Source organism: Hydractinia symbiolongicarpus, chromosome 7 (assembly GCF_029227915.1).
Source record: "Hydractinia symbiolongicarpus strain clone_291-10 chromosome 7, HSymV2.1, whole genome shotgun sequence".
NCBI classification, from domain to species: Eukaryota; Metazoa; Cnidaria; class Hydrozoa; order Anthoathecata; family Hydractiniidae; genus Hydractinia; species Hydractinia symbiolongicarpus.
Window position 1 is genome coordinate 16,009,907 of NC_079881.1, and position 144,179 is coordinate 16,154,085.

Here is a 144,179-nt window from a genome sequence, read left to right on the forward strand (position 1 = left end):
GTGAAAGCCTCGCAGGATAACCTAGAGCCAAGACTGGCTAACACAGGTCAGGTCAACATTGGTTGATCCAATTCGCATTATGAGAAAACAAGGAGGAATATTTCGATCTTCAGTTTCTGGGTAAATTCGACAGAATTCGTTTTCAATCCTCGGCATTTTTTTACTAGGTCGCGTGACAGGGTTGACTTAGTCTAAATCCGTGCCTGTAGTTACCGCATTCCTGCTTGATCTATCGTCATTTAAAACTTTTAAGCGATGACATTTAAATAGAACGTTGTTTACAGTTGCCTGGTTGTCATTTCTGAACAAGAAAGAATGTTAAACTATCGTGTTGAGCATGGAAAAAGCATTCACATATCGCAATTGCACATAGATACAATGTTGTCCTGCGTTGCTGTTGCGACTTTCCCTAGAAGACAATTTTCTAAAATAAAACTTTGTGAACGAAACCTCATTGATGACTGATCAATCATCATTGATGCATTTGGGACATAGTTAGTTAGCTACTTACAAGTTGGAAACCAACACTTTCCTCGCAGGTAAGATAGTAAAAAGTTTTTACAACAAAAAAAGGATGAAAAAAAATAACAGACAAGAAACATTTCTTTGGTTCAATAAAAATTAATTTGTTAACAAAGTTTAAATCTCAATATCTGAAAATCAATTTTTGCTTGATACGCCTCTAGGTTTTTATGAACACTAGTCGTTAGCCCGTGGAAAAATTTTCCACGGGCTAACTTTATTTCGTGTGGGCAAAAGTTTGCATTTTAGCAACTTTTAATACATGGTTTCAAAATATGCAATGTTTCTGCAAGCAACGAAAAAACAGATTTACATTGCAGGTCACCCATGTCTTATAATTTTAGAAGATGATGTTAGAACCAGGTGTTTCTTCAGGCACAGAATATCACTGTCTTAGGTGTCCGTGATTATTAAAGAACTTGCCTGCATTATTACCGAATTTAAAAAAAAAGCGGGTGTGGAGGTATTGTTTTTTGAGATTACTTGCTATGAATCTAATGAATTATATTTATATTCTCTGCAAAGACTCCATGACTCATCTTAAAGCATAACTTGCTTTCTTTTTAAACCAAAGTTTGTAACAAAATCAGCAAACAAAGGACTTCAATAGGAGGGCACATGTTTAATTTAGTTTTTGTTGCAAAGAAATAAATTAGTTATTTTTGCTTTTATAATGTAAAGGACTGCACCTAAGGTGAGGGGCAGAAAAAATAGAGACAAAAGCGGATGTGGGGGCAAACATCTATTAAAGAGAATTCTTTTTTCTCTCATTTTTTATTGATTTTGTTGTCTTTTTAGAGAAGAGAGAGCATTATACAAGTAGTTTTGTTATCCATTTACATAGGAAGCGTTGTAAGTAGAGAATTCTAAGTGGTTGTTTATATTCAGGACATTTTTTTGCTAAAGTAAGAGTTGAAGAAAATATCACAAGTTATGTCTAGATGGGCTTTTTTCATAAGAGAGAAAGTGTTAAGAAAGAAGCTTTCTGGAAATTGATAGAAACTATTATTGCTATAAATATTTCTGTCCTATTACTTGCGGTTTTTTATCTTTGTTGGGGTTCATCTAGACTCATGGTCTACAATAGGATCATTTTGCGTACTATGCAAACTTTTGTCTATATCAGCGTTGCGTAAAGTCCTTATCTGCTCCTGAATCTTTTGTTTGAAGATTTCTTTTGTTTTACCATTATATACAGAATCACAATCCTTACATGCACTTTTGGCAAACTTGAAAGAAGGGACGGCTTACTAGGAGTGCTTATTTAGCTACAAAGATTTACCTCAACAAAGACATTTTTAATAACTATGGTCTTAAGCCATCTTTTAATCCAGTAAACAATTGTAGTGAGTCTGGAAAGACAAAAGAGCATCCAAGCTGGTAACTTCTGCATGTACGTATGCTGTAAAGAAGAGGCGAATGTTATAAATAAGAGAGGAGTTGTTTCACGTAAACTGGCTGTTATAAATGTTTATTTATCATTGTTCCATGAATGGTTGTGATCGTGTGAACCAAATATTCTCGTACTATAACATATTCATCAGAAAAACTATTAAATGGTGGAAGGGTATGTTATCAGGTGTTTGGGAATTAGTCAATGTAACTCTTTCGAATTAAATTGTCTCACTAGATTTGAAGGGAATAAGTGCTACCATTTTTGAACTTTAAAAAGACACTTAACTATTGCTGGACTTTGAAATGAGGCAGAAACTTGCAAACCAGACAATTATAAGATGCATGTAATTATGAAACCCAATGTTGTAGCAGCTGCGACTCACATAGTTGTATGGCATGCTGAAGACTACAATTGTGTTATGTGCAGCACTTCAGCTACAAGAAACAAACTAAATTCAAATGCAACATGTGATATTTATCTTTATCCTAAAAATATTTTTGAACTTTTTCACACCAAAGCTGAGCTTTAACATTTTGAATTTCTTTTCACAGTGCATACAAATTTTCTCAAATTTATTTCCAAGTTTGTTGCTCCTATATTCTCACCACATGTCATTTAGTCTTTTTTTTTATAAACAATAAGTGCAATATATATGCTTTCTATTGATATATAAAATGTGTATCAAAAGATTGTATACAGTAAGTTTAAATCTTCACTTTCTTATTTTTTTTGATCAAAATTTTCTTGTCATTGCGCATTTTTATTGACACATTGAATTAGTTAAATAAAAATACCTTAAATTTGCAGAATTTGATAGAAATACGTTGTTTATTACATATGTTGCTTTCAAAAAATTAGGTTACAAGCTTGCTACAAGAACTTTTTTCTTGTACTTTTGCTACACTAAAACGTTGTCTTTTTTTTAAAAAAAAAAAAAATAATGAAACGGGACCATAGAAGGCTAAAATGACGCTTTTTGTTGGTTAATATGTTTAGAAGGATAATATATTTTTAAAAATGTGACGAGTTAGTACGAGTTAAAACTTTTCTAACAACATTAGTTTCGTGTGCGATTTTCATATTCTTTTTTAATGTAATGTTTTGTTGAAATAAATGGTATAGAATAAAATAAAATGTTTAAAAGGATTTTTTAAGAAGGAGTTTTTATCATATATAACTGAAAATGACAAAAAATTTATATTGAATATCCATGATTTATTTTATATAAGTACTTACCCTTGCTTTTAACTCAAACTTTCTAATAAAATAAACTTCAAACCTTTTGAACTAGCTAATTTTGCTTCGAAATTTGGTTTTAAAATCTCTTTAGAGGTATTAATTACCTTCTAAAGCTTGTAACCATTTTTAGCAAAATATAGCTCCTCGTGTTGTCTCTGTTCCGTGTTTCCGTAATACGGCTGTTATTAAAGAGATGGAAACAAAACTAAAATATTAATGTTCTGAGCACAATGGGCTGTGAAGATAAAAAAATTTGTATACTCGATCATTTGGAACTAGACCTAAAAACAAAACTGAGCGAACATACTCAAGTGGAGTAGATTCGAATAGTGAATAGTTTATGGATAAGTTTTAAACGCTTGTACCTTTAAGTTTGTGAGTCGACAACTGGAAAAAGGAGTTCAATATTTTTTACGTCTTCCTAGTTATTATTTTATGACTAATATTTTTATCTTTTTGTTTGCAGTTTCTGAAACATAGATAGTATTCTCTACATCGGTAATAGGTAATTCGGTAATTCATGTATTCATGTTTGTTCACGAAACTCATCTGCTGTTGATTTTTAGGCATCTTGTTTATAACTTTTGCATAAATTTACAAATACATATTTTATAAACAATCTAAAATAAACGGTAACTTTGAATTAAGATTTTTAAGTTTAAGAAATAAAATCAAGAAATCATTAACGTGCGCGAAAAGTATAAAGTTATAATTGAGACAAACAGGGTGTACTAGTGAAGTAGTTAGCTACACTACTCACATTGAAAATTGAAAAAAATTGGGTGTGCCAGTGTGGTAGCTAGACTACTTAAATCAACAAAAACTTGGTGTACCAGTGTGGTAGCTAGACTTTTTACATTAAGAATGTCTCCTTGTCAAAGCTTACATGTTATTTATTTAATCTTGATGACTGCACAGGTTCATGTAAGTATCTTTGTGAAACTGTTCTTTTCTTTCATTTTTATTTTTACGTAGAGACTTTGCCAAATACAGAATAGAGTTCGATTAGTATATTGAATTGGAATATGAGAAATTAGATTTTTGTTTCCTTGTCTTGTTTACACGTTTTATGTTGTAAGCAACACGCGTTCTATAGCTCAAATGTCTCTTTTATAAGATTTAACTGTTGCTTGTTGATTATTTGCATGGATAGATCTAATTAACATGTTTTTTCTTCTCAGTTAGGCTATTGACCAAATCAAATTGAGCATTAGTACCAATAACGGTTATATTATGAAACTTTGATAATTTAAAAACTTCCATATTTAAAACAAAATTTTATTTCGGAAGAGTCTATTGGTAAAAACATAGGTAAAAATGATCTCTGTAATTCCAATTACGGGGCATTATATCAATAGTTTTAGTCTGTTTTATCAATATGTCCCTAACAAAAAAAACCATGTTTAAAAGAATTTGACAGAGAAACAAATTTGTAAATTGTAAATATATACTTTTAAATATATGACTTTTCACCATGAAGGACCTTGAAGCTATCATGATTTTAAACGAGTTATTTGGTTCCGATGATGAAAAACCGACGAAACTGGCTGAATAGAAGAAAAAGAAAGAGGATATTTTACAAATATTATCCAAGAACTGCTGAAAGAAGACGGAAAAGGGTTTCAGGAAATGTTCCGGATGGATGTGGGTGATTTCAAATTTGTACTGAGAAAATTTTTTGACCTTATCTCGCAAAATGAAAGAGTTGGTGGGACTAGACCGATTGAAGCAGACGAACGACTGGCCTTTTGTCAGTAAAAAATTAGAATGGGTCAAATCCGTAAAAATAGGTTTCGCAAAAATTTGAAAACAATTTTTTTTGTAAAAATGTCTTATCTGTTATACAAAGTAAAAATAAATTGGGCCTTAAAATATCATTGAAGAAACAGCTAGGACTTAATTAAAACTTAATTACCCTACTGACTAATATCAATTCTGCCAAGAATGATTGAATAAAACATGAGGCACATGTTAAAGAATATGACTCAACAAAATGTACAGTTTAAAAAAATCTCATATATATACATCTTAAAAATGAACAAAAGGTTTTAAACAAAAAAGTGTCCTCTCAAACTGTGGAAAATGCATTGGCAGTGCGAATGTCCTTTAAAACGGTATCCATATACAAATAAAGTTGCTTTTTATCACTAAAATTTTCTGGTATTACCAATTCCAAAAGACATGTAGAAGCAAGTATTTGATTACATTTACCAAACTTCACCTTAATTGTAGACATAGGTAGAATCATACTACCAATAAAGCAGAAAGTTCTCTAATTTTTCAGCATCAGCATCCTTAAGATAACATAATAACCATGACTGAAGTTTCCGAGTATTCTTTAGTGCAAAAGTCCAATTTTGCTTTTATTTTATCACAATGTAGGTGACTGGGATCATAGACAAATAGTGGTTCAAACAATTTAGGATTTTCGATAATAACGTCCAATACACCAGGTATAGTCAATCCTTTTCTGATTTGTTGAAGAACTGGCAATCTTTTCCCAACTACTTCATTAAAAATTACGTCCTGCATGACTGCAGCGCGGTTTTCCATCCATAAAGATAATGTATAGACACTAGGTATAAATGAGAAAACACAATTTCTTAAGCAAATAAAACTAAAAGTATTGGCAGGGTGTAGATAGGAAAAAATTTGTGCGGATATGTAAAGCATACACCTTTTCCGTATTTTGTAATTATGCAAATCTATATTTAATGATTATTTAGAAAATTAACTTTTGTTTTCGGAGTGTAAGCACAAGTTACATTACATCTATATATTTTGAAATTGATTTGGAAACAGTCAATTCGCTAAATGGCAGTTTCACAGTCACAGTTATATCCTTAAACTACGCACTTTTTAATAGCCTCGTTTTCAAACTAAATCAATTTCTTAAAGGTCAATGAAATCAATGTAGAACATTCTTTAAGACTTAAAACTCTCAGATTTTACTCATTTTACTTGGATCTATTCAAAAGTCCAAATAAGATGTGTTTTGTACAACTTTTAAATTTTGTGTGAAAGGTGTATTTAAAGTGACGGAAGTGAAAAATGTTCTGGATGAAATTTCGAAATGGTGACACGTGGAGTACTCGGATTTCATTGAATTTTGGTACACGTTCGAAAACAAGAATTTATTATGACTGTCAACGTATGTGTTATGCGAGCTACACTTCGTATATCATACGTCTTGTTTATTTTGTTTTACTTCTTGTGATACTGGCTTTGGTGGATCCATTTTAGACAGTCAAACTTTTTTGCCGCACTTTTTATGGGCAAATACAGAATAAGGACGAAGCCATCTACGACATTAATTTAGTGCGCATGTGCAGATCAGGATAAAACCGCAAAAACAAAGTTAGCGTTCTCTCTTTGATTCAAAAAGAAATATTTTGAGCTTTTTAATAGAACGTCAGATATTTTCATGAAGTAAAAGTATCATATAAAAATATTACTGAAAAAACACGCAGAAAAAGTTAAATCTTCTTCTTCTTAATTTTGTATGTTTAACGGCTAGTAGAAAAATTTTCTTCGTCACGTTTCTGTCAGGTTGACATTTTACCAGTTTTGAAAAAGCAATATTTGTTTTGATTTACTTTGACTCTTGTGTTTTGTTTTATAATCATTTACGATCCTTGCCAGTTGTGCAGTTGTGCAACTTGGAACTTCACTAAATTTTAATTTCCACAGGGATTCGCACTATCTACCGATAAAGCATCCAGCGTACATATTTTTTTTAATTAATTACCTTCCTGTATAATTCAAACATCTATTATAGGCGAAAACTGTGAAGCTAATATTTGGTGGTGATGTAACATTTTCTGGAGTCATCAAATATCACGGTCGCCGAATGAACTGCACATATAACGAAACTTTATCCCAACTTAAACCATACCTTTCGGAAGCAGATCACGTGATTGTGAATCTCGAAACTTCTTTTCATCCTTATAAAGGTTCAAAGTTGAAAGAAGTCGACCCAGAAAAAGCAATAACGTTAATTTCTGATTTGGACGCAATGCCAGCTTTAAGGTAAGTTAAAATAATACATTTAACCTGTGTCCTTTACCTTGTGGCTAGCTTCTCCCCTAATTTTTCTTTTCTTTCTTAGTTGCACAGGAAACATCTGAAAAGCTTTATATCTAACTAAACGTATGATTAATGATTTTTACTTTGCTTTAATTCCACTTAGCTGTCATGCAAATGGCTTCTTAATTAGGACAGTTTACATAAAAGCGGAGTAGCTCAGCAGTTTATATGAAAGCAGAGTAGCTCAGCAGTTTATATGAAAGCAGAGTAGCTCAGAAAACCGAGAGGGTTTACACGATGGAATAATTTTATGATGTTATAAGCACAGAAAATCATCTCGATTAAGCAGTCTGGATGTAAACATTAAAGCGATGAACACAGCAATGCAGAACCAAAAAAATATTTTTTAATAACAGAACAAATTAATTCCGTGAGCTTAAAGACCATTTGTTTTGGACACGGTGTTTTGTAGTTATGTTTGCAAAATTTATTGGCCTTACCACACATCTTATTGTATAAAAAAAGGTTTAGTAAAGTACCTGTGATCTCACATAAACACCACTTTAATTAATTTAACAAGCAAACCTCGTCCCCAATTTTTCCCTTTTTAATGTCTCGGCCGAGCAAGGAAGAAACCCCCGGTACAACTTGGTCAGTTCTGTAATGCGATTGGTCCGACACATAAAATTTATTAACACTTCATAATGTATGCAACAATTGCAAAATAATTTAAACGCAGAAAGACTCCTTACTATGACATGTTAAAAAAATTAATCAAAAAATAGTGAGTAGTTATCGCACAGTGCCAAGAAAAATATCGGAAATATTTTTTGAGGTTTTTATGTTCTTGTTTACATATTTCACGAGCCTTTAGGCGAGTGAAATATACGAGAACTAAAAAACGAAAAGTATAGGACGATATTTTGCGAATACAAGTGCGATAACTAGTTTATCATAAAATTATAATTATAAAGCTTTGTAATATGATATACTCGGTAAATTATTGTAGTAATCGTTCCATTGCGTTTATCTCGCGAAAATATTTACGTTTGCTTAATAAGTACCGTTGATGTATAAACATGTTAAACGGTTCAATAAAACACAAAACTCTTTAACTAGCTATATATATATATATATATATATATATATATATATATATATATATATATATATATATATATATATATATATATATATATATATATATATATATATATATATATATATATATATATATATATATATATATATATATATATATATATATATATATATATATATATATATATATATATATATATATATATATATAACTTCACTAACCCAAAGTCACAGTTAAACTTAAAATCTCTACGGTGGGGAGGGAGTACTGGCACTTCTTTGTAATGACTATGTCGGAACAAAAGGATAATGGAACTGTGAATATTTATGATTAATTGTTAGTTTGCTTCGTAGAAATAATTTACGTTTTTTATGAGATGAAAATTATGGAACAAATTTGCCGACAAGTTCTTGTTTTCAAGAAAACAATAACTTTAGTCAGCGACTTAATAACCAATCAGGAAAAAATATCAACTTTTGCATTGTAGAATAGAGAAAAATAAGTAAACATTTCACTCGGTAGAAAATAAAAATATTGCATATATTTCGTGTAGATTAGCCAATCAGAGTGCGAGAAAAACTCTAACCATATAATAAAAAATGTTATTTTAACAGATTCTTTATTTTTATTTTATTTTTAAGGCTTTGTAAAAAACATGACATTTGACAAATTAGCTGGGTGAGAAAAAATATGTATAGCTATAGCTATCTTGGTAACATGTACATAGGGCAGGTGTAATAGGCCATTACTAAAAATAAATTTATTTTTTCACTTATTTTCTAAGTAAAGAGACCATGCCCTTTTAAACGTGTAGTTTAACGCAATTTCTAATTTTTAACAACAGATGTGACTACTTAAAAAGTTTTAATTTTGTGTCCTGTTAGGTATAGCTAGCTAGCAGGCACATCACGCTTGTGCAAACTTTATTCTGTTTTATTTTGTACTGCCAGGCACAGGAATAAAACTGTTTACAAAAACGAATATAAAATCTGCCACACAATTAATTCACATGTAAGTTTAGAGAAATGTCAGGTTTCAAAATAAAATTTGGGTCTGAAAACACCTCAAAAAGGTTTAACAATTGAAATAAAATTATGCAAAAGACACATTTTGTTGAAGATTTTGAACGAACAGAATAAAAACAGATGTAGCTAGCTGCAATCCACACCAAAATAGTTCCAACAAATGCGAAATCTGATCATAAGTGGCCCAAAAAACGATAAGTACAAATTTACGGTTCTTTTTATCCTCTCCCCTTTTACACAATGTTGGAGAGTCATAGCAGCCATCTTTTGTCTTCACAAAATCTTGAGAGCAACATTTTCTGGGGAGTGCACGAGTGAAAGTATGTAAAAAAGTCAGAATTTTAAAGTGTTTCAACAGTTTGGGCAAGGATTGTAGGTTTACAATATATGACACATTAGAGTGATAAACAAGTAAATTAATCTATAACCTATTTGGGTCAGGCATAAGATTGTTAGAGCCTTTAAGGTGTCTTAGCTGGATGCTTTTAGAACCTATAGCTAATTCTTTTACAACACATTTCTGATAATGTGAACCAGCCTTTCACCCTTCGGATTGTTTTCATTATCAGTGAGTTTATCACACTAAAACACACTATATTGTTGTTTAAACGCTCCATATGTTGCTTTTGAGAAGACTTTTGCCATAGTTTATCTGGGAAAGTTGCTTGTTAAGTGAACAGAAGGGATCGTAGCAAAGGTTTAAGACCTAAAGTTTGCTAGCTAGTTGTTATGTATTAGTATATCCCAACAAAATCAGCTTTATCTAGCCAATCACTATTATCACATTCTTTTGATAAATAATGCTTCTTAAAAGATTTTACTACTATAACATATAGTTTCAGGGTAAACAAGTAATAACTTGTTTGAAATAAAACTTTCTAAATTCAAGCCTTAGGAAACATAAGCAACCAACATCCATCGTCTTCACCATGTGCAAATGCAGAACGAGGACTCGATCAATTTGCTTTTACCAGCCGCAGAAATTGCAACAGCATAACAACGTCAATAACCAATATACTTGTTATAAATTTCAGCCTGTACCAGGGTTTTGTTTAGCCGTCAAGTAAGCGCTAGGCGTTTACATCAGAAAACAAATCCTGGGGACAAAGATGGGCTACTAGCCATTTCATGATTACCATCTAGGATAAATTAAGGTGGCAATATCCCTGTACAAACAGCTGCGTTATTCATTTAGTGTCTTATGTATATATTTCTTTAATATTCCTTGAAAATATCATGTACATTCAAGAATATAATAATTTTATTTTTTGTACAATATTTTTAAAAAAAACATACATGCATACATATTATATATACATGCAATGTTTAAACTACATTTTTATATGACAGTGTGTCTAGCAGACCCTGGCAACCTTTAATAACCCTGATTTTCAACAAGTGGCTTAAGAATCCTCAAATTTCTATGGTTAACAAATAAGGGTCAAAATTTTCAACCTTAAAAAATAATTTTAGTAAATGACCCAATTTTAATCCACTAAATTCGCTACACTGTATGAAACAAATCAATTTTTTGAATGGTTTTTCATAAGAACACGTGTATACGTTTTTATAAGAAATAAATTTTTGCGTTTTGTAAATCCACCAGACCTTTTTAATTCTATAAGAACACAATTCCTGTTTCTCATAAAAACGTATATATACTTGTAATTTTTGAATCATGTTAGAAGAATTTTTGTAACGAAAAATAGTAAAATTACCCTGGATCCACCAGTCTTGAACTCGATACTTTGATTTGGGAGGTTTGACTGTGCCATTTTGTGTTTTATGACAGTAAGGGCAGTATCTTCTAATTCTCTTGAAATCTCTTCCCTTTTGTTGAATGGAAACGTTTTGTTGGGGTTTAGTTTGACTAATTTACCGTAACATTGTGTTTCGTGGTCACTTTTCTAGGTTATGTTTTCGATGGGGAATAGTCTGCCACATTTCTTTTCACAGCTTAGCTGTAAACAGCTGACCATATCTGTATGTGAACGAGAAGGCAAGGCCATTCCAACTTTAACTGGGCGGAGGCAGCTGGGACATGCAGAAACTGTGCGGGCATGCTAATAACACTGGCCTGTGTAGGATGTTATTGCACAGTTTGCATACACAAAGATTTAAGTAGGCATTCAATGTTTCATCCAGGTCTGAGGGAGGAATATGTGGTAGCTGGTCTTTTGCGGGAGTATCTGCAAGTAGATTTGAAATAACCTCCTAGGTCCAAATAGCGTTGTTACTGGATGGCCTCCCAGATTGTTTCTTCTTCGCTGGTCGACCACCAAGGGAAACGTTACGTTTATGGTTGCATGTCTTGCAGTATGTGTCGCTATGCGGTTCCCAAGCAATATTACTTTAGCAACATTATGGAGTGGAGCCTCTATCTCGTATGTTTTTCAGTCTCAAGTGACATTTTTGGCATATTTTATTTAAGTGTAACGCTGGGTTGTCCTGTGTCACATCAATAAAATGGGACCTCTTTATGCTTCAACTAAGATCTGCTACTTTGTATGTATATTTAGTCTGTAATAGACTACAAACTCGGCATAGTTTGACAAACTTGCAGCATGTGTGTCAGCCATTTTTGAAAAACGATCTGAAAGTCGGGTGGGTTTGAAAAACTTTTCTTAAGTAAAAAAGTGGCTAGAAATACAAATTTTAACCACTGAAAGCTAAAAGCGTCCTCTTTACGACCTTAGTTCTGGTTTTGCTAGGAAAACTCTTGAATTTTCACACCAGCCGTAGAAAAACAGTGTTTCAGATTTTTAAAAAATATTGCTACACACCATTTGTAGATACATGATTTACCAGAAATGCGGAAAATTTTAAAGGAAAAGGAAAATGGTATCGGAAGTTAAGGCTGGCTGAGTGAAGTAGTAGTACTGCACTGTGCAAGCCTGCACTTCTTATGAGAAAATCGTCATAAATTTCTACGGTATGCGCTATTTTTGTTGCTATTACCGTTCTCTTTAATCTTTCTGTAAAATTTTATAACCGCGTACATTCGGCATAAATAATTAATTATTTATAAGGTCTTGAGTATAAGGAGGAATTGTTTAAACTGAATATTTTTGGTAAAACATAACACCGTAATGCTCCAAATAAACGCCCGGGTTGTTAATTAAATTTTTTGACATTTTCTTTGGGAGGTATTCGAGGTGGGCGTTTAAAAGAGGGGGTATTAAATTTTTTAGAATTCGTCTCTTTCGCAGTTTTAAAGGATGCCTATAATATATATCTTCACAACAGAAAATAAAAGATATTCACATGTTTTAGAGAATGAACTTCAAAAGCGAAAAACTAAATTTCCAACCTTAAACCTAAGATTTAGGAAAAAAGTAAGTACCGTAAATGATCAATGAAGCCCCCACTCCCGAATAACCCCCCTCCCGAATAAGCCCCTCCCCCAAAACCCATTTTGACAAATAAGCCCCCACTCCCGAATAAGTCCCCATGGGGGCTTATTCGGGAGTGTTATTGTTATTATTCAGTAATTTCAATATAGTTGATATGGAAGTCTATTCGAGGGGGGCGTTTATTTAAAAAATAACTGAAAAGAAGGGGTGTCTATTCCAGGGGGGGCGTTTAATAGAGGGGGCGTTTATTCGAAGCATTACGGTAGTGTTAAGGTTATACCTATAAAATCGTGACAAGGGCGCTATAAACCGCAAATCACCTTTAGTACCTGTGAAAACAAAATTCTTATTTTTAAAGGGTTACTGTCACCTAAAGAAAATAGAAACGATGTTTTTTTGAAATTAAAAACAATTTTGATCATTTGCATTTTAATTGTCATGCTTCGCGCAAAATAGTCAATGATGAGTAAAAGCTGTTCTGAAGAAGTGTAAATAATCGAGTTTATCGTGTAAATAATCGAGTGTGCATAGTAGAATGTAGAACTTTCGAGTATTCAATATGGTAGACACTTAGGGCGTCATATATGCTATATTTAGAAACATTACTTTATTCCAGATTTCGTAATCTTTTGGACTATTCTAGAACACTTGCAAAAACAGTATAAATAAGGACATTGGACATTTGAGAGACAGTGTGTTTGGTGTGTTTGGTATTCGACGTTAGTATTTGATGAGTTAATATCTATAAAATCGTAAATTTATAAGAAGATAGAAAATCGTATTTTTCTTATGATCCTTGGTTGGGTGATCAAAAGCAGAGATATTTTATTTTTAACCTCTTTTATTTGGTAATAAAATAACCTTTTTTCTTATGCAAATTAAATTCACAACTTTCGCAACTCTACCCACAAAATCCTGTTTAACTCAACCGCCATTATAAATACACCATCCTCGTCCCCAGGCTTTTTTCCTGTCATAGCCGATAGCGCTTACTCGACGGCTAAACAAGACCCTGGTATAGGCTGCTTCTCCTAACCAGTATATTGGTCGATATAAATAATTAATGAGTTTGTCTCGCTGTTACAATTTCTGCAGCTAGTACAGCAACTTGATCGAGTCCTCGTTCTTCACATCCACATGGCGAGGACGATGTCGTTTGGTTGCTTACGTTTTTCAACACCTAACTTTCCAAAGTTTTAATTCAAACCAAGTTATTATTTGTTCATCCTGAAACTATATTTTCTAGTGATGAAATCTTTAAGATGCATATTTAATGGACCGCGGGTATATAGTGTTTGTGTTGTGTATGGGAGAATTTTTTTTCCACTTTCTACATCGCTGGGGGGGGTCTTTGCTCAATCATCCAACCCGGCTCTGATATAACACAACCTTCGTATTTGGTACCACCAAGACAAAAAACACACTCAACGAGCAAAATGTTTTTTTGTCTCGTTCTCCTTGTTGTTGTTGTTTTTCATTTTTCATCGCAACAAGGCTGTTGCCTTGTTGCGATGAAAAAAGTTAATCTAGATCCTTTGTTATGGTAATATGGAGCTTTGTTTGCCTCGTTTAATGCGCTTTAATATCTCTGCAGCCCACGTGAATTTATTTTCAATATTTGTTTTTGTCTGAACCACGTTGTTGCCTACGCTGTTAACAGTAAGTAAGGAAAAGGATAACTCTAATGTCTTTTGTCTTATATGACTATGATGAAATTAAACTTAGAACAGATCCTGGGAATTTTTCAAGAATGTTGGAATAAGCAAGACAACAGGACATTACAGTTTTGAAGCTAGCTAAAAGTTGGAAGAGCACGTGGTATGGGACAAAACAGTAAAGTACTTCATTTTTTAGGGGGTTTGATATTATTTTTCTGCCATTAGAGCGCCCTTGATTTTGAAAAATTGTTTTATGTACGGTCAAACTCCTAGCATGGGAAATTGTTATCTTTTGTGTTCTTGTTTCTCCTGTACTATGTTTTCCTGTAAAGAGTAGTTATGTTCTGGTTCTCTAGTTTAGCAGTTTGCATCGTGTTCTATAGCTAAGCAACTTAATACTTCTTTATCAATCAAAGATGTTTTTAGATGAGTTGCGGCATGACATAATGTTTTGCGTCAAGAACAATAGATATGCGCACGCATGTGCACAGGCATAAAAATATAAACAACATACCACTATGGTCGAAAATATTAACTGTAAGAAGAACGTCTGCTCTTGAACAGCGAAGGTAATAGTTGAGAAAAACAATTCCAATTCTTTTTTAACCTTATATTCCTAAAAATCTATAAATTAGCATAAAGATTCAATTTGGTTATGTGGTCCTTCTTTTACAGAACTTTGTAAACATTCGCAACTCATCTATAGCTAGCTAGCTGTTTTAGCTTAATCACAAGATTGGATGCTAATTCATAAAGTTTGAAATACGGCAATGTAAACTCGTTCCCGATTAAACTGTAATAATAATAAATATGATAAGCTAGGAATGTTGACATCATTGATTCTAAATGACGTTTTATTTAAAAAATGTCACACATTTGGTCCGAAAAATCCTTTGAACAATTTCGGACAGATTAATATTTCATTTAAATGATTTTTACTGGCCTAAGAATCCAAATTAATGTTTTTTAACAAGTTAATAAACTAACTATAAGTATACATTAGGCGGTTTTTAACATATTTCTTAATTTCGCCCAAATATAATCCTTTGGGCAATTTCGAACAGATTAATATTTCATCTCCATCATCTTTAATAGACTCAGAATCCAAAGTAATGTTTGTTATTCAATTAATAAACTAATTTTAAAGAAACATTAAGGCTCTCAAAGCCGTTTTAACATATTTCTCACACTTGGCCCAAAATTAAGCCTTTAAACAATTTCGGACAACAATTACGGAGTTTCATACCGCGCAGGGTGGGCGCTAGAGAAGGGCTTTGTAGGGACAAATTTTTGGCTTGTTTTCATTTGTCTCGATATCCCAAATAACTTTCATGGTCAGTTTTTCACAACTATTCTGGTTAGTGCTGCGGAAAGAGGCAGAGATGCAAAATCCTGCCTGATGTTTCTTCAACTAATTTTTTACTTTAACTGACGTTTTGCTTTTTAATAACGCATTTAAATGGTGTTGCTAACCCTCTTGGTATATTGACATGGGTAAGATGTTGGAATCGAAGAAAAATTACTGACTTTTATAGAGAGGCAAGAGAAGACATATTGTTGATGTTGGTTTTAGGGGTTAGCTTCCTGTTGCAAGCTAGCTACATATACCTTTTGTGTTGTGAGGAATAAAGTAATGGTTAAAAAGGAACACTATTCTATCATTATCAGTGCACTTTGGCAAGAAGAAATAAAAATTACAGCTAGCTATAGAAAGACTTAAAGGAAATTTTTTACAGTAAGTTAGCTAGCTAGCTAGCTATAAATGGATCTGCAAGTTTGACATGGATTAACTTGGAAGAGCATTTAATAAAGGATTTATTTGCAAATTATAGCTAACTAGTTATGTAAAAAAGAGCACAGATGAAATCGATTGAAAATAAAATACACACTTTAATGACATAATCACTGGCTTTGACTTTTCGTTAGAAATTATTGTATATAAATATTACATAACTAGCTAGGAAGGGATATATAATAAGGGATAATATATATAATAGCATGTTACACTGTATTACTGTGTTCTTAATTTTGGTAAAATGCAAGAATAAATTTAGGCAAGGTCCACTTTTACAATTTTGTGATATCTATAGTAATTTTGGTACATTGACATAAGAAAAAATTGGCAACCGAAAATATTTGACGAAAACAGTTAAAGTCACTAAATTTGTTTAAAAAGTTATTTTCCATTAAATTTGTTTATTTTAACCACAGTATAACTTTGTACTTTACAGATTAAAATTATTCCAATGCAAAATTGAGGCGTAGCAATTTTTAAGGCTAAGTTGGTGTTCGAACTGCACTGTTTAATGTTTTTTGAAGTTGAGTGATATTAGAAATGAGTTTTTATGATCCTATTTATAGCATCTGGGCACTTGCCCACCTATATATCTGATTACTGTATGAATAAGGCTACGATATATATGAGTAACCCAGTGTGACCCCCAGCTAACAAAAACTACAATCGACAGATACAGCCAGCTTTTTGACATTTTTTAATTTGGTTTATAAAAAATGCAGGTAGCTCCGCCTTGGTTAGTTAAATAAAGTTTCTAGCAAACACAAAATAAGAAAATTTGGAATTGTTTTTTAATATTATAGCTAGCTAGGTATCTGTTTAATGAGCATGAAACTATTAGTTTAGGAAAAAACCCATTGTTTTCTTTACTTGTGTTTAAGGAGCTACATTATTTTGGCTGATCTAGTAGCTATATAAATCTTGAATGACATACTAGCAATTCCTCTTTGATCAGCACTGTCATATTTTTAAGACAATATTAAAACTTGTGATGTAATTAGCTAATAAAATAAGATTTCTTTCTCTTTTGACTGCCAACTTTTCATGATGAGCGTACCCCACAACTTGAAGCAATTAAATTAATAACCAAGTTTAGGTCTTGAACTTTCATAATATACAATCTTATGTCAATACTGAGTATCCTTCCTTTAAATAATTGTAAAATCAATATATCGCACCAGTTTAAAAAGTGAAAATACAAAGGAAAAAGTGAATAATTCAATAATGCCTTACGCTCTGCGGGGGATATAAAAATTTGTCCCTACAAGCGCTTCGCTAGTGGGCAGACCTGCGCGGTATGAAACTCCGTAATAAAACTAAGTTTTCATTTCAGAAAATTTTACCTTACCTGACTTTTAAAAAAGTGATTTCTTAACTTCATTCCAGAAATATTGTGGAAGATTTTCATATAAATGATAATTTTCAAGACGTTTGTAGACATTTTGGCCTAAATTTACCAATTTCGGACAGATGTTCAAATTTTTTTTCTGCTAATAATATGGACAATTTATCTGAGATAAATATTCTTTTTACAAAATATGAAAGTCTTCTTTCCTTCTTAAGATATCCTGTTTTAACTGAGAGGGTATATGGAATTAAATTTTGTCCGATACGAAACAACCGTGCCAGGGCAATAAGCTTATCCACAAGTTTCCATTCGATTCCGTTTTACATTTCCGCTCCCGTATCATGCATCAATATCCACCATTTTCCATTTTAAATTTCGATGCCATTCTAATTCATATTTTTTAAATCGTTATTGGCAATTCGGGCGCATTAGTGGTAACTATGGCTAGTTTATCAATAAAATGTGGTAACGTTTGAATAAATAAACTTGATTTTGTTGGGACATACTAATACAAGACAACCTAGGCTCTCTGGTTTATCACTTTCATGTGTTACATAGATAGTTACATAACTTTTTCTTTGATTAGTACTTTTTTAGGATATTTAGCAAAATATGTCTTGTGGGTAATTTCATTTTAGCTATAAATTCTTTTTATGGTGTTTTCGGACCCAAATTTGGTTTCGAAACGTGGTATTTTTCTAGCTGGTTGGGACATTTGTGCATAAATTTTGCGTAGGTGTGATGTTTCTGCTAGCTAGCTATACATAACAGACCAACAAAATTGTTTACACTTGTTTTGTTAAGTAGTCAGATCAGTTGTTTAAAATTGGAACATGCATTTAGTTGGTCTGACTAAAACTACACTTTGGAAAGAACACATGGTTTTTTGAGTAGAAGGACAAGATTTATTTTTATTCAGTAATGGCTTATTACGCTTGCTTATGTACATACATGTTAGCAGGATAGCTGCTAATCTTTTCTCACCCACTTAAATTGCGAAAAGTCATGTATTTTACAAAGCTTTATAAAGAAAATTTATTTTTATTTAAAATGTCAACAATGAAAAATGGAAGCCCAAACAGTATCTTTCATAAAAATACTGTTTGGCTCACCGTTTTTTGCTCAATACTAATATTTTGGCTATGATAATTAGGTTTTTTAGCGAGTGTTTGATCTACTGTCTTGGCTACCTATCTTCGAACCACATCGTATATACATGACTAATTAAGACCCTTCTTTCAGATAAGCCCTATAATAAGATATATAACGTGTGAATTGAATAATTAAGCCCCCACACTGAAATAAGCCTCCATTTGTTCTTTCAAGGTGGAGAACTTTATAGATTTTTTAAAATAATTTCAAACCGTTTAACACTGGTGGCAATTGGGTACGGTAGATTTTTAAAGTGGTTTAATGAAATAGACTCAAAAAAATTGACCAGTGATCGTAGTTCCTGATTTTAGGTGATTTCAAAGACGCTGATAACCAATTGACAGCATGTCAAATTATTTTGTCAGTAAGACTAGGGTTAAATATACTCCCAGGAACTTATTTAGTCATACAGGCGCTAACCAAAAGAACTCGTAGCTTTAGATTTTGCAGCTTAATTTTTGAAACAAATTTTCATAAATCAGCAATTAAAGTTTGTACTGAATAAACTTTTATGAATAATCATTCGTAAACGCTTTTCAAGACAAACTTTCAAAGAAGACCAGGTTCAAGCTTTTTGAGAGAGGATCATTTTCAATACTAATTAGTATTTGATAAAAATGAAATCTAGTATGCTATTTTATTGGAAAGGAATCTAGTAAAAACAGAAACGATGTGTTCCAATTTCGTCCCCAGAGCTCTTTGAGATTAAAACCACTCAAAGAGTTCTGGAGTTGAGAATGAATGTGTTCCTATATATCAAAAACAATTTTTTTCAATGGTCGTAAATTGTAGTTTAAAATAACTGTTGAATTTGAATGTGCAGTGATAACTGGAGGTGGATTAATGATAGCTAACAGTATGCTGGCTAGCTTACATAATATAATTAAAAATTTGATTACAATCTTGAAATGTTATGTACTTATGTACCTGACTGATTGACAAACATGTTACCTCACTCAGCACAAAGTTTTGGGATAAAAAGCACAAAAATCACATTTTCTGAAAGTTTGCTAGCCTCAGCCAATTACGTTCCTTCATTATTACAACTAATATTTTTTGATAGAATCCTTCTTCCAGCATTTTTGCGGTTTTATTATCGTGCACTATTTTCACTCTCCACGCTCCATCACCTTGTTTTAAAATCTTTTAAATTCTGTCCAACTCGCCGTTTCTATTTAAAACGCACATCCAATCAAAGTCCGTGTGTTTTCAGCCTGGACAAGGGTTTTTACGGAGACACCCTGTCAAAATATTATAAGCGTAGAAGAGCCTTGGAGACGAGGTTTTGATTATCCATGAATTATATTATTTATACGGCAACCTAAAAAATATTTGATGGTTACAAATAGCCATAAGAGCAAATGCCAAGATGTTCAGATATAACACGTTTGCTTTAAAATTGTTGTATTTTATTCAGTTACGCAGGAATCGATGTTGTTACGTTGGCAAATAATCATTTTATGGACTTCGGAGAAGAGATTGCCAACCTTACCGTGGAAAATCTGAAGAAACTTCACATTTCTTACTTCGGCGTGACGTATGGTAGGAAGAAGTTCCTGAGACAGGTATAGTCCACTCTTTAATTTACGGATAAAATGTATTGCACCGGCGAAGCCACAACTAAATTCTTGTAGAAGGTTCTTTAAATGGCGCACCACAACTAGCGGACACTATAATTAGCGTACAGTTTTCGTTGCCCGATACGAACTTTGTTACCGGAAATTCTTTCTAACTAGGTGTCTGTTTTCGTTGCCCGATACGAACTTTGTTACCGGAAATTCTCTTTAACTGGCGAACTGCTTTCGCTGCCTGATATAAACTATCCTACTGGGAATACAAGGAAAATTCAACTGTAACTGGAATAGTTTTTATTTTTTGTGTGACTTTTGCACTTAGTATCGTGCATCCCCTTTCTTTAAAAAATGGCAGCCATATTGATTTGATATTTTTTCTTCCACTACACTAAGGTGAATTGACAATTGGTTACGTAGAGTTCGTTGACTAAAGCTTCCTGTCGAATTGAATCAGAAAAATGTGATTTTCCAAGTAGCGCAACTTAATTTTCTGACAAAAAATTATTTCACCAATGATGTCTGTTAACTAGAGTACTTAAAAGTACTTATTGCTATTCTGTAAAGTCAACTTTGCTTATACGTCGAAGTAAGCTATTTTTACCCTATTTTAATTGTATTATCTAAACGCCCTTGTCATTAGCTTTTTACCAGATATACTCATTACTTAAAATATTTTCTTTAAAAAATACTTTGGAAACAGATCCATATTATCATTAGATCAAAAAAACTTTGTTACTCCAAACACAAAGTCGTAAAAGGATCTTGCGTGACCACTCTGCCACTGTTCGATCATAGACACCTTTGATCATAAAGAAAAACGGGGTAAAAATTGGCTTCCTTGGTTATTGTGCTATACTTAGTGGATGCCTTAGAAAGAATTACCGAAGTCAAGCAAATGTGGGACCTGCGGTTTATAGTAAGACATTGTTGGTACAAGAGTTAAAGAATCTAAGAAAGGTACTTTGTTTTTGTTGTTGCATTTGTTATTGCCGTTGTTGTTATGGTTGTTGTGGTTGTTGTTGTTGTTGTTGTTGTGGTTGTTGTTGTTGTTGCTGTTGCTATGGTTGTTGTTTGTTTTTTTTCTTGTTTTTCATTAATATTTCTTTGTAGAAGGTGGATGTTGTAATTGTATTTATGCATTGGGGAGACGAGTATGCCATTGATATGAAACAGAAACTTGGTCAAAAGCTGATCGTTCAAATGGCGCCATACGCTGATATCATCATTGGGTGTCACCCACATATAACTCAAGATCATTTCTATCATAAAGATGTTCTGGTTGTCCCCAGTCTTGGAAATCTGCTGTTTCCGACGCATGGAACTCAAGGGAGTCTTTTAGATGTATGTTTCCTTCACTAGATATACTTATAAAATGTCCTTTTCGATAAGTTGCATCGTGCTGCCTTTTTTTTAGTAGATAGTATGTATAGTATAAGCGGTTGAAGTTCCCTTTTTACAAGCCAGTTCAGTTTAAGCAACGAGAAATCACCGAACGCACTAATCGTGCATTTACATCTAAAAAATTGCTATCTATGTTATAGCGGCTGTTTCCGATGAATAAATTCCTGTGGACGGAGGCCTATGTTTCGCATAATAATTTAAATATCAAAAACTTCGACGCTTACTTCCATAGTAAAAACATTTTGTAGTCTTCTGCATTGATTAATTTTACCCACATAGTGAACTTGACAGCCATAATTGAATTTTTGTATTGTGTGTGCGCTGTGTGCTAGCAGCTTTTATTTACTAAATGGCTGATCTTGATTAAAGGGAATGTGCTTTTAAGAGTTACAAAATACAAAGCAGTCTTTTCATGGTGATCCTATATAAACTCACACGAGCATGAATCTTGTGTCTGTGCAAAATGAAAAGTATGTGCACAAAGACTTTAGTTGTTTATTTATCAACACTTGTAGTTTCTCCTCTGTCCGCAAATTTTAATGTTTACAAATGAAAAAAGTATTTATCCAGAAAGTTGATAAATACTACCAAGTATTTTTTTATTCTCCAGGATTTAAGGAAGACAGAGGGCAACATATCAAAAGCACAAGTAGACGATGTCTGGTACAAAGAAGTGAAACTCATGAAACCCCACGAAACGGCATTTGGAAGAATTGTTAAGATAGAAGTCGATAAGTAAGTTGTTGTACTGAAACTCATTCAAAATAAAAAATATTAACTAACGCAAAACGTAAAACAAGAAAAACGTAAAACAAGTTATTCTCGATCTCAGTGCATTCTCATTTTATGGCATTCAAGTTTTGTTCAAAGAACCTAATTCATAAGAACATTAAGGCTGAGATTTTGCCAAAAATTAAGAACATAATAAGAGCGTATTTAGCCTGGATGTTTTCATAGATTACAAAACAAAATAATGTTAGTGTATACTGAAAAACTCACGTACAATTTTTTTTTCTTTCTACTGGCATGCGTAGTGTGTACAATAAAATAATTTCCACCTCATGTATTTCTTCTAATTATAAAAATAATCATCTTCATTCGTATATTTAACCAAATAATTACCTATAAGACACAAAATACGAACAACTCAGGCTGGAAAAGTATAGAATAAGCACATTTCGTCTGAAATTTAGACGTTCTTATAAAAAGAAAGTATATATTTAAAAACTGGTCGTTAGCCCCTGGAGATACAATTTTGGCAGGCAGACAGACGTACGGCGACGTGTTTATGGCTTCTGCTTCAAGCGTGTAAGCGTCCGAGCTCAATATGCCAAATCTTCACTACACTGAAGATGGTAAAATTTTCGGAATCTTTTTTGTTGTTGAAAAAGATGCAAATCTGCAAATGGTCAAAAATTGACTCGTTGCAATTCCCAAACCTGCCAAAATACAGATAGTGTGGTCAGAAACAAAATTTACATAATAATTACACGTTAGGAGGTGTGGCCATGAGGTTTAATGGACAACCGCTTTAAAGTAAATTTTTTAACGAACGGATTGAAAAAGAAGATTGCTCCGATTAATTAATTTTGATTTGATAAGCTTGAGCGTTCATGATGAATTAAAATGACAATGATTTTGCCAGAATAAAATAACTTCAACTGATATAAACTGATATAACTGATATAAACTGATATAAACTGATATAAACTGATTTAAATCGATATAAACTGATATAAACTGATATAAACTGATCAAATCACAGTCCTTCCTTTATTTCCCTAATTTAAACATGCCTTATTGCAACAAAATAAAGAAGACGAAAATTAACGCGAATTTTGAAAATTCTTAAATTAAGTGCCTCTTAATAAAGTTCACATGTATACTTTGTCATCCTTGTAAGGTTCACCTTATATGATTTAGCAGGATGGGGGTGTGTTATCAATGGTTATCAATCGGAGAGGGGGGAGGGGAAGTATCAATAGTTATAAATAGGGGTGGGTTATCAATGGTTATCAATGAAACAATTTTTAATTTTTTTAAAAAAATTTCCTTATTTTAACGCTATTTGTAAGTCAATTGAGCTTAATCGCGTTAAATTAAATTACTATTTAAAAATGGTTATTGTTATTCGCGTCAATTCCCTTCGATTTAATTTCGTGATCTTTAATTTTGTTCCACTTTCAATTTCTGGTATAAGGTATGCTATGTTGGGCGAACCTTTGCCAACAAAACCACAAGCAGTCCACAAACTACTTATTCCATAAGGTATTCTTAAAAACGTGATCTTGAATGATTGCGTATAGTTTGTGTTAATTATGTGCTTCTTATATTGTGTAACGAGCAAGAAACCTTACTTCGTTGTAGGAAACGATTTAGGAAACGACACATATTTTTTTAAAATTTTTTTAGGAACGGTCTAATAAAGAACAAAGCAAAGTATTTCGCCACTCAAATTGCTGTAAACGAAAAACATTGTATGTACGTGAAAAAGAAAGATAATTCATTGTGGCAGACTATTTGCGGGGAAGATGATGAAAACTGCGGGGGACCAAGTGACTGCAATATCCTACAATGTGGTGATCAACGAAAAGTCAAACCGAAGATTGGAAAAAAACCGAAAAGTGTGGACAACTAATTGAAAGTTTGATTGAAAAAAAATCTTTGAATTACGAATTAAAAAAAGTGTAATATGTGCATTAAACATTTGTGGGAAACTTTCGCGAATGATCTCTTTAAAATTCTTTAGCGTGAATTAACTTTGTGATAATACCGCAAGAATATTTCTTTTCTCTAAATATGTAATAATATTTTTATTTTTTTTCATTTCTGCGGGTTTTTTTTTCGTGCCACTATTTTTCACTCTGCACGCTCCATCATCTTGTTTTTAAACAAACAAAATCTGTCCAACTCGTTGTTTCTATTTAAAACCACACTTAAGATTAAAATCCGTATATCATTAGCCTAGACCAGGACTATTATTACGCAGCCGTCGTGTCAGAATATCATAAGCGTAAAACAGCACTGGAGACGAGGTTGAAAAGCCAAGTACCGAGGTTGTATTTTACTATTGACTTTCAGTGAAATTAGGGTCGATGTTTTAGTACGTACCGGTCGTTAGTCTGTGAAAAAATCCACGGGGTCGCCCTTTATATATTTCGTGTTTCCGCACTGCCCGCAAGAAAAATGCAGAAAAAATATTTAAATATTTTTATTATATGAATATTAAATGTGTGCTAAATATTTCTTTTCAAAAGATACGAGAAAATTAGATTACGCGAAACTAATAAAAACGAATAACAATTTTAGCAATTTTAAATTTTTTAACACCATTTTCCACAGAATGATAAAACAATATTGTCAGAGTTGGTCGCTGGTAATCCAAGCTTTTGAGAGCCCTGCGAAATTATTAGCTTATAAAATTAAATCCACCCTTTCAGTTGTACAACCCGAAAAAGTGTGCAGAAATTTCGTCGTAGGATTTACTCTTTCAACCGGAAAATAATACAGGAAACTCGGAAAATAACAGAGACTTTTGTGTTACCTCGTGACATTTCGTTCCGGGAAACAGAAGACCAATAAAGTGGCTTGTGGTTTGTGGTAATGTAAAAAATCGTAATTTGTTATGAAAACATTTTCTTGAAGTCACGAAAACACCGCAAGAATCCGCTGTAACGAGTTTCGACTTTATCAAGATTTTTAAATCAGCTTCAAAGTTTTGAGAAAGTAACAATAACAATGACTTGAAGGAAGATTTCGCTTTCTTCTTTTTATCACACGTATTAAAAAATTACATCACCCACTCCCTTTGTGCGCCATCTAAAAAGAGAAAGAAAACAAGTTTCTAAATACACTAAAAACCGAAGTTTTTGAGGGATGGTATTTATAGCTATATAGCTATATAGCTATATTATAGCTATTATTATAGCTATTAACCATTCATGTTGGCAAAAAAGGTTTTCAAAAGAAAGAGACTGCACATTAAACATTTGATCATGTTCTTTTTACAAAAAATTTTTCAATCAGGTCGTTATTTTGAGTTTTACGATGTTCACTTGATTTTGAAAATGGTAACCACATATTTCCAATTTTAGGGAATTCCATTTATATTAGCGAACATCCATGTGGCAAAGGGGTTTCTTTAAAAGTAAGGGAACGCATAATAAACATTTGATCATGCTTTTCTTACTAAAACTCGATCGACAATACTCTTTATCAATATGTGTGTTTTTACTGAGGAACCAAGACAATTAACAGAAGTAGAAATTTAAACACAAGATTAAAGGTTCCTAGAAAGTATTATTTTTCAAAACAAAGCAGTTCTCCCTTTCTACTATATACGAAAATTCAGTGCTACAAAAGTGCTAAACCTACGGCAACTCTCGTGTTGATGATTGCACAAGAACTGGTCGGCAGAATTTAAAAAGCCTTGGTAATTTTTTTATTAATTTTTTACTGATTTCAGTGGTGGAAGTTGAAAATTTTTAAAAAATGTGTTTAAGCTGCGAAAAAACCGAAAAAACAAAACTGGTTTCCCGATCAAGAAATAATTTCCACATTAAGAAAAAAGTTGCTCGGCAGTGTATAGAAATAATTTCCGTTTCCGTTTTACCCAAATGGTTTTCAATCAATTTTATGAGCGGCAAAAGTTTGTAAATAAATATGGCGGCTATAAACGTACGAGTATTGTTACTCCTTTTGCTTGCTTAAAGAAGAATTCGGCAAAAAAGAAGAACAATAAATACAAAAAAAGATTTTGGGTGCCGAAAATCAAAATACAAACAAAAAAGCGAGTAGAACGTGTAACCTTTTTAGTAGATTATACTGTTTTGGCTACTGTAAGATTTGAAACATATGTGGAACATAAAATATCTGTATATATACCACCACATAATACTGTATTAGTTTTTAAAATAAGTGTCATGTCTCAAATTTGACTTCAAATAAAGCTTAAATTTTTACCCGTGCCATTGCATTTTTCTTTGCATCCATGCTCTTTTTATACTAAACTTAAACAAAAAAATCGGTTGTCATCGTCTTCATTTTTTTCTTGTAAAACTTGTGGTTTAATAGTTGGAGGGTTTAATTGTCTATCAATAGCTTTTATTAGCATGATATCAGCTCTTTCTTCACTTGGCGGCCTTCTTTTTCGACTGTTAAATGAGGGGGTTGAAGCATATTGATTGCAACCTGTACCACCAGCACTACTGCTACACGAGCTATGTAAAGGTGAAGTCATAGGTGATATACCTGGGAGATTGTCATTGATATTGTGGTTCCCTGTGTCAAATTTTTCATTTATAGGGGCTAGACAGGGGATTTAGTATTGTTGAGGGGATGTTCGATTCACAGGTTCTTTTTGATAAGCTATCCTGGAGAAACGACAGTTCCGTAAAATAATTACAAGTTGGTAGCATTTTTTTATTTCCAGCTGCAGATCGCATAGCTTTTTCCCTTTTGCTCAAAGTCTTTCTGAAGTTATCCAAGTAGCCTCCTTTTTATTTAAGTCCTTGTAAGATCGAAGACTGGTATTTCACAAAGCAGGGAAAGAAGGCATTATGTCAACCAAATTATTCCTTATGGACATAAGATCGTATTCGGGCTCTTCTTAAGTTTGTTCCTCAAAAAAAACATTATCTCTTATTATATGCAGCTGTTCTTCTGCGCTTGCCATGATTCTTTTTCTTGTGTACTTCGAACTTCACAGCTGTGGCTGCAATTTTGAAAAATTGCTGATCAATATATGGTCGTCCCTCAAAAATTTAAACCTAGCCTTTTTTCACAAAACTTTCAAGAAAGACTATTCATAAAAGTTTATTCAGTACAAAACTTTAATTGCTGATTCATGAAAGTTAATTTCAAAAATTAAGCTGCAAAATCTCTACAATCTCGGAGAGCAATCTGATATATTTTTGTACGGTGTGACTTGGCACCCCCACACCCCTGTTTCAGTATTGTTTCCATGCTTATTTTAGTCGGGAAAAACATTGTGGGGGCAATTTTTTCCACTATATTTTGTCCGTAATTGTAGGAGTATAATTAACTCTACTTTTACTGGAATAATTTAAGTCCAATTTCTCTGAACACTGGATAAAGCATTCTGCCGCAAACCTATAACACGTTCTAACTAGACCGACCTGGCTTACTGCATTTTTGTTGAAATGGCGTATTGGTGTCTATAAAAAAGCCTAAATTCAGGAACTTAGAACTACGATTACAGTTCAATTGGTTGTTGGAACTATTTGGATCTATCAAAATAAGTATAAGAACCTATCAAGTCAAGACTTTTAACCTGAACAAAAAACATTTCCACCAGGGTTAAACATTTGAAATTATTTTAAAAAACTATAAGTTTCAGAAGAACAAGGGAAGGCTTTAAAAGTGCTACGGAATGGCTCTTGGTTTTCGACTTTAGTGACTTACACGAAAGTCGAACTGATGGGGCCAGAAACAAAAATGGCTATTTTTCTGTCATATATGTAATTTACAGACTCTAACATATAGATATATCTAGAATTTTTATCTTCTCCAGCCTTGGTCATCCAGAATGAGTCTTGCGAAAATATTTCTTTGTAATCTACTTTTCGAAAAAAATAGTGAACCAGCGAGCAGAGTGCGCTGATCTGTTTATTGCGCAAAAAGCGTTTGCAGGATTTTTAATAGGTGCGCGGGATGCACGGAATGTGAGCATTTAACCGGTTCGTAGCGCCCTTAAGAGCGGGGGAATATTTATTCAAGTTATATATTTTTATATAGAACTTATGCGAACGAAAGGCCTTAATTGATCATTTATATATTGTATGGCTTGGGGATTGGTAGCTAAGTCGGTAGAGCTTTAGACTCCTGCCCAATAGGTTGTGGGTTTGATTCTCACATTAGGCCATCTTCTAGATAGGTAAAAAACAACAACACAAAACTTCACCGAACGCCCTGTACTCGGTTCTACCACTACCTCACCACAAACATTTTACGATTGAAAATCATCCCAAATAAGAGGAATTTCGCCAGCCAATGGTTACCACGGGGCCGTCCCGTTAGAATATCATAGACTTTTGTTGCTTTGCTTGATAACAGATGCACAGCGTTTGTGTGAGGAAGAAAAGCCTGAGAAGGAAGTTGTGATAAAATAGTTTTCAAAACACGTATTTCCTGTTAGAACATACTAGCCAACATTACCTTAATTTGAACCTTACTCTATTTGTCTGCACAAAGAATTATTACAGGAGCGATCCTCCCGCTGCTATGGTGGTAGCCACAATGGATCCTTTTTGGTATATAACAAAGTCTTACTTGTTTTAGCAAAAAATAGTGTAATATCATATTCTCGTCCCATAGCTCTTTGAAGTAAACGGTGGCGACGGTGTAGTGGCAGCGCATTTGGATTGTAATCATAAAGTTTCAGGTTCGAGTCCCCACTCCGGCGCACTATAATTATAGTGTTATCAGCTCATTTGGTGCCATCTACTGACTGCTACCTCGCTTGTGTGGCAGGCAAGCAAACATTGACACTTCCCGTAAGTTGGGCTAAATACATGTTATAGTCTAGTAAAGTTTGTCTCAAAAATAGGCTTACCCGGACTAATTTCGCTAGACTATTAACAGAAAAACAAACAGACAAACAAACAAAAAATTATTTATTTGATAATAAAAAGAAGTATGCCTGGGTCAGAAGTTTCACTTTGAATGTAGTAAACATAGCTAAAAGAGATTTAAGTAAGAGATTTAAGATAAAAACCACGAGAGAATAAATTTTAGTTTTCTTGTGCTGTCTTTGTTGGTTTCGTTTTCTTCAGCACAAGATGGACGGCAGCACAGCTCTGCTTCAATCCCGATGGTTCAATCAACTGTACAAGAAGAAAACAATAGTATTGCCACTCATACATTATGCAGTGCACTATGCAGTCCATTATAAAGAAGAATGAATTTAAAAAAATTAAGAAGCTGAAATCACTTTAACTTAAGGGGAAAAAAATCTTTATGAAAAACTAAAGAAATCCGCAAAATGTACAAGAAAACTTTCGCAAATTAGCTATATTTTTTTTTGTTCAGCACGGAATCAATGCCCTCTTCAAAAAAACGCTCCTCGTTTTGCAGTTAATGACTAATAGAACTAATTTTGTGGAGGATTAACAATAATATGAAGACTAACTACATGTACCTGTTTATTAAAAAAAACAGGTTTCTGTTTCAAATATATAATTATCCATATAATGAACGTATCACAACATATCACAACACAAACAGTTTATCTTGAAATACAAATTTGTTACAAAAAACTTTTGAAAAAAACCTATGGTGAAAATGTTGGCAAGTTTCACTTTATTATCTAAAGTAGCTTGCTACCAATGTACGCTTGAATTGACCTACGTCAGTTTAGGAAATGTGGGGTTTTAGAATGTCAAAAGTAATGTTGTAAGAAACAATTTCTATACGTTTTATCTTGTTACAATTTTTTTTTGATTTTCGTTAAATTTTTGGTCTAATGTGCAAGACTAAAAGTTTCTTTCCTTAAAAGTTTATACGGTAGTCTGTGATTTGAGTAATGAAAAATAAGAAAATTCATACCCTCCCAACTATTTGTAAACTGTTAATAAGGTCAACTGATGACGTCAGGACTTGGATCTAAATTAAGAAAATGTTATTTAAAAGTTAATGTGTGTCACAAATACCTTATTTAAAGAAATAAATAAAGTGGCAACTGCTTTGCATTACATTTCTTGCCACATTTTTTTACTTAAATGAGATAAATAAAAATGACTGGTCATAAATATATATAAAGGTTTTAATTATTGTAATCAACAAAATTTGAAGTTCAAAACAGACACCTACCTCAATACTTGAAACTTCTTTTTTTATCATCAAAGCAACTTTCATAGCCATAGGTATGGAGGACTCCAGTCCATGTATAGTAATGCTGTGCACACTTTATTTAAAATGTAAAAAAAGAGTATATAAATATTATTAAAGTGGTGACCTTCCAAAACTGATAAACGGTTGGTTGGATAAGGATAAGGCATGAGTAAATCAATTTACTAACCTGAGATACCTACGGATTCCCAAATATATCCACATATAAAAAGGAACTATATTACTAGATTAGAATACTATACTAAATATTGATCTAATGATTAGCTAGTTCAAATAACTTAACATCTTATATGGTTTTAATTGTGTGTTTTTTAGTCGAATGACCAAAACACCCAATGTGAGATACATTAGAAATATATTGTGTTAGATTCACCAATATATTCTTATATAGCTGGCCTGAGCTATAGCTAGGTAATAAAATTATAAAAATATATCCCTGTTGCTTATTTCAGCTTGGCATTGTTTTATCTTTGCTTTAACTGGTGCTTTATTTGATAGAATGAAAGAAAATGTTTATTTACCAATACTTACTTTTCATTTTTTAATGAAGCTTTGCAATTCTGGTAAACATCATTGTGATTTGAGGTTGCAAGAAAAAGAAACTCGATTTCTGTTTTACCATCACTTTTCTTGTATGAACCTGTTGCACCTTAAAATATAAAACTAAGTAAATAGCAATAATTTTTAAGGTAAAAATAGTGTTTAAAGCTTACCTCCCTCTTAAAACAATTTAATTTCGTAAGAAAGAGTTGTCTAGATATCTTTTTATTTTTTTGAAAAATCTTTATAGGTTCTCAAAATTTTTGTTCCACTGATTTTGCATGACACCATCTCCTGGATTTAAGTGAGGTGTTGTATTAAATAGTTGCCCATTTAAGACTGGTCAGGCCAATCTTCCGACAGTGAACAATTGGTGGATGGTCTTAAGACTGCCCAACATATGTGGACGTGTGTGTCCAATCTTAAAATAATTGTGTAGGACAAAGAGAACAAGTAAAATTTTAGACTGTATAAAGTCTTAAAAAGAAAAAAATATTCAACCATATTAGCTGGCTAAAGCTATGGCTAGCTAAACTGCTTATCTGATGAAGGTACAAGTTGATTAGCTAACTAATAATATGTTTGAATACGATTTATCTTATTCTTTATACAGCTAAACATTTTATTTAAAAAATTTGGCTACTACAAGCTGTATAAAAGCTAAATGTATAATGCGTGCTAGCACAGCTACCCAGCTACGATTTTTACTGTGTCCAAAGACTGGCCTGGTTAATTCAACAGTACTAGTAAACTTGTTTTCTGTTTAATATATACCCCAAATTATGATCTTTTAAAAGAAAAAATTTTCAGGCACATTAAAAGACTTTTAATGTGCCTGAGAATTTTTGTTGGGTCTTGCAAACAACAGAGCTTGTGTGACACATACCATATTTAAAATCTAAAAGGCGTCTGAATATGGGCCTCAAAAGTCCAAAATCTTGAGAAGGTATTTTTTAAAAAAAGAAGATTCCTAGACAAATTAGGTAAAATCAAACAAAACTGAAAACCTTTTTTCGTTGAAGTTCGCGCAGCCACATCTGCCATTATTTGTTTACAACCGGGTGACTTGAGCAAAAGAGACATTTATGTTGGCATATCTCCTTGCCGATAAAAAACTTCGTTCTTTCAAAATCTTGTTGCTGAAGCTTTGAGGTAAGAAATGTAGTTTCTGATTATCCGCAAAGATCTTTGTTTTATATGGCTTTTTATGAGTTTGCGTTACTGTATAATTTTATCGTGGGCCTGTTTGTTAAACTCTTGTCTTCTTTTTCTGCTTTGTTGTTTCTGATAGGATACTGGCTATTGTAAATTAAAGTGGTTAGTAGTTGCATTGTATGTGCAGATCATGTCAATAGTTTCAAGATAGTTCATGAAGGCGGTTCTAAAATCACTAAAATTCCTATCTTTTTTAATGGTTTATACAACTGTAATTTTTAAGCTTTTTCATACTGCCTGACCCTGATAATTCTACATGCAACCCTTTAATGCATAGTGTAGTTATGTGGAAACATCTGGTGGGAAGATGGTGTGCAGTTTATTGACTGTTCACTGAAATATCCTTGGTTTGCATGCTCCAACTAAATCCATAAAATACTCTAAAGTATTTTATTTGGCGAGTTGGGCAATCAAGAAATTTCACCAGTTTATACAGTCAGGGTAAACACTTAATTATGCGACGGTAGGTTAATTAGGGCATACCACCTAATTAGGCGACTCATTGTAGCCTAGTTAGGCCATATGTAACCTTGTTAAGACATTACAATATTTAATGGCTTTTTACACATTCCTAAGAAAAAATTGCAAAAAATCTTTGTTCAGGAATGGATAGTCTACGCGACCATGATTCCAAAATTGTCACTCGTGCCTCGATATGTTCGCGCAACTAAGAATTATGTTAAAATGAAATATATAACCTTATAAGGTTAAGTGTCGCCTTTTTAGTTGACGTTTTTGTCCGCCATATTTATTTTTTCCCTGCGTCGTGAATGGCTGAAATCCATTATTTAAGACAACAAATAGTGCCACACGAGGCTTGGGCCATAAGTTACCAATGCAAATAGGATGATAATTGGTCAAAATTATCTGCAAAGTCGACAGATTTGATAAGAGGGTGCCGATAAGCTGCAAAAGCCCGCATATATACGGGCGAGTTCGGGCGACTTTTCAAATAAAATTGGCGGTTGACCCCTCCGCACTTTCCTGAACTAGCCCGGAACATTCCCGAAATGCAATTCCTTGTAACAAACCATGCGGACAATAGTTGGAATAAGGCGCTTGAAGAGAAAGGAGTTAATAAAGTTTATATATAAGTTATTTATAAAGTAAACTTTGTCAAAAACCATCAAAACAGTTCTCTTAAGAACTTGCTACCACATAGTAAGTTTATTTTAATTTTTATAGTTTTTTTGAATCATATTAGTGTCTGTCTTTTTTTTTTCGGGCATTGTTCGGGCCTATGCGGGTTTTTTCAGGCGAACTGAACTCACCCGAAAACGTCCGCACGTTTTACGGTGTGTGCGGCTTATCGGCACCCTCGTGATTTGATTCACATAAAAATTGTAGTGCGAAACGCAATGATTTCAACGTATTTACAACAGAAAGTTTTCGTTCGCCTAGTTAGACTACGGGTAGCCTAATTAAACTAGATCACATCGCCTAACTAAACGACTCGCCTAATTAGGTCATGCCGCCTAATTAGGAGTTTACCCTGACTGTTATAGTTTCTCTACACCTTTCAAAAGAATGAACAAAAAAGACCACAACTTCCGTTACCAATTCAACCTATAACCTACATAATAATAGTTCTTTTATTTAAATGTATATACATTCAGCATTAGTTACAATAAATAACCACAATATAGGGGAATTCCTTTATTTACATTTTCAGCAGTAACCTTTATGGCTCTGGCATCCATGAAACAAAAAATGATGTCAAGCTAGGTGAAGCAAGGTTTTTTCTGTCCATTTATTCACGCAAAGGTATTATTGGGACTTTTTTATTTAAATGAATCAGAAGGCATCAGTCTACAGTCAATAATAATTTAAACCTCAAAAAATGTATCCGCTCAAAGAAATCAAAGGAAAAGACCTCTTCAGCAATCGCTAGCATCTTAATTGCTATCACGCAAATGCCAGAGCTGAAGGAGCTTATCACTGAAAAGTAAACAAATAACATAACGCATGAATTAATCTATCCTGTGTGTCAATGTTTGTCAAACTTAATGTTTTGGTTGATTATTTTAACAATATGCCAACAAAGGTGGCGCCTTGATTCAGAGGCATATGCTGACAAGAGCAAAAATCTTAATATCCCAGGGAGCTGATGCCTGGATCATGGGATCCCTGGCTTGTAGGTTAAGCCTAACTTGTTACTAACTCCGAATGTAGCTTTTGCTGACATTTTAGTTGCTAAGTTAGTTTTTCAATGCATTTGATAATTTCTTCCTTAAAACTTCAGAACAGAACGTTTCCCCAATGCTGACTGATGGTATATCAGTTGCTTAGTGTGAGGAAACCATTAAAAAGAACACCAAATAAGAGGATAATTACTGTAAAACTGCCGTGTTTACACAAGTTTGTTAAAACTTTGTGAGAATGAAGTAAGCATATATGAAATGATTCCCAGCATGTCCACAAATCTTTCTTCCACAAAAAATGTAAAAATTTCATATAAGAAATTAATGTTTTCAATACCATATGGTAAAAACCAGGATGCTGCCTGAAGCCCGATTTCCACTAGACGAAACGTTAGCGCTAACGCTTTTTTGTTGTCACTGAGCATGAGTGACGAAATTGTTTTGCGGCTTCAGTGTTGTCGCTTTACCGTTTTGTTAGTTCCAGCGCTAACGTTTCGTCTAGTGAAATCGGGCTTAATACTAAAAGTTCATTTATTTGCAGAAATGAAGTTTGCAAGTTTGCCAGAAATCACTGTCAAATTGCTATTAAAGTTTCTATTCGAATTTTACGCCGAAAAGTCTAAGAAAAATCACAATTTGTAATATAAATATTTGTAATAGATATTAAATAAAAAAAATTATTTGTTTAGACACAGCATTCTTCAACAAGTTGCTGCCATCATGGTAAGAATTTGTTGTATGTGATCCATATAGAAATGTTTTAATGTTAGCTCTTCTTTTAATTGTAAATTTTTGGGAATCTGCGACAGTTACCTTACAGATACACCGTGTCGCAGAATAAACGGTGTGTCAACCTTTTTGTGTATTCTAGCCTCGTGAAATCAAGGAAATTAAAGACTTTCTCCTCACTGCAAGACGCAAAGATGCTAAATGTAAGATTTTTCAAAATCTTTTTCTTTGTTTTTTAAAAAGGTTGAGGTAGTTTTGTATATGCTAGTTTTTATAAATTTGTAGCTGTTAAAATCATGAAAAAGAAGGATGAATCTGTCAAGTTTAAAGTACGATGCAGCCGATACTTGTATACATTAACTGTTCAAGATAAAGAAAAAGCTGAGAAGCTAAAACAGTCCTTGCCACCAGGTATGAATTTTGTAAGCCATTAAGTATCTTAACAGTACAAATTTTTACAGGGAAAATATTCGCCGGTTTAAAAAATTACATTTTGCTAGCACAATAATCCTTCGTTATATCTTTGAAAATGACATACTTAATGTGAATTAAATTGCCATACTTGTCACTCTACCAGCAATTCAAAAATTAGCTTTTGCATGATTTCTTTTTAATTTTTAGTGAACAGTGTTTTTAAAAATGGTGGATTGCATTAAATTCTTGTTTTTTAATCTATGATTTACTTTGTAGGTCTGCAAGTAAAAGACATCAAGTCATAGAATACGGAATACATTAAAATAAAAATTGATTAATTTATCATTTGTTTAACCCTTTTTCCCGGAATTTTTACCTTTGAAATTCCCAGGTAAAATAGAGAAGGCTGAAGCACACCAGTCCAACATTTCATCCAACATTATTTCTTGTGATGTTGGTTTGCGCATTTATGTTGGATGATTTTTGATCGCTGTCAACATTTCATCCAACAATATCGCGTATTTTTAAGACAGTAAATCAATGTGAGCTTGCGCAGACGTTTTTCAAACCGGCGGTTGCATCATTCTTCAGCGTGCGATCGTTCGCAAAAAAAAGTAGAAACGGATCCCACTTTTGCGATTGTAAAAAAATTGAAGGAATAAATTTTTAAAAAAACGCGTATAGCCTGAAGTGGTTTTTAAACAATTTTTTTTTTAATAATTTGAATGGAAATCCGCCTTTGAGTGCGTAGCGCTGCAAGGCAATCCCGAATGTCCGATACCCCCCGATCTGGAGGCCAGGATGAAACATTACCCTGAGAACGTTTCGTAATTATTTTGAAAAATAAAACTTATTAAAATATCTCTTGATATACTTTTAAATATCTCTTGAAAATGAAAACAAATACTATGCAGTACGTCGATATGGGATAAAAATAAACAAGCGTCAACACAAAACTGCTATTTCCGAAGAGAAAATTACAATACGAAGTTATACGTTAAGCGATTTCGGTTGCCGTATCCTAACGGAGAATAAAAATACAAAGTAGCGGGAAGAGAGGGTGGTCAGTAGTAGTTCGTGCTTCGATTTTATTTATGGGTGTTCATATGGAAAAGTTCATGTTCATAAGCAACTTCCTCCAACCTCGTTCCCAGGGCATTTTGCCTTCTTCGTAATAACGGCTCAGGGGCCACAAGACCCTGGGGACGAGGCTGCAACCTCGTCCCCAGCGGCTTTTGGCTTTTTGACATCGAGGCTGGAGGCGAAATTACCCCAGGAACAGGCAGGTGAGTTCTGTCATGCGATTGGCTTATATCCGACATAGATAATGTATACGTGCGTCATAATATATGCAAAATTTACTATAAACATGGCAAGTTTTGTTACAAAAACATTGAAAGATTATGAGTATAATAGTCGTTGCACGTGGAAAAATCTACGGGGTCGCCCCTTCTTTATATTTACCCGTCGCATCAAAGTGGATAAAAATATATCGCATTTGAGATTCGTGCGCATTTTAAAAATTTCGTGTTTCCGTTACAGGACGCCGCTTTCGCGGACACACAGGCAGACGACGGCTATTATAAAAGAGACTAGTCGTTGCCCGTGGAAAAATCCACGGGTTCGCCCGTCCTTTATATTTACCCGTCACAACAGCTCTTAAGCGATGGCGTGTTGGGATCAACAGTTTAGAATTCGCATTTAACTCTTTCAGTAGGTTTAGTCCAGCTGTGCATGTGTGGACACCGGTATTGACAACACCGTTGATGTGACCCGATGGATGTTCCGAGTGTTCAGTTGGCGTCCTAGTTTGTTGTACGCCCCGTATTGATTGACATCTGCACATCGATGATTGGTGGTGGTTCCGGTTTCTCCATTATCATTTTTTGTCCGTTCCAGGTACAGTGTGCCATCTCTCCGGCTAGTCATAAAGGTGACGTCGGTGAGCTGATCGTCGACAGGAAAGACACGTCGTCTTCTTTGTGTTGATCAATAGGATTACTCGTAATGGCATTTGAGCTGGAGCTCTCGCAAACGGCATGGAAATGATTGGGTTTGCCACAGCTGTTGCAGGTCTTCCCATATGCGGGGCAGTTCTTGCGCCCAGTCCGCAACCTCTGCATTTGGATTGTTGCTGTTTGTCAGATCCGCTATCGTCGCCCCCTACTTTGTGCGGTGGTGGAGGTGCTCGATACGTCTCTTTTGATTTCTGATATGCAGACTTTATCGGGACGATAGTTGCAGCGTGTAGGTGCAGCGGTTGAAAATGGGAAGAAGCCTCCGCGGTAGACTCAAGAACGAGAAGACGTTCGATAAGGGCTAATAGAGTCGGAAATGAAGATACTTTAGAGAGAACCTTACTCTGGTATGAGGCGTTTCTGAGGCCAACAATCACCTGCAACTTGATCATATTCTCGATATAGGAGGTAAGACAATGTGCGGTAGCACATTACATTGACGTTTATAATCACACAGCTTGGCTTGCGATTTGGACGGCAGACGAAGCAGGTGATTGATTCTCCATCACTTTGCTGGAGCATGAAGAACTGCTGTCTGTATACTTCCAAGATTTGACGGAGACTGATTTTATGAAGGCGAGCAATTGTACTTCCGAAGCGTTGTGGAGGGCTTCCGGTCCTACGAAATTGAACAACATCTTATTACCAAGCTCCTACATGCTGAACGCAGTTTGTTACGGATGTCTGTTTCGTCATTCAATTTGGCCATGCTTTTATATCTGGTCCAGGCATCGTTAAAAATGATCCATGAGTTGTCAATCAAATCCGCTTCGATAGTTGGCGTTCTAACTTCACTCGTGGACGTATATATATATATATATATCTATATATATATATCTCTCTCTATATATATCTCTCTCTCTCTCTCTATATATATATATATATATATATAATACCAAATGCGGTGTATTTTTGTCCACTTTTTGCAGCAGGTTAAATTAAAGGACGGGCGACCCCGTGGATTTTTCCACGGGCTAACGACTATCTCTTTAATAATAGCCATCGTCTGTCTGTGTGTCCGCGAAAGCGGCGTCCCGTAACGGAAACACGAAATTTTTAAAATGTGCACGAATATCAAATGCGATATATTTTTATCCACCAATGATGGGCTTCAAATAAAAGGAGCGATCATTGCCGATATATCCTTTGCCGACAAAGTAACAACTCAGATTATTTACATTTGTGATGGCATCACAGGTCTATACCTTTCACAAACTGCATTGAAACAACTACGACTGATTGATAAGGACTTTCCAAATCAATGCGACAGCAAAGTATATACAACGGTTAACTCTGCAACATCCTGTGACGATGGAGAGCAAACAGCTTCGCGCGGTTGCCCAATGCAGACCCCTTGTTCGCCCCTACTGGATCGAATACCATTACCTGCTAATTCGGACAAATGCTCAGAACTGGAAAATGGATCAAGAAATACTTCGCTACAAGTGCTTTCAACACCTGCACGCGCCAAACACTGCAGACAATGACTGGTGGTCTGCTAAATATCAGTTTCCTACCAGATTGCAAACCAGTAGCTGTCCACAAACCCATTCCTGTGCCACATCACTGGAATGACGCTGTAAAAGCCCAATTGGATGCTGACGTGGCTGTCGGTATTATCGAACCAGTACCAGCTGGTACAGCAACAACATGGTGTTCCAGAATGATCACTGTGCCGAAAGAGGACAGAACCCTGAGACGTGCCATAGATCTACAAAGCCTTAATGCAGCCACCAGACGTGAGACACATCACACGTCTTCGGCATTCAGCATCGTTAGCGTCATACCAACAGACAAAAAGAAAACCATCCTTGACGCGTGGAACGGCTATCATAGCGTCCCCTTATCAAAGGAAGCTCGTGACGCTACCACACATATCACGCAATGGGGAAGATATCGATATCGCCGTGCACCACAAGGTTTCCACGCCTTAAATGATGGCTATACTAAACGCTTCGAGGATATTACTTTAGGATTTCCCCGAGTGGCACGTAGTGTGGATGATTCGCTACGATGACATTGCCACATATTTTTGGCATACAATACAACATATCAAGTTGTGTGGAGACAACGGAATCGTCTTTAACTCTGAAAAATTTCAATTCGCTGGGGACACCGTTGAATTCGCTGGCTTTGATATCACCATACATGGCTACAAGTTACTTAAAGCAATAGTTGATTTCTCCTCCCCTACCAACATCACTGGATACGATCATGGTTTGGTCTGGTGAATCAAGCACCAATCATGGCACCGGTTCGAGAGTTGCTTTAACATTACGGCAACTTTGACGCTATCGAATGACACTATCGAACAGTTATTCCAAGGGAAATACTACAAAGCATCCAGGATGGTGTTCGAACGTTCGAAACAAACATACCGACCTGCCTCTCTACTGACTGGAGTAAAACTGGGTTTGGTTTCACGCTGTCATAGAAACATTGCTTCTGTCCATATTCGGATAACCCCATCTTCGGCGACGGACATTGGAAAGTAGTTAACGCCGGTTCCAGTTTTATGCGCCCGGCGGAGAGCCAATACGCACCTATTGAAAGAGAAGCATCTGCTTTGCTGTTCGCACTTGACAGTTGTAAGATGTTTACTATGTGCTGCCCCGATCTTATCGTTGTCGTCGATCACAAACCGTTGGTGCGAGTTTTCAACGACCGCCGGTTGGATGAGAGAACCCACGCTTGTTGAAGATCCGGGAAAAAACATCAATGCACAAATTCCGAGTGATATATATTTCAAGCAAACACAATGAAAGTGCAGATGCAGTATCACACATACCTGTCACATCAGTTCTGGAAGAATCGCCCTATTTTACAGAGGACATGGACTCCACGATTGTAGCCTCGGTGCGACACAACTTCGAGCACTCTGCGACCTCTATCAAGTTGGATCGGATAACGAGAGTAGCTCGTCAGGACACTCATTATCAAGAACTAATCCAGACTATTGAAACAGGTTTCCCGCCCAAGGGTGATGATCTCCCAGATCAAGTCAGGGAATATTGGGAAATGCGGGATTCCTTGTATACGTTACGTGATTTAGTTTTCACTGACGGACGTGTACTCATTCCATCTGAGCTTCGACGAGCCATCATTGACGAATTGCATGTCGGCCATCCCAGTGTGGGTAGCATGCGAAGCAACGCTAACCAGCGTTTCCTTTGGCCTGGTATGAGTGCGCAGATACAAAATCGTCTTGCGCAATGCTACGTTGTAATGAGATCTCTCCGTCAAACCACACATGGAACCATCTACACCTGCTACCCAACCAGAATACCCATCCCAACTAACAGTGACTGACAAATTTCATATGGCTGGGCGCAAGTACCTGGTGTATGCAGACCGTTTCTCTGGATGGACAGAGGTCGCTTCTATTCATATCTACTCCAAGAAAAAGACCCTTTGCAACTCTTTACGTCGTTATTTTGTCAATTTCGTTGCACCAGAAGAATTAACGAGTGACGGTGGTCCACCTTTTGAATCATATACGTCTATGGGGTGTTAAGCACTGTACCTCTTCAGCGTATTATCCCCAAAGCAATGGCCGTGCTGAAGCATCCGTCAAGAGCATGAAACGCATCGTGACTGACAACATTAGCCTGAGTGCATCGCTCGATACGGACGAGTAGTTGCGAAGGCCCTGCTATTGCATCGCAATACCCCGCCACCTGATATTGGAACTTCCCGTGCAGAACTGCTATTCGGTCGACCCATTGCTGATCACTTATCGAATCCCGTAAACTTCCGTAAGGAATGGTTGGATTTTGCAGAATCGCGTGAGAAAGCGATGCTGAAGCAATTCGCACATAAAACAAGAGACAAAACATCTTCGCCAGTAGTTGAGCTGAAAGAGGGTGAATTTGTGTCAGTGCAGAATCAGCATGGCAACCATCCGCTGAAATGGGACAATACTGGGGTGGTGCTTAAAACCCTTCCCAACAGACAATATAGAATCCTGGTGGACGAGAGCAGGCGGACTACTCTGCGAAACAGACAATTCCTACGAAAAATACCCGGCACGTGCGCATTTACGTACCTGATCTGTCACTCCCTCTACCATCCAGTAGCCCAACGCTAAATACATCAACACCGGCGATTCCGGCAGTAGCTATTCCACCAGTTCCACCAGTTCCACCACCCTCACCATCACTTCCAGAACGTCCACTTGACATGGGAATCAACACCTCGACCCGTCAACCAACTGATGATCCAATTGCCATCAGGAAAGCCACTCGTACCCGGAAAATGCCAAAAAGATTTTCGGATTACGAAATGAACATTTGAAGAGACATTTTTGTAAAAAAAATCAAAAAAAAATCTAGATCTTGCTAACATGTACATAGGCAGACATAGTAAGCCATAACTAAAAAAAAATCTTATTTTTTATTTATTTTTCTACTTAAGAAAAAAAGTGCTCTTCCACAAGTATAGTTTTAGTCAGACCAGCTAAATGCGTCTTCCAATTATCATAAACAACTGATGTGACTTCTTAACAAGTTTAAAATTTTGTTGATCTCTCATGTATTGACATGTATTAGCAAGCAGAAAGGTCACACTTGCAAAATTTAGCCACACCAGTCATCGATAGAAAAATATCACGTTTCGAAACAAAACTTGTGTCTGAAAACACCACAAAAAGGATTTAGCTACATTTGAAAACATGCGAACCAAAGAAAAATATTATATAGCTGGAGGGGCCTTTTAATAATTACATAACGCCTGAGGGGTGGGGGTATGATCATAGTTGTTACGCACTGTTATGAAAATTTAGTTTTTATGTATGTCAGATATTTTTAGTTATTTTAGTATACGATCTATACATATACATCTTGAATTTGTTTCTTGCCTCTTTCTTGCCTCTTTTACTTATACAAAAGTACCAGAAAGGTCATCTTGTGTGCTTAATATATGACCCTGGTATATCTTTTTCTTATATTAGAGCACTAGTTTGCCTTTGGTATGGAATAATTATGAAAATGAATAGACAAGGTCTGAAAATTTTAAATATTAAGTAAAAAGGGGTGTGTGTGGTATTAGATTTGTTACGATGAGCTACAAGAGGTGAGGAGTCGTAAAAAAATGACAAATTTGGGTGCCACATAATTATTGAAAGGCAATATATAAAACGGTACATATTGATTCTAGCAAACTAGTTAGTTCAACTGGGTAAGTTATTGCTGACGGAAGTGAAAGGGATTATATTAATATAATAGATATAAGGACTAAAGGTTGCTAAGCACTATGAACATACTTTTGCTTTGCTCGCTATCTATCTAAGCTAGCCTTTTGTTTTCTTATTGAACATATAACTAGCTACATGCCACAATCTATGACTTACACATTTTGACTTGTAAAATAGCAGCTAAATTGAGGGTAGCTAGGTTGTCATGTATCAGTATGTCCCAAAAAAATCAGCCTTGTCTAATCACACGGTACCACATTTTGTTGGTAATTGATAAATAATGCTTCTTAAAAGATTTAATCACCATAAAATATAGTTCCAAGGTGAACAAATAAAATAATAACTTGGTCTGGAATAAAACTTTCTAAAGTCAAGCGTTAAAAAACATAAACTTAACCGAAAGATATCGTCCTCGCCATGTGTGAAAGACTCGATGAGAGTGCTTTTACTAGCTCCATAAATTGTAACAGTGAGACAAACTCATTAATAATTTATAGAACCACTATACTGTAAAGGGGAATTTTCACGAAGCGAAATGAACGGCAAATTCGACGGCGATTCGATGGCGAATTCGCTTTTTAATTTTCGCGACAAAATAAATTAGACGCCAAATTCATTGTTTACAATGGTTAACCGCGTTCTGATTGGTCTAAAACTAGCAGTGAAACTTTTAGCCGCGAAAAAGTAGGAACTGTTTCTACTTTTCAGCGAAGCGAATATTTCGATGCAAAATCATAACAAACAAAACTGCGCATGCTCAGATACAATTCGCCGTCGAATTCGCCGCCTAATTCGCTTCGTGAAAATCCCCCTTTTCTACTTTTCAACGAAGCATCGTAGTATCGGGGTCTTGTTTAGTCGTCAAGTAAGCGCTAGCGGCCCTTAGGCAACAAACCCTGGAGACGAGGATGGTTTCATAAAGCAATTTGTATTTAAATAAGAACCAACTTGTAACATTCAAGTAAAGTTACAACTTTCAAAGTCAAATTCTTATCTGTGAGATTGACATTTCCTGGTAAATTGTTAAGATATTTAGGGACCTGTTGAACAACTCAACTGAATATTCCCCTAGGTTTGGAAGGCCGATTGTTAAAAAACCCTGCCATGAGTGCTGACACCCTCGGGTGTTCCCCAATTGGCTTCCTATTAATTCTGTCATGGAAGGCAGACATGGCCGACCTATGTCATCCTATGGTGCTATACTTCAATCCTTGTACAAATAAACCTGCCAAAAAGTCCAAAACATATTCTACAGAGCATCTAAGGGGACATCCCGTCACACCAGTTATGTCATTTTCTTCAAAATGAGTCGTAATGGCTGACAGTTCCTGGATCTTCTGGCAGCAGTGACAAGATTAACAGCCCTTCTTGATATTTTTTTGTTTCCAAACCCTTTCCTGAAATGCTCCGTGCCGATTAGACTATTGGATTTCAAAAATGATGGCATTCTTTATGGGATTTTTCAGTAGGTCTGTTCTTGAAAAAGTTTACGGATTGCGTACCCAAATCTTTAGAACTGTCGGATATCGGGCCTGAGTTTACATACCAGGCAGGTGTGATGAGTATCATGTCCACCTGTTTCATCTGCACTATCTTAAGAACCCTGCCTATCACAGAGAATAGAGGGAATTCATATACAAAATAGTGTCTTCACTTTATCTAAAAATGTTCCCTGCAACCTCGATCCCAGGGCATTTTGCCTTGTTGACCCTGGGGACGAGGTTGTGTTACCTGTCCTTGCTGATTGGGTCCAGTCCCCAAGCCATATAAGATGGCAGTTGATGTGAAACTCTTGAAGCAAATAGATCTATATGTGAAGTACCCTAAATCCAGCATATGGCTTAAAACACTGTCGGTAATAGCTTTTATTCACTGGAGACATATTGTGTTGACAACCGTCTTTGCATTGAAAGAGTTGGGGTGTAACTTGCAGTAAGCATGATCTTCCTGCCCATGATATACTGCTATATACCCTTGGCGACATTCACTAAAATCTCATTTTTGGTTTCAACCATTTTGACTAAATATGACAGAGCTGTAATTTTGTCCATTTTTATAAGGACGGCTATGCCTTTCTATCTCTGTAAAGTGAATGTTCCTAGCGCAATGTCGGAAAAAGAAGTGGTCGAGGCTATAGCCTCTAGATTTATTGCGAGATAAGAGGTATCCAGTGTTAGCTCAGTGGACATTTCATGAAAAAAAATTACTCAACATTCCTGAATTGAAAACCGAAAGAGAAGCAATGGACAAGAAAATATATTTAATCAATTTAAACAATTTTCTCAAATAAGTAACTGAGTGCAGTTTTTTAATTGGGAAAAACGTTATGAGTACTGCATGATTATGGTATCTTTCGCGAGAATTTTTATACTTTCCCCAATCGCAAATGTTCTTGCATCAAAATTTTTTTATATACACAAAAGCGCGAAAGTTTTTACTGCAAAATAACAGTAAAATCGTGCCCTGCCCAAAATTTTGCAATTTTTTTTTCGCGAAACTTTTTGCCCAGGAACGTTGGTGCCCTGAAAGTAAACGAGCACTTGTGATGAGATTATTTTTCATCTTAGATGAAAGCTTTTGAAGATAGAGATGTGAGAGGTGGATTCCAGACCTCTTTTAAAGCGGTAACGGAATCAAAAGCCACGCCTATACCCTATGAACTTTTTCACTGCACCTCCATTGGGTGGGTGGGCAAGGCACATTATCTCTACCTACAAAAGCCTCCTTCCAAGAGAACCCGTAGCATAATGTAATACTGGATTCCTCCACCTCAACTCGAGAAACAGAGTGGAGTCCAGTCCTCTTAGCCTCTGTTTAAAGCATCATAAGATTTTTCAAATAGCACTATAGACAAAATCCTAAAATCCTTTGATATCGCATTTTTATTGTAAAATTGCTGTCAGGTGGATTTACGGACCAAAAAGCTCGTTTAAGTAATAGTTTTAAAGACATTACACAGAGACTAGCCTTAGTACAAGAGACAGGTTTTTTTATCCATTATGAGATGGTGGAAAAAATTACTGACTTATGACTTTTAGTAATTCATGATATGATATCATGATATGCAGAAATAGCAGATCTATAACAATTCATAGTTAACAGCATCAGTTACATATGGCTGATTTGGAGCACCAGCTATACCACTTACGCCAGAACGATTTCTAATTAGATAGGAATCCGGCCCGTCTGGACTGGAAAATAATTTGCTTAGCTTTTGTCGAAAAAAAGCCGTCATCTTGCCTTGGCTGTTCGTTTTTTGGCTTTGCAGTTGTTTGGTGATTACTTTAATATGGTTAGGAAAACTTTATGATATATAGCTGTAGCACTTCTAAGACAAATTATTATTACTTATAAAAGTTTCTTTGCCAAATAATGATGCAAACCAGAAACGGGGTCAGGAGTTGATCAACATTGCAACGAAACATTATGTGCTATTGATTAGCATTTGAAATTAATTTAAGCCTTCATACCTTTTCATTTGCGAACGTCATTTCTCTCCTGATCAAATTTATGCTTATTCATTTCATAAGACGTTAAATGAAGGGGTTATACCACATCTGAATTTTAGAAATATATCCAAACCATCACTAGTCCTAATTCTTCAGCCACTTCCATGCAAAAAGGTGCATGGAAGTGGCTGAAGTGGCTATGCTTGATCCTGGTAAATTACCGTAAGCATGTAGTTTCTACAAGGGATACTTTTCTCGTTTCTACCAACAGCTGTCATTTCAATGCCATATTCACCAAGATGAATACTACGGGTACAATGATTGTAGGATGCTACTATTCGCTAATGATAAAAATCTTCACCGTGCACTTTTCATCGTTTGAAGATTGTGGGTAATGACAACCAGAAAAAAGTAAATTGTTTGAACGTCAGCTAATCTTAGTACACAAGTTGACGAATGACCACATAAATTCAACACTTTGTTCTAAAATGCAAGTTCGCTTGGGTGCTCCAGTATTGAGTAAGACAGTTGGAAACGTATAAAATGAGTTTGATCCACCTTAAGCTGGTGGCACCGCACAATTTTGCATCATGATGGATAAGTTTTTTGACTGTCTGAAAACATTTGAATCTGTTGATGATGTATGTTTTGCCTGGCTGAATGATTTTCTCTCCTATTTTAAGTTGTAGAAAGAAATGATCGATGAATGTAATGACCGTCCTCATACCGCACACGCCAAGTACACCATGTTTATCTCATGGCAAACGTACAAAGGATTCTGTGACATGGTGTTGGTCATGCTTTGTCGGAACGATTTTATCAGGGTGATTTAGACAATTACTTTAGCAGGCAACATGCTATTGGATCATGTTGCGACGATGCATCAGTGAGAGATGTTGGTTATAGTGATAACACCATCAAAAGTCAGTTTTCTGTACGGCCGATTGCTGGAAATGTCACTGCATCAAAAAGAAGTAAATTTAATGTTATAAATGATATTCCGTTTCCAAAGAGAAAGAAGAATTCTCGATAGATGCTACATCCCGGACATGAATTGAAACTGTCAAACTGACCATTTTTTATAGCCACAATTTTTCAAAAAACACTACATTCTCTATTAAAATGTTTTATTCTTTTATATTATTCTTTTACATTGGGGGCTGGGGAAATTAGTCAGACAAAGAAGAATTTGGTACTATTTCTTTTAGTCAAGAGCAGGACAACCACATGGTATGGCTAAAAGAATTTTGGTGGGCATGCAGTGAATAGTGTTTGTGTGTGTAGTTAAATAAAAAGTTAGATAAAAAATATGTCAACCAAATGTTTTTCAAAAATTTGGGGCTAAAAAAATAGCCTTTTGACAGTATATATACAGTTTACAGGTCATGCCTAGGACTTAGTGAACATTTAATGCTCATTTCTTTGGTGCTACAAGCTTTCTTCAGTTTAGTTCACAAAACACGTTTTGTTAGGTTCTTCTTAGCGGTCTTAAGTTTTTTATGTGTATCAATGTCATATGAAAAAATTCGGACTTTGGTAGAAAAATTAGCATACGCTGCAATAAGTTTAAACTAACTTCCTCGTCTACTTTACGACTGAGTTGATGGATACGGCAAAAAGCGACTGACATCCGAAGAATTTTCATGCAATGTGATTGGCTTGTCGGCCGAAATAACGTATTCTGATTGGTTTACAAAAAACTGACGACTTTGACCCATATTTACGGCAATCGAAATGTGACACAGCATGTATTTTTCAATAATCATTGAATTTTTTTGTAACCGATGCCGTGTAATTTGAGTCTCGGACCAAACGAAAGCAATTAGGAGGGTTTTTTAGGACCAAACGAAAGCAACCGATGACTTTTCGGACCAAATGAAAGCAATTCTTGGACCAAACGAAAGCATGCAAGACTAATAAGTAACCAGGCATGGTGACTCACGATATGTGTTCTGCAATCAGATGTAATAATTTTTTTAATGTGCAAGAAAGGTACGTAAAGTTATTACATTAAATCAAGTCTTTATGTCAAAAATAAAATTAGAGTTGCTTAGCTTGAGATATTGGAACATATTTAGCTAGCTAGCTAGCTAGAAATTTCAATGCAGAGTGGGTTATTCTTTAAAGTTGTTGATGTTGACCAAAAACTTAGAGAGTTCTGCAATTGCTTTATGTTAAGAAGATAATGCTTTATTATTCTTGTTATCTTAAACATTTGTAATATATAGCTAATAAGAGCATGCACCATCTAACTTTCATATTAAAAATCCTTTTTATACTTAATTTTTAGTTTTCACGAAATAGGCCCAGAGCACACGTAGACTGATAATAATTTCCTGCAGATGTTAATAGCTTACTACTAGGATATATCATCTTAGGAATTTTGATATTAGTACAAGTCTGTGAATTTTTTAAAAGAATTAATAATTCCTAACCAATTAGTCAAAGTAGCAATTTTATGTGGGTATATATATATAGTATCTCTTTAATAATAGCCGTCGTCTGTCTGTCTCTGCGCGGATCCCCCGCTGAGTTACAAAATGATGTTACGGAAACACGAATATCAAATGCGATATACTTTTATCCACTTTGTTGCGACGGGTAAATTTAAAGGACGAGTGAACGCAACGGGGGTTAACGACTATATTATAATGCCCGTGTACATCTGTATGTCTGTCTGTCACGCAAAATGGTAGCTTGGCTTCGCAATACCGGGAAGCACGTAACGCGGTATAAAAAGGACGGGCGAACCCGTGGATTTTCCACGGGCTAACGACTAGTCTCTATAATAATAGCAGTTGTCTGTCTGTCTCTGTGCGGACCCCCAGCTGAGTTAGAAAATGATGTTACGGAAACACGAATATCAAATGCGATATATTTTTATCCACTTTGTTGCGATGGGTAAATATAAAGGACGAGCGATTCCGTGGATTTTCCACGGGCAACGACTAGTCTATATTATAATACCCGTATACGTCTGTCTGTCTGTCTGTCTGTCTGTCTGTCTGTCTGTCTGTCTGTCTGTCTGTCTGTCTGTCTGTCTGTCTGTCTGTCTGTCTGTCTGTCTGTCTGTCTGTCTGTCTGTCTGTCTGTCTGTCTGTCTGTCTGTCTGTCTGTCTGTCTGTCTGTCTGTCTGTCTGTCTGTCTGTCTGTCTGTCTGTCTGTCTGTCTGTCTGTCTGTCTGTCTGTCTGTCTGTCTGTCTGTCTGTCTGTCTGTCTGTCTGTCTGTCTGTCTGTCTGTCTGTCTGTCTGTCTGTCTGTCTGTCTGTCTGTCTGTCTGTCTGTCTGTCTGTCTGTCTGTCTGTCTGTCTGTCTGTCTGTCTGTCTGTCTGTCTGTCTGTCTGTCTGTCTGTCTGTCTGTCTGTCTGTCTGTCTGTCTGTCTGTCTGTCTGTCTGTCTGTCTGTCTGTCTGTCTGTCTGTCTGTCTGTCTGTCTGTCTGTCACGCAAAATGGTAGCTTAGCTGCGCAATAGCGAGAAGCACGCAATGCGGTATAAAAAGGACGGGCGAACTCGTGGATTTTCCATGGGCTAACGACTAGTATATATATATACACTAAGAATTCTGTTTTACTTTCTCGCTAAGAAGAACATCAAGGTAAGTCATTTATGTATTCCATCTTACATATGATGATGAAGCTTTGTACAATTAAACTGTATAATGCAATAGAATTTGCGGGGAATGAAGCTGTTTTTACTTGTACTATCCGGATTGGCTTAGTTTGTTTTGGTAGACTAATTGCGGTAGCATGGTTAGTACTCTGAACACAGAAAATTTTTGCCAAATACTTTACTTCTCCAGACTCTACAGATGCATCAAAAACCAAACACCAAATTTTATATTTTCCTAACTGTGGTGCAAAGTGCAAAGTTGAACCTGTATTTACATCATTAAATGCTAAACATACTTATGCTCAGGCTCATATTCTGTTTTGTCTGCAAGGTGTTGATGAAGGATGTGATGATAATTTTTAAGCCAACCATTTTTGTAATTCTGGTAAAACAATTCAGCTTCCTCTAGTTAAGCCTACTTTAGCATATAGCAGACTGTCCATGTCTGGAATAGCTAACATTACGTTATTAGCCATTTCCTAGACATGCTGACGAGCCCTGATATTGGGCGAAACAGTCTTAAAATATTTGAATTTAAACTGTTGTTTTTAATTTTCATACACTTTTTTGAAAGCCTTTAAAAGATAGTATGTTATTTTCTTGTACATTAAAAACTTTAGAGAAAAAAACGTCTCTAACAAAGCTAATAACTTGGACATTATTTAGGCCGTTTATAATGCGTAGAGGCTTAAAATAGCGAAAGTTTCCAGGGCTGTGCCCCGGACTCGCCAAGGGTGACTGACATGTTAAAAATGTTGGATCCGCCCCTGGACAGAGACTTTGAATTTGAGGAAAGACGAAATGTCTTCCAATTATTTAATAAATAGTCCTAACCCTCGTCTCCAGGGACTCTTGGCATTTCGATATGAGAGATGACAGTGAAAATACCCTGGTATTGTTGACCGGATTTTCAAATATAAATGGCTTTCGCATATTCTCGCATAATTATAATAATTTTTCCTAAGTCAGCACTTTTCCAAATCAAGATTAAAAATGGCGCATAGGGCCTTGAATAAATAACAAAACTAGCCAAATTTACGGGAAAATATTTTGGTGTTACTTAGTGTTGATAATAGCTAGCTCTATGTATTTTATCTTGATTTTTTGTTTACATTTAGCTACAGCTTGCTAGCTAAACATTAAAGGCTTCGAAAACAAAATAAGGAAATTTAGATGACACTGTTAGCTAAATAGCTAGAAGAAATATTAAAATCCTGGATCATATCTTGCCAGAATAATGTTTGCAGGACAAAATTGTCAAATATACACAAAAAAAATCTACAAAATATGTGTGCGAAATTGGATTTACAAGAATAAACCACAAATATATATTTCTGCGGCCCTGTTTACAAAAATTAATGTAATATTCACCTAAAATTGTTAAATCTTTTTAAAAAAGAGAATATAGTTAAAAAATATTTTTAGATCTAACGTTCCTGGGAAATCTATAAATCTTATTAAAACAATTGTTTTAACATGCAAAATACTTATCAGAAATCTCTTGTAAGGAATCTGTATAACCAGTATAAATTGATGGAAATAGCGTATATACTCATTATTTTTAAGTTTAATTTTCAAGAAATATTAGAACTTGCTAAAAAATTAGTTTACTTTGCCAAAAATTAGTTCTCGTAAAAATTTAAGTGTTTTAAAAATCATTTTTTTCTCAATTTTTAGCTCATCTGTCATCACAAATTACGAATTCTGATTATCCATGAAGCGACTTCATCAATGCTACCAATCATGCTTTTGGTCTATATTATAAACTACATTACAATTATAATCGAACTAGAAAAAAAAGGTGCTTTAAACTCGTGAGTATTTGTACGCACGCACGAAAGTTTCTCCAATCAGGGTGGTTTCAATTTATGGAGAAAAGACACTATGCCATCCAAGATAGTTTCGCGTAAAATAAGATTAAATGAATTCTCTACTTTGCTCAATCATGCAAATAGTCATTAGCCTGATAAACCACTTAAAATATTACTCAGTTCCTCTACCATGTCGGACTTCCTCAATGCACCAAAAAATTGTTTGATGCTAAACTGTATGAGAGAAAACGTTGAATGCCCTGAAAATACATTTACTGAAAACTAAGTAAGAGGTCTTAGCACCATATGCTCGGGAATTAAGAGAGTGCTGAATAGTATTTGAAGCGGAAACTTTCGTCAGTCAACGAGAATCTTTGATTATTCTACTTCCCACGGATCTTTACGTCTGTGCCGAAAATGACTCAGCAACAAAGCACATTGTTTTTTCCACAAGGAGCCCAGTACAGCACATATGAGACACATATGCGTAAACTCAAACTGTTTAAGTCGCTTCGGTCCACAGTGTTTCCTCAGGCGAAGAAAAATTCTAGTTTAAAACGAGATACGAGATTTTATTGTAAACGCTTCACCCTGATGGTTTTTAATCATATGGTTGAAAGGCACGAAAAAAGTTTGGGAATCACTTAAAAATGAATTTGACCCAAAGTGAAAGCATGTACACAATTGCACTTCACACCCCTGTGTCAAGTTCAACTTCTGTATAAATCGTGGAGATCGACCCTTTTCGCCTTGATTATACGTAGCCTAATACAGGGGCGGCGCCACAATATTTTAGATTTTTTTTCAGCAAATCAATATAAAGCGTTGTTTTGCTTTAAATAGTTTTATAAATGCTAATGATTTTGTGTTACCAAGAATACATACCACAACGTGTATATAATGCAGACCAGAAATTTTGTATATCAGGACCAAAATTTTTTATATTTATATGATGTCACTTCTGATCCCTATGACGTCATTAATTTTTTTTTTTACCTGGAATGAGTTTTTACTAAGACATTCTACAACTGTGCGAAGTTTCATCACTTAAGCATGAGTGGTTCAGGATTTATAATCCGCGGGCACTTTTAGCCATAAGATTTATTTCCTTTAAAATTTCATTCGATTGTTCGGGGTTCCCGTGTAAACCTTCATAGGAAAACAACGACAAAAAAAACTGGTTATTTATTGAAAATCGACCAAATCAGATTGTGAATTTCTACTCTTGGCTAGAAATTAGAGGAAAAGATAGCGAATTTTGGCCAAATAATTTTTTTACTAAGGCAAACTGCAAACACGAGAAACAGAATAAATACCTCCAGAAACCCATTGTTCTTATTTTACAGCTTTTAACTGAACCGAACTATTTATGGTACAGTCAATGTAAATTTATTATTTTGCACCGTCAGTCGAGTCATTTTTTGAGAACAGACGACATTGCGTGATCCTGTGCCGCTTATAAGTTTTCACAAGATGGGTCCGAGAGACATTTTTTATTATGCGAAGTCAGTGTGCTATTACTTTATTCGGAGAAACTTTCGCAAATTTCGCGTTTTTTGGCCTTTTTCGCGAAACTTTCAAAATAGCCATTCGCAAAAGTTTATTCAGTACAAACTTTCTAAATTGTCCACTGCTGTTACGTCTTAACTAACCTTGTCATAGCTGTAATTACATTTTGTTTTTGTTTTTTTGACGTTCGAATTTTCACTTAAAAAGGTTATCTAGATAGATTTTTTATGTGACTAAACTAACATATTCCTATTTTACTCTCAAATCACGTGCTTTGCTGACTCTAAATGTTTTGCAATGGTCGGGTGCATATATGAAGTTATGGCCTGAGAGAAAATATTTTTGAAAAAATGCAACAGAACTGCATTTTCCTTTAACACCATTGAACAAGTTCATCAGTATTTTGTGTATACCGCGGTGATGCCAAGAAGACCATGTCACAAAATAAAACAATGAACTGATAAAGAACTTACAGGCTGTAACACAAATATGAAAACAAGCGAGTAAAAATGGACTTTATTTCAATGACAGTATGAGCTAATAAAATAAAAGGACGAGCTAAAAAATAAGGCAAACGGTTTACCAACGTATACCTTTTGAAAGCCGCGAATTCTTAATGCTAAACAGACAGGTTGGATCACAGCTACTTCTTAGCAAAGATAACAGTTCATCTGCAACTCAGCTCAGCAAAAACAAGAAACAAAAATTTACAGCTAGCAGCAAACTGAATACACAGCTAACAGCAACCGGGTGCAATTTAACAGAAACAGCTCTGCATCACTTAACAGCCGGTGTGAAAATTGTCAATAATTATGTACATTGAGCAGCAAACAGTCAGCAGAACTTAATGAAGACAACAGCAGTTGAACAAGCAGTATTGGATATAAAAACTGGTATTAAAACCTAATAAAAAGAAATCGTATTAAAATCTTGAAAATATGAAGTATTAGCATTACGTTAACACTGTCAAGAATTTACACAGAAGAATACATATATAAAATATGTCATCACATGTATAACGGAAAAAAGCTGATAATCTATAGCTTTATACTCAACTTCAGTAACACAGCTGAAGGAGAACAGTTTTTTGCATGACATGACATTATTTCTGTTTTTCAGTCATGGCGGGACCTGGAACGAGATCTAGAGCGTGACCTAGATCTTTTTGGCGAATCAGAATGTCTTGACGAAGATCGTCTTGGTGATCTTCTTGGGGACGGCGATCTCTTGGGGGACTGAGATCTACGTGGTGACGGAGATCTCTTGTGATAACGAGGTGAACGCGATCTACTCCTTGAACGTCTGTGTGATCTTGAACGAGATCTGGATCGGGAATAGGAACGTCTCCTAAAAGAATAATAACATGTTGTCAGTTCGGTCAGGATACTATAGTAATGGCATGCACGCCTTGTTTCATTAACCAACTGATTGGCTAAAATGGGTGAGGTAAAGATCAGGCGAAATTAGGCAATTGACTAGGCTATAATTTTGGAAAGTTAACTGTCTTTAAAGTTTGAATAATTTAACAAGTAACCTGCAAAACAGTTCTTGCCCAGGCTATTCAAATTAAGATTCTCATTAATACTGGCCTAAAAAGTTGCGAGAAAAAAAGTTTTGAGAAAGAAATTTTTTGCCAGTTGAGTCTCGAATGATTTTTTGTGAAAGAACGTTCAGCCAATGAACACTATCAAAAATATTTCTAAAAAAAGTGAATTAAAAATCAGACGCGAATTTTTTATATTTTCAGTATAATTGGAGAATGCCTAAATTTTTCACAAATGAGCATTTTTATAGATTACGGTAAAAACCAGCTGTTGCAAAAATAAATTCCTGCAAACAGATATGGGAGACTCTAAAATTGGCAGGCCACATCTTTGTTGGGGTCATAAATGCACAAAGGTTCATATTTCAGGTTTGAAATTTATGGCACTGATTTGTTGCCACATGTTATGCTTATACAAGGAATTTTTAGACAGATCTGGGGACAATATGAGGTTATTCTATCTAACAGGTTGAAATAGTTTGGGTGGAAAGTAGTACTTTGCAACGCAGGAGTCCACCAGATTATGGATAATCAGAATGTCTGCAAAAAATTGTATTCTATCACCCACAAAATGCAAAACATTTCTTTTTTTCTAACCGTAAAAAAATTGACATTAAGAAATTCCTCTGTAGTTACATTAAACATGACAAGGCGGAAAAATTATTGCAGTCTAGTTATTTTTGTAATGAAATAAATGACTTTTTAATTAACATGTGAAATTACAAATCTATACAGTGAGCTCAAGATGTCAAACATAGTGACAAAAATGCACAATTGAATAAACCATTCAGATGTTTAAAAAAAGATTGATTTACCTTGGTGGAGAACGTCTACGGTCTCTGTTTCTTCCACCATCTCTCCTATCTCTGTCTCGATAACCATAGCTGCCACGGTCTCTGTAGCGATTACCACTTCCCTGTCGTCGAGGATCATACTGGTTTGATGGACGTCCGTATCGGGCCATTGCTACTCGGATTTCACGACCATCAATTACCTAAAAGAGTTAAAACAGATCTGTAACCTTTTTGAAAGGCTAAAATTTCAGAATTAAAAGTTAAAATGAATTTGTTTAAAATTTTTTTTCATACAGCGAAACAGCTTTGGGCACCACAGAACACATGTAAATATTGATGCTGATTTTCTTACGATTTTTAAAAAAAGTTTGTTTTTTTGCTAAAATTGTCTGAAATTTCTTATTATCTCCTTGACTCAGCCTTAAATGCTTTGGTTTTTATTAATTGATTAGCGAAAACCATATAATATCACAGCACAAAAACTGCTATCTGCTAAATTTTAGTCTAGGTATTTAAAATGAGCATTATTACCTCCCCATCCATTTTATCCATAGCGTCTTCAGCACTTCGTTCATCGTAAAAGCGAACAAATGCAAAGCCTCTAGATTCATGAGTGTTTCTGTCCCTTGGAATATAAATGTCACCAACTCTTCCAAATTTTCGGAAATAACTAATAGATAAGAAGAAAACATAATTAGAATTCATATTATGAACACCAGGGACACAATTTTTATACATAATATTCTCAACTTAGTGCAAAGGGCAGAATCACCTTTCCAAATCACCCATCGTAGTTCCATATGATAAGTTATCAATTTTGATACTGTAAAGATGGTTAATATTTGGAGGTGTCCTGGAACCTGGATGTATCCCCGGCATTTTTAAGCTGGAACTTATTTCAACTAGTGGAAACTGGAGCACAGCAAAAACAGGATCACTGCATCACTGCTTTAAAAGATTCACGCGCAAAGTGAAAGGTATTTATGACACAGCAACAACAGCATATGCATAGGCAGGAACTGTAATTTTTTAGTACAGCAACTTTTCTTATGGCTTATTTCCAAAAACTGCAGCACAGAAACTCCAAATCACTTCGTTTTGATTCTCCAACTCCGCACAATTTCTATTTAACAATACCAAAAAAGGTTAAATTTAAGTTGAAACGAGTACCTTTTCGATGCCTAATAGACAACACCACCAACCGCTAAATAATTTTTGAATTTTTTTCACCCTTTGTAACTCTTTCTTAATTATTTATGCAAACTTAAACTTTTCATTTATTAGGCCTCTCACATACTGTTGTCATTCTGTTGTCTTGTACTTTTGTGTTTGATTTTAACATATAAACAACCCACATACTAGTGACAATCGAAAAGTTTTCCAAAGCCTGACTATCTTAAAATGTATGTAATTTGTATAATTTGTATAGAAAACTAATAAAGTTTGTTTAAAGGTTGCATATTTTAAAATAATATAATATGTCATTCATAACCAGAAAATTAATAAAGTTTGTTTCGTTATACAAGTTGTTTATATTAATTTAGCTATTAGCACATCTTTTTTAAAAATAATAACAAAGTTTATTTTGTTACATCAAAAACGCGAACGGCCATATTGTATTATAAAATCATCAAAATGCAATCATACAAAGCTTAAATAATGCAATATCTCGTTTTTAACCATCAAAATAAGGTTGTTTAAAACGTTGGTTAATTCTCGTTTTATGGTTTTACTTAAAAAATTATCAGGGTTTCCACTCATTTTACAACTAATTTCTTAAGGATATGCGGGAGAATTTATTCTATTTGCATGGAAAACACAGTTTGATTTAGGATTTTTTTGCATGTTCAGGAGGCAATGGGAACCCGGAAATTGCATTACAAGACAATTTTTTTTATAATATTTATTTCCTGAGCACTCTTGGGCCTCAAAAAAAAAAAAAAAAACATTTATGCACATGTATTTTTTTCAAAAAAAATTAATTCCAATACTTTTCTTTGCATACTATGCACATACCTCATGTCAATGCTATTTGATTAGAATTATTCCCTATCCTGTGTTCATTTGAGGCCCAAGAGTATGTGTACTATTGAAGCAGCATTTGTATAATGATAGGAAAAAACATACAAGCATTTAAGACTGTTTCTCCAACCACCTGTTGTTTAACTTCTTCTATTAGGGACCAAAGACCAATAAAATAAATCGTACACAACTATAGACCACCCATAAACCAAATAATAAATCTGATGAAAAATCGTTTAAAAATTTATTAGCAATCACTTTTTTGAAACAAAATATGACTGGACCTAAGGTAACAACTGAGTTTATGGTATGTGTCAATACAACAAATGTGCAAATCTGTAATCAAAGAGGAGTCGCAACATGCCATGGATTTTACCAAAAATGAGGTTGGCATTTAAATGGTAACCTTAACATGATATTAGCTGCCAAAATTTTGTTGATTCATGCTGCAATGTAGCTTAGCATTGATGGCTGCATATAACATTGATATTGTACCTTAAAATTGTCAGCAGTTTACTTGATTGTTACCAGATTTCAAGTTGCAACAAAGAAGCTTTCTTATGGACGTACATATGTAAGTGGAATTTTTTTTATAGACTTTTTCATACACGTTAAGATTATAAACTCTAAAACACAATCAGGGCTTACACTTATTTTTAAATATTAGATTTGGGGAGATTTAAGGACTTTTGATGAGAATTTTAATAGTAAAAGTGCCAATGCAAGTATATCCAAGTTTGCACTGCTGCAAATGTAAAAAATGTTTTTGTTCTTCCAACTGCTGAGTGTGTAAATGTTGCAGGCGATTTAAAAGGTAAAATTGTTTGTGCAACCCAACACAAATAATTTTTTACATTATGTTTAAACAGGTTGTGTTAGAAGCCCTGAGTGTATGTTCTTTAACGTTGTAGCTGAAATAACTTAAAAGAAATTAATAATATTGAATAATAGGTAAAGAAATAATGATACTTTTAAATCAAAAAAATTTAGATACCTAACAAAAATCCATTTTTTAATGAATTGACACGAAAAGTTTTATTGCATATAATCATTTGACCTTTAAAATTTTTTTGGTACAAATACCCACTGTCTTGATGTTTATATACACAAAAATAAAGAGTTTCAAATAGTATTTGTTTCGCATTTTCTAGCTTTGTTCATTCAAAATATGTTTGTTTACCTGCTAAAAGAATTGTTACACCAGTTAGCAATTTACGTAAAAGAAAGTCCTCATTAACACTGTCATGACAGCAACCATAGAACCACTTTGACCTTAAATATATCGAGAACCAAGGTTTGCAAATATATGAAGATTTAATGACACTTTTAAGTCCAACTTGTTAACAAGCGTTAAATCTCATTTGAAAGGAAAATTGGGCTTTGAAAAATGCATAAAAAGACCAGTTTTGAATTACTTTTTTATTAGAACTTTCAGCTATTCAAAAATTTGGAAAATATTTGTAAAAATCTACTTTTGAAGGAGACTTCCTTAAGGAGGAGATTTTAGTACATTGAAAAAAATTAAGAACATTTTTCCAAAGAATTTGAAAAAATTTGAGAAGCATGTGACAAAACATGTACTTTTGTGAAAGGAAAATTGAGATTTGAAAAATCTACTTTTGGTTATTTAAGAAACCAACGAGCAAAAGAACAGATGTTCAGTCTAATTTACCACACCTATCCAATTTCGAGATGCAGGGTTGGAGATTCAAGCTTCTTTGGTTCTGATATTTTAATGTTTGGCAAAAAGAATCTGGGGGGGGGGGGGGGGAAGGCAGGTATTGTCTTTATAGCAGTTTCCCATTGTTAGGATTTGGATTTTAAATAGATTTGCAGTAGTTTACTAATTTAATTTCAAATAACACATCACTACTTTTTAGCCTTGACAATGGCAAGTGCCAAGTTGAACAAAAATACTACGGAAGTAAAATACAAATCACCCAAAAAAACGTTCAACTTTGCATTGGCTCTGATGCTATACTATTGCTGAGACAGTCAGGAACAACCATAAATTAGGCTATCACACCAAATTAGGATAATAGCTTAGTTAGGATATTTTTCATAGACTAGTTAGATCATCTCCTATTTAGGAGATGTTTTCTTACGATTATCTCAACACCAAGTCTAGTCGCACTATCTTTTTTCGGAGTTTTATTGCTCATTGCATCATTTTCGTTTGAGCAAAATTTTTTATAGTTTGCTTTACGGGACTAAAAATTATACGTCAAAAGTCTTTTGATCGGCTAGTTAGACCAGGAATAGTCTATTTATGCTATGCGCCACAATGCTGAAAACATGTGCAAGCCTTTTTCCAGAAGCAACCATGGCCGTAAAACAAAGAAGCTATAACAGCACACACTTTCTTAATCAAAACAACGCAAATAATAAGAAAAATATATTTGGGGCATTAAGAAGAGGTTCTATAGAAGTTTTTAGCTAACAAAATCATTGCAACCATGCAACAGAACAGTGATATGCAGCAAAAACCATGTTAATAGCCTAATTAGGAGAGATAAATCGCCTCAATAGGCTATCGTAGACTAATAAGACTATCCTAGCCTAATTTGTGGTTATCCCTGACTGTAAGATGCTACAATTCCTGTGGTTCTTAGCTATGTATGACTTACTCAGTTAGTGTATACAGTCCATATTACATAACATTATAATGGATGGCTATGAAAATATCATTTCATGAACCTTACGTCCATGATGAAACTTGTGCACTTTACCAAACAGACAGCCTTAAAATTTTTGCTGAGTTAAAAAATGATGTTACGGAATCACGAATATCAAATGCGATATATTTTTATCCACTTTGTTGCGACGGGTAAATTGAAAGGACGGGCGAACCTGTGGATTTTTCCACGGGCTAACAACTAGTACAGTCCATATTACATTACATTACAATGGATGGCTATAATATGATATACTGAGCCTCACATCCATGATGAAAGTTGTGCATTTTACAGAGCAGACAGCCTAAACATTGGGGTAGATCACAGATGCAAAAATTTTTGTGCAGTGGGGTGCAAAAAGAAAACTTTATTCAATGGATAAAATTAAATTAAATAAAGGCCTTTTAATATTAATAAACTGGAACTATTAAATGATTATATCGCTAAAATATGCATGACTTGCATTTCTCTCTAACCTTTCTAATTGATCCATCGTAGTTCTGTAAGTCAAATTATCAACTTTTAAACTGACCATTCCTTCAATGTTAGGAGGGCCCTTGGTTCCATCATATTTGCTCATTTTATGTTTTTAAATGCAACACGTTGACCAAACTATAAAGTAGCTAACAAAACGAAGAATGATTTGACTTGACCCTCTCTCTTTCTTTGTCTGGCGCCCTGGTCCAACATTCGATTTGAAAAGGTGGCCTGGTGGTCTGGGTTTGAATAAAAAGGCGCATGTGCAAACCTGAAATAAATAAATAAAGAAATCGTAAATAAAATGGCAGAGAGTGAGGTGTAAACACAACATATAGCACATGGCCAGAATGCATTCAATACAATGTTCCTTCAACGATTTAAGTGATGAACCCCACACACTTTTTATGAAGCGTCACTCTGCAAAGAATACAGAAGGGTCAAATAGAACTTTATTTGTTGTGAATGTTCCAAGTTATTGCGATGAGGTATATAGCTATATTAAACGAAAAAAAATAAATAGGCTACCCTAAAAAAATATAATTGCCAGGCGTGTGACACACACGACCAAGTCACTCTGAAAGGTAAAAATAAAGGCAGAATACAAACTGCAATGCAGATATGCACATTCCGTGATTCGGTTCAGATTTGTACAAAGCTACAATTGTGTTGACGTAGTGATGATTGACATTTGGCTTAAGGCCATCATCAAAAATATGTTGTGTTCGCGTCCTCCGACCGACTCACTTTTGGTAATAAAAACCCCAGTCGGTAAGTTGGAAAAAGACCGGGAAAAAATTTCGCAAGATAGTTTTTACAAAGAATATTTTTTCGCCAGAACTAATTTATGCAAAATTGACAAAAACTTGAAAAAATTAATCTCCTGTGGCTACTGACAGTTTACAGGGCGGCGAAAAATGGTCTACAAACGATTTTGAGTGGCGCTATACTGTCTTGGCCCTGGGAACTAATTTGCTTTCTCTGATCTGAAAATCCCGTGAAAAAATACGTCCGACCGCCCGACTGACTCATTTTTGCGGGGTCTTCAGGACGCGAACATGATGGTGGCCTAATTGACAAAACGCATTTGTACTACATCCTCTATTTTTAAAATTTCGCTGGGTGAAAGCAAACCTAGCTAGCTAGTTTGGGCGGACTCACAAGTATTTGGTGTTAGAGTCATTTGAGCACCAAAAATAGAGTCAGTCGGTCGTTCAGCGAATGATAACTCAAAAATTCGAAAAATTGCATCCAACCATCCAGCTATTAATCGCCAATAATTAATGATAACTTTGGCACCTCATTGAAATAAAGTTTCCGCGCATCATTTGCAACTAGTTCTCAGAACCCCCTTTCGCATTTTAAAACGAAGCACAACAATAATGGTGGGTAATGGCTGTGGGAAGACATCAAGCGTATAATATTTTTTTGTCATTTTAGTTTTTCCGACTCAGTAGAGTGGGTTCGTCCATATACGGCCATCGCCCAATTACGGCCAGAGAAAATATTTTTTCGAAAATTCTTGGAACTCTGGTAAAATGTTGTGAATAGGTAAAATTCAATCAACTCTGTGTAAATTACATACTTGTTGCTGTCCTGGAACCACCTCGTTAACATTTCCTTATCCAGACTAGAGGGTTGGAAATAATAGACCAAGGAAATTTCCATGTTAAAAAAAATATGGCGCCCTAATACGACTACGTACATTTTAAGTGGATTTTAATGCTTTAAACAATGTAAACAATGTAATTTACACAGAGTTGATTGAATTTTACCTATTCACAACGTTTTACGAGAGTTCCAAGAATTTTCGAAAAAATATTTTCAGTTTAATAATAAATATTGTAATAAACAACTTGTTGTTATTGTTTGCTTTGACATCGTTCCTTTTCCTAACTTTAATCGTGACAAAACAACCACATGGTTGTTCTTGCGATAAAAATGGGCCCTGGGTGGGTCACAAACTGAGCTAGCATGTTTAGGGGACTGGGAATGAATGTGAAGCATTTTGGGTGTGTTATCAGTTGGCATATAAGAATGTTTAACTCCCTCTATTGCATATTACACTATAATGACCAGATTTGAGTGTCTATTAAGAAAATTAATTGGCTTGTTTATGGCGAAGTGGCCGCAAATGGGCAATTTTTCCCTAAGTTGTTGTATTCTTTGTTTACCCAGGGTCTGTTTGTGTCGTACACGTGACAAATGGCCATAATGGTGCACGAACATACCTGTACTTATCAGGACCAGACGATAGTTGTTTATCATAGCTGTTAACAAGTTGCGAAGGTAGATGTAAAAACTGGCCGTATGTGAGCGAACCCACTCTATATCAAAAATTTTGATCAAAAATTAGGGTTGGTCTGGTGACTCTAACACCAAATATTTGTGACGTCCGCCTTGTAGGGGGATAAATGCTAAAAATTGTGGAAATGGAAGAATAATTAGCTAATGTTAGCTAATTATTACCTTTTATGATACCATAGAAATCTGTCCGCAAATGATTTTTAATATGTGCACGGGATATACAGAATGTGAGCATTTTAACCGGTTCGTAGCCCCTTTAACTTTCTAACATTGTTTTAAAAACTTCAAAATGTGTCTAGGTCTGCACTATTTTTACCTAAAGTATGGAAACTTTTCACCTCCACAAAAATTGTTATGACGTCAAACTGGATGAATATGCACCCACTCGCCGTAGCTATCTTGGTTGAAGCTTTTATATACTGCACAATATTTCTCGTTCTTTAAAAGTGTGTATTAAACTTTTATATGCTGCCTTAAAATTGTCGTTCTTCAAAAGTGAGTACCTGCTTTCTCTAACTGCATGCTATTGCTACATTGGCAGTTTGGATCGTACAGCTAACACATGACCTAGAGATGTTGATATTGAGAAAAATTTCTGTTGTTCACAACCGCTAGAAACATCATCAACAGAAAAGTCAAGTGTGTCATTTCAGGTTATACTAATGGCTTTAACTTTTTTGATGTTTCTGTTGCCTAACCAGTTCTGTCATTAAGTCCTCCGGTTATTCCAAAGCTACCCATCAATCATAGTTTCTGACAAGTCTTAGGTCCAGTCTTGGGGCAATTGTGCCAAATCTTTGCCAACATGTTAAAAATGTTTGGCTTTATCATTGGGTTTTTTGGGCCTCGCTCGATGGGTCATCAAGCATTGAGCGTCCTTTCCTATTCCCTCTTTAACAACCCAAAACAGGACACATCCAATGGTTGCAGCATGTTTGTAACATGCCGAGGGAGTTTTACAGTCATATGTCTTCCATCAATGCCTTTTATAATCAACTTCACTGATATTTGGGTGAGACTCCCATCTAAAATTAACAGCAGCAGTCTTTTTGTAATAAAAACTATAAAAAAATGCACAATAATTTTTTTTAGCATTCTTTGCAACAAGAAGTGCTTACAAACTGTTTTTATTGATTTAGTTAAAGCACAAAAAATGTTAAATGATTTTTCGCTAAGAGCTTCTTGCATTTCTGTAGGTGGCAACTGAACTATCTAGTAAAAACCATTTTTTTGCATTGTTTTATCTTTGATCACACAAGTCCTTTGGAATTCTTTTGTGCTATTTTACTGCAGCAACTGTATTTGTCGATGGGAGGATATAAAATGGTATCTTTCCGAATACCCTCGAAATTAGTGTCACGTCGACGTCTTTACATTTTTAAAACTCCTGGTTAGCTTTGTTGTGCGACTTTTAACAGCTTTTGTCTTTGTTAGTTAAAAGTGTTACCTTTTATAGACTGCGATAAATCAATTTGTTACAGTGACGGAGATCCTCAAAGATTTGTTGGATTTTGTTTAGATAACGTTAAAAGTTTTTTTCTTGTAACAATTTACTTTACTTAAATATATTTCCAATTTTTGCTGGTAATACTTAAAACTGCTTCTTTAAAAGTAGAATAGCTACAAAGCCTTCTGGTTATTTCTAAGGCAGTCACTCATTAAATGGCTAAATGATTTAAAGCACAAAAAGATTACTTTTACCACCAAGTTTTTAACACAACTGTTTGTGTGAAGACATTCAAACTCCATATTTATTTATTTTAAATGACTTTAAAAATTTGCAGCCCCACTAAAGTTTCATTTCCCTTTATATAAAGATAATTAATATTATTAAAATTAATTGCCCACGATAGCAGTACTGCTATCGATGAGGGTCCTGTTAAGTGGTTCCAGTGTATTTAAAGCAACCACTTGTAATTAACAGAACAGAAATAAACAGCAATTGTTTTAACATTCTTTTATAATGCATCCTTACTAATTTTCGTGTATTTTTTTGCAATAACAAGAAAAATGAGGTGTAACTTATTTATTGTATTTTTAACGCAAAACATTTCCCACATAATCTCTAAATTTCAAACACTTACAAAGTCTTTGAGGTCAAACTCACTAAGAAAACATTGTTTTCGTATATATACCATTGGTATTATGTGCAAACAAGCCAATAATATTTTTTCTTTAAATAATTTTTCTGTACACTCATTGTGCCTCACAAATTTTGTATTCTTAAACTTTCAAAACGTGATATAATGAAAGAATGTAAAAATTTTTTCATTTTATTTTATTTTATTTCATTATAGGATGGTCTAAGAAATATATTTTCAGATTGTGGATTCATAACAGCAGTACATATTCTTGATCAACCTGGTGAGATTAATGTTTTTCTTAATCGAACAAATGTGCTTCGCTATATTGTGAAAAAAGTAAATGTAAGTATATGTATTTTTATGTACCAAGTACATAATGTTTTAACTAGACCTTTTTTATTCACTTTTTTTTAGTGTAGATGGTCCATACAAATTATAAACAGGATGTAACCATTTCTATTTCGTAATTGGAATTTAACCGAAATCTCATGATTCCTACTGATTCCTACAGCTAGCTACATTTTCTTTCCAGAATATGCCACTTACATGACCCTTTTTTTAAATTAGTAAAGTAACAAGTTCCCAATATACCTCAAACCACAGTATTTAAGTCATAACAACATACCAACCAATCTCTCTCTGGCACATCAGCCACACATGCAGTTGAACCTCAAATTGTTAAGTCGTATGATTTGGCCCTAACAATGTGAGTGCCTGCTGCATTCCTCATGTTATAAATTCGAAAGATGAAATAATATTTTACAAGACAATTTTAGTTTGTTGCTGCTTTTTCTTACATTGTATTTTTATACTGAAACCTATATATAGCGAAATCAGGTGGCAAATAGAGAGGGGGGTTTTCAGCCATAGAAATAAAACATACAAAATGTAAAAAAACATACAAAACACAACAGGGTTTAGTCAAAGTGGCCTATGATAGGTTACATTACAGTCAAACCTGTCTATAACGGCCATCTTTAGTTTTGGTTGTCTAGAACACTTTTTTATGTTTAAGTTATTGGGACATTGGCAAAAAAGAAATTACAGGTCTAAGATCCAATAAATTGCACTTGTTTCCTCTCACTGGCACCCTTAGAAAACATGCATATATGCTTTACCCATATTATGTTCCGTATCATCATCAGACAATTACATCAGTGTAAAAGCTTGTAGTTGGAACACTCCAGTTTTCAAGAATGAATATTACGTTCAATGTTGCTTTGTTTTGTCTATGTAATAAGATCACTAGCACCCTTAGATAGTGTTATCTTATCTTTGCATTCCATAGCACCAGCAGAAAATTGAATATTGGCATGGCCACTTCAGTGATAAGAAACACATCAATGCTTCATGTTTTATTAACATTATCAATTTGCAACAAATTGATCTTATGGTTGAACATGTTAAATTTATTATTATATCTACCAAAAAATGGCCTGAAAATTCTAGAAACAATTTCTAACATTGCAATAACATTACTGCTTAGTCAGTAACTATTAAAAAATTAAGTTATTGTTGACTGCGACATAATTCTCAAACTTAAACATTTTGTCAACAAAACAATCTATGCAATGATAAGTATATACTTTTTCTCAAGTGATAAAGGGCGAGTGTGCTTATTAGTACATCCTGCATAAGATAAACTGCATCAAGTAAAAAGTTCAGGTGCTTATTTTAGTTATAGTTTATATCTCGTCTTATTTGTTTAAAGTAGAAAGCAAGTTTTAAAAAAAACAAAACATATATATACAACATATGTATACATTTTTGTAACTCAGTGTTTCCGTATAGTCCGAATACTTGTAGTTGTAGTCTTTCTAAGGGAAGGTCCAAAATTCTTATCCAACAAATCTTCTCATGAGTAGCCCCCTCCTATCCTAGGCTCTATGAAAGCAAAGCAAAAAAAAAAAGTTTAAAAATTGTTCTACCATGTTATAATATCAGTAACTTCTACCATAGACATTTAAAGTTGCTTATGTTGTTTTCAAACATGAAAACTCGATTGACACTGCTTTGGAAATGAGCTCTTCTGTAGTGAGATATATATCAACAAAAGAAAATCCAGTCGTGACTGGCATTGATAGTAGGTTATTTTTGTTTACTGTATAAGTGCTTAATGTTAATTTAGTATTTTATTTTTTTTATTTAAATATTTTAGACCTATAAATCGTTTTTTTAAAAAAAAAGAATGTGCTTTGAAGGGCAATTTTCAATATCCAACTCCCCCCCCCCCCATCTTACCCTCCTAAATAATACAAGAATAATTTATTTTTGTTCGAGTGAGTAAAACTATTCGCACTTAAAACAAAGGATTTCCCAATATTGACCATATGAGCAAAGAAAAATAGAATAGACCGATCAAAAAAGGGCGGTCAGTATTGTGACAGCAGTAAAATCGTTTAAAACCCAGCGTAATTTTTCCCACCTTAACTATTCCGATTTTCAGGTGGTAAGAAAAAAACATGCTGTGTCTCTTGGCTAGGGTTTGTTTAAAAATTTGTCAATTCATTTATAAAATTCACTCAAGAAACTCAAATTACCATAGGTCCAGGGAAGATTTTTGGGCTGTATAGAAAATGATATACAAGTAATACAACCGATTTTGGTAAAAAGACAATACATGTGACATTACCCTCGTCACTACCCTCGGTAATTTTTTTGTTTTTTAGAATGGATTAACGAATACGAGAAGAAATATCCTGCTGAAGATGTCATACAGGATGATATTGATGAGTACATGAAGAAGTTTGATGAACAGCAGTTTAAGGTTGGTTTTAAAATGTATATTATGTGTTTGAGGTGGGATTTGCTGTATTTTAGAGGAGATTTATTTTTAAACTTTGTAACACATGAGATTTGTAGAAAAGGTCGTTTTATTGCAATCTAAATTAGCCAATACAGTTATTGTGGAATTATAATACGCGTTTGACAAGTAAGTTAGATGGTTTCTTTACAAACTAAAACAGAATCACATTTGAATCCTATACAAGGGTGTGAAACAAACATGGTGATGTGTCTATGTTGCTGTTGATTTACATTTAGCTGTAAAATAAATAGCTAGTTGATTTCAAGAAAATCGGTTTGGCTTATTTAGGATTGGGACTGTACAATGAAAGTGCAACATTACTCACGGAATTAGTTGGTTAAGTCAGGAAATTCTCTCTGTCGTTGGGGACATTTTAGATGACGATTCTGGACCGTACACAGTGTCGGTTCAGTTATGAAAATTAAAGGTGGAGCTACACCTATCGCTGTCTAACAGTTAGTGTGATAATTACAGTATTTACTACAACGGACGCCCCTGCACAGAAAGACTCTATTTTGATTGGAAATATTGATTGAGTGTCCCTCTATCTTCGAAAAAGTTGCTTTTTCAATAAAGTATTGTCCAGTTGCTTAGCAGTTGTTTAGGTTGACCCAAATCTGAGCTTTTGTTCGTCGATCTTTTTAACAGTATGTGAATCTCTGCTTTGGTTAATTTTTGTTAACAATAATCAGTGAAAGAACAAATAAAAACCAAAATTAGTCGTGTAGAACAGTTAAGCAGGAATGTGCAAATGAAAACTTCATGTCGAAGTAGACTGCTTGTACGTTGCTTTCATGCATACTGTTTACTAGATTGGTGTTAAAAGCAACGTAACACAAACATTTGTTTAGGAGAAAGAGGCACTAAAGGACGCGGGAGAGCCTGATGATGATGGTTGGGAGACCATACCAGTGACGAAGAAAAGCTCAGTCAACAGGGTGAATAATATAAAGGAGAACAAAATCAACAAAAAATTAGAAAAGAAAAAGCGAAGCGAAAAGGTTTTATATTTTTTTGTGTTGTATTCGATTTACCTCTCAACACGTCCACTAATCGTTGAGTGGATGCATGTTCTACTTGTTTATCTAAATATATAATGGTAGCTATTATGAGAATTATTTTTGAGTACTATCGCACAATCTATTTCGATCCCTGTAATCCTAATGTCGCGAAAATGCGAGGTGTTTAATTTTCTACCTAGGGTTCTCTTCGATAGCCAGTTTGATTTGATATGGAAAGGCCTAATTGTTGTAGAAAAATCCACCAAAAGCAGATAAACATTTAAAAATAGCTGCCCTACGAAACATTTTTTTTGCTTCCCTTTAACTCAAAAATAACCATTTTAAGGTTGTGAGTAGAACGTCAAATATTTTAACGAAGTAAAAAAGATTACTGATAAAAGCACGCAGAAAATGTGAGTTTTCAACGGCTTGTTTCTCATATAACGAGCTTTTATGAAAGTTTATTAACAACTTCGTTGCAGATAGTTCTTGTTCCTTAAAGTTTTTAACATGTAAGTTCGCGGACGTGAACAACCCGTCCTTGAATACGGATGTTTCCTGAACCAGGCCTATGTCGACGATTTTAATAACAGACGGTTTCATATTTTTTGTCATTGACAAAATTTTCCCCTCTAAATGTGAATATGAAGTTAACATAACGTTATGATACCATTTATTTCCTGGTCTGGGTTAATTTTGTTAAATGTATAAAAACAAAAAATATTTTATATATAATAAATATAATTTATATAATAATAATATAATTTATATAATAAATGTAAACACATTAGTCTGGTGCAAATGTTTGTCCTCTGCTAATGCTTTAATTTTTATGCTGTCGAAATAATTTCTGAGCAATACAATATTTTTGCGGTTTATGCATTCTACAAAAATTGGACTACTTGTTTCAGACTTTTCTTAGCATTCTCTGTTTTAGACTTGTTTTAGTAATGCTTTTTTTTAATCTTCGTTTGGTATAGGAATTGATGAATTTTTACTTATTTCAACAAAGAGAATCTAAACGTGACAGTAAGTACACTTTTATTATTATTATTATTATTAATAATCCGAATATTTATACAGAATATATCCACTTCAGGTGGGTCCTGTGTTCGGAATGTATACACCATCATTACCTACCCAATTTCCCTCACATTGCATGGGTTGACCCGTAGCTGTGGTAAAGACACTTCCTAAATATGCCCGCGCTGTGGACCCAACCACGGACCTTGTAGTTACGAAGCGAACTCCATTACCACAAGACCACGCGCCTTTTGGACCAGGAGACTCTCAAACTCAATATCGAGTTGATAAGCAATATGAAAAAATTATGAGAAACCAGCTTTTAATCGTTTTTTTTTTAAAGGCTCACGAGCTTTTTTGTTAGCGCATGCACACTTAAACAAAATCTCTAATTTTGTTAAAGTGTGCACACACTAACCAAACACTCGTGAGCTTTTTGCGCTATAGCAGAAAATGCAGTCAAATGAATTTGAGCGTTCACGCTTCCAACAAATAGATATGCCTTAACATTTTTTTAGAAATTGCGGATTTACGTCAAAAGTTTGAAGAGGACAAGAAACGAATCACGCAGATGCGACAACAACGCAATTTCAAACCGTTCTGACTCACGTTACACGCGTGGATATGAGATGTTTGCGTAGCATGGCGAGTGTTGCAAAATGTTTCTCGTGACGTTTGTTGAAAATCGGTGACGTATCTGATGATCGAAAACAGTTAAAATTTTGAAATACGAAAACAATTTCATAGCTGTAAAAAATTAAGAGTGTTTAAAAAAGTATACAATCAAGATTATTACCTTATTTGGAGTAATTTTCGTGGTTTGTGCCAATCGCTAATATTTTTTATTTCGTGTGGATTTAATTTCGAGGATCGCTCTTTTTGGATTTTTTCCGCGGAGACTAAATTTCTCTCATTCGCCAACTATGACGTCATGGCTATTTAAACAGGATTGTAAAAAAGGGCCGAATAATTCTGCTCTAACTTTTTTTTTAAAAAAAAGTTAGAGCAGAAACTATCGCGTATCGAAAAAAACCAACAGTTGCAGTTTTTTGAACAAATTTCGCTGGAGAAACTTTCGCGAATCGAAGAAAAAGGTTATTTTGCGTGAAAAACTTTCGCGTATGAGCAAAAAAGATTATTTTCCTAATTTTTCTTATTTTTCTTGCTTTGCTTAATGTAGTCTTCAACTTTCCACTCGCAATCAGTTTCGTCATCAGTTTCTCCATCTTACCGCTAAATTTTGCTACGATATAACAATTGAAATGCTTCTGCCGTGTTATATTGAGCCTGTAGAAGACAGAACGTTAGCAACCTTTTCAATTTTGTAATGACTTCACCCACAGTCGTGCAAATTAGAAAAAAGGACAATCCTGCGACAAGTACTTGTGGAAATAAAGATATTAGAGAAGATTGTAAGATTGTGTACGTATTAGTTAATAATATTCATCCATGTGTTATTTTTTTTTTTTTTTTTTTTTTTTTGATAACAACAAATTTCAGGAAGGGGTCTTAAATTTGTTTGTAAAAAAATATTTTTCTCGTGAAAAAACTTTCGCGTCTTTTAAATTGGCTATGATTTCGCGTGAAAGAACTTTTTTGCTGTTTTGAAATTTGGAAAGGCAAAAACCTTTGTCGAAAAAGGGTAAAAATTTTGACCGACGAAATTTTTCACCGAAATTGAATTTTCTATTTTACGTGTTTTTATTCGTGTTTGAAGTCGAGAGACCCTTTTAAAGTCATATTGAAGCCATAAAAATGAGGTATTAGGAGAAAAGATAAGAAAACTAAAATTTCAAAACATAAGTAAGTTTTCTCTTTTCATTGCAAATAAATCTATTGAGATAAATGACTAAGTTGTTGTCTCTGCTCATCAAATGGGTTCTCTATACGTGCAAAGGGGCTGTTAGCAGACTTATTCACTTCTGTGATCCCTGTAGCATCAAAACCGTTGATAATAGAATCATTTTGTAACTTGAGATGGTTGTATGTTTCAACAATCCACTGCGCATGTAGAGGCTTCAAATCACTTAACTTGAGAGAGACTGACATCACCAGGTGTAACTCTGTTTGACAACTGTTTGCTTACTCTATCAACGTACCACGTGTTAGACTTATTTGATGTCTAAGGGTTGGAACTTATTCGTGAGATTATGTGGAGCGATAACCAATTTACAGTTGTTTCTCGCACATAATCGTTTCATTCTGTCGTTGTCTTGACCTTTAAAAATTTCCACGATAATCAAGGACCACTGCTCTTTAGGTAACCAAGCTATTTCTTTTTGGCAGATATAGGAAAATGATTATTTTAAATATATCTTCACACTTTTCTAAATTAGACCAATAATTTGGAGTATACGTGACATAAAAATTGGTCGAAAATGCAAATTTAGGTAAACATCTTTTTGACTTCCCTTGATAAATAAGCTGGACAGGGAGAAAAGCACCAGTAGCAGAAACAACAAAAGTCGCTGTAGTTTGTCTTTTGTCATCAAGCCCTTTGATTGGGACAATTTTTGCCCCCTTTGATGAAAATGTATACTTTCCAGTAGATACAAAGGAGAGAGGGGTCTGGTCAAGATTCAGAACAAGAGCTTGGGGAATATCATGATCCAATTTACCATTTGAAATCTTTCTTTGGAATGTAAATTCTTCTTCGTCAAGAAACTTTTTGATGGTCCACTTTTCCAGTCGATTGCGAGCCCAATTTTTTATTTAATTCTAGTGCTCCACCAATTTTTTCAACAAACCTAAAATATGAAAAACTGGAATTGTTTTTCAATCTCTTGGACTTTTTTATGCAGTTTACTAACCTCTTTTTTCAACCTGAAAAATATTTCAAGTAATAAACTTAAAGCTGTAAAATAATTAATGCGGAAAATTTCCTACTGATTTGTCATTCGGGAAAATAAAAAACCTATACCTGGATCATTTGCCGTTATAAATTCTGTCCCGATGGCGATAACCATCCTTCTCGAAATGACGGTACCTGCAAGACGCGAGCCTATTATACCGTGTTTTGTTTTTGTCAGCAATTCATCGGACACAAGATTTGGTCGACCGATTTTTTTAAAAGTTTTTTATCATTTTCATTGTTTTTGATTGATGCTTTCCAAGAGTTTACAGAAGTTGGTTTAAATTTGTAAAAGTAGGATATTTCTATGAAAAAATGATCAAGAGCATCTTAAGTGCTATGCGTTAAAGCATATTTTCCAACTTCTATGCGAACTTGCTTTGGTACGCTTTTGTAGTTTTGATGAGCAGTTGACTTTTCTAATTCATCCTTGACCATTTGAATTTCTCCTCTATTTACACTCTCTGTTGCAGAGACAATTATTTCTTTGTTAGATGGTTTGTTCTAGAAATTGACTTATAACGGTTCAGGGGCCACAAGACCCTGGGGAAGAAAAATGTCTGCTTCTAGTTTTCAGGCGACAATTGCTTCACGTGGGTACCATATTCGAATGCGAAATTAAACGAGAAAGTTAAGATTGAAATTGAAACCAACAAAGTTCAATTACAATTGATCCATATGCCTGTGTAGTAAAAGCAAAAAAAAGATACATCGATGGATTTTCATTTTATTACACAAGAGAATGGAAAAATCACAGATAATGTAAAGTCATTAAACTACAAGCCATCACCTACTCCCTCAGGAGGGCTTGAGATACCTCTGCAACTAACATTTTCATGTCCCAAGCGATGGGTTCGAGATACAATGAAAGATTTTATTGACGATTTCTACTCATATGATTTCACTGGGAGTTCATAACAACGAAAGTTCGGACGAGAGTGATTTTGAAATTGACCTTGAAATAGAAAGTACTGAGGTACTAGAAGAGGAAGAAGAAACCGAAGAATGTCTTGATAATAAAGAAAAAAGAACTTGTATTATTATCGATTAGCATTTGTTTTGTCAAATATAAGTAAAAAGACTAAAGAACTTTTTCTTTTAAGAGGGTTAAAACTTTTCTCCAGTAAAATTTTATAACCGACAAAAAAATTTGGCCGAAAAAATTTTAACCGATAAGGAAGTTTATGGGAGAGAAATCTAGCACAGATAAAGAAACCGCACTTTAGGAAAAGCAGTAATTAAAACACAACCTCGACCACAGCCTCTTTTTTCTCTTTTTATTCTCTCGCCGTCCCGAGACCAAAAAGAGATAATAAGTCACATCTTTCTTGTCTTTTGTAATAAGCCTATTAGGACTTCAGTTTGGCTATAGAGACTGAGAGAGCTTGGGGGAAAAAAGTTCAAAAATTGTTACAACGAAGAAAAAATCCATAACGTCGGTAGAAGGGAGAGAGTGATATTCTATGTGTACAAACACTTTAGTCATAAGTCGCATCGGATCTGTTGAATACATCCCCTATCTGCACCGAATATAATGCACATTCTCCTTAAATATGTGTTGTGTATTCTTAACAAGACGGAAGAAGTAAGGGGTATTTATTATGCTAATGAATTAATACTCACAAGATTAAAATAGACAGGAAATATCTTTTTATTTTAATCCATACACAATTTATGTACTATACAAAAATACCTCTCTGCTAAAAGCCTTTTTTTACGTGTAATGGCTTCATGTCAATTACGAAAGAGGACTGGAATACATCTCACAATACTTTTGGAATTATCTTGCTTTCAAACGACGGCCCGAGAAGTGCTTTCGAGCGATAGAAAGTATCTTTAGTTGTTCGTTTATCTGATATTCGTATTGCACGAATAGGTTTGACTATTTCGTTATTTTCGTTTTCATCCACTATGTGAATCGTCCCTTCAGACTCTACATTATCGATATCACTTGTATCATCCGTTACACGTACCGTATCGAGTGGTTTATCGGTTACATTGTCTAATACTCGGGTAGTATGCACATTTTTAATATTGTCTGTTTCTTCGTCTTCATCTCCATTCTGTATTATTTCCACATGGTTATCTTTTCTTACGCGAACAATACGATCAGGGTAGGCGAGTTTTCCATTTATGGGTTCGTTTAATTCTTCATCGTAATCTTCCTCTTCGTTATCATAACTTAAGTAAGGTGAAACTTCTCCAGCATCATAGTCGGCGTCTACTTCAGAACTTTCGGGTGAGGGATTCTTTTCGTTTCTATTTCTACCTGTGTCCTGTTTATTCCTAACTAAAGTGTCATCAAACGATTTTGATCGATTGTAATTCGGTTTTAATCTTCGCACATCGTTCTCAAATTCTTCTTCGACTTCGATAGGTATACTTTGACAACTTCTTGAATTTTTCATGGCTGATTTCAGCAAAGGAGGATTTCCGTCGCGTATCAATCTTTTATCATCCAACTTTCTTATCATTGGCTCATTGTTAGGTACATATTGCCGGTCAAGTATATCGCCGTAATAATCTACGAATTGCTGAGGTGGACCTGAAACAGGTCTTGTGTTATCAAAATTTCGCTTGCTATTTCCTTCAATGTAGCCGCCACTCCCAAAAGCTTCAGATGCAACAGGATAATCAGCCTGAGGTTCATAATATCCACCCGAATCTTCTTGATTGTACATATTTTGATCCAAAGAAAACGCCCGTCCAGTCTGTTCCAAACCCGGGTATCTGCCTTCGTATATATCAGGTGCAGAAAATATGCGATTGCGTCTTACCGGGGGTCCGAACCTTGTTCTTCTTTGCGGATTATCATAATTTAGTTCATCTTGGTCCCACCCCTGGTCCAGATAAAAATTCCTTAATTTTTGTTGGTATATTTCGTCGTGGTAAAAAGGATCAGGGTCGTAAGGAAGTTCAGATCCCACCATGGAAGCACTGTCGTCCATAAATCCGACATTGCTGCTCCCCATCATACCAAACTGATTAAGCTGATCATCCATTTGTCGTAACGATATTGGTTGTCGTACGGGCTTGTTTTCAGCATTTCTTAATGTTCGATTCCAGTCTTCCTGGTGTTTAGTTTGGCCTAAACAAAGAAAGGCAAGCCTTTTTGGAAATAAATAGTAAAACTAAAGAGCAGGTAACTAGCAAGATATTAAGAAATTCATTCTGTTTATTTTATATCTAATATTTTTGTTTAAAACCCCAGAAATTACTATATTTTTCTTGTGATTTTTAGAGCAGCATTGGAAATTGCGCGAAAATTAATACGCGCAAAATACGTTCATACTGTTTTTGTGAGAAAACTTGTATGAATAAGATAAAAAGAACAGGCAAAGCTTAAATCCCATGTAACAAAAACAAGCTCTTCCCTGTCCTAACAAAGAAAAAATATGCGTACCTTTATCTTGGCAGGCTGCATAATATATTGATCCCGCCAAACACAACAAAAGCACTGCCAACACACAACCAACAACAATCATGACACAAGTTTTACCACACCCGCTTTCATCATTAGTTGAATCGGCTACCGTCGCATTCACTGCACGCTTGATTCTGTTATGATGGGAAGAGATTACTAAACAAAAGAAGAAATTATATATGACTAGTCATGAGCTCATGGCAAAATACAATGGGAAATAGCTGCTTGCAAGTACTATTTGTCGTCTATGGGTGTTATGAAATAGCCATAGCAATGCTGACTTGAATGAATTTTGTTCCTTTCAGTTAGTTATATTCATAAATAACCCGTAGATAAACATATACACGAGGGATTTATTAGTTGCCATATTTGTTGGCCCTTCCGGTACTATAGAAACAGGGCTTGCCAGTCGGGTTACCATTTTGAAATAGCTATCTCTTTAATAATAGCCGTCGTCTGTCTGTGTGTCCGCGAAAGCGGCGTCCCGTAATAGAAACACGAATTTTTTAAAATGCGCACGAATATCAAATGTGATATAATTTTATCCACTTTGTTGCGACGGGTAAATTTAAAGGACGAGCGAACGCGACGGGCGACCCCGTGGATTTTTCCACGGGTTAACGACTAGTCCCTATAATAATAGCCGTATTTTGTCTGTGTATCTCTGCGCGGACCCCCTGCTGAGTTAGAAAATGATGTTACGGAAACACGAATATCAAATGCGATATATTTTTATCCACTTTGTTGCGACGGGTAAACATAAAGGACGAGTGAATTCGTGGACTTTTCCACGGGCAACGACTAGTATCTCATAATCTCGTGACTTTTGTACACTCCAAATTAGTTTTTTCGAAAGTAGTCTGAATTTCCTACAATATCAAGTGGTTTTGCATCGCCCTGTCCGAGGCACGACTCCCCTGTTGTGAAAAGGCTTAATAAACTCCACTGACCATATAACTCAACAATTGCACTGTTCTTGAGGTGGACCCTGGCAGGACTATTTTACGTAAAACACAAAAAATCGTTGTATATAAGATTAAACATTAGGCTTTATGATGAATTAAAGTATCTTTTACTAGTTTTTACAAACAAACTTCCCACATATATTTCGACATGGCATTAACCTTTGCTTCAAACGGAAAAACCATAAAAATGAAGCCATATGAACTTATTTTTATGTTTTATCCAAACGAAACTGCCTACTTTCCATGTTTTAAACGTTTTTCTTTATAAGAATGTAGTGTTCATCCCTTTGAAACTAGTTAAAGAATCATAGCAAAAAAACATCGCTGTAACATGGTGCAGTCAGTGGTAACATCGCTTGATAGGAACATTAATATTCATATTTGGTGCTTCATAGCTTTAGAAATACTTCATGCGAAAATAAGTCCTTTGTTTTCAAAGCTAAGTAAGTCAGAGATATATTTTTTTAACAGTCCCCTACAACTTATTTGTTTTCCATTCTTTCTATTGCCTTTAACTATTTGTTAGAATAATCATATTTTTTAAAATTAATTCTAGCATATCTCCGTCCGTTTATTTACATTGTCAAGTTACGAAATACAAATTGTGCTAATTATGCATAATTTCTGCAATTTGTATACTACAAAAATTATTTAAATTTCTTTCATAGTGACGTCATAAAATGAATGAGTTTTCTTGTGGATTTGTTTCGCTTCATGCTATAATATACACTTCAATGAGCAAAACTTTTGCTGGAAAATTTTTTTACAGGTTTCTATTTATTTTTTTGTTAAATCGCATAATTTTATCTTCGCGTAATATAGGATAGACTTTTTGACCTTCTTAAAATTCAATTTAGCGAATCTCCGTTTTTATCTGTTTCATCACCACAAAATAAAACAACATAGACGCGAAAATATAATTCTTGTAAATTTTACTTTTTTTCGTTAACCGCGAAATTTTTGTCAGAAAAAATATTTAACATTAAAGTTTCATTATTCAACTCTCTTCTTTCACCGACGGTGTTAAGTTGTCGCTATTTTTATTAGTATTGTGTTTACAAAAAGCCAACTTACCTTCATTTTGCAAAACTTTTGAAGCGATCCCATGAAGGGTAGTTAGAACCAGAAGTAAGATAAATAATAATAATTTTGCCTTCATGTTTATAAATATCTGAAAAAAAGGAAAAGTAGTTTCAGGTAAACCAAAAAACCGAAATATTAGCTATTCCATTCAGTGATACGCCCCACCAGACAGCGTTTGCGTCTTTATTGATAGTTAATCAATGACCTCTCCCCCCACTCACATACTCACTCACCGATATTTTTAGTCAATTTTGCAGATTTTGCAGTTGTCAAAATCACCAACTTGCAAATTCTCCAGATTTGGTGTCGGCTTGCACAAGTGCTACATTTTCAGATGCGTAGGTTAGGTAAGTAGCGTTTAAAACACACCACTGCGTTGCAGAATAATCCATGTTTACACAAAGGTCCAAAAATGTGAGAAAATAGCCATACTAAGGTCAGCAACAATTATCAGATTTTGAGAGATGGAATTTAACCAATAACCTAAGATCATAAAGTCCACAGGTGCACATAATTACAGAGGAAGTGACAGTGGAGTGAAATGTCTTATACAAGACTTTCGCTACCTTTTCTTATTAAATTTTGTGGAGCATGGTAATAAATGTACCTTTTTGACCTAAAAATATTTACGTCGCAATAAAAGTCTATTGATGAAAATATTCTTTGTCTGTTTGTAAGAATACCGCAAAAGATATTACAGTTGAAAATCCAACGATGCTTGATACATTTAATACCACAAATTACCACATGCTTAGTCAATATTTGCCTTACACATTTGTCCATAGAGATATAGTATAATATTATTATGTATATATATTTATATTAATGATTTCTCCAGCAATTCACCTTAGTGCCTCTCTTTAGTGAGTAAACCTTAGCATTGCCCCTTTTCCTGTCTTTATTATTTTCTTAATTGACCCTATTTCATTTAACGATGTTTTTCTCTGCTCGTTACCACCTATATAATTCGGTTGCTTCCTAGATTCTCATGTTAATTTAAGCGCGATTCTAATATTGGACCAAATCAGAGTTGTTGTGTGGGTGACATGGCAGAACCAATAACAACGCCGAAGTACAATTGATATAATAATTTTGTGATATTATTTTTTTATAAATAATCCACAAAATAGCTTTTCCACGTGTGCTTAGAGAAGCATGTCGTTGTAAAAACTATTGTTCTTTATTAAGCAGTTTATTCATAAATGCGAAATATGTTTTAAAAACAGAATGATAAAAATTAAAAAGCATAAAATATTTTCCACATTTGAGTTTTAAAGCAAACATACAAATTAAACAGTAGTAATAATAATAATTAAAATAAATAAAAAAACATCAATGAAGAAACAACAATACAAGTAGAACGAGACAGGAAACTTCCACTTTCATTTTTTATCCCATGTAGAAAAGTTTATTTTTTTATTCCATTTACCATTTGCACAGAGTTTCTAGCTAAAATAAATTTGGTTGCATCTGGACACATTTGTGCTGCTCTTAGCTAGTATTATAAGTATTTTTTAAATTCTATTAAAGAAATTTTAAGCTTCTGTTTTTAAATCTAGTAACACAGCCATGCACAGTATGAAAATGTTTTTGGTCAATTGGTAAACCTGTCGTTTAATAATCAATGCCAGCAACACATGGTCAACAAAAACATTTCATGACTATCAACCAGAATATAAAACTTGCGTAAAAATGCGTATCTCTGCGTGTATTCTGCTAAATTATAATCCGCAAAAATTAATTTATACTAGTATTAGAAATTATAAAATATTATGAAGTAACAAATTATTTCAGATTACGGAAGATTAAATCTAACATCCTTCTACTTCTTTGATGAGTTTGTCAACAGATGTCAATATCTTACGAGCTGTCCTAATTATCGCTAATTGCTTCATTTTCAATGCATTTTGTAACTCTAACGATCTTCTAATTATGCGCGTTGCACAATAACGCTTCATCGCAGGGTGTATTTTTAAAACAGCAAGAAAAACAGCTCATCGTTAAGTTTAACTTTGGAAACTTCCAGCAACGGAGTTCGCTTTTTAAAATAGGCTGTGTGAATTTTCTATTCTGTTCTAACATCCGAATCTAATTCCCTTTCGGATGAAATATTTACTATGTTGATCTGTTTCTTTTTCTATTTTTAGATTGGCTGTTCCTACTCTCCGGCGGAAGATTCAGATTATGGTACGCAGAGAAAGAATGTTGTGTGGGTAAAAGGATGACCTAAGAAACAAGGATTCATCAGACACACAGGCCTTGTTTCTTTACCGCTTTCTACTCTGGTAATGAAATTGAGCCATGATAGAACTAAAGCTACCCAACCTTATTTATAACAAAAATCTAAAATAAAATTTAGGTCACCTTAAGAAGAAACAAAGACAAGATAAATCATTATTTTTGGTACAATACTTCTCATATCCTAATCCTTGCTGCATGGCGTATTTTCAAAAAGACTCTTCTTTTTCATTCAACCCATCAGCTTCACGAAATTTGAGTCGTGGTCGGAACAATACCTAGATGGTTCATGCTTGATACCCAAATGACCCTCTTCCTAAAACTGGGGAACACGTTTTCATGACAAAGTGGTCCTGAGGATTTATGACGCTCTAACGGTGGGGCTGTTTTTGCACGACTATAGTCCGGATATTTCCAGGAACTTTAAGGGCTAATAAAATTAAAGAATTCTGACAAACCTTTAAACAGAAGTGAGAAGTAATGTATGTTATTTTCTACATGTACTTTATATGGGTCACCACTTTATTAGCAACTGTACTAAAATCTGCAATTTTTTTACGCTACTTTAGCATAAACAATGTTGGATACAAGCAATAATTTTTTTTTGACAATTTTTGGCATCATTTCGTGTTCACTAATTTACTGGTAATTGTCTTTCTCAATGTTCTGCAAACGTATTTAATCGCAATTAATTTCTTAAAAATTAAAATTGTTAGTATTGTTTACTGGCCAAGGTTAATTACTACTTACGTAAGAGGAATGAAAATTTTGCAATTTGACCACGTGGTTAAGCACGCTTTCGCAGTGAGTCAGTTTGCATTGTGTAGGTTAAGTGTGAAGTGTGAAATAGATGAACTTGTAGAGTGGAAAAAGGGAGGGATTAATACACACTGACCTATGAGAATGCACTCTCATGCAAGATATATTTATTTTCCACACAATTTCACATTCTGATTGTAATTATCATAACGCAAGATTAACTACAGAAGGAAGAATATCTGCCGGTCATTGTTTATAAATTTATCTTGTCATAGTCGTCCTGTAAACAACAGGTTACCGTTTTTATTGGGCGCCTTTAACACATTCTTACAAAGCTAAGTACTACGGTTTTGTATATCCCTTTTACTTGATCGCATCATGTGAATAACAGCTAATAATTACTAATAAGCAAAGTAAACTACAATACAGCAATATATTACTATATACGCGGTTAAAATCCGGCGCATAAGGGCGGGGTTTAATAAATAACAAAACAAACAGGGATCTTTTTATAATTCAAAATAAGACAATTTTTAGGTTGTCTTTCATAAAAATCTTATTTTAATCTTAAAAATTTATTATTGTATGAGGTCCCAGCATGGTATGAACTGACGTGCCTAGTGTAAGTTGTGGGGTTTTATTCGCACTCCATGAATTTTTGTGTTAAAGTAATCAGCAAGAATAATATGCAACCATTTATTTCCACCTCCCCTTCCCCGGCCTAAAAGTCAGACACGGTCCTGATGTTTAATCGGCATATGAATAGTTGTAGGCATTCTAAAAAATATATAAAACAAAGTCAATGTTAGGAATTTCAATGTTTAGGACATTTGCACGGAAAGCATTCGCTAATTACATTGAATTCTTAAATGAAAACTACCTTACCTAATGCAGAAATAACAAATGCGACGTATTTTTGCCTACTTTGTTTTGAACGCCCATTTTTTAAGGATGACCATTCATCACGTCTTCGTAGCTTAGACATGCTGATGAAGGCTAGCGTGACGACGGCCATTTTTAAAGCTGTGGCTTTAAGCTTGAAAGCTTTCTTTTTGTTGGCATTTTTAAAGCCTTTTTTTTTAAATATTTGTTTTATATATTCTTAAATGTTAAGAAATTATATCATTATGTTTTCTAGCCCTGTTTAAATCTTAAACAGGCCAATTCTAAGATTTCGGTTACAAACGTACACCAAGTCAGCCTTAAGAGTGTTTTAAACTTTGGTGAAAGTTGATAAATGACAGGTATTCTGGATACAATGCAACAACAGTCTGGAGTGTAACATGTAATACTTATACGGTAGGTTAAGTCTTGTTTTCAATCAATTTTGAGAACTTTTTAACGACAGAATGATAAGTGATTGTCTTGGCTAGATGGAATAACAGGTTAAAGCCTGTGTTTTAAGGTAAACAAAAGTAACAATGCAATTCTGGAAGGTTTTTGACAACTTAGAAAGTGTCAAGTGACCTTGTTAAGAGGAATTGTCAATGGCTAATTAGCTGAGAAATGTGGATGTTCGTGAGAAACAAAATACATGTGGTGAATTTAAAATATGTAAGCACTATTTTGGGTGTTAAAAACAAAAAAAGTAAATTTAAATTCTTTTCAGTAATGCGTTTTGTTAAAAGTTTACAGCGAAATATTTCGCCGTTAATTAGCAGAAGCTGTTCCTACTTTTTCAAGTGAAGATTTCGACGTAAAATTAACACTGTTCTTGCTAGGTTACCACGGAATGTATTCTGTGTTGTTATACAACTGGTGCGGGAAAAATGTTTTGAATAATAATACAGATGCTTAGCATAAAGTATGCCTGTGCTAAAACACTCCATTTGGATGTGTACGGTTAGCGTTTACCTGGCACTCAACTTCGGCTCATCCATAAATAATAGGCCTCCAGTAATCAGTAACCTTGGTCCATAGACTGCATAGTAAATATGACGTTAGTCAGTCAGAATATAATTTTAGCGACTTGAGGTTTTGCTAGGCAATTATTATTTTACTTTCACCTTGTCGCTTTTGTTTCGTTTTTCGTAATCAATTTGTGGCTCTTTTTTCCTATGATGGGGTTTTATGAATGGTTATTAAAAAGGCCGTTGCAGATAATACCCGTTCTTGTTTCGTAAATTCCCTGTGTTTCATGACTACTTCTGCATTTTTTATATGGAATTATCACCGTCTAAATACATTGAACTTAAATAATTTACAGCTAACATTAAAATTTGTTTGTATTTGGCTACTATTTTGTTAAAAATGATATATAAACTAATTTTTCAGCCTAAGTTCGACGGTATCTCAGTGAAAAAACCCGGACTATTTTTGTAACAAGTTCATGTTAGCTTTCATGCGAGCATGAACACACAATCAATATTTTAACAAAATCAGCGTTATAAAATAAAAAGTAATAATAGACTTAACCAATCTATTAAAGAATGAATACAAATACGCTCAACAATAGATAATACAAAAAATATAAAAAGTTTGTCTGTATTTCACGTAAGCATATTTACAGCCTATATTGATTTTAGGTTCTTTCTTTTTTCGAAATCATTCATTTGACATACTTTACGATCGATTTCCACACCTTTCGACACCCAAAAGCAAGTTTTAAAACAATATAAACCAATCTTTTAACAGACCATTTTTTGAAGTCCCGATTGTGTCCGTTACAGAGATTTTTTCGTTAAACATGTATGATCTCGTAAAGTATATTTTTTATTCATTACGTTGTCTGCAATTAAATGATACTACCCTCGAATAGGGGATGTAATGCTTTTTAAATTTCATTACCGTTACAACAGTCGTATTTATACTAAGTAATTATGAATCGATCTTTTCACAAGAAACTAAACCCTATTCGGTCCGGGGCTTTTCGAACATATTATGACCAAGGGCGGGGGGAGGTGGGGTAGGGAGGGGGACGGAACCCCCCCCCTTATTAACTTTTCATATGCTTGTCCAAATTGAATCAAACTTAGCACACTTATAGTACGTTACAAAAGGAACAAAATGGCAGCAATATAATTTTTCTTGCATCAGCATATTTTCTATGACGTCATCAAAAGCTTGAAATTTGTCTAAAATGCCACTATCTGCTTAAAAATCAATTACTTTAGTTCTAGAGCGATTTTTTATATTCTGTTTGAAGTTTCTGGAAGCTAAATAAAAGGTATTTATCATATTTTCCGATTTTTACACAGATCGCATTGAAAACTGCCAAAAATTGTCCGGAAATTCACTTTTTTTCGATTTTCGGATAAAATCCGAAAAAATCGGGAAATCGGATTATTCACGTGTCCAAAACATGCAAAATGATTCTTCTTAATTAAACTAAGTTGTGTTGTAAGTTTCAAGTTCTAACGATAATCTTAACAAGATTTATTTTCCTCATTAAAAAGATTTCATAAAGATTTTTAGGGGCAGTTTCGAGTAATAGAGAATATCAAAGCCTATGAACGGTTGTGATAAAACATTGAGAGGTTAATTGGTATGGTAGAGTTGTTCTGACTTATCCCATGATCAAGCTGTAATCGTTATTTATCCTTACAAAACTATGCTATAACAATGTATTTATATATTATATATTTTCCTGTTAAAATTTCTTTTCTGTAATTAAAATTCACAAAAAAATTTTCGAATTATTTTTTTTTAATTTGTGCATTTATTCGCACCACGAATAGAGCTTTCCCGAATCTCCTAATTATGTCAAACCTAATTAAAGAGGTCGATACTAAAAATGATTCTTATCCATAAGTTCCTTATCAAAAGGTAGAAAAAATTACCTAGTTTTGTAAATATTCTTATTCGTTAAGTGCCTCAATTCCGAGCAGTTACGGTCAAACCCTTTCATATAGCCGATCTTCTTTAGAGAGCCTCGTTTTCAAAATAATTATTTCCTTCAAATTCAAATAAAATACAACCAGAACATTATATTGTTCTAAAAACTTCATTTTTGTCATAATAATTTAATATTCTATCTGAATATCCTTATTTGAAGGGCACAGAAAGATTATAAAATTTTTGATGACGTCATAATTAATTTAATTTATGAAATTCGGGAAAAGTGTATGGCGATGCAAAAAGAAAGACAACTTCCATCCATTTATCATTTCCTATTTTATTTATTTATTTGTATTTATTTTTATAAATTAATTTACATCTAACAAAAGCAAATTTGCACAGTGCTTGGGGAAAGTACTGGGCAGACTAGGACATATAAAACCATTAAAAGGGGGAAAATTACAGAAACTTCTAATAATTGCTATCTAATGTTCACGTGGTGCATGTTAGACCTAGAATTACTAAAAATGTGACCACAAGTATTAATTTAAATTGGCTGCTTAGGTTAATTTATTCTCGTTAAGAAAACAACCAAAACAAAACTTGGAAGTGTAGATTGAACATTCAATAGTTGCTTCGGGGACGAAAGGAGTCATTTTTCCATCGGTGATATTCTCTTCAATAAGAATGCATGAAAGAATTTTGTTATTGTTTATTATTGTGATGTTACTAAGCAACGCAACAAGGCAGCTTCAAATGAAAGTCAAACGGCAAAAGTCTGGTTTTGATATGCTCTTTTTGATGTCAACCAGCCCAAAGATATGCAGAACATACAACGCTGAGTTTGTGCAACAAAAAAATGGCTACGTAACATGTTTGTGTAACGAACCAATCTTTTACAGTCTTCACGCATATGACGTGCCGAAATGTCATAAATTTAACGGCGCTAACATAGGTAGGCAAGTTGTACAATTATATTCCTAATTGTTCTAAACCTATGGTATTCCAATACTGGCATCGTTATGCAAATCTTTGTACAACTACAACGAACAACAAGTTAATTTATTTATTTTCCAGTTTTATATTAATCTATTTACATTTTGCAATACGTCATTGCTATTTTTTTCATATTTTCACTATTAAAGTTGTAAACGTAATGAAACCGTAAGTATAAGAAAATTACATAAAAAAATAAGCATATAAGCATCTTTTCTTTCAGGTTGTTCATGTAAGACCACATGTGTCTCTTTCATTACGGAGAAAGATACTATTATGGAATGGTTTGTTCTTTCTGATGCGTTTTCTTGCAGCAATATAATGGGCAGTTATCAACTTTATGAATGGGACGGCCAAACTTGGACGAAAGTAAACCGGAAAGACTTTGAATTGGTGTTTGAAAAAGTAGTGGATCCGGTTACAAAACAAGTGAATAAAACTTCGTATTATTTCAAGGTAAAAAAGTCAAATTATTGAATCTACAACTCGTAATATTCTTGGTTTGGTTTGCTTGACTATTAGCTAAGTATAATATTTTAATAAACCATGCTTAAGTTAAACAACTGCCTCCGCCCCGCCCCCCCCCCCCCCCCCCCAACACACACACAAAAAAATACCAAAATTTTTTTCACAGGGGATCGTCCGTCAAACATAATTTCCGCAATACTATTTTGTGCATTCTGTTTCGCCTGTTGACATGAAGTAGTGATATTTACTAAGGGGTTATTACTATAATCTTGGAGGACTATAATGATAGGTTCAATTATAATGGCGTTTTCGATTATAAAGCTCCCTGTTTTTAAATTAGCTCATAGAGATGCAAATGAATGACAGATCATTTAATATATAGTATAAATGCAATAAATATTTTGAAACGAACAATTTTTTCCATAAGTACTTATCTAGGTAAATACTGACTAAATATATTTGGGAGACGCTTTTGGAAAGAGCTAAACAAAGGTTGGGGCAAAGTGCAACAAACAGTTTGTAAAAAAAAACGCTAATTCCACGAATAATATTTCGTTAAAAAATCTCTCTCTAAGAAAAATTAGAAAATAGAAATAATTAAAGTTGAGAACATTTTCTTCTCGAACTTTTATCGTTCAGAATGTGGCGCGAAATTTTTTTTCTTTCAGAGTTTGCAGTCAGTAAAAATCGGCTATGAACAGGGTAGCATACGAGATTTAAGAGTAGAAAACAAATGTTATTTCCACTACACCTCCGCTCATTTGCACTGATGACACTTATTATTTCCTACTACTAGTGACGTCCTTACCTTCGAATAGTACCCGTCACTCACATACTTGCATTTTGTTTAGTGGCGGCATACAGACAGAACAACTGCAATGCTTTATTATCAAGGCAGAATATTTAAAGTCAATGTATTTTGTGGTAAAAAGAGTTTTGGATGCCATGTCGGGAAAGCAGTGGGAACAAAAACATGTATGTTAACTAGCCACTACTTTATTTATTTATTAGATTTGCAAATTAGAACTTTTCCATGTCAAATATCACTAATAGACACTTCCTGAATTTATTTCCTCTGAATATGCAGCAGTTCTTTGCAAATATTTGACCATTTGACATCCTGACCATCAATTTAGACCATGTTTCCATCAGACGATAAGGATAGGTGTTTTGTTTTCATAACGAAGGTGATATTTGTGCATAATTTTTATATCGGATATGTATGATATGTCTTTATAAAGTGTGGAAGTTTCAGAATCATACTGCGAATAAATAAACTGCTACAACAGTTAAAGTTAATTATACTATCTTTGTTTGAAAGTGAGGCTCGTAAAATATTTAAAATATAGGAAGCGCTTGACCGCAAAAATAACAGGCTGTTTTCTGCTTGAAAAAAGTTTTCAGCGGAACGGAACGGATAGAAGAAGAAAAGCTTCTGAGCATGCGTACTTACCATTTTTACATCACGTGAATGATAAATTTTCCTTTCCGTTCCGGAGTAAGTAGAATCGAATTCAACTTTTTCTTTGCGTTCTGTGCGTAAACGACATGTAGAAAGGTAGTTCAAATGAGTTAAAAATTTACATGCATGCTAATTTAACTGTACTGGATTTAAAGATAATAAAAAAATCATAAACGAAAAAAGTCCACAAAAATGAAATCGGTAAGCACCTATTTCTGTTTAAAGGGATGTTAGATACATAACATATTTTTTTTATATGGTAAGTTAAGAAAATAAAATTAATCAACAACACGAGGAAATTACAAAGATGTTTTCTTAGATAAAATCCTGAGCGAACGAGAATTAATAACAACCACGTCAACAAGCAAATCGAAATCAACAACGACGCAAACAAGTAGAAGTTTGAAGTCCTCCAAAGACAACAATAATGATGGCATCAACACTGCGGTGTACATCACGTTGAGCTTGATATTCGTGCTTATTATTGTGATAATATGCGTTACCGCTTTGTAAGTATATTCCATCCTTTAATCATCTAAAAGTAGCAGTTACTTTACATATGATAAAATCTAACTCAATGTGAAGATAGGTAGTAAATATTGCTTGCAAGGCAGTTTCTACTTCATGTTGTAGCAGAAAAGAAAGATTAAGGGTTTACTGACGTACACGATTTTTTTAACCAGCTGGTCTTTATTCTTATTTCGCTATTGTTCTAAACTTTAGACTTTTGTATTTAACCTGAAATCCCAGCCTGATATCCTCATAAAGCACATTTTTATAAAGGAAAGTGTGTATTACTTGTCGTAAACCAATCCTTCTAAAACATGCTGAAAAAACACTTTTTGTTGTTGTTTGGAATATGAATCCGACCTCCTTTTTTCGTGTTTTTTTTTTTTGTTTGTTTGTTTTTGTTTTAAGTAAAATATGAGAATTGTCAGTTTCTTTTTAATGCTTTTTAGTGTACTCCTCAAACGAAAAAGAAAATGCTCACAAGGCGTCGTACAAAATAACGTAACAACATCTCCTGCACCCCCCTCCTACACAAATAACGAGTTTGGAATTGAGGATTTCATAGAAAACGAACGAAAGCATCCTATGCCGCCTCTGCCAAGAAGAGCACCGCAACCGCCTCCAAGAGATGTTATCTACTCAAACACAAAGGAATCTTGAGAATCTGGTCAAATATCTCGTTTGATTTTATTTTTTGTAAAATTATTTAAAGAAACAGTTCATGTTTTTAATAATATCACTTAGCTATACTATGGTATGTTACACCGTATCACATCACTGATTAAATATAAAAGTTAGGTATTGGTAAACATGAAAGTAATTTACCTGTTTCTCACATAGCTAGTAACCCTTATTGTTAATACTTTCAAATATAAAACAGATCATCTAAAGGAGGTCAACGCCAAAACAGCGCACTGCTATTAGTGACGTATATACGGGAGAATAGACCGACATCATGATGTATCAATCAAACACATTAAGATAAGAAAAGATAAGAAGCGTTTATTAACGTCGATTATGTACGATTTCTAAAGTGAAAAGTATAATACGTAAATACCAGCTCTTTGGCAACAGCGTTTGCTGCAGCCATGGTTCAATCGCATTTGTGTAGCTCACAGTTCGATTAGTTATTTGATGTTTCTCAGTCGTCTGAATCCACGCCTTGCCGTTCTCCAAAAAATTGATTTATTTTTAAAAAATAAGTAGAAACTTATTGCTTGTAATTTCCCAATCTCGTTCCCAGCACCGTCCTGAAGTAAGAATAGATACAAGATTCTCTGGGGACGAGGTTGGTAATTTTCCTGTTTCTTCTGTACTGCTAATCCAAAATGCATTATGGTAGTTGTAGTCTACAGTTTTCTCTCGCAGAAGCGAAAGTTTGCAAATAAATAATAGAATCCTTTTTATTTTGGAGGGATAATAAAGAAAAGCCGATATTGTTTGTGTTAATTTTCAAATCTTATTATTAAAATTATTATCTTCCTTATCCAACACCCGTCTTATTGTCGCAAACATTTAAAAATGTTTGTTGGAGAGGTTTAGGAGTGAAAGCAGTCGAAATGGAAGTAATAAATAAGAATACAGATCTAGATATGATTTTCAAGCTCCACAGAACTTTTTTACAAAGCTCTTGCGTGGTGCCAAGACCTGCTCTCCAATGTCGAAAGGAACAAACAGGTGGAGGAGAGGGTGCATGAAGATGTGACCTTATGGTCAACAAATCTGGCAGCCATGCCTGCGATTATCCCATGAATTAAAAATAATTGCAAAAGCAACTCAAAAGGTGCCAAAAGTTAACAGTCCAATCGATAAAATTAACCGATTGTTAAAGGAAAGATGCGAGGCTTTAGATGTTACTTTTATTCATAATGACAACATAAAAAAACTCTTCTTTATGGAAAGATGGAATCCACCTTACAGACGATGGTAAGACTATGTTAGCGAAAAATTATTTATATTATCTTAATCATTTTTTATACCACAACATGCACTTCCAGTCTTGGGTATAGGTCCTTGCACTCAGACTCTACAAGTTTTTTCAGATTCAAGTAAGACACAAAATATCCCTTTGTTATTACAAAATGAAATTGATGATCTTAGCCAAACACATAGTTCAAATTCCGAACCTGATAGCCCGCTCGATAGTATCTGTAAACTTAGAGTTGCTAATTCCGATAATCCTCTTTTAGGTTACTTAATTTCTCTTGACTATTTCGTCCTTGCAGAAACTAAACTGGATGAATCTTTTCTAACTGATTAATTTAATATTGACGGATATGAAATTAGAACCCGAAAGGACAGAAACATACATGGAGGAGGTTTAATTTGAGTATGTTGGGAAAGGTGTCATTTGTAAACAGTTACACAATATTGGAATTGCAGAGAATGAAATTATCTGTTCTGAAATTACTATTAGAAATAAAAAATGGATTATAATTAGTATTTATCGGCCACCTTCATATTTGAACTTAACACAATTTTCTATGAATTTGAAAAAATTCTAAACAATGCTCTTTCTAAATGTGACAATGTTATTGTTCTGGGTGATATTAATATAGATTTTTATAATCCAAGTGATAGTTGCTACGGGCAGATGCAGTCACTTTGTGATATTTTCAATCTCAAAAACCTGATTAAAGATAAAACATGCTTTGCCGGAACAGAAGGCTCTTCAATTCATGTCAAACTGACAAACAAATATAGGTCTTTTCGAAATAGTTCAGCGTTTGACACAGGGTTAAGTCCATCATCTAATGATAACTGCATTTTTTAAAATGCCACTAGCCCGTTTACAGCCAAAGAAAATATTCTAAAGAAATTATAAAAATTTCGATGAAAAGACGTTTTTGGCTGATGTAAAAAGGGATCTCATGATCATGAAGTGCCCTTATTTAAAATATCATGCTGAAAGCAAAAGCATACATAATACCATGTCAAATATAAGTAATCTGTCACATGCTATTTGTTGATTGAAAATATGCTCAAAGCAAAATAATACATAATGTCAAATGTATGTAATAACATAGATCGAAAGAGGGAGAGTAATTCGTGATTAATTATTACGATGAAGTTTTTGTGGTATTATATTATTTTTTTTATTTTGGTAAAATATATATAGCTAAGGAGAGAAGCATAAGTGCTCTTTTCGAGGAGGAATATCATGTATTTTTACCCCTCCTCTAAATCCGCCCCTGTAAATACAGGTCTTTACATACAACAACGAAACAATATAATTAAAATGTTTTGCGCAAAGACACCTTACACAACTCTGTGACTAAAGTTATCATGCGCCCTATGATCGCAAAGATTACACTGGATAACGGAATCATTCGAAATGTGAGACATAACCATCACTCAATAATTATTTAATTGCTTCTATTGACCATAAATTTCCGTTCAAAAGTTGTTTTAGGTGTTAATAGACTTTGCGGTATTTATGGTTTATCATCACTTTTTGTGCGACATTTATGGTTGCGATATTTATGGTTAAGTTTGCGACATTTATGGTTGATGTGCGACATTTATGGACAATTTGCGATATTTATGGTTGATTGCGACATTTATGGTTATAACAGCCCTCACTGAAGTTTTTCTTGGTTACAAAAGTAACCATGCTATATGTCCCTATTTTCGAGACATTGAAAAGTAGGCTATCCCGTGAAGATGTATTGGGTGAAGTTTTACAGCAAGTACCAGTGGAATGTCAGAACGGAAGATTGACTCGCTTTTTGATGGATCATTGTATCAAGCTAATTCCCTATTTTCAAATTAGCCAAATGCACTACAAATAGTCTTATATCATGATGATTTCTAGGTTGCCAACCCCCTCGGGAATAAAACACATAAATGTAACGTTTCATGATTTTACTTTATATTGGGAAATTTAAAATCACAGCACCGATCAAGATTAAAAGATATTCAGCTAGATGTGTAATGCATCGTTAGTGTAAAAATATAGATAAACCAGTACTAAATCCCTGCATTGAAGACATCAAGAAGTTAGAAGAATTTAGAATTGAGATTGGATTAGATCAATCTTTAATAAAGTTTTTTGGATCCCTTCAATGCTCGTAGCAGATAACCTTGCTGCCGATGCTATTGGCGGATATTAGTAGAACTTTTTTACCGTGGAAAGATTCCGTCGTGTCTGTAATTTTGTGAATGATATTTTGAGAACCAATGACAAACTTGTTCCCAGCGTCTTTTGTCTCTTTTTTTTTACTGAACGGCGAGACGAAAAGACACTGGAATCGTAGGCCGGAATTCTGCACTTGATTGGTTGAGTATAATTACCGTAATTATACGCATTTCTAAGAAGTATGCCGTAACCATGCAAGCACATTTCGACGATGAAAGAAAATGGTGTATAAGAAGTGATAGTAATTTTTTTGTTGTTGTTTTTATTTTCAGTTGTTTTTGGTCACTAAATTTGTTAAAAACATTGTTGGCTTCAGTAATTCATTTGCAATTTACCCTAAAGAATACATTTGGAAAATGAAAGTCTCACGTAATCTATGGTAAGTCAATTCATTTTTCTTATAATTCTAGTGGTAGAATTATCAGTAATGCCTTCGAGTGTAACAATACTATGTCATGTACAAAGGTATGTAAAAATACATCAACGTTTTTCTGTCTTTTGGTTCCTTCTTTGTGTTGATCTATTTCGTGTTTACCTTATGTATTGTAATGAGCATATGTGCACTCCATGTAATATCTTTTTTGTATTATTTTGGTAATAGATAGGCTACATGGATATGGTTTTAAAATGTGCACTTTTTTGTCACTTCCAGTAAAAGAAAATATTACTTCACAGAAAGTATACTTTCATGGTAACACTGAGGATGAGCAGCAAAAATTCTTTCGACTCTGTGGAGAAAGTAACTGTGAGTGATACATATGTATTTTTGGTGGAATCATCATCAACTAAAAAATATGTTTTTAAACGAATGACAATTTGTCCTAAAAGTGTGAGCAACTCATCTGAATAAACTAATAAAGGTAGGTAATTGTATATCCTCATAGAACTGTATTATAAAAATAATAAAACAAAATGTTTCAAATGTTTTATATAATACTTGAAAAAATAATGCATGCATTATATACAATCAAAATAAAAAATCAATTTTTGTAGGAGAAAATAATATTGCAAAGTTTATTTTGTAGCCAATTCCAAAAAAAGACTGAAGTTCTCTACTACAGATAATGTCAGTCAACAATTGCCAACACAAGGTACATTCATTACAAATTCTACTTCTGTGTTCAACAAACAGAGTTCTATTTATAAGGGAAGTTTATTGACAACAAACCAATGCGAATATGTGATAAGATCTGCACAAACAAGAATATCTGGAACATTGGCAAATTCCTCAGCATTGATACCTAGTGTCAATTAAGCAACAAAGTCAATTATAACAGCCGACATGTCAAGAAAAAGTGATGATTTTTGTAAGATGGAGAATGGAAGTGTTTATTGGAAAAAGGTTTTGAAGATTTGAGAAATTTTTCCATGAAAAGTATCAGGAATGAAATGAAGAAATTTTTTTCATTCGAATACCGTCTTGAAGAGATTACGTAGACAATAAGTCTCTTATTTTCGGTTGAACAAAGTGAATAAGAAAATAAGTATATAGCTATTGTGAAGATAATTGGTATTCTTTAAATTGTAGGGGGTAGTGTTAAATACATTCAGTGGTCGTAAAATGTAGCTCTGATTGTCTGCGTAATGTGAAAGTAAATACAGAGATAACTGGAGGCGGTGTTTTAATAGCGACGTCGCGACATGTTTTGATACCATTTTAGAAAAAATTTAAAAAACAGGGGATTTTCTTACAGTAGAACGGCATGTGAAAATATGCACGACACAAAAAAACTGATTTTTGTTTTCTTTAAGGTGCATTTTCTTGAAAATACTTTACATTTTTTCACTGACAGTCAATGATTCCATAAATATAGCACGTAATCTCTGTAGAAACCTAAACCTATTGAAAACTAAAAGAAAAGTTGCCCTGGCAAATGCGCTATCAAAACATGGTTAAAACGGGCTATAATATTTTTACAAATTGTCCTCACAAAAAAATATTTAACAAGCAAAAAAGGCGTTTGACAGTCGTTGAATATTAAAATACACTTTTTTAAATAATCAAAGTAAATAAAGAATTTCCAAGATAAATACGCTGTATTTTCGCGTCGTTATCGCAAAAACTTTCTTCTTTCTACTAAGTTGAAATTCTAATGTTTATATTTTTAATTTCGTGCGAGAGGTTAACCAGATTGCATTCTCGTGGGAGATATAGGCATCGAAAAATCTCGTTTTGTACTTCTATTTTGTTTCATACTACGATTATCTACAAATTGTACATGAACAAAGTTATGTTTTCACAGAAAATAATAAGAAGGGAGAGGGTACATTGCTGCTTTCTCAAAAAAATCAGAGTTTGTCAATTTGACCCACCCCTCTGGTAACTTAATTAGGATTGTCACAATGATGCCCAACTAGATAAACTTAAAGCATAGCCTTCCACCCTTGTAGAATTAAAACAAACAAACGGACTGGAGACTAACTTGCGCATGAAAAAATTCTTTTGCGGCGCGAACTATTTTGTAAAGATATTTGTGAAGAAGAGGCCATTCGGGTTTAATTATTATATAAAGAGAACATTTATATTTCGTTGTTTTTTTAACAAATCAAAATAGCGCATTTATGCAGTCAGGGGGTTGGGGAATAAATAAACTCGGAAAAAACGAAAAACAAAATGTCGCTCCCCGTAAAAACATTCTACGCGACGAACAGTAAGCCCTCTGGATTATGTGTATTGAAAAGCGGACTGCATTCTTCAAATTTGATGTAACAAATTTTTTTGTCTCACTCAATTCATCTGCGACAAAACCACAAGAGTAAAAATTTCTCAATTTTTTAAAGTTAGCCAGATCCAGACGGCATGATCCACATATAAAACAAATATTTTTGTGTGAATCCTTTTTCGAGCATTTATGCGTCCTTCATACTCTATCAACTTATTTATAATCAAGTAACTCTTTTCAACTATTTGAATTCAAAATGCGCATCCAATCAAATTCTGTATGTCATCAGCTTGGGCCAGGGCTATTACAGAAGTGTCTCGTCAGAATGCCATATATGCGTAGAAGGGGTCTGTGGACACCCGTAACACTATAAAGCTGATATATTAACATAACAGGCAAACAATAAGAATACACATACAAAATCATGGCAGCGTTTCCGAAAATGTTTGTGCTGACCCATGTTCACTAAAATGCTGTCAATGAAATAATAAGAAGCAACATAGCAACCATTTTCTCCTTTTTTTTCCACTTATTCTGTAACATCCATTACTGAAGCCTGTGTAAAATATTGAAATATAAAAACTCGTATTTTTTAATATGTTTTACTACGCTTTTTACGGTTGCCCCCGCAAAAGAAAAAACAACAATAAAATAAAAAGCCACGGCAAATGTTACAGTAAAAGCTACGGAAAAAGTCACGGTAAACGCCACGGCAAAAGAAAAAGTCACGGTAAATGCCACGGCAAAAGAAAAAGTCACGGCAAAAAGAAAAAGCCACGGCAAATGTTACAGTAAAAGCTACGGTAAAAGTCACGGTAAAAGTCACGGCAAAAGAAAAAGTCACGGCAAAAGAAAAAGTCACGGCAAAAAGAAAAAGCCAGGGGAAAACATTACTGTTCGCTGCTTTTTAAACACGTGTTCGAGCAACATGGTTGAAAACACAAACAACGAGGACTTGTTTAATGTGAAGGAGCATTTTGATGAATAGACGCTCATTAAATACTACTACAACAAAGGTTTTAGCTAGAATAAAAGAAATAATTATTGGTCCAAAATTGCGGGGTACAACAACAACCTTTTGATCTCACTTAAGCGTTGGTATCCAAGTTGATGTAAATAACAAGCCTATTGTCAAGCATACAAAGAGAGTCATCAAACCACCCCCTAAGCATATTACACCCTCTATACATACTACACCTCCTAAGCATACTATACCTCCTATACAGGCTATACCATTTACACCACCTAAGCATAATACAACTCCTAAGCATACTATACCTCCTAAGCATACTATCAAAATACCTATACATACTATACCACCTGTATCTCATAATCATGCTACAGCTCCTATACATACTCCTGAACAACCCTTACAGGAGGAACAACATGAGGATGCAAAGGTCGCATTGATCACAACGGGGGTATGGATCATCATTGCCTACATCTGACTTAAGTAAGGTGTACTGTGTTTCATCAAACATATTAGGTCTTTTTCGTCTTTCCAACGTATACCACGACAAACCCAACGGCAGCAGCGACGGCCATGTACAGATGCTTGGCTGCATATTCGACAATGGTTGCCGCTACTCTGAGAAAGAATGAGACTACGGTACCAATAATACCAGGTACGGCAGCACCTGATTTTCCTGCCAAATATTTGAGGAATTTTCCAAGCCTTTCAAGCTGCTCCGCTACAAAGCCTTTTCCCGCACCCGTCGCGGCACCTCCTCCTGTAACTGCGAGTACAATGGTGGAAACCAGTAGACCAACAGCCTAGATGATATTCACTATGGTCAGACCCTGCTCTTTGAAGAGTATCTTGAGCAGGGACGTATCACCTGCGGCAATTTTCATTAGGGTTTCCTTTATGACCATCAACTGAGGATATATGTCAGAGGATACTAGACCGTGTGCATTTCGATCAATATCTTTTTTTTGTTCAGATCTTTAATCTTAACCTTCACCTTTTCTTCTTCCCTATTAACATGATCAGGATTCCAATGTCCCCCATCCTTTCCGCCCTTCTGCTCCTCAAGTTTTTTTAACTTGTCCTCCGCCTTGATAATCTCACTGTTGTATAAGATCATATTGGCCTTATGTAGCTTAATAGCGCCCCTTATCTTTTGAATTTTGTCGTCAAACCCTCTTCTTTCACGATCAATTATACCGCCTTCACCATCCTCACCAAACGAATTGTCTTGTATAAGCCTTTCTGTATCATCTACAACTTTGTCGATATCATCTAACGAATCCATCTCAATATTTTCACCATTCTCCTCAAACTCTTTCTCTATTTTACTATACTTTTTCAAGAGTTTGTGGGCCCTGAATTTACTACCTTTATTGGGTGTAGTGGTATAGTCGGGAAAACCCTGGGCTCGAACGAGATCTACCTTCTCAAGTTTGTTATGATAGCTCCATCGGACCTTAATTCAATACCATTCTCCTTGTATATTTATCGTGTAATGTCTATGTCCTTGAAAAAAAGACGATTCCCCTCAAGGACAAAATCATCATAATCTATCATAAGGGGTTTCCCCAGCCTCTGTTTAAGTTTCTTGTAGAGGCCATTAACCTTGGTTTCTAAAAAGTCTTGTAGGCCTCGTTCGCGATGTCCCCTGGAATACGGTGTTGTCTTCTTGTCTTTTTGGACCTCGGTGTTGATGGAAGTTTTGACGTTGATTGTGTAGTATCCTCCTCCTCCTCCTCCTCCTCCTCCTCCTCCTCCTCATCATTATCATCATCATCATCATCATCATCATCATCATCATCCTCATCATCATCATCATCATCATCATCATCATCATCATCATCATCATCATCATCATCATCAATATTGTGTTCATATCCCTTGTTCGTTGCCTTTTTTAAAAAAAAATCACTATAATAAAATGAGTCAATACGGAGCTACATTAGAATCCTACGCAGAAACGAAGCAGCTTTTTGGTATCAAAGAACGCCGTCAACGTGTTCAGATTAGTAACATACCATCTACAATTAACCATAATGAAGACCTCTACGTGGATATCCCCAACATGCGAGAGGATGAGGTTATATTTCCAGGGACTATCAAGGTACTGTTTGACCTGGAAGTGACGGCTACTAACACGAAACGTACCATCGTCTCGAATATCGGCGAAACGTTGGTGCGAGATCTACGTATTACCTTGAACGGTAACAAGGTGCAAAATATATCTGATATTAACACCTTCGCAGTCTACAAACACCTCTGGTACCCAAATTTGACAGTGACAACAACTTCATTTTGGAGGCGATCAACCACAAAGACGGGACCATCAGGGCCTTACAGGTCAAAGCTACTGACTATGTCGGGACGGATGAGGAGAAACCCATCGCTGTGGCCTATGCTAACACTTTCTGTATTCTTTTGGGGCAGCTCTTTGAGTTGACTAGAGACTTGCCGTTTTACCAGGCAGGGCTCCATGACAGGCTACAGTTTGTCCTACATTGCATCATACGGTGACGTTATAAAGAATGCAGGGACAGTAGCCTCGGGGAGCACGGCAGCCAAGACGGCCGATGCCACATATAAAATTACCAACATCAAGCTGGAGTTCGACAAAATCACTCATGAAGGCCTAGCAAGTGAGATACTCCGTTCCAAGGTCGTCACAATGAAGAAGCAGGACACAAGCTACAATTTACAGATTGACACTCCGGTGAAAAGTCTAAAGGGTGTCTTACGGATATTTGTGGACCCTTCAAAAGTTATGGCCTATTCAGGCATCAACAAGGTCTTCTATAATCCCAAGATTGTTAAAGTTAGCGTCATGGTGGAAGGTGAACCCAATGAGCTCTACTCACATGCCATACTTCCCAGGGATCACCTAGAGCAGAGTGTGAACCTCTTCGGCAGTCATGATTCTAACGTTACGATTGGCCAATTTTTTAATGAACGGTACGCGTTGTTTATCGATTTCCGAACCTCTCCTGATCATACCGTACATGGTAGTGGGAGACCTTTACAACGCCTTAGTGACGGCATTACGTTGCATATGACCAAGAAAGCCGACGGAACTGGGGATTCAGGTGCTATGTGTACTTGCTTCAGGATGCGCAGTTGAATATCTTAGACGGGCGTTATCATAGTGTTGAGTACTAATAAATGGCAACTATCGCTGTTCTTGTTGCAGGTGCTGCAATTAACACACTAGCATTCAGCGGTACAAACTTTCTATTTAGCAAGCTCTCAGGATACGGAGAAGCGGAGAGGAAAAGGCCTGACCAAGCAATTGAGAAACTACAATCGGCCCAAGCTCAATGGGTCTGAGACCGTCAGGATAAAATAGACTGGTTTAACAAAAAACGGGATATGCAAGTAAAGGCCGGTAAGAGCCTTCAAGAGCTGGAGGACGATATGTACAAATACTACATCGCCTCGAATGATAAGGTTCCGAAATTGTTGGATTATAACACACCCTCCCAGAAACAACAAGATGGCGAACTCAGCTTTATCGTTGGATCATTGAGCATTCTAGGATTTGTAGCATGCAAACATTTGTAGGTCGTTTCTGACATATAATAAAAGAAATGTCAAAACCATATATCGTTACCGAAAAAGGGGCGAAAAAATTAAGCTAAGTTTACTACGCTCTGGAACATCCGTGGACCGGACGCAAGACCATCAAATTGCTTGCAAAGGAGAGCGGCTTATCCAAAAAGCTAGTCACCCACTGGCTTTCTCGTCAGATGCTCAGGCTGAGACACATCAAAGGCCCGAAACGTATCGATTATCCTCACTTCAGTATTACAAGATCGAACGAGATGCACCAGTTTGATCTACTGCATATGCCCCACGATAGGGTATATGGAAACACCTACAAATACATCTTGACAGGCATTGACGTGGCTTCAATGTTAGGAGACCCCTACGGACGAAAAAAGCCAGTGAATTCGCAGACATGATTAAGGACATTTATAAAGCGGGACCTCTTCAATATCTCAATATTTTTCAATGCGACAATGGTAGTGAGTTCAAGTCAGATGTAACAAAATTGTTAGAGTACAATGGGGTTGAAATTAAGAGGGCTACTACAAAATACCACCACACTTTAACGACCTTTGTGGAGAGCTATAACAAGGTACTCGCTGAAAGACTATTCAAGCCTCAAGATGCACAGGAGCTGGTCTCTGAGGATACTAGTAGTATTCGGGTGAAAAACTTATATACCATAGTGAAAAGTCTCAAAAATACCAAGACTGCCATGATCGGTATTAAGCCTAACAGGACGATCAAACTCGATGGGGTACCGCTTGCGAAAAGCGAAGAATATCCTGAAAAAAAACCCTTACCTGAGGATGGTTTGTACCTCTATCTGTTACAACCCGGGGAAGTGTATGATGATCAAAAGAGACGTGCTACCGACGCTTTTTGGAGCAGCAAAATGTATAGGTTGGACCGTATCTTAGCGGGTAGTCGTATTTTGTACTATTTAAAGGACGGTCCTGAAAGAAGCTTTGTATCAGAAGAACTCTAGCTTATTCCTTTTGTCTATAACTTTCACTACTTACAAGAGTAGTAAAAATTGTGTTTGGTTGGGTGTATTCAGGTCTGAGTGCACCCCCAGGACTGGTTATAGCGTCTGCGTAGTCCTCTAGTGTCGGAACACCCAAGTCGTACAGGTAATGCCGAGCAAGATCTATAAGCCCAAGATGGTTTCTGTAACTCTCCACGTGCCCATCTTCTTCAAACCGATTAAAGGCGTGTATAGCGTTGGGTTTGTCGATGACAACAATCTCCTCCGCGCCTGAGTAGTTGTCCTTGAACCACAATCTCTTTTTGCTAATATTTCGCCTCTGAACACACGTACAGTAATAGGGAAGATGATGGTACTCATCATTCTCTGGCGTGGTATGCTTACGGTGGATGATGATGACATTGTCTTTTCCGGGATCCTGAGCACTGGGTACATATCTTTCCCTAAGCCTCGCATTTTCCTGGGTATGTACCTCAAGTTCATCCCCCAGCACCATAAGCTGGTTTTCTCTATCCTCAATTATCTCGTCGCCGAGAAATGCCAGGGCCATATTCTTGTCCTCAATTGCCGCAGCAAGCTTTTGAATTTTCCCGGGTAGCACCTCTTCTACAACCCACTCTAAAAAGGGTTCTGCGTCAGGTTGACAACATCACAGAAGGAAGGTATATAGGCTGGCGTCAGTCAGCAAAACTGTGTTTGGTTGGGTATACTCAGATCTAAGTACATCTAATCGCATTTTATACTTGTTAGGAACATATCGCTGAATAGCTTGTACCCCAGCCCGTCGTTTATATCCTACAGCTCTCCAAACATCGGAGGCTACAATACATTAAACTTTATCCTAGACATAAAATGATCGGACTTGTTTTCCTTGGAACATATCAACCGCTGCAAGAGACATTTCTAATATAGCAATGTAAGCCAGAGGTTTCCACTCAAGGATTTTATAGCTTCTAGGATGTTCCAATCTCACATACAGGCATGCGTGCTTGGATTTTTTCAGCTCAGCCTTGATATTATCCCAGTCTGAAATAAGGTTGGTTTCTTCGTCTATCATCTACATATTGGGCCTTTCGTGGGGTAATGCAGTGTACGACTGCGTGAGTAGCCACAGGCTATGTTTACGATACCTACCACTGATGGCAAGCTCAAGTAGGGGTTGTCTCCGCTTATCGAGGCTCTCGTCGGCTATACAGTCATCGACTATAAATAGACTCTCTTCACCTGCCACTAACGATGATAATTTCGCTATCCATTCAAACAGCTGCTCCTTAAGATCGATCAGGAACACATAGTCGTCCCGCCAGAACAAGGCTCTCTCAAAGTAGGTCGTATTCCATTTCAGAGTAAAGCATAACACGACTACGTTGTGATAGTGTCCCTATACTCATTCTCGACCAGGTCCAGGACACGTTGTGTTTTTCTGGATGATGTCGGGCCCGTGAAGATTGCCGTATGGAAGTTTCTTACAACATCTAACATTTATTGATAGCCCCATTTCTTCTTATCTATTTTAAGGTATATCGCGGCGCAGGTAAAACAAACTCATACGCCGCCGTGATTTTTCACCAAAGACCCCCGGCAGGCAGGGCAGAACTTGGTCTTTTGAGTATGGCATACGAGGTGTAGAGGATCAAACACTATCTTATCCTCTTGGTACCGCAGTACTTTGCGGTACCTCTTGATGAGCCGTGCCTTCTCCGGGATGACATGGGATGACTCAGAGGGTGCTCCGATGGGTAACAGTTCAATATACCTCTACACAATGTCGTACGAGAGTAGGGTATAGAGAAGTAGGTAATCTTCATCCTGTCTAAACCCTCTACTTTCCCTTTCAATATTAATAGGATTTACCCCATCCTAGATATCACGGTCCTTGCATTTGTTTTTGGCACGCTGCTCCTTCGCCTTATCCAGGCAACCTATGCAACTTTTTGTTCGACTATTCCCCCTAATCCTGAATTTGTTTAAGGAAAGAAGGTGCTTGCATTTTGAGCATTTCTTCTCCATTTGTAAATAACAAGCCTATTCCGGGACTCGCCCTTGAGTGTAATACCCTAGCAACATCAGCAAGCGTCGGGGACTTGCCGGTTTCTTGATATTGGTAAGGTACCTTTTAATGAATGTGCAAGAACTCGTAGTCTTTCCAGGTCATACTTTCAGAAGACTGGGCTTCAACATGGGCCGCAGCGCAGCTATGAGCTCCTTGTTTTCATGTAGAGACTGGTTGCTGGGGCGATTAACAGATTAACATTAGTGAGATGAGCTGCATTACAATCCTTACACTGATATCTTTGTTTTTGATGGAGGCAAATCCCACCTCCCTTACACACCTTGCACTGATATTTTTTACGATGATGTGGGCACCTTGCGCGTTCCCGCGACACCCGGTTAGCAGCGAGGCAATCCTTGCACTGTTGATTCTTTTGACCATTACACTTGATCTTGAAATGGTTCAAGGGGAGATTGTGCTTACATTTCGAGCAGATCATGGCCTTCTCCATGTTGATTTCTATCTCTCATAGAGCGATAGAAATTTTACTAGACGCTCTATTTTGGTTTGGGGACTATACTTGCGGGAATCCACCCTTTCTTGACGGCTATTTCACGACTCGCCCTACTTGCTGCAAACTAGGCCACCATCTTGGTAGACAGCCTTGTTATAATTGTTACAGCCTTGTTATAATTTCTTACCTGCCATGGCATAAGCGAAGGTGAAACTAAGGTCTACAACGGTTTCGTAGAGCATATCCAGGATCTCCTTCTCCTTTGGGGTTACGTTGCTTGTAGTCATTTATTATATATATATGTGGCTTCTACTGCCGGGGCTCGGGTTCCGGGTTTTGAGATTCTCCATCATTTTTGCCTCTACCAAATTTGTACCAGACGCCTACTCCTATCGCCAATACGGCCAAAGTCCCTACACCGTACATATAGGTGTTTTCCATTGACTTGTGAGGACCTGCGACAGCTTCTTGATCATCTGGTGAAGAACCTTTGCCCACGTTCTTCTGTATGTGGGTCTTGTTCTTTCGGTTCCATTCTGCAAGTCTCTTGCCAGCAGCAACACGACCTTCCTTCTTCTTGGTTATGACATGGTTAGTAGACTCCTCACTCATTTGTTATAAGCCCTAAGACTTACAACAAATTACTTCTTTTTTACTACAAGATGGATAGATAGGCTCTGATCTTCAAGGATCTCCATAGTCTCTTTTATCTCTTTCAGTATAGCTTCGGGAGTGTTTAGATCTCTCTCAAAGTATCTCAAGAACTCTCTAAAGGTCATGGATTCTTTCTTTGGTGGAGCTATTCCAAGCTACCTCTCTCTCATCAGTGTCGCTAGCTGGTGCCCCTGGGCAACTTTTCCCGGGTGCTTTTTGTTTACTTCAACATTTTTTTCCGCAGATTGTTGCTTATTGATAATAACACTACACGCGCTGCTCATCTTTGTTTCCTTTGGTCTCTGAGCCATCCTCTTTTTTGCTCATATGTCTCGCTGTATGGCCTGCAACCAAAGTTGGAGCTAGACATCAACCAATAGTGCAGTAGACAAGGATCCCGAGATCTGTCATGGCATCCCGGGATAATGGGATTCTCTTCAATGTCTTTTTGGAGCTCCTCGACGACATTTCCAATCAGGTTTGCGTATAGGCTGACCACGTGAGTAGTCAACGCCTTGGCCGTCTTTCCCCCCTTCTCTTGGAGCTCACGTTGTACGTACTCAGCATGCACCTTGTCGATGGCCTCATCGGGAGCATTGTCTATAAAGGCTTCTTTGCATTTCTTAGGTAGGAGATGCCCTTTACATTTCCTCAGGGCCTCCTTCAGGACCTGGCGTTTATCGGTGGGTTTCTCAACGTGTTCATAGGTTGATTCTGCAGAGTCAAACATCTGTACAAGGTCCGACATCCTCTTTATTGTACGGCAATATCGAAAAAAAAAAAAACGCAATCAGGTCATAGGATAGTATTACGGCATTATACAAACACAATTCCATTTAGTTATCTTCGGGTGTCTACCGGCGGCAGTGACCTCTGGCCAGCATTGAAACTTGGTCTGGTTGAAAAAGCCTTTTATCATCCTTCCTCCCTGTTAAGGGCTAACTTGTTCACCTCTTGTGTAAAGAACTTATGGCTCTTGTTTTGAATTAGCACCTGGCTTTTGTATATGTTAACGCCCTCCTCCAAGCATCGTCTATAGTCGTCTAAGGTGATAGACTTCTTGGTCACGCATCTCTTTACGCCCTTGGTTTTGCGATCACAGCCCTCTTTTGATATACTCTCGTAGGCATATAGTTTTGCTCTCAGGGTGATGAACTTGGTCATGATTTTTCCTGCTAGCTTATCTTTTATCAGGCCAACCACTTTCTGGTTTTTCCCTATGGGGAGAGGTCTTCCATCATCTGGATTATAGGCACTCGTATCGAAACGTGTCTCGAAATCTTGTGCAATGTCGCGATAAAAGTCTTCCGTTCGAATGTGGTATACAAAGCTGTCTCTACCCATACAACAGAGCTGCAGCTTGCTACCATATTTGGCCTGCATATAGTCATAGTGAAACTCATACATCACAATTAATGACATTTCCAATATGGCCTGGCCTATATACACCGCTTGTCCATTTTGACCTCCGTCTTACCCATCTCTACACCTAGGTGCTTACTGAACCGACTTGCACCCTTAAAGTTGGGTTTCATCACGAGTTTTATATACTTATCCTCGTTGGTGACCAGCTGAATGTTGCGGTGGTTCCTAATGTTTTCCATGCTCTTGCCGAACACCGAGATGTTCATCAACTTATAGAAATCCTTCTCGAAGTCATTTTTGCCAGCAGTCCTCAGCCTCGTGTTGTGATCTATATACGCTTTAAGCCATGGCTTTTGGTTAAACTGAATGACCCTATGAACCTTCTTAAGTTTAAGTCCGTGCTTTATAGCCTCGTGAAGGGCTCTGATATGCACTACATATCCACGCTTGTTTTTCAAATTTGGTACCAGTTTCTCGACTTTGTTGATCACCATGCGTTCGGTGAGAAACGGTAGCTCGTTATGTGTATCGTGTAGCCTCTCGGGGTAGTCTATATCAATCTCTAAAATGTACCCATACTTGCTCTTTTCGACAAGCTTTATGGTTCGTCTTTCTGTAAATGCCTCGACGTTGGAGATCCATTTGAAACCATCCGTTGGTAGGTCTTGACACATGGCCCAGTCATAGAGATTGTTCGCATTCAAATACTGTAGGTAGGAGGATTCGTCATCCGGGTTATACTGGTCTCCCATGTACTTGTTATTATCTTTGGCATACTGGTGTACAGCCTGGGTTATACCTCCTCTTATACCTTTTTCAAACATAAAAAACATGTTGAGATCCGTGAGGAGCTCTAACCTAATTCGGCTAAACTTGAGAGCTGCCTACCATGCCAGGTCAGGTGCACTGTAAAAGTGTCCGTCTTTCCCCCCTTCTCTTGGAGCTCACGTTGTACGTACTCAGCATGCACCTTGTCGATGGCCTCATCGGGAGCATTGTCTATAAAGGCTTCTTTGCATTTCTTAGGTAGGAGATGCCCTTTACATTTCCTCAGGGCCTCCTTCAGGACCTGGCGTTTATCGGTGGGTTTCTCAACGTGTTCATAGGTTGATTCTGCAGAGTCAAACATCTGTACAAGGTCCGACATCCTCTTTATTGTACGGCAATATCGAAAAAAAAAAAAACGCAATCAGGTCATAGGATAGTATTACGGCATTATACAAACACAATTCCATTTAGTTATCTTCGGGTGTCTACCGGCGGCAGTGACCTCTGGCCAGCATTGAAACTTGGTCTGGTTGAAAAAGCCTTTTATCATCCTTCCTCCCTGTTAAGGGCTAACTTGTTCACCTCTTGTGTAAAGAACTTATGGCTCTTGTTTTGAATTAGCACCTGGCTTTTGTATATGTTAACGCCCTCCTCCAAGCATCGTCTATAGTCGTCTAAGGTGATAGACTTCTTGGTCACGCATCTCTTTACGCCCTTGGTTTTGCGATCACAGCCCTCTTTTGATATACTCTCGTAGGCATATAGTTTTGCTCTCAGGGTGATGAACTTGGTCATGATTTTTCCTGCTAGCTTATCTTTTATCAGGCCAACCACTTTCTGGTTTTTCCCTATGGGGAGAGGTCTTCCATCATCTGGATTATAGGCACTCGTATCGAAACGTGTCTCGAAATCTTGTGCAATGTCGCGATAAAAGTCTTCCGTTCGAATGTGGTATACAAAGCTGTCTCTACCCATACAACAGAGCTGCAGCTTGCTACCATATTTGGCCTGCATATAGTCATAGTGAAACTCATACATCACAATTAATGACATTTCCAATATGGCCTGGCCTATATACACCGCTTGTCCATTTTGACCTCCGTCTTACCCATCTCTACACCTAGGTGCTTACTGAACCGACTTGCACCCTTAAAGTTGGGTTTCATCACGAGTTTTATATACTTATCCTCGTTGGTGACCAGCTGAATGTTGCGGTGGTTCCTAATGTTTTCCATGCTCTTGCCGAACACCGAGATGTTCATCAACTTATAGAAATCCTTCTCGAAGTCATTTTTGCCAGCAGTCCTCAGCCTCGTGTTGTGATCTATATACGCTTTAAGCCATGGCTTTTGGTTAAACTGAATGACCCTATGAACCTTCTTAAGTTTAAGTCCGTGCTTTATAGCCTCGTGAAGGGCTCTGATATGCACTACATATCCACGCTTGTTTTTCAAATTTGGTACCAGTTTCTCGACTTTGTTGATCACCATGCGTTCGGTGAGAAACGGTAGCTCGTTATGTGTATCGTGTAGCCTCTCGGGGTAGTCTATATCAATCTCTAAAATGTACCCATACTTGCTCTTTTCGACAAGCTTTATGGTTCGTCTTTCTGTAAATGCCTCGACGTTGGAGATCCATTTGAAACCATCCGTTGGTAGGTCTTGACACATGGCCCAGTCATAGAGATTGTTCGCATTCAAATACTGTAGGTAGGAGGATTCGTCATCCGGGTTATACTGGTCTCCCATGTACTTGTTATTATCTTTGGCATACTGGTGTACAGCCTGGGTTATACCTCCTCTTATACCTTTTTCAAACATAAAAAACATGTTGAGATCCGTGAGGAGCTCTAACCTAATTCGGCTAAACTTGAGAGCTGCCTACCATGCCAGGTCAGGTGCACTGTAAAAGTGCGCGAGATAAAACTTGTAGTTTATCAAGCACATGTGCCGAAACATTTCAAACACGTCGGCTAGTAGCAGTACGTCCGTACTCAAATAGATATCGTAATGGTCGTCCATAGTGATGTGGTCCCTCTCTGGAGTGATACAATCCCATCTACGCATAGTCATATCCATACGCCGATATGCCCTTCATGTTTAGCTTGCTGTAGAATGCCTCCTTGGGAGGCAGCCCCACCTCCTTAAGTCGTTGCCATCCATCCATATACTCTTAAGAACATACACCTTTTATAAGCATTAACCTGAGAACATCATCTTTGTCGATGAATTTTGCCATGGATGGTACGTTTGCCTTTAGTTTCTCTTGGTTTAATTGCCTCGTGGTATTTCATTTGCAATTTTTACACCTAAATTTTGCCACATACGCGGCGTCTATGCTCTGAAAATCCAGACAGTTATCCGTACAATATCAAAATTTCATACCAGCAGCGTTTGTTCCAATGGGATTGCTTGCCAATTTGACCAGGCTTGAGGCCATAAATCTACACCTATCGATGAACCTGATTTCGATTTTCTTATAGGCTTCACCATCACCATACCCCATACCTGCAAGTGGTACCTTGATTTTAACATTGAAACTGATATATTTTTCAGTATTTTCAGCAATGCAACCAATATCCTGCGTGTTATACTTTTCTCCATTTCCCTGATAAACAGGTGCGCATCGTAGCCGCTTAGGTTGTGGAATATTACAGGTATATGACTAGGTATCTTGTATTTGAGGTTGCAGCTGTTATGCGCCGCGCCTCTATATATTCCCGTATAGTGACAGTGGTCTCGAACCTTACGGTTATTCTCATCGTTAAAGCGCTTTAAGCATATATGACATTCTGTGGCTTCATCATCTTCCCTTTTAACACCTCTGCCAGTTCCAGCATGGGTTGTTGCTTGAATGTGTAGTATAACCACTTCACCTCATCTTCCAGATGGTTCACAAATCGCGTGACACAGTCCTTACCTCTGTAGACTTTTAAGGGATCTGGTGCATCCCCATAGACAAATTCCATACCCTCCGAATTGTAGAGGTCTATGTAGGGTCTCAGCTTAGTGATTCTATGTACGTCTTTTCCAATTTCTTCATGGTATAAGGATGCTATAACAGGCCACTTGAAACACTCCTCGTTATCATTTTTTAGCTTGATGATGGCCTTTTTCGAAGCTATCCATTTAGGTGGTTCTATATACGATGAACCCCTTGTTAACCTCAATTAATGGAAATCTACATCCAGGTGATTAATTCGACCAATGGTGAATCCGCTGTGACGTAGTTCAGGATGTTCCACGTGTGTCTTGATTTGAGCAAACATTCTATTCATCACGTCGTCTACGTCGCTACCCTGAAAGATTTCTGACATATTACTATTGAAGGCTTTGTTCACTTCAATATAATCATCGTTGGCCTCCTCCGAGTTTGGTAGCGTCTTCTTCTTCTTCTACATTATCCATAGGGACATTTGTACCTTTGCTGATCCCATTTCCCCTACCTGGTCCTTGATCAAGGTTTTCTCGTTGGGTCGCACCATCCAATATACCCGTCGACGTCGGCTTCTCCTATACCAATAATGCGAAAGCTTAAAATATATTCATAGCCTCTTGTGTTATAGGTCTTACTGGTTGTATAGCCCTCCTGGGTGGGCTATGTGGTACATCCTACAATAGAGCAATCAGTTCAGCCTTGTGTGGCCTGTAATACTCGGTTAAGCCACGGTTTTTCGCAATATCACGTAACTGTTTCAAGCTCTGCGTATTCATTCTTTTTATTGTATGAATTTTATTTTGCCGGAGGATTTCTTAGTGGTCAAAACTAGCGCAGTTACTGCGCATGCGTTGATTGATTATTAGCAGTGTGCAGGGGACTTTACCTCTAGATGCGCTAGAACTCTTTTTACTTATTTTAGTATGATTTTTTGATATGCATCAATAAACATAGCATACTAGGGACTTTACCTTGAACTACATGAATAAGCACAGCATACTAGGGACTTACTCCTCTAGGTCTTGGATGATCAGGGATTTGTTGTGGTTGACTGTGGGCGTGCGCGTATGCAAGATGTGCGTTGCGCCAGAACATACATTTCTCTATCTCTAGGACTATCAGGATAATAATTTTGGTGGATTACAACTTTATGAAATCCCTGGCTTCTAGAGTTCACATGACAGAAGGGTACTTAAAGAAGAAAACAAACATATAATTGTTATGTCTTTTAAACATAACAAAAGCTCAAACTTTCATAAAATGTATATATATATAAAGAAAAGGTTCATGCAACAAAGTATAAACTACCAAACGTAATTTTAACAAACAAATGAATGTATAATGTAAATATATCTAATTTGTGTAAAAATTAGTGTAACCCAAAAGCCTGTCCTTTACAAACTGCAAGTTTCAAATTCTTGTCAAAGTCAGCAAATGTTTCCATGTGCTTTACAGTTAGTGTGATTTCCTTAGAACAAGAATGTACAACAGGGAAAAACACTGTGTGGGTTGGATTAATCTTGAAGCAATCATGGTTAAAATTAACAGTGACCTCAAACTGTTCATCACCTAAGGGCTTGTGACTTTACCCTGTTATCCATTTTAGGATCCCAGCGGGTGATAAATCTGCAAACAATTCTTTTTTTTCAATTCTGTATTTTGTTCATCCTCTAACATGTTCAAGAAATCCTGAAAATTATCGAAAACATGTTCCTCCACCACTCTTGTAGAGCATGCCTTTGATGAGAGTTGAGGTTTTAGTATAGAAAATACATAGTTTGAATCAACTGAGTTGTTACGTTCTTCCAGTGTTAAAAGTTCTAATAGAACGCGGATTGACCATAAATATTCACTTATGCTTAAAGTATTTAAGCCCTCTAAGAATTGATTGAGTTAGGTAATTCTCCTTGTAGTTATTCCAATAATTACAGTGGAAATAATACTCTCAATGTTTTCTCTCTTTACTAACCCTGTGTATTCATTCTCAATGATCACATCAGTTTCTGATTCACAATTTTTTCTGATTCTTTTGAATAGCTCTGCATCAGCAGGAATACAATGCTTCTCAAATGACAAATAGTTCAGATTAATGTTTTTACTTTCTAACAATAGTTTTGAATCTTAAACATCGAGTCACGTGGAACTCCATTTTTGAATAGGCTTCCTCGCATTTCATCCAAAACATTTGTTAAGAACTCACGTCGTAAAGCTCCATCATCAATCCCATTTTCACCAGCATAATGAACAACTAATGCATTATTTACATTGCCTTTATTGCTTTCACGCTTCCAAAGAGAAAAGCATCTTTCAAAGCTAGAACCTCGTCTAACAACAATGTAAAACTGTTTTCCTTTTACAACATGTGTTTCCAACTCTGACAGCAAAGAAGGCAGTGAAAGAACTACTTTAGGCTCTAGACATCGAAATTCGTTTAAATATTGCTCTTGTAGTTCCTTTGCATATAGTTCATCTGCTAACACATCCTCTAATTTAATTTTTTTGGTGGATTGCATCTTCAATATTGTCATCCTCAAAATAATCACAATTAAAAGGATTTAAAGCAATTTTTCGAAGTATTGCATTATCAGAATCTGATAGAAGGTACAAAGTTATTGATTTAAAATCTCTCCCTACTTCTTCTTTGTATCTTCTCAAATTAAAAGGTTCGAATGTACCAGGAATGTTAGTAGCTGGTGTACCATTGTCAAACGTTAAATTATAGTTTTCCTCTTCTTTCAACACTTCAGGATAAAAACTTTAAAGCGATTCAGAGCTTTTTCGTTCAAAGTGTCATAGATATCTTCAGGTGATGCTCTCAACATTACACGTTTGCCTCTTTGTGGTTTTATTTTTGCCGATTCTTCATACCATGATAAAGTACCAATGTTTATGCAAACATCATGGTCCTTTTTTTTAGCTTTGTTAACTTTTGAGAACCAACTTTTTGATTTTGATTTTTTGAAGTCCAAAAATGACATGGGTTCTACCTGATGACTGTGGAGTTTGTGTTTTAACTGTTGTAAGATCAACAACATCTTGCTGGTGGTGGATTTATAATGAAAAATATGTAAATAAAGGACATAGTATTTGAAAGCGAAAAAGACGATTACATATTTTTTAAAAACTAGTACACTGATGGTATAGCTAGCAAGCTAGCTAGCTAGAGCAGACACCATAAAAAACAACAACATTGAGTGCTTGTGTGAGCAAGTGTGAGTTTGGTAGTTGCGTTTTTTTGTTATCCCATCTCTATACAATCTCTACACTTAGAAATTTCTACATTAAAAACTAGTTAGATGTAGTATCTACCTGATGACTGTGGAGTTTGTGTTTTAACTGTTGTAAGATCAACAACATCTTGCTGGTGGTGGATTTGTATATCTAAAAAAACATGTTCGTTTATATATACATGTATACAAACGTAACCTAGCAAGCTTTTAGTGATAATAAAGCTTACTTTGACCACAGGATACACAAAACTCTGCAACAACATGCACTTGTGCTCCACATTGATCACAAAACAAGATCTTGCCGTCAGCCATTTTTTTCTTCAAATCGTTTCACGCATTCCCGCCTTGATTTTTTCATGATTTTCTTTTTTCTTCTGATTAATTGTTAATTATTTTTATTATTTATTAATTTAATTTGATTATATTTCTTTTACTTTTGCCGTGCCTTTTTCTTTTGCCTTGACATTTACTGTAACATTTGCCGTGGCTTTTTCTTTTCAGTTGTTTTTTCTTCTGCCGTGGCAGTTGTGGGCCACCGTAGTCTTTACACTTCAAGAATATTTACAGAAGTCTTTAAGAAAAGTTCCAAAATGCTCAATATACAACGCGCCTGTTCCTGAACAATAGAATATATAATAAAAAGAATACACGTGTCACAAACCAATAGGAAGATAATTATATACAAATGTAGTTTGAAACGGAGTTCCTCATCTTTTACAGCCTGTGTACCATTTAATAAAAAGTTGGTATACAACACAGATACAAACTTTTGTGAACATATCATAACAAGTGAGGGGAGGGGAGGGTGGGCGTTATTGTCCTTTTTTTAAAAGCAAAAACTTTAATCTGATGTATGGAAACCCACTAATGCATAGTTTGAATAAAACGGTTGATGTTCTTTTTATTATTATTATTACCTGATAGCTATTTTTCAAGGGAAAAAAAAAAGTTATTAACTTCAATTTAATCTACAACTTAATTGAAAATTAACAGCATGTGAAAACTATATCCATGTTTAGGCTATGTAATATATGCACAGTTTATGGTCCATTTCATAAAAAAGAGGCAGACAAAATAAATTTTTGTACGCAAATATTTTTTTTAAAAATAAAGTATGGATAAATCTTTTGGTATACATTGCATGGCTGCTTCACATGTTTGCTTCGCTCGCATTGCTTAATTGGTCTTAAAAAAGAAACGCGGTCAGCAGAAAGAGCAGAACAATAAGGAATGTGATGAGCTTTTAACAAACACATCACCATGGCTTTCTCGTTGATAGAAAAGACCGGAACCAAACTTTGACGTCAATCTTATCTTCATTGAGAACAATTAACGAGTAATTTCCCTTAATAAAACTCTCAAAGATTGAAAATTTTGGTTTAAATTGTTTTTCTCTCATATTTTAAAAACCGTTGGACTATTCATAACATCATGGGACGTGTGACAAAGTACGATGTTTTTTTGTTATCATTTATATTTGCAAGTTTTGCATCGACAATGACATCATTATGTAGTAGATTTTGGTATGTTTCGGACGCCACAAAGAATATCGTTACACGCTCTAAACATAGAGGATTATGGGAAATCTGTTTTCATATCAGGACGATTTTTTCAACAATTGATTGCGAATTGATACTCCCAACTGGTAAAAATATTGCAGCAAGAATTCTTATTCTTCTTACGTGCTTAATTTTGGTCATTAGCGTCATATTAACCATTATTAAAGTACGCAAAAACACCTTAAAGATAACAACCGCCATTGTTATAATGCTTGCTGTGGCTGCTTTATTAATGTTGATAGCGATGGTAACTGCTACTTTTATGCCACCCGAAACTAGTTCATATGGCTGGGGCTACATCCTTGGTTGGGTAGGTTTCGCTGTAACATTATCAACTGCATTAATTGGAAAGATTTTCCAGCCCAGAGACGTCAGTTCCAACGATATAAACTGCAACTTGTAAAGCTCCGAGACACTTTACAGGCAAGCGTGCAAATGTAATGGTAAATGCGTGGTCAGTAAAAAAGGAATTTGGCTCGCAGCACTTGCAATTTGAAACAAAGATGCATGTCTATGGATGTCAAGTTTTTACTTAGTTTCTGCTTCTGGTTCTGTTTCAGCCTGTTTGTTTTTAGTATAATTTTTATTTTATTGATAGGACAAATTAGATTGGCCAACTTTGCTCTAATCTAGTATTTATTTTCTCTTAATATGTAATTTTCTATATAAAGAACAAGCGGAAAAAAGGACCTTTTTTTGAGGAGGAAAAAACAGGATACGGCGCGTGCATTTGTACTATTCTGATGCTCATGCGCATAACCCGAAAGGTCAGGTTGCATTGTAGTGCAGAATCCGAAAAGAAACTTCGTTCCCGACTTATCGCAGAATGTCGGAAACAGCGGTTGATAACCGCGCGTAACTTTCGTTAGCTTAACAAAAAAACAAAACATGAAAAAGTAAAACACGTTTAATTAAAATTTTATTTAAAGGAGCGAAATATTTACAGCTTTAAGCTGCCAACATTAACCATAATGATGTGACAGACACAAACTGTTCGAATTCAGAAGGATAATCTGTTGTAATTGAACATATGACAAAGCTCTGCATTTTCCGCATTAATTAATCTGTTGTAATTGAACATATGACAAAGCTCTGCATTTTCCGCATTTAAGATGTGTTAGCAAATTGTTCGCGTCTGTTTTTTTACGTGCCTTCAACATTATTCAACCAAGGCTTTTTATGCACGTCAGCAGCGCCTCAGTACGATGCCCCACCCCACTCCCCTCTAGCATAAATAGGTCTAAAAAGTCAATTCGTCTTACATGTCTGTCTGAATTTAGATTTCTTTGCGCAATCGTTTTCTATTATTAGTATTTCAATTTCTATTGAAAATTATGCGGGGAAGTACTAAGCGTTGTATTGCATGTTGATTTATTTTATTCCGTTGAGAATATAATGAGGTGGTTAATTACGACAGGATGAATGATATTGCAAATTCGAGGGATTTTTTTTTTGTACAAGAACTAGAGAATATAATAATTAATAATAGACGTACTTATTAGGGAATTTCCATAACAATTAAATAGCCTGTTTAAAACAGCCTTTAACATAAGTATTTGATTAATACTAAAGAAAGAGAAACAATTCACGATTTTTATCCTTTCAGTTTTCAAAAATTACAAATAGGATCATGGGAAGCATGACAGAGTACGATGTCCTTTCTGTATCATTTATTTTTGCATCTTCTACATCAACAATGGCATCTCTATGTAGCAACTATTGGTACGTATCAAAAGTACATACAACTCTCCACAGTGGCTTATGGAGAACTTGTAGTCCAGTCAAAACGTTTCATCCTACTGTTACTGAATGTCGTTTCGTGGATTCGAGTAGCTTAAATATTTTTCCTAGGATACTTATCATCTTGACTTGTCTGATCTTACTCACAAGCTCCATCTTGAAAATTGTGAACGTTTCTGGAAAACGCATAAAGATCGCATCTATCATTCCCAAAATTCTTTTAGTTGCAGCTCTAGCAATGATAGTAGCTATGTTATTAGCTACCTTTAACCGACCTTTAAACATGACTAATTACGGTTGGAGTTATTTGCTTGGTTGGGTCAGCGTAGTGCTGATATCGATAATCACAGTGCTGGACAAAATGTTGCATATTAGGGAAGTTAGTAATGCTGAAATGTAATTTTTTTTTAATAAAAACCTTTTTAATCGTGCAGATACTTCATATCAATATTTTGTAGATGAAAATGTATTGTATGCCATGTTATACGTTTTGTCTGTATTTATAGTCTCTTTGCTACACCATCTAGAACAAATGCAATTTACTGTAGTTTTTAAAGTTAGTCCATTTTTTTCATTTCTCTTTTTAATTTTATTTATTGTATTATTTTTTATAAAGAAGACCAACAGAATGATTAAACGAATTATTTCATGTTTTAAAGTCTAATTGAAAATTCAAAACACGTTACATTTTAACCCACCGTACATTTTAACCGACCGTACCTTTTAAAAGGGTTAAATAAGCCAGATCTTTATTCTTATGTTTCATATCTTAAGCCCCGAATGATTTTATTTTGTGTTTTTCTGAAAATAAGGGAATATATGGTCAGAATTATGGATGATGAAGAATATTTTTAGGATTGGAAGAAATACGTATGGTGTTGTATATCTTAAACTTGCGCATGTTAGAAAGCAAGCTTATAAGCTATAATGGAATTTAAGCTGGGTAATTTATAAGGGCTTTTTAATTTTGTAACAAAATCTCATTCTTAAAGTTCTTGTAAACTATTTCCTTTAAAAAAACGTGTAGACGTTGCTGGCTTTAGACCGAGGTGAAAACAATACAGGGAAAGCTAATTGTACACACCCCAAATACGTACTAGCAGTAAAAAATAAAAAAACATGTTCTAATTTACCTAACGTTTCTATAATGTCATACAAAAAAATATTAATATAAGCACAACATTTTAACTGGCATTTTTGAAATTCATTATGGTGTAGAAAAAATAACCTCAGATTAAGCTTCATTAAAAAATAAGTAGCCTAACCTCTTAAATGGTTCGGAAATGCGTATAAATTCACGAGCGTAGCAACTGGGGAAAGGGGACAGACGGTGAATTCCCCCCTTCTTCCTCCGCCACATATCATTTTTAAAATAAAAGAAGAATCATTTTTTTAAGAACCAGCTTTTTGACAGTTCTCTACAACAGTCTCTTTATCGAAGGCTGACCTATTTGTGTTCTGTAAGCGGAAAGAATGCTACTCCTCATTACATACACGAAGTGTAAGCATATGTTGTTCCTTTCTTGTTTGCTCGAAGAAGAAAATCAAATAGACAAATATTATTTGATACTCGCCATTTTTGTATAATAAATGTTAATATCTCGGAGGGTTACAACTTTTCTTGAGATGTGTCATTCATTAATGCTGACACAACATTCGTTATGATATTATAACAGCAGAAAAGGGAATTTACGCAAATTTAAATATAAACAAAAGGGAAATTTTTTTTCTATTAATAAGAGTGTCTCCAAAACCGGAAAATTTGTCGATAAACATGGTTGACGCATAACATCGAAAACATATGAAATTTTGTAAGCTCATTAATAAGGTGAAAGTTTAAATATTTTAATTTCTGATATGTTATGAGTTTTACTAACAGAATAAACAAGATAACATGTCGGTTTAAACACGCAATCTAATCTTAAGAACCAAACTTATTATGGTCATCAAAATCTAAACATACACGGAAAAAAATTGTACAAGAATAACTAAAAATAGTCTTTATAAGATGAACAATTAATAATAGAGTTAAAGACATACCTTCTCATTATAATATCTAATTTCATCATTTTCATTATAACATCTCATTTTCATCATTTTCATTATAATATCTATTTTGAAATGATGTACTCTTGTATTAAGCAAAATTTTAGAACTTTCACGACAGATTTTTCGGCAAACAGAAAATGTCGGATGACTGTTTTGACTGGAGCAAGTCTTCAATGCGGCATAAAATATACATGCGTTTTAGCTGCACTTAAATTCTCATTCTTGCGCTAAAGGCTGTATTCTGTCTGTCGACCAAACCGGCTCATACTAAACCACATTTAGAATCTACAAACAACAAATACAATATATTTTTTATCAATATTGCTGCGACGAGTGGATTCTCGTGGATTTTCCACGGACTAACGATTATAGCTAATTTACCAATTCCATCGAATTGCACACAACTTAAATACTCCATTACGTCCCGCCATCTGTTTTTTTTGCATTCTACACTCACCCCAAATGTCACGTGCCGATATTTATTACACGACTTTGTAAGACCATCAATCGGTGCAAGGGTAATATCTATTTTGGCATATCGATATCAAAATAGAAAAATCACTGGGGTCGAGGTTGCGTGAGGTAGCAGAACATAGTCAGCTAGGAGCCTACAATATTTATGCTGTTCTACTAAAGTTTTTTTTAGTTTGGTGCTGTTTATTCTAGCCAATATCCTTGTATCGTCTTCTCCAATCTGATCTGCAATTTATCTTGTAGTTAGCTAAGCCACGTTACCGTCAAGACTTTCACATTTTTACATCTTACATCTTTTACATCTTACAGACTTTCACATCTTTATGTTAAATAGAGTTTAATAATGTACAAAGTTCAACCCCTGAAATAATAATTAGGAAATTGACCTTTTTTAGCTTTTTATCGACATAAGCAAACTGCATCACTTGGCCAGTGCCCTGCATCCAGTGGGTTGCCAATTTTCTACACGGGTGTAGATCAAGTAACCAATGCGCCATCTACACTTTTATTATTTTAAGATTTAATTCAACAGCCTTTTAACCTATCTTCACCAATCTGATTTTTACAGCGCTGCAATTGGGGTAGTGGCTATAACTTTTAGCTACCGCTAAAAAGTAAAAGTAGACAAATACAGTAAGCAACAGAAAATTGCTTTAGCTGAACGGGCTAACGATGCGCTGTTGCCTGGATTTTATGTCATGGTTTGATAAAGGGTATTACTCCTAATACGCACCGATGTTAGCGCTCTGCATGTATGTGCGCCATGTTTTACCTGTTATAAGTGCTTAACATTGCGTCAGTGTCAGAGTTAAGTTTTGAACTTTTTTAGGAACTTATTCTGCAAAAAAAAAAGCTTGACAACTGTTTATGCTATGAAATTGTAACAACATGTTCTAACTTGTGTGTACATGTCAACCAAAGTTGCGGGAAATTTATTGTTACACCGACAGCGAGAGGTTCACTGGATTTACGACCCATCTTATATCTGTATAAAAACGACATGTGAATGGGCGGTATAGTTTAGCATTTAACCTGATACTCAGCGTCTTTATTGCTGTAAACGTTGCACAGGATTTGTGACACAATGGTAACCTGTACTAAAATAACCTGGAAATGAACGTACAACATGGTGGAACTGCATCTAAACGCCTTCTATCCAACGTTCAATTATTGGTGACTTAACCTTGCTCTTTTAACTTCCGGTTCCCTATCCAGTGTCTTTAAAAATGGCCGTATTCTGTTCAAAATGGTTGCGCGCTGCGGAAAATTATTGTAGAATCCGATGACCTCGGTTTTTTGGTTGCACACAACCCAATTTTAGAATCACGGTAAGACCTGGAAAAACGGAAACATGCTTTTGGTTTGGAGGTGATGGGGTTAGGTTTGTAGGTCCCCTTTTGACCTTTTTATCTTCTAAATACTTGGCATGTAGTAATATTTATGTTTATAACAATATTTCTAAATCTGTATGTTTTTAAGTGTTAAAATAAGCATATCATCACGTTCTCTAGCCTTTTATAAATCTTAAACATACTTATAATAAGAATTTTGCTACAAACGTAGATTTCAAGGCAGCATTCTGCTTAAGCTAAATAGCTAGCTTTAGCTAGCCCATTTATTCCTATTCTTTTAAGTTTTTATTTACTTTGGTATATCATTATTTATTTTTATGTTGGGTTGTGGCTATCTAGGTAGTTCTTTAGTTACTTCATCTGGCTAAAAAGTGAAAGTAGCCGAATCCTAACCAATAATTCATATGATGCAGGTTGGGTAGCAACACCTTTTTTACTGCCACAAAAACTTATTTTGTAGAATATAATTGCCAAATGATTGTTTTAGCTAGACGAAGTAACGACAGGCTGTTTCCTTTGTTATTATCTAAACCAAAAAAAAGGTTTTGAAAAGGATATTACGCCTATACGGATGTGCGACACAGTATATTTTCCTGTGTACTAAGCGCTCAGCCCCGAGTAACTGTCATTTTTGAGCTTTCACCGGGAGCTTTCTTTAAAAAAAAAGGTTGGCCCACTGTTTTTGCTATGACGGGGTAACCACAAGTTGTAAACTCTGTTGTTTTTTGCAGCTTAAATTTAGGGAAAGTTATTTTTGGAAAATATATCACACCGGAAATACTATAATGTTGTGTGTGCTTTACATTTATATATCTGTACTAAGTCGCTCCACTGGAATGTGTAGAACAGTTTACGGTTCTTAATATTCACTCTGGCGGGTAACCAAGTTACTTGTTGCTTAACCCGGCGTTTCGACGTCAAGTCTCCGGCTATTCCCTATAATAATAGCCTTAATTTGTTTATATGTCAGCTGATCGCCACTTTGGGCTACGGATGCACGAAATAGCGAAATGCGGCAAATAGGTACAACAGGCGAAAATATGAGGAACGGCGGACACGTGGATTCTTCCACGACCTAGTCTTAAATTAACTTGCAATCGTTCTAGTATGAGAAAAACTATTAAACAAAAAGTAATGTTTTCACTGTTTGATTTCAAGCTCAAAATTGAGTGTGACAAGCTCACACGTAACTTTTTATGTACAGTTGACTCTTAATAACTTAAGCATCCACAATCATTTGAATTATGGGGTGCTTACTAAACAGTTACGAATTGTTTAATGAAAATAACCAATTTAGCATAATTGTTGTTGTATTTCTCTTTGTAAGTTATTTATGAGAGTTTATTAGAAAATTTTCATTATGCCAGTGAAATCGTTCGACTTAAAGAGAGGTTCGAGTTAAAGAAAATTTTATCAAATCAACCTTTTGTAAAACAGATTGGTCCGCCAAACTAGTAAACTTAGATGTTTATATTTCGCAGACAAACCACGCAATGACAATGTCAGTAAAATATCAGCTCGTTTTATTATATAAATCAACTCTTATTAACGATTTGTATTTCGTGTTGAACTAGCGTACTAAAAAATCATTTAATAACGCATTATTTTAATGCTTTGTGTTACTCGCCTTGGCATGTTTGAATGTAGTCTAAAAATAAAATTAAATGATTGTTTTGTACGTTTTATTGCTTTGAAGTCTCCCCTCCTAGTGATTAATGACCTCGTGAAAAATTAGACTAACTGTCCGAAACAAAACATCGCATTATTTACGTTGTTGTTGCCGTGACGCATTAATTTAAGTAGGTCAAGTCATTACAGCATATTCGATTTTCCTGCTTGTAATGTAGTAAACAAAATATTTGCGGTGTACTGACCTGTGACAAGGTATTGTTAGGAAAACGTTAAGGCTATTGCAGTATTATCGCCAACTGCACAATGATTGCTTTAGCTACAGTTAGTAAATGATGCGCGTGTTGTTAAGGAGATATCACAATAAACAATGTAGCAACAATATGTCATTATAAACCCCCCCCCCCCTGAACATCACGCAAACATTAGTTACTATTAGTTACCATCAATGCATACATGATTGTATAGTTGACTTGGTATATGCTTAAAAAAGGCTGCTTACGGAAAAAATAATAGTTAAATCTGTGAGAGATACTTTTTATGATTTTGTGTTTATAAATGTTTTAGAACAAACAAACAAACAAACAAAAAAACAATACAAGAACGTATCTAGGTAAACCCTAACAGGTATGTTTGTTTATGTTGTAGATATAAAAAGAGTTAAGAAGCTTTATAACCCATTGTTTACTTGACTCGTTAAGCGAGTAAGAAAACAGATTGTAAACACTTGCATTATAAACTCTTGCGCAGTGTTCAAAGTATATTTTTGTCAGCTACTTGAAGTGACGTCGAAGATGGAACAGGTTTAAGTGAAGTTAATCATCGTTATCGTTAATTTAAGAAGGAAAGATGATCAAAGGAGTCTTGGTATTATCTTCAGTGCTGTGTTCAATTGTTGTTATTGTCTCCATTTCGACTACAAATTGGATTGTTGACACATCTAAGTAGTGTAGTGTTAAATCTGGTATATGGAAAGGTTGTACGTTTGCAAATAAATGTGAATCATATGGCAGCAAAGCGTCAATATGGGATGTAATCATGCAGACATTTTCAGCTTTAGCTTGTGTGTTTGCGATATGTGGTGTTGTTGTTTCACTGATATTTTTCTGCTTCAAATCAGTCGAGAACTTGACAATGCTGTTATTGATTTTGAGCATTCTATCAGCGCTCTGTATGATTTCAGTATTAGTAATTACTATCAATAAAACTCATCGTAATAAATCTGTGAAATTTGGATGGAGCTTTTACCTTGGTTGGATCGGAGCTGGCTTTTGTGTGATTACAGGCGTTTCCGCACCATTTGTAGAGGATCTGTTAAAAAGAAAGCTTAATACAGATGAGTGATTCAATCATTACGGAAATACTGCGATACATACAGCTTACTTTGATTAGTGACTTTTTAACCAAACGTGCAAAGTTACATAGCTAGTAAGGACCTAGGACCTTTTTTTGTAGACTCAGATTAGGCATAAAAACAATTTGAAAATATTTAATTACAATTATTTTTTAATGCACATATAAATTGCTTTCAAAAAATCATACAACAAAATTTTGCTAAAACAATCAAACAGATCTTAGTAAGTTTCGTGTGACTAAAATATAAATGATTTACTTGTTACCGACTATGATGGCAATTGTAAATTCAATAAAAAACGGGTTGTGAATTGAGTCACAGACAGGCTTTTATAGTGATACCAAACCACAGTTTTAGAAACATATTTTACGTAGTAGTATGAGAAGTGGATTCAACATTATAAAAAATTATGTGATTCAATCTTCCTATAATACGCTTGTATGAGTAATTATGTGAATTCACGGTACTAAAATCACGGGTCCCTTTCTTAATTTTCATGCATTGTGTCCCCAAAGCGTGGAGTTACGCTAAAATTTACTAAATTAAAAAGTCTACCCCCGGTATGTCACGGAAACAAGTTGTTTATCAACCGTAAAAAGAAAACCGAAGCGAAAAAGGCTGCCTCTTTTTTAAGTTAATCCTAAAAATAGTTATTTCAAACAAGCATGCTAATGTTCAATCATCATGAGGTTCAATTAAAGCTTATTTGCTCTTCTATATGCTTACTTTTATAAAAAACTGTTGCATTCGAATGATAATTCGAATCTAAAATGTAAAAAACAAAACTGTTGTTGTAAAGCAACTGTTGTTGTTGAGCGAGTATAAAAAGTTTATGTTGTTGTCAGAAATATTTTTTACAAAGATGAAAAACGTACGGTGATATAACATCACAAATTAAAAATATATTGTTGCAGTGATGTGTAATTGACATTGACGTCCGAGATAGTTTATGCAGCCCCTGCATCTTGTTATAATTAGATTAGGTTTTATAACTTGGCTTTTTTGATGTACAGTGTATGCTGTACTGAATTGACTAATATTTGTTGGCTTAGAATTTGTTAGTTGATTAGAGAAAAAATTTAATAAAAAAAACAAGTGTGTTCCTATCTGTTCATTTTAATTTATAATTTAAGTATCTGCGTAATTTTAGAGTGCAACTGGAGCTGAAGTAATAATGGTTGCAGTAGTTTAGCTACCTCACATAATATATAAAATGTATACAATCTTGAAACATCAAAACACCAAAAAACTCACCTAACACACATTAAGTTTTTAAATGAAACAACAAAAACAAATATTTTGTATACTTTTTTCACTCACCTACATCAATAATTTATTTCTTGCTAATAATATCTTTGGTAGAATCCTTCTGCGTAGTTTTTGTGCCACCATTTTTTTAAATACCATTACCTTGTTTCATAATTTAATAAACTCTGTCAAACTCGCCATTTCAAAAACAGAGCTCATCATTGCTTACAAGTATCATCATAATCTCGTTTGATGTTTTTATTCAAGTCCTTTAGGGAAGCCAACATTTCTTCCCCAAATTTCGAGAAAACGCTTAGGTCCTCAAGGACGGTGATTGCTGAACGCACTTGTTGTCAGCAGTTTTTAGACTTGTATGGGATGTGCTCACTTCGATATTGAAATCAATAAAATCCTCAACTGATATGATAGAATCGATATGGTCAGGAAACCTTTGTTTTATGTACGAAAGATCAGCATCGAGGGTTGGGATTGGGTCAGCTTCTACCTTGCTACTGGCAAGGTCTTTGAATGGATCGTCATCATCGTTGATGGCATTTGCAGCATCCTTCTGGGAAATTCCTGATTTCCGAAAAAAGTTGGTAAAGGTTTGGTTGTCAATATCGTCCCACGCTTTTCTAAGCATGAACATAGCAGCAAGAATCGAGAACTTCAGGATAGAGACTTTTTCATCCAATGCTTTTATCAACTTGCGGACTGCTAACGATCGATACTTCGTTTTCAGTGCACGAATGATTCCTTGGTCCATAGGTTGAGTATGCGACGTTGTATTCGGAGGAAGAAAGATTAATTCTACCCATTCCAGCTTTTCGACATGAGGATGAGCGGTGCAATTGAAACAGAGCAATTTTTCGTTTAGAGACAGAAAATTTTTGATCAAGCTCGCGTACGCGTTCTTCGAACAGCTCTCCAGATATCCAGCTCTTTTTTTGCGAACGGTATCGACAGGGTAGTGTTTTGACACTTTTAAAGCAAGGAGGTTTGGCAGACTTTCCGATTACAAACATTGGTAAGCGCTGTCCTAAGGCATTGCCAGCAGCTAACCCAGTAAGTCAAGAAGAAGAGCCCGAATTCGTCGGCATTGAAAATGTTTTCCAAAGAATAGCGGGACAAAATGGTTGGTAAGGTTGTCTCTGACCATGGTGCTGTCATCTCCTCAGTGACAGATCTTGATTCGCCGGCGATGGTTTTGAAGGATACGCCATACCTGAAAATATAAGATAAGAAAAATGTGTATCTCCGTTGTTGTGTCCAGTGTGATTAGAACTTTACGCTTTGCTTGATTCGAATATAAAAGATTCGACTTTTCTAAATTTGGTTACTTTGTTTTCGGAACAAAATTTAAAAAAAAGTATGGATGCCATGGAAGTCAAACAAGTCAAAAAATTAAAAGACATTATTTGCTGCAAGGAACTTCCCATCATTAGGCTTCTTACTTACGAAATCAACGCTTTTGTAATGGGTTGTCATGTTTATAAAAGTGACTGGACACCCTCTACCAGAGACGAATTTTATGGTTTTATGGAACCGACAAATAAAGTGGATAAATATGCAGTTGCAGTCAAGAAAAATGATGGAGAAGTCATAGGTCGGGAAGTCCGGCCGTTTTCCAAAAGTCATTTTTTATTTTCTTAAGAAATGACACCTTCAATGTTTGCAAAATAACAATTACTGGAAAGTCATTAAATGCTGGTGATGGTTTGGGATGAAAGTTCCATGCAAGTTATCCTTCATCTCAGAAAATAAGCCTATTGATATTTTGCAAAGACAACTACCAAAGCTATTATAATATTTATAAGATTTATATAAATTTAATTATAAAAGTATGTTTAACCAACCTGGTTTTCCGTTATGCTAGCCACCCTTGTGAAGCTTAAAACGACTCAACACCCAGTTCTTCTGCGAACTCAAGAGCTTTCTCCTTCAGAATCACTCCACTTATCAGAATGTTTTCGCTTCTCATCACAAGTAGCCACTTATGAACAGCCATGTTCACATCTTCAAATTTTTCAGGTTTTAATCTCTTAGAGATTAACCCTTTGTTAAACTGTTTAAAGATTTTTTCCTTATTTTTTTTCCACGTTGACAATGTGCTTGAAGGAATATTAAAAGCTTTTGCAACATCCTTTGGAGCAGTTCCTTTTTCAAGCTCTTTGAGGGCACTGTATTTTATTTTACAGGACTTGTTATCGATTCTACTTCTTTTTGACCCTGCCACAGACGCCATTGTCAGATTGCTATGAAATTCTGTTTTTGAAAATTGGTTGAGAAACCGTTGTCGTTCAAAACACAAACAAAACATTCGAGTCATGCATGCGAACAATATAAGGCCCACAACACACGTAAACATTAAAATATGAAAATGATAAAAAGTTAAATGATCAGGAAAACTTATCAATTTTTTTCAAAATGCCACAAAATTCGAGTTATGGAGTCAAAAACCTTCAAGGGACAAAATAATCTGTTCGACTTAAGGGAACATTCAAGTTATGGAGATTCGAGTAGTAGAGGTTTTTTTATAAGAGTTTATTAGGAAATTTCCACGATGCCAACGAATTTGTTCGAGTTAAGGAGACGTTCGAGTAAGAGAGGTTCCAGTTATGGAGACTTTACTGTAGCACATATAGACTTGGAAGCTTGTGTGTCCATCAAAAGTGTCAAGTATCTCTATAATAGTAGCCATATGTTGTTCAAAATGGTTGCGCGCAGCTTATTCGGAAAATTATCGCGGGGCCCAATATTTACAGACCTCTGTTTTTCGGTTGGACCCAGCTTAATTTCGGAATCTCGACAGAACCGGTTAAACAACGTAAACATGCTCGGAGGCCATTTTGGTTTGGAGGTGATGTTGTCCAGTTTGTAAGTCTCCTTTTTACCTTTTTCTCTTTTCAATACTTTGTATCTACAGAAATATTTATTTTGATGTTTTCACATGTTAAGGATGAATATATCGTCACGTTTTCTAGCAATGTATCATTCTTAAACCAACCAATATTCAGATGTTAGCTAGGATCGTAGATTTCAAGATAGCATAATGCCAGGAAGCTATATATAGCTAGCGTTATTTATTTCCATTCTTTTGATGTTTTTATTCAGTTTGGTGTATCAATATTTATTTTTATGTTTTGGTTGCGGCTAGCTCTTTATAGCTATCTTTGGCAAAAAGTAAAAGTAGCCAAATGCAGTTTCTAGCTAGCTACAACAAAATTATTATGCTAAATGCAGTTAGGTAGCTAACCTTTTATTAATGTTATGAAAACTTATTCTGCAAAATTAAATGGCTGAGTGATATTTCTAACTGGACGGGTAACGACAAGCTCTTTTCTCTGTTTTATGTAAACCAAAGTTGTGATAAATATTTTTTGGACAAGGGTATTATGCCTATATGCCCGTTCAACTCTGTTTAACTGCACTAAACGCTCAGCCATGTTATAACAATGGACTGTTTCTTGTGTTTTTATTTAAACAGAGGCTGCAGTGAAGTGTTTTTCAAAAGATTGTTATCCCTATGTCGCACAGGCCATTCAACTACACTAAGCGCTAAGCCTGAAGTCACGATAAATTTTCACAAAATGTTATTTCGCAAAATAAAATAATAGTGACCGATTGTTTTTGCTATGACGGGGTAACAACGGTTTGTAAACACTGTCTTTATTTCAGCTATCGTTGCGGGAAAGTTAATTTTTGAAAAATATGTTACAGTTGCAACATACTAAAATGGTGTATGCGCTTCACTTGATTTGCGACATACTGTGAACCTGTACTAAAGCGCTCCATCTGATCGCGTGGCACAGTTTACGACCCTTTTTGTTCAACGACGGTTCACACCTTGACTTGTGGCTTATCCCGGTGTTTCGCCGCAAGGTTTCCCGGCTAGCCTATAATATAATACCCTTATACATCTGTCTGTCACGCAAAATGGTAACCGCAGTAGCGAGAAACACGAAATGCAGTAAGTATAAAAATATGTACGCAACACTGCGGATATACAAATCAATAAGCGCAGCGGAAATGACGTCATACATGCCTAAAATAGGTCATTTTCCAAATTTTGCAACAAAATTGGATATTTCAAGCATTAATAGCCACTTGGTAAATTTATTAACGGAATAAAAAAAAATGATTCCGTATAAAAAAATTAATTTTAATGACGTCATCATTAATGAAGACGATTTACTTTAACTCTAAGACTCACATTCCTACTTAGCAACAGCTTAACAACCTCTTGTTAACAAACATACATGTAATAAATACTAATAAAACATTTTGCAACAATCATACATGTTTGTCAGCGCTTTTGCAAATTTACAAAAAATTACCACCGTCTGAAAATGCAAACCCCCCTGCAAAGTATAAATTTTTTTTTTTTTCACAAGCGTTGGTAAAATAAGGAAAGCTACAAAATATCATCACACAATTACACATCGACCAAAAATTTGTTATAAATTAATATATGAAAAAAGACACAGCAATTAAAATTAATATTGTAATTGTCTATTTTGTTTAAAACGTTTTATTTGGAGTCATTGTGATAAAATAAACAATAAACAACTTTGTGATAAGGAGGACAATAAGTTTTAAATACTTTCCGCGAATAAATTCTTCCGTAGGTGTTTAAAACTAGTCTTATATACTAATACTTAACTGTTTCGTTTGTTTGCGTACTAGCTCTTATAAAAAGTCCTGTAAAAACTATACTTTGTATCCCATAAAACTTTTATTTTCAATTAGTTTGTTTAGAACTAATCATGTCATAAAATGAGCCCATTTAACTGCCTGAGGATTTTATTGTATGCTAATTTCAGCCGTTTTAAGCCTTTTTTGTGATAACAATAAGTTTTAAAAGATTTTTAACCAATGACCAATGTGCTAACTGTGTGTTTTATTTGTATGCAGTAAACTAAACTTTTTTAATTTTTCTTGGTCCCTTTGCGAAGAAACCTATTGTAACTCGGAAATTTTTAAAACCGTGTCAAACGATTTGAATTGGAATTGGAATTCTTTTATTCTTCAATTACTACATGCAGCGTCACATAGCGGAGAGAAATGTAAAATACAATGGCGTACGATTGTTTAAAAATATGAAATTTTAAAGAAATCGATTAAGTATCTTGGATCTCGAATTACCTAACATTGATAGTGTTGTCTGCTGACCATGCACTGTCAAAGAATATGTGTGCTCTGTGTTATGCAGTAACAAGCAATAAATAATGACTTCCATCCATAAAATATTTTTACTAAGCTAATACCATCCTAGATAACTTTGCTGATTATTAAGTAAAAAAATTAAACAATTATTTTTTTTTGTTTTTTGTTGTTTTTAATAAATGTGTTAAATGGTTTGGAAAGCAAGAAGATTTAAAAGTACCAAGTGTTTATGATTTTCTTATACAAAGACCGTGTAGAAACCAGTTTCTTAGCAAGCAACCACCAGTCGACATGCATTTCCGTCAGCATGTTATGATAGTATTCTAACACAACAAGGTATTAGTTATTTAACTGTTTACAATCAACCAAATTGACACCGAAATCTGTTTATGTTTACATTGCATAATTTCAGGTCAAATAAACAGCAGACATTCTTATTTCGTGTAAACTTGGTTTCAAGGCTCCGTTCGAAAAGGTATGTACATATTTTAATGACAATAAACTTGACTCACTTAGTCTGATGTTTTCTTAATATTGAAGCAACCTTTTAAATTTCCTGAAAGTCTAGTTTCTTAACGTATGCTCAACATCATGCCTTTTAAAGAAGTTTTGCCTCTGTCAATAATCATAATCTTTCCTTTTTTAATGTCCATTATTCCAATTCCTAACATTCTATTTTCATAAAGGTTTGCTAAAACTTTCCTTTGAAAATGTGCAGGGAAACGACAGCCAAACGACGAAAATCTGAGTGTGTTAAAATTTACTAAAGTTCCTCTCAGTCGAAATAATGAAAAGTCTATATGTTCACTTTATTAATTTAAAGGAAGTCCACCTAAGTGTTAGCATGTCACCAAATGTAGGAAGAAAGTTTGAGAAAAATATACTCCATTCAATGTTATATAAAATAGCGCCAGGAAGAAAATAGATGTAATGCTGGAAATCAATAAACTATAAAATATTTTGAAATAATTAAAGATATCACGAGATATTGCATAACAATTAGTGCAGTTCTTTGTTTTAATGAGCACCAACTTCACCATAACCATGGTGGGGTATTATTTAAAAAATACTGTGCATTGCAACTACGATTTGAAGATCTTTCACATATTTTGTAAAATCATAAGAAAAGAAACGCTGCGGCATTATTTAGTCTTCGAAACCATCATTATATATGCAAAAGAATCTTAAATAATATTTCTAGTAAGGCCTACAGGTTGTTGGTAAGACGAGCAAATAAGCAAAATAAGAAAGCGTGAACATGACTATCAAAACCGCATGAACGATAGTTTTTATTACTTGTCATTAGCCTGTGAAAAAACCACGGACCTCGCCCATCTTTACTTGCACCAACCACCCTTGGCTCACCGAAGACAAGTTGGATATTAGGATAGCATGATGGCCCTTGTGGCTCACTACTCTTCCAATTTAAAAGCCATTCTCTTCTACGATTCCAACAGTTCTCTTCTGTACTATGACACTTTTCTGCATGTGTCTGAAACTTTTTCTTTACAACTAAATTAAAATCTGATCCGTAATTTTGGTACACTCGATCGTACTCGATTAACAACCGCTTTATATTGTAGCAGGTCTTGGTGCATGTGCATCCATCAAATAATATCGCAAATCAATGCAGGACAGTAGCAGAGTAGTTTATTTTACATATCGATAAAAATAAATTGCGACCAAACAAACTATATGCTTTTTTAGATTAAAAACAATAGGCCTTTTGTTTACAACAATAGCAAAATAAGAATAATGGCCAGCCTGGTTAGAATTTTTGTATTCTTAAAAAAAAGTGTGTATTGAAAAAGATGAAGGATTGTCTAAAACGGAACAACACATTATATTTTCATGCAAAGTTTACGGTTCACTACACCTTTAGGAGAGTTCTTAGGTGCTGAGAACAGGAATCTTTTTTCGTCTGAAGAGACAGTATTTAATTTATTTAGAAAAAATAAGTTGAGAAAATCCAGCTTAATCAATATTCCGGACCAGATTTCAGCCTGTGAATTTTTTTGAGTTCATTGAGAAAAAGTGTTTCAAACTTCGGAAAAAAAATGTTTCGAACGAAAGAAAAGATTCCGAAAAAAATATGTTTTCAATAAAATGAGAAGTATTTTTAATAAGAAGGGTAGGGAGCCATTGTACTATTGTAATATCCAACTTTCCATTGACACACTAATTAATACGGTGATAGTATTATTAAAGCGTTTTCCGTAGTCCTAAAGTTAACGTCTGCTACGTTATAAAGCCCTACCAACCATTATAACAAGAAAAGTGCGCATATGCATATTAGTGGGTAAAATATATATAGAGGGATCGCAGTATCCCTTGCGCAGTTTGACAAAAATATACTTAGTTAGAGACCTTAACTTTCTATCGTTACAAACTTTTTTAATTAGGATTAGAATCTTCGCTATAAGTTTCGAATTAAAGAGAGTTAACTGTACATTAAATTTGGTTGTGACTTCTACAAAAACATTGTATTTTTTAATTTAGGTTTTACAAACAATGGAGAAGGAAAGCATAATTTTACTTCTTGGAACTATGTTCTCTTTTATTTGTATCACAGCTTGCGTTGGAGGAGAATCATGGTTAGTTTGTGACAACTGTGCGATAACAAGACAAGGATTGTGGAAAACTTGCAATGAATCTTTGTGTGTTCCGTCTTCATATAATATTCCTTACTGGCTTCATATCGTTAGATTTTTTGGTGTGTTTTCCAGTTTAGCGTCTTTGTGCAGTGCTGTGTTATTGTATTTTGTAATCTCCTTTGATAGATTTAAGGGTTATTATGTTTCATTTGCTTCGTTTGTCGCATTGATAACCATTGTGGTAGCACTAAGCAGTTATGCAAAACAAATGCATGTTTTAGAAGATTTGGATAAAACCAGTTTGGGTTGGAGTTACATATTAGGCTGTTTAGGCCTACTGTTATCTCTTGTCACTGGCGTATACGCCCTTGCTCATCACAAGTTCCTGCGCATGAAAATCGAAATAAATAAAAAACTACATGAAGCCATCTCTTTAAACGCATGATAAGTTCTCATCTTGTTTTTAAATAATAATATCAATAACAAAAATATGTAAATTTTGAGATTAATGAAGTAACAATATACTTTAAAACAAATCTCCTAGACGTTTCACATAATCATGGGTTATGGTTTTATCAAGCTGGCTTTTTGGCTTACCAGGTGGCCGCATGCAATATTAAAGCACGTGTTTCTCACAAGTTAGGTAAACCTAATACTGTCATAGCGATTATAGTTGTTTTTTGCAGGTGCTTTACTCTTTATTTGAAATTATCTGAGATTTAGATGAACGTCTGGACAGGCTAGAATTTCCTTTACGATCTATGAGGTTTTACAAACTTTATTGCCCATACAGGAGTACAAGTAAGACCTTTATTGCCAAAAAAAATCCTAACAAATGATATAATAGCTACATGGTTTTGACATCATGCCTATTTGCTAATCTGTATCATTACGCGTACAAATTTACCGCTGTACATCATTACACCTGCAAAGTTACGACTGTGTATTGTTTTGCTTCCAAAGTTACGACTGTGAATCGTTGCGCTTGTAAAGTTACGACTGTGCATCATTACACTTCCAAAGTTACGACTGTGCATCATTACACTTCCAAAGTTACAACTGTGCATCATCACGCTTCCAAAGTTACAACTGTGCATCATTACGCTTTCAAAGTTACGACTGTGCATCATTACCCTCAAAGTTACGACTGTGTATTGTTTTACTTCCAAAATTACGACTGTGAATCGTTGCGCTTCCAAAGTTACAATTGTGAATCATTACACTTTTAAAGTTACAACTGTGAATCGTTGTGCATCTAAAATTATGACTGTGCATGATTGCACTTCTAAAGTTACGACTGTGCATCATTACCCTCAAAACTTACGGCTGTGCATGATTACACTTCCAAAGTTACGACTGTGAATTATCACACTCCCAAAGTTACAACTGTGCATCATTACACTTCCAAAGTTACGACTGTGAATTATCACACTCCCAAAGTTACAACTGTGCATCATTACACTTCCAAAGTTACAACTGTGAATCGTTGTGCATCTAAAATTACGACTGTACATGATTACACTTCCAAAGTTACGACTGTGAATCGTTGCGCCTCTGAAGTAAATGTTGTGCATCATTATGTTTCCATCTTCCAAGAATAAGAAATAAAAAGAAAGCAGTTCAGATAATAATTCTAATAAAAAAAAATTTCTAGCATTTAACAATAAACGCGCAGAAACTTTGAAACTTCGCATCTCGAAAATAAATTTACGCTTGAAAAGGCTTTATTAATACCGAGTATAAAAATTTGTAGGGAATCATTATTTTGAATAACTTTTGCTTCTACCTTTACCCACTTCGTTTTTGTTTGATTGCTTACCCAAGAAGCATGTGTTTGGCTTGAAAATCTGATTTTACTGTTTTTGGTGAACACGTCAAAAATTTGCCAAATGACCCTCCCTGATGAGATAAAGTTGTGTTGTAAGTCTCAAGTTATGCATCCTCTCTCTCTCTCTCCCCCCCCCCCCCCCCACACACACACACTTTTGCACACACTTTTGTTATACTAATAACCCTATTTTTAAGAGCTGTGAAAAGCTCGGGGAGGGGAGGGGGGCTATAAGACCCCCTTCAGAAAGTGATGAGGGAGGGACATCGCATTGAACAAAAATTGGTACAAACGTTTGTTAACACATTGGTGGACAATTGAGATAACAAAAAAAATTGCATAACGTCTTGTAATCCAAACTGACATCATCATATATTTCAGTAAAGAAAATTTAACATCAAAAATAATGAAAAGGCGGGATTTTCACAATTTCACAAGTAGTAAAGCATTTTCAACATTTGTCTCGTAAAATGATATTTAAAACTAATACAATACAATACAATACAAAAATCAAACTATTGGCTGTTGTATTTATGTAACTGTCACGCTCGCTCTGTGACTACTCTCTCCCTTAATGACTGTCAATAATCGTACATTTTTATCAAGAATTGTGATGGTTAACCTTAATACTTCAGTTTGTAAGTATGATATAAATTGATAAAGCATATAGCTTATCATATAACCTCTAGATATAAAAGAAGATCAAGGGTACACAAAGAATGTTTGTCAAACCGAGAGAAGGATAGTTCAGCTATGGATATTTGTTATTGGTAATTCTTCGTGAAATCGCTATATCCAGATGTCTTTCCCGGCAATTAGATGGGAAACAATGCTATCGTACGTAACTTTGTCCAAAATGACACTGTTTACTTTAACATTGCTTTTCACCCAGCCTTCAAAAGCTTTTTTTTTCCTGATTTTCAGTTTCCATTCCTAAAATTTTACAATTTTCTAACATAAAAATCCAACCATATACTTAGCTAGTCATCAGTACAAAAAAACAAAAAAGAAATTCAAAATTACTGATTTTGGTTAACTGCAACACCACGTACAAAAAATTCTTTAAAACCGTTGTTTTTTTCTTTTGGAGCATTTTTTGAGAAAAAATCGACCCTGGGATTTCACGTTCCTCCGAGAGGAGGATAATATTGGTTTCCAACTGTTAGGTCATCCAAATGACGTTTCAGGCCAAAATTAGTATTTCTTTCGACAAAATTTGGTACAGTTAACAAAAAAAGTGTGCTTTACATAATGTTGACATTATAATTTTGATTTTTTGTCACCTAATGTCATTTCAGGCCAAAATTGGTCCAAACATTAAAACTACTTTATTTTCAGCAAAATTTGGCACAGTTAACCAAAAAAGTATACTGAACATGATGGTGACATCAAAATTTTGATATTTTGTTACCTAAATGTCATTTCGGCCAAAATTGGTCCAAAATTTAAAACTACTTTATTTTCGAGAAAATTTGACACAGTTAACAAAAAAAGTATGCTGAACATGAAGGTGACATCAAAATTTTGATTTTTTTCCATCTTAAATGTCACTTTGGGCCAAAACTGGTCCAAGAATTAAAACTACTTCATTTTCAACAAAAATTGACAAAGTTAACAAAAAACATATGCTGAACATAATGGTGTCATCAAAATATTGATTTTTGTCACCTAAATGTCATTTAAGACCATAAACGTTTCAATCGCAAGACTTGTAACCATGAATGATATGCTGTATTTTTTGTTAGCAATTTCTTTTAAAATGTGAGTTTATTATGACACGTTTCGTTTCGTTTTGTTTGCGTTAATTGTACGATACTTGACTTGACTGACTTGTGTGCTTTATCTTCAAAGCTTCATGCACTAAACTTCTTCGAATGTTTGGCACGATAACACAACGAATTAGCAGGTTGTCATCAAATTTTTTGGTAGCAAGCGGAAATTCTTAGAGCCCCCAGGGCTTCTTGTTTAAATTGGAATAGCCCAGAGTAAATTTTTGTTTAGTTAAGAATTTGACGCTCATGCTGCATTCGCTAATTGCAAGCCAAGCCAGGGTCGGCATTATACTCTCAAAGCCGTCTGCGCGCTCGCAGCTTTTTGTACTAAATACTTCCGCCTATACGTAGTAAACATGTCGCCATACAAAGTTATACTTCGTATACGCATGCCTATACGGAGCCGTACTCCGAATAGCTGCACACTCAGGATGGAACATTTTAACGACAAAATAGAACTTTGAAAAAACATAATATAAACTATGCTGAAAATAAAGAAAACACTATGTTGAGCTATTGCGACAATAAAAAGAAAACAAAAACAAAAGAAAAAATATAGTTTGAAAAAACTTCCTTTTACCAAAAACATGGCGTCTTTTCTTCTTTTCCTTTATGAAAATTAATTGAATAGAATTAAGCAAACAAATATCTTTAGATCAAGATATTGACCTGAGATCTGACCAAATCCTAACTTGCTTACAAATAAAATCATGTACAAGAATATTCTGTATTTGACAGTGTCTCATTAAAATTAAAATTTAAAAATGTATCTTATTCCATGAAATTAACGAGTCATGAAATTAACGCGGTTTTTTAAAATTCGCGTTAATTTAATTCGCGTTAATTTCTTGACTCGTTAACTTTATGGAATAAGGTCAACAAATTTTCTGTTAAAGTCAAAAAATTAAAAAACATGCAAAAAGACACTTTAAAAGACAATAGGCGGAGACCCGACGTTGAAACGCTGATAAAAGCCACAAGTAACAACGTGACAGGCGTTGACCGAAGGGAGGAGTGCCACTTTGGTGCAGGTAAGCAGTATGTCGTAAATTGAGTAAAGCGCACACAACATTATAGTATTTCGGGTGTAAAACTTTTTTATTTCGCAGAATATGCTTAATCAATATAGAAAGTGTTGCGGAGAGGCATTAAGCATGGCAAGGAAAGGGCACGACAAAGACAGGCAAGAAAACAGGAAGACCAATCAGCAAGGCAGAGGTGGGCAAGGTATGGGAGTTACAGGCAAGGGCACAGTAGGCAGGCACCAGAAAAGACAGGGAAAAAATTACTGCAATACCATTAAGGTAATTAAGCAAATATATATGAACAAACTTAAAAAAGGTTAATACCGTTTAATTAAATTAATCGTAGCTATATTCGCTTTGTATCGTCTAATTAATCGGTCACCTTCATTTTTTGTAAACAATTATATACATTATTGAAGATATTATTTCGGTTTGTCTGTTTAGTATTCATATTACTATGGAAAGTTTATCATTTCTTGAACATGATAGTTTAGTAGGCGACGTTTCGGGAGATCCTTCTCCCATCATCAGACAAAGTAAAATGATGTTGCGCATGCGAATTAACCAATCAGAAACGAGCTGATAATTACAGTTAATTACGGTAATTAACATTTTCGGACCTGGATGTAGGTAACTACTTTTTCTGTAGGGCTGGTAACCAAATCTCAGGAAGTTGATACGAGATGCTGTTTATGTGTTTGTTACGTTCTACACTGTTGATGGTTTCTTTAATCTTTCTGGCCGTTGTTTTGGATTCTCTGTCAATGATTTTCCTCTCATCCCAATTAAACTGATGATTTCTGCTTCAGCTGTGGTCCGCAATTTCGTTTTTCTTCACATCTCCGTTTCTCACTGCGCGCATATGTTCTTGTACTCGTTGCTTAAACTTTCTTTTTGTTTCGCCTATATACACTGCATCACAATCTTTACACGGGATTTCGTAAACAACATTGTTTTGTTCTTCCAAGTTTATTTTGTCTTTTGGTTTAGACAAAGTGCTTCTTAGGGTGTCTTTAGAGTTAAGAATGCATTTAATCTTGTGTTGCCTTAAAACTCGACGAAGGATCTCGCTGGTACCTGGTACGAAGGGTAGGAATGCTGATGCGATAAATTTCTCTGATGTTTCCTTGTTGTCTCCGTTGCATCTTCTCTTCATTTTATTTTCTACTCGCGTGATGACTTTATGACTGTATCCATTTGTGATTAATGCATTTCTTACACGTCGAATTTCTATTTTCCTCTCCTGTTTGTCACTGACTACACTGTTGGCACGATTCAGTAATGAAGATATGACACTTTCTTTGCAAGATTTCAACCATCAATCAACGTAACAAACACATAAACAGCATCTCGTATCAACTTCCTGAGATTTGGTTACCAGGCCTACAGAAGAAGTAGTTACCTACATCCAGGTCCGAAAATGTTAATTACCGTAATTAACTGTAATTATTAGCTCGTTTCTGATTGATTATATACATGTTTGTTTTTATAAGAAACCAGTTTATAAGAAACCCTAGGCTCAGAAAGACCAAAGTTTTAGAAATCTCTAACATTAAGAAACTTTTATACATATAGCTAATGTACAACAGAAAAAATACGTACTACCATAGCTAGCAAATGTTGTTCATATATATCAAAACCATGCTCCAAACGGTTGAGCTCGAGACTTGGAAACTTGGTTTTTCATTACCACAAGCGAGTCAGTCTGTGGACGTGAGCATAACATATTTTTTATGGCGGCCCTAAGAGGTGTAAGTAATCTTTCGAAGGCTTTGCATTAGCTAGGTAGAGGCTAAAAAGGGGTGCATTGCAAGTAAAAAATAATGATACACTAGCTACTACATAGATAGCTAGCTAGCTAGGTTGTTAGCTAGGTATTCAATTCCCTTCCAAAGGGAAAAATGCCCTTCAGCTTTCCTTATATAGCTAGCTAGCTACGCTGGACAAAGTTTCCATATATAACGAAAAAAAGTTAATAACGTAAGATAAAGTATATCTAATGAGAATTAAGTAAGAATATTACTACCTGAGATTGATAGATATAAAAGGTAAACTTTTCCAGTAAAATTCTCGTGGTCTTTCTCCAGTAAAATTCTCGTGGTCCTTCTCACATCGTCGCCATATTTAAATAACAACAAAAACTCCCCCATTGCCCTTTTAAATTCATGTTTTCTCGCTTGATCAAAAATTTACGGAAAGATGACCAGATTAAATTGCTGGGAAACAAACGAAATTGAAGCCGTGGGAAAGATAAGATTGATGTATAGGGGCGAAACGCAGAAATCCTATACAGCCTTTATTTGGCTTATTCAATGAGGAAATGGGCTCCGCCACTCTCCGCAAAAGTTAATCGTGACAACAGGCTGACTGCTTAATAAAGTAAATCGTTTCGGACGTGCGCATAGGCGTAACAGCCATTTTCAAAAAACTTTATTGCAAAGTTTAAGTAGAAACACAGAAAACATCCAGTACAGGTAAACCCTGTCGCACATGCGTATAGGTGCAATACCCATATCCCCTTGTTACCTCGTCCAGCTATAAAAAATCACTCAGCAATGTTTTTTAGAGTATATGTTTTCGTGACAGTAATAAAAGTGTAGATTCCTAACTACCCTAGTCCCCAGGGTTTTTTGTCTTTTTGATATGGGAGAAGACCACGAAAAATACCCTGGTATCGTTGACTGATTTTCGGCCAATATATGGCCAGATTATGCGAACGCGTCATACGTTAATTGATGCGAGTAACAATGGCGGAGCAGCAGAAAACGTACTAACATTTTGTATTGTCTCAGACTAAAATATACAAGAAATATTATCTTGGTAACTGCAATAAGCGTCTTCAATGTTTGGAATAATATAGATTAGCAAGCTAGATACTTCCTGAATAAGTATTTTCTTTGCTGATCCAGTTCATGGAAAAAGTTTTTATTTTTGAGGCGTCTTGAATCCTAATCAATATATGTAGACTGCAAGACTTAATTTTAAAATACTTTTTTTTCTACAAAGTTAGCAAGTTCTACTCTTGTTTAAAATGTAAACCTCCCTAATCTGAATAAAACAATGAGTATGAAGAAGCTTAGTTAAGGAGGCTAATAAGGTAAAAGCTATTTTCCAATTCAAGAAAATTTTCCCTGCACTGGAATGGAAAGAAACAGAAATTGGTCTGAGCATGTATATTAAAAATGTTTACGTCACACCAATGTAAAATCGAGTTCAACTTTTTCTTTGAGTTGTGTGCAAAAAAGACAAGTAAAGTTTTTTATCCAATCAGGTTATTTCATTTTGTGAGAATTGTCCAAATTGTGTTTACTTTCTATACAAAATGCGCAATATTATAAAACAAGCGTAATAGCGACCACTTGGTTTCATTCATGGTCATTGGGATATACATTGCTTGTGATGTATTCTGTAAGGTTCAAACAAACTGATCATGTATGGATAAACACTTTTCGCTGTATTGGAGGGCCATGGTGTGCATTATAGGTATTTTAAAATCGTTGGGTGAGCACAGTAGAACACAAGATGTGAAATTGAAAAGGAATATTTAAGCAGGTGTGCTAAATTTTTTTATGTGTATCTGATATTATGATGAACACTGGCGAATCGCCGTTTATGCCTTGTTTATCTACCAACTACACTTGATTTACTGAGAAAAAGCTCTTTGTAGGATGTAAACATATCCAGATTTAGTTTTGTTTCACACAGTGAACGGCTATCATGAATTGCGTTTGAACATATAAACCACATTGAAAAGGCTTTATTTACTTTTTCCATGAAGACTTTTGTACTGTTTTCGCAAATGCCAAACACGGTAGAGCAATTTTTAGAGTAAAAATTTCTGCACTTGAAAATTATGAAGTATCGATAAAGTCGATAAGGCCCGTAGAAAAATCCACTGAGGCAGGATAAAAATGAAGAAGAAGCGTTATTTGAATTTTGATGACGTCAGCAACCCATCCACAAAAAATAAATTAGAACCTTGTTTTCACGTTGACTATATTGTGTAGAGCTTAAAGCGCTGAACAAGAAAATGTATATGATCATGTGCTACGGTTAAGAAGATATAAGGGTTTAAAAATTTTGCTAACGTCAGCAATGGATGGCCTTGTCAACACCAAAAACTTTTCTTAGAAATTGGTATACCTATTGCCTTCATCGTATAGATCTTTAAACGCTGATCAAGAAAATGTATAGGATTATGTACTTTTGATAAATGGTTGCAGAGATATTAGGGTTTGAGGTTTTTTAATGACGTCATCAACCCGTCCATTCCGAAACGGATTTGCGGACCCAGGTTTGGGAAACTTACCCAAATTGGTCCTAAGTGATCCTAGTTACCCACGCGGTGAAAAATCATTGGCGTCACCACCTCGTTTCCAAGTTATTTGGCCTCAAAATTTTATATGCACTGTAATTGCTTCATTAATTTAATATAGGATATTGGCGTTAAAGTAGTGTTATTGACGTCCCGCCGTAACGTCAAAAATTGAACATTTGAGACATACTTTTTCGGCATTTCAAAGAAAATTTCGGCGACATCAAAGGAAAATGACGATATCCACTATGACCGTCACATACACTTAGTATTATTATATAAGACTAGTCGATAAGGCCCGTAGAAAAATCCACTTAGGCAGAAGGACAATGGAAAAATAGGTTGTTTTAGATTTTTTGCTGACGTCAGCAGTGCAATTACAAAAATTTTTTTTTAGAAATTTGTATACCTATTTGTCCATCTTCATTTTGCCTGAGTGGATTTTTCCACGGGCCTTATCGACTATGATTTGGGTTTATTTGATAAATTTGCGTCAAAAAATATTTCCACTATTATCATAGTTCCTGAGTTTCTGAATTTAGTCGTTTTCAGAGACACCGATAAACGATTTTTGACAGTATATCAATTTTGACAAAGATACATGCGCAAAAAACAAAATGAGCAGTTCTCATGATTAAAATTGCCAGATAGGGTATAAATAAAAATATGTGCCATGCTTGATTGGTCAGGGTTCCCACTCTCTTTTTTGCAAAACAAAATTTGAGAACATTCGAGGAGATCTTTGTAATTTTTGAATAGCTTTTATTAACAAAATTGGGGAGATTTGAGGCACAAAAACTTTCACTTGTAAAAGTGAAGGAACACACAGACTGGCCCTACAAAAGATAACTAAGAAACTTTTCTTCAAATACAAACACAACAAAAAAGTAATGTTAACAGGTCACAGCAATAGCAAATTATGGTGATTCAAAATAAATAATATAAAAACTAGCATATATAAGAAACAACTAAATGTCAAAAAATTTTGAGAAGATTTGAGAAGAAAACCTAAATTTCAAAAAAAATTAAGGATATTTGAGAATCGAGGAGACCTATTGAATTTAAGGAGATATAAGGAGTGATGAGGACGCGTGGGAACTCTGTTGGTGTAACCCAGTTTCTTATTTTCTTTTATCACAGAAAGCTAGTCTGTCAATAAAAAAACCCACGAAATTTCAGTTTAATGGAGCCAGTTTTTTGCTTTATTATATTTTTTTTTTTTGAATAAATTCATTATATTAAGTAAACATTGGATAAATTTTTGCAAATAGGGTCCCCCAAAACATACATATTTGTAGGATTTATTCTTGTGCATCTGATTTCAAACAAATATGTTGCTATTGCATTTTACGGAGGAATAGGTGAAGTCAAAATACCAAGCTAAAATACATAAAGAAACAAGTAGGTTATTCTATCACCTGCTATGTACCAAGCATATTATCAAACTTGCTTTTGACTAGCTTAATAAGCTAGCTAGCTACAACACTTGCTAAAAGACAAGGCTGTTGTTTTTATTATTTCATCAGTTTAATATTTTTTTTAATGCACAACGCAGCGTCAAGACCAAGTCAGTTATATTTTAATAAATCTAACAAAGTGACACCAAAACATTTTTTCATAAATTTTGCTAGCTTTAAAAGTTTTGCTTACAAAACTAATCGATCACGGCTCATGCACCATTTTATTATTAATCTGAAAAAGTGCTGACTAAGTAAAAAAATCATCATAATTATGCGAAAATGTGAAAGCCAATCATATTTCAAAATACCTGGGGACGAGGGTGACTTCCTAACTGCATTCGGCATCAGAATTTTTTTTTAGGAATTTTGTTTAGCCAAACTAAATTTTGCTAATTTCAATTTTAACATAAAAATAAATAATAATATACCAACCTGAATAAAAACTTTTAACAAAAATAAAAATAAATAAAGCTAGCTATAGCTAACTTGTGTACAGGATGCAGCCTTTTTGCAATTCTAACGCGTTTGACAATATAAGATTGCGTACGAAAATCACCGTTTTTTGATTTTAGCAAAGCCTCGTTTAAAGAGTCACCAAAGTTACATTTTTCAGAAAGCTCGCGAAGTGCGGCAATGTAATTTGCTAAGTTCGCATATTCTCGTTGGCATCGTTCATAGAACTTGTAACGCTCAGTAATGAAAAATGGAATCAGGACTTAGATAAAGTTAATCAAACGTTAATCAAACAATTAATCAAACGTTAATCAAGTTAATCAAACATTCAGATGCAACTCATGTAATACGAGAACTTTTACCACATATAAAGGTTTGAATATTCATCTTAGAACATGTTTACGAAATACAAATGAAGCGACAATTACAACCTCTTCAAGCCAACCAGCTGCCGAACGAATTATTCCAACAACTGTAGTAAATGAAAATTTTTATTGGAAGAACATTCCAGGGTCAAAATTTACGCATGATTTAGACTATACATATGAAAGAATAGTTTATTGGAAAAAGAATTTGTTTTTACTACCTTCTGGTGAGGCTGGAAAATCGTTTATTCGAGAAATGACACGTCTTATAAATCTTTGGATCGACGATTCGCCGATGAAACCTATTTCGTTAAAAGCACTTCATGTAATGCCTTCACTGTTGTTACAAAAACCCAGCAAGAAGTCGAAATCAAAAGACCATACAAAAGCTTTAGAACGGCGCTTGACACTATGGGAGAATGGCGAATTGTTAAAACTTTTTGATGAAGCTGTCGCTATTCAGGAAAGACTTCAACCACCAAATCCGAAAAGTGATATTTCATCTATTTCGAAAAAGTTTCGATTGTTCATGCAGAAGGGAAATATCAACAGTGCTTTGCGATTATTAACTGACAACATGACGCAAGGTATCCTTCCACTTAACGACGAGACATTATTATTATTGGAACAAAAACATCCAGATCAGGGGAATCTTAGCGAAGATACGTTAATAGATCAACCGTCACAGCGAATCTATGATATTGTTTTTGATATCATTGATGAAGACATGGTATTGAAAGCTGCCACATATACCAAAGGTGGTTCTGGTCCGTCAGGTTTGGATGCTGACGGATGGAGACGTATACTTTGCTCTTCCACATTTGGTACAACCAATACTGATCTACGTAAAGCCATAGCCGAGTTAACGAAGAAGCTGTGTATTGAATCTATTCCAGAATCTGATAGATCTCCGCTTGAAGCTTTTGTTGCTTGCCGTTTAATACCGTTAAACAAAAATCCTGGTTTACGACCAATTGGTGTTGGTGAGGTGCTTCGTAGAATAGTTGGGAAGATTGTGATAACCATGTCTAAAAATGGCGTAATTAAAGCAGCAGGTTCGTTACAAGTTTGTGCTGGTCAAAATGCTGGTGTTGAAGCAGCCGTCCATGCGATGCATGACATTTTCGACAACGATGATACTGAGGCTGTTCTTCTAATCGATGCTGAGAATGCCTTTAACTCAATTAATAGAAAGGTAATGTTGCATAACATTTCGAAGTTATGCCCAATGATTGCTACGTTCATTAACAACTGTTATGCTGTGCCTGCACGTTTATTCGTGATAGGCGGAAAGGAGATTCTTTCGAGGGAAGGCACCACACAGGGCGATCCGACGTCGATGGCTGCGTATGCTATTGGAATCATACCATTGTTGAAAGCACTTTTCAACAATACACGTTCGAATGACCACACCCTTAAAGAGGTTGCATACGCTGACGATTTTACTGTTGCTGGAAAACTTTACGAAATTAAAGAATTTTGGTCGAAAATCGTTGACATCGGTCCGAATTACGGCTATTTCCCGAAGGCAACTAAATCCCATCTAATTGTGAAACAAGAGTATCTACTTAGTGCTGAGCAAATCTTTGCAGATTCAAATATTTTGGTAACATCGACTGGTCAACGTCATCTCGGTGCAGTCATTGGTAGTCAGTCTTACAAGATTGAATATGTTAATAGCAAAG

At 35.1% G+C, this 144,179-nt stretch overlaps 9 protein-coding genes and 1 long non-coding RNA gene across 12 annotated transcripts; 7 read left to right on the forward strand and 3 right to left on the reverse strand.

The window, feature by feature from the left end:
• Positions 1 to 400: 400 nt before the first annotated feature.
• LOC130649131 (capsule biosynthesis protein CapA-like) lies at positions 401 to 24,957 on the forward strand. Its single transcript, XM_057455349.1, has 7 exons — positions 401 to 539; positions 6,936 to 7,186; positions 20,034 to 20,181; positions 20,986 to 21,147; positions 21,301 to 21,531; positions 22,202 to 22,326; positions 24,004 to 24,957. Exons 2-7 carry the CDS (start codon positions 7,008 to 7,010, stop codon positions 24,227 to 24,229), a joined length of 1,071 nt encoding a protein of 356 aa, XP_057311332.1. The 5' UTR covers positions 401 to 539; positions 6,936 to 7,007; the 3' UTR covers positions 24,230 to 24,957.
• Positions 24,958 to 29,208: 4,251 nt separating this feature from the next.
• Positions 29,209 to 32,317, reverse strand: LOC130649504 (uncharacterized). Its single transcript, XM_057455789.1, has 5 exons — positions 32,007 to 32,317; positions 30,991 to 31,108; positions 30,421 to 30,514; positions 30,157 to 30,213; positions 29,209 to 29,435 (listed from the first exon to the last, which is right to left on the reverse strand). The coding sequence occupies exons 1-5, from the start codon at positions 32,080 to 32,082 to the stop codon at positions 29,343 to 29,345; spliced, it is 438 nt and encodes a 145-aa protein (XP_057311772.1). The 5' UTR covers positions 32,083 to 32,317; the 3' UTR covers positions 29,209 to 29,342.
• Positions 32,318 to 32,652: 335 nt separating this feature from the next.
• On the forward strand, positions 32,653 to 35,832 carry LOC130649505 (60S ribosomal protein L38-like). The gene is made up of 5 exons (XM_057455790.1): positions 32,653 to 32,677; positions 35,045 to 35,078; positions 35,227 to 35,287; positions 35,370 to 35,495; positions 35,775 to 35,832. Exons 1-5 carry the CDS (start codon positions 32,670 to 32,672, stop codon positions 35,801 to 35,803), a joined length of 258 nt encoding a protein of 85 aa, XP_057311773.1. The 5' UTR covers positions 32,653 to 32,669; the 3' UTR covers positions 35,804 to 35,832.
• A 17,758-nt stretch (positions 35,833 to 53,590) lies between these two features.
• On the reverse strand, positions 53,591 to 60,832 carry LOC130649503 (serine/arginine-rich splicing factor 2-like). Of its 2 annotated transcripts, XM_057455787.1 has the most exons (5): positions 60,597 to 60,738; positions 56,196 to 56,546; positions 55,955 to 56,093; positions 55,445 to 55,623; positions 53,591 to 54,433 (listed from the first exon to the last, which is right to left on the reverse strand). In XM_057455787.1, the coding sequence occupies exons 2-5, from the start codon at positions 56,300 to 56,302 to the stop codon at positions 54,202 to 54,204; spliced, it is 657 nt and encodes a 218-aa protein (XP_057311770.1). In that variant the 5' UTR covers positions 56,303 to 56,546; positions 60,597 to 60,738; the 3' UTR covers positions 53,591 to 54,201. The 2 variants fall into 2 exon arrangements, with proteins under 2 accessions (XP_057311770.1, XP_057311771.1); XM_057455788.1 differs by lacking the exon at positions 56,196 to 56,546 and having other exon boundaries at positions 60,597 to 60,832.
• Positions 60,833 to 60,866: 34 nt separating this feature from the next.
• LOC130649502 (ribosomal RNA-processing protein 7 homolog A-like) lies at positions 60,867 to 70,613 on the forward strand. 2 transcript variants are annotated; one of them, XM_057455785.1, is made up of 7 exons: positions 60,873 to 61,085; positions 65,202 to 65,330; positions 66,948 to 67,071; positions 67,658 to 67,755; positions 68,646 to 68,795; positions 69,776 to 69,824; positions 70,337 to 70,613. In XM_057455785.1, exons 1-7 carry the CDS (start codon positions 60,939 to 60,941, stop codon positions 70,420 to 70,422), a joined length of 783 nt encoding a protein of 260 aa, XP_057311768.1. In that variant the 5' UTR covers positions 60,873 to 60,938; the 3' UTR covers positions 70,423 to 70,613. The 2 variants fall into 2 exon arrangements, with proteins under 2 accessions (XP_057311769.1, XP_057311768.1); XM_057455786.1 differs by lacking the exon at positions 68,646 to 68,795 and having other exon boundaries at positions 60,867 to 61,085.
• A 3,683-nt stretch (positions 70,614 to 74,296) lies between these two features.
• On the reverse strand, positions 74,297 to 78,672 carry LOC130649500 (uncharacterized). The gene is made up of 4 exons (XM_057455782.1): positions 78,375 to 78,672; positions 78,133 to 78,229; positions 76,073 to 76,249; positions 74,297 to 75,757 (listed from the first exon to the last, which is right to left on the reverse strand). The coding sequence occupies exons 2-4, from the start codon at positions 78,215 to 78,217 to the stop codon at positions 74,433 to 74,435; spliced, it is 1,587 nt and encodes a 528-aa protein (XP_057311765.1). The 5' UTR covers positions 78,218 to 78,229; positions 78,375 to 78,672; the 3' UTR covers positions 74,297 to 74,432.
• Positions 78,673 to 80,182: 1,510 nt separating this feature from the next.
• Positions 80,183 to 80,532, forward strand: LOC130649506 (uncharacterized). The gene is made up of 2 exons (XR_008983058.1): positions 80,183 to 80,426; positions 80,501 to 80,532. It is a non-coding gene; the product is annotated as an uncharacterized LOC130649506 (long non-coding RNA).
• Positions 80,533 to 85,347: 4,815 nt separating this feature from the next.
• Positions 85,348 to 89,171, forward strand: LOC130649501 (uncharacterized). Its single transcript, XM_057455783.1, has 5 exons — positions 85,348 to 85,870; positions 86,135 to 86,367; positions 87,231 to 87,354; positions 88,161 to 88,350; positions 88,801 to 89,171. The coding sequence occupies exons 1-5, from the start codon at positions 85,603 to 85,605 to the stop codon at positions 89,009 to 89,011; spliced, it is 1,026 nt and encodes a 341-aa protein (XP_057311766.1). The 5' UTR covers positions 85,348 to 85,602; the 3' UTR covers positions 89,012 to 89,171.
• A 24,371-nt stretch (positions 89,172 to 113,542) lies between these two features.
• On the forward strand, positions 113,543 to 114,073 carry LOC130648540 (epithelial membrane protein 2-like). Its single transcript, XM_057454593.1, has one exon. It carries the CDS (start codon positions 113,543 to 113,545, stop codon positions 114,071 to 114,073), a length of 531 nt encoding a protein of 176 aa, XP_057310576.1.
• Positions 114,074 to 115,300: 1,227 nt separating this feature from the next.
• LOC130648541 (protein NKG7-like) lies at positions 115,301 to 115,810 on the forward strand. Its single transcript, XM_057454594.1, has one exon. It carries the CDS (start codon positions 115,301 to 115,303, stop codon positions 115,808 to 115,810), a length of 510 nt encoding a protein of 169 aa, XP_057310577.1.
• The last annotated feature ends 28,369 nt before the right edge of the window (positions 115,811 to 144,179 follow it).

What these genes read in the sequence shown, in the direction of transcription:
- LOC130649500 (XM_057455782.1), bottom strand. Translation starts at nt 78,217, where the DNA reads ATGAAGGCAAAATTATTATTATTTATCTTACTTCTGGTTCTAACTACC. An exon ending in AAAAGTTTTGCAAAATGAAG is followed by an intron (nt 76,250 to 78,132) that starts GTAAGTTGGCTT and finishes TCTTTTGTTTAG; the next exon opens with TAATCTCTTCCCATCATAAC. An exon ending in TGCAGCCTGCCAAGATAAAG is followed by an intron (nt 75,758 to 76,072) that starts GTACGCATATTT and finishes TTCTTTGTTTAG; the next exon opens with GCCAAACTAAACACCAGGAA.
- LOC130648540 (XM_057454593.1), top strand. Translation starts at nt 113,543, where the DNA reads ATGGGACGTGTGACAAAGTACGATGTTTTTTTGTTATCATTTATATTT.
- LOC130649501 (XM_057455783.1), top strand. Translation starts at nt 85,603, where the DNA reads ATGCATGAAAGAATTTTGTTATTGTTTATTATTGTGATGTTACTAAGC. An exon ending in ATTTAACGGCGCTAACATAG is followed by an intron (nt 85,871 to 86,134) that starts GTAGGCAAGTTG and finishes CTTTTCTTTCAG; the next exon opens with GTTGTTCATGTAAGACCACA. An exon ending in AGCAGTGGGAACAAAAACAT is followed by an intron (nt 87,355 to 88,160) that starts GTATGTTAACTA and finishes ATGTTTTCTTAG; the next exon opens with ATAAAATCCTGAGCGAACGA.
- LOC130649504 (XM_057455789.1), bottom strand. Translation starts at nt 32,082, where the DNA reads ATGTCTCTTTTGCTCAAGTCACCCGGTTGTAAACAAATAATGGCAGAT. An exon ending in GCGAACTTCAACGAAAAAAG is followed by an intron (nt 31,109 to 32,006) that starts GTTTTCAGTTTT and finishes TTATATTTTAAG; the next exon opens with GTGCAACAGGTTCATACAAG. An exon ending in GCTTCATTAAAAAATGAAAA is followed by an intron (nt 30,515 to 30,990) that starts GTAAGTATTGGT and finishes TTTTAAATAAAG; the next exon opens with TGTGCACAGCATTACTATAC.
- LOC130649502 (XM_057455785.1), top strand. Translation starts at nt 60,939, where the DNA reads ATGGCCAGAATGCATTCAATACAATGTTCCTTCAACGATTTAAGTGAT. An exon ending in TTCCAAGTTATTGCGATGAG is followed by an intron (nt 61,086 to 65,201) that starts GTATATAGCTAT and finishes ATTTCATTATAG; the next exon opens with GATGGTCTAAGAAATATATT. An exon ending in AGAAAAAGCGAAGCGAAAAG is followed by an intron (nt 68,796 to 69,775) that starts GTTTTATATTTT and finishes CGTTTGGTATAG; the next exon opens with GAATTGATGAATTTTTACTT.
- LOC130649503 (XM_057455787.1), bottom strand. Translation starts at nt 56,302, where the DNA reads ATGCCGGGGATACATCCAGGTTCCAGGACACCTCCAAATATTAACCAT. An exon ending in ACGATGGGTGATTTGGAAAG is followed by an intron (nt 56,094 to 56,195) that starts GTGATTCTGCCC and finishes CTTATCTATTAG; the next exon opens with TTATTTCCGAAAATTTGGAA. An exon ending in CGTAGACGTTCTCCACCAAG is followed by an intron (nt 54,434 to 55,444) that starts GTAAATCAATCT and finishes TTATTCTTTTAG; the next exon opens with GAGACGTTCCTATTCCCGAT.
- LOC130648541 (XM_057454594.1), top strand. Translation starts at nt 115,301, where the DNA reads ATGGGAAGCATGACAGAGTACGATGTCCTTTCTGTATCATTTATTTTT.
- LOC130649505 (XM_057455790.1), top strand. An exon ending in AAGACGCAAAGATGCTAAAT is followed by an intron (nt 35,288 to 35,369) that starts GTAAGATTTTTC and finishes ATAAATTTGTAG; the next exon opens with CTGTTAAAATCATGAAAAAG. An exon ending in AAAACAGTCCTTGCCACCAG is followed by an intron (nt 35,496 to 35,774) that starts GTATGAATTTTG and finishes TTTACTTTGTAG; the next exon opens with GTCTGCAAGTAAAAGACATC.
- LOC130649131 (XM_057455349.1), top strand. Translation starts at nt 7,008, where the DNA reads ATGAACTGCACATATAACGAAACTTTATCCCAACTTAAACCATACCTT. An exon ending in GGAAGAAGTTCCTGAGACAG is followed by an intron (nt 20,182 to 20,985) that starts GTATAGTCCACT and finishes GTTCGATCATAG; the next exon opens with ACACCTTTGATCATAAAGAA. An exon ending in AGTTAAAGAATCTAAGAAAG is followed by an intron (nt 21,148 to 21,300) that starts GTACTTTGTTTT and finishes ATTTCTTTGTAG; the next exon opens with AAGGTGGATGTTGTAATTGT.